At 38.0% G+C, this 123,997-nt stretch overlaps 4 protein-coding genes across 5 annotated transcripts; all 4 read left to right on the forward strand.

Moving 5' to 3' along the window:
- Positions 1-1,352: 1,352 nt before the first annotated feature.
- On the forward strand, positions 1,353-37,808 carry LOC134844432 (transmembrane protein 222-like). The gene is made up of 3 exons (XM_063861109.1): positions 1,353-1,606; positions 37,088-37,308; positions 37,470-37,808. Exons 1-3 carry the CDS (start codon positions 1,382-1,384, stop codon positions 37,612-37,614), a joined length of 591 nt encoding a protein of 196 aa, XP_063717179.1. The 5' UTR covers positions 1,353-1,381; the 3' UTR covers positions 37,615-37,808.
- Positions 37,809-48,870: 11,062 nt separating this feature from the next.
- Positions 48,871-52,729, forward strand: LOC134844935 (U3 small nucleolar ribonucleoprotein protein MPP10-like). The gene is made up of 2 exons (XM_063861761.1): positions 48,871-50,499; positions 52,382-52,729. The coding sequence occupies exons 1-2, from the start codon at positions 48,880-48,882 to the stop codon at positions 52,727-52,729; spliced, it is 1,968 nt and encodes a 655-aa protein (XP_063717831.1). The 5' UTR covers positions 48,871-48,879.
- A 342-nt stretch (positions 52,730-53,071) lies between these two features.
- LOC134844064 (probable malonyl-CoA-acyl carrier protein transacylase, mitochondrial) lies at positions 53,072-62,039 on the forward strand. 2 transcript variants are annotated; one of them, XM_063860533.1, is made up of 7 exons: positions 53,072-53,187; positions 54,092-54,280; positions 54,982-55,142; positions 55,979-56,179; positions 57,505-57,751; positions 61,166-61,324; positions 61,773-62,039. In XM_063860533.1, exons 1-7 carry the CDS (start codon positions 53,087-53,089, stop codon positions 62,023-62,025), a joined length of 1,311 nt encoding a protein of 436 aa, XP_063716603.1. In that variant the 5' UTR covers positions 53,072-53,086; the 3' UTR covers positions 62,026-62,039. The 2 variants fall into 2 exon arrangements, with proteins under 2 accessions (XP_063716603.1, XP_063716605.1); XM_063860535.1 differs by having other exon boundaries at positions 54,095-54,280.
- A 7,369-nt stretch (positions 62,040-69,408) lies between these two features.
- LOC134845082 (uncharacterized) lies at positions 69,409-96,894 on the forward strand. Its single transcript, XM_063861928.1, has 3 exons — positions 69,409-72,055; positions 75,706-75,893; positions 95,732-96,894. The coding sequence occupies exons 1-3, from the start codon at positions 69,538-69,540 to the stop codon at positions 95,978-95,980; spliced, it is 2,955 nt and encodes a 984-aa protein (XP_063717998.1). The 5' UTR covers positions 69,409-69,537; the 3' UTR covers positions 95,981-96,894.
- Positions 96,895-123,997: the final 27,103 nt, after the last annotated feature.

Here is a 123,997-nt window from a genome sequence, read left to right on the forward strand (position 1 = left end):
TGTTATTATACGGACTCTCATGTACACATATATCGAGGGGGGATCAATTGCAGTTGGAGCGATTTCAAAAGAAAGTAATCCGTTGGATCACTGGAAATAAAACGGGAGTGTACATCAACGAACTACGCTTGCTAAACATTTTACCCCTGCCCATGTTCATCCAGCTAAATAACATCTTACTTCTTGCCAGTCTTGATTCTAATGAACGAAATGAAATAGTGTTAAACAGGCGAACCATACGGGCTAGAAATACAGAAATTTTTGAGATGCGAAAAGTGAGAACGGAAAAAGCGAGAAACGAATTTGTTTTCAGAACCAGTAGGATTGTAAATCGATTAGAACCATATATTCATTTTGATAAACGAATCGGCCTCAAGACGAGAATTTTAAACACGATGTTGTTAAGTATGTTGAGATAAAGCGAGTTTTAGGTTGATACATCTGAAATGGATCAAAGTTCCACTGTCCAATAAAAAGAAACTTGACGGATTGTTCCGACCCTTTTTTTGTATGTTGAGATAAGGCGAGTTTTAGGTTGATCCATCTGAAATGGATCAAAGTTCCACTGTCCAATAAAAAGTAACTTGACGGATTGTTCCGACCCTTTTTTTTAACGGCGTTCGTGTATTTTGAGACCTAAGTATGGGGACGTTCTTATTTTCTAGAGTGCGGGGTATTTTGGTAGTGGCCTTTAAGCTGTAACGGGTTCTAGTCTCATGTCGCAAGTGAACCGAATTGGCTCCGACCGTTTTGAGGTAGAAAAGCACAAGAGATAGTGTTACTGACTCCTGAGCCAATGATTATAGGGCCTATTTTTCTTAAGCCTCATATGTGACCGAAGTAGGCGACTGTTACACGTTCCAATAACGTCGCTAATCCGTTAAAACCAGGTTAATTGTGAAATCAATCTTCCAGGTTTGTTTCATAACCTAGCTTTGTTTTCCGTCGGTTTGTATTCCGGGCGATATAAATGACAAAAATGCATATCATCAATAAAAATCCGTTGATGACATGCATTTTCGGTCATTCTGGTCGAATGTCAAAGTGTGGCAGCCTGTGGAGAGACCAGATGGAATAAATGTAAATTATTTGGCTTGCTCATATACGCTACATGATTAAGGACTGTGCGTTTTAAAAAATTTTTTCTAAGGTTCCTCTTTATTGTTTATGTAGAGCTCATTTTAAATCTTGTTTTTTAATTACACTTGTCCAGTATTTTTTTACACTTGTACTATCATATCAACCTTTCAATTGCATAACACGTTTGTTGAATTGAAAACATTTTCATGAATTAAATTTTAAAAGTCAAGGTACAACGCCAGCTATCATTAAGTGCAATGTTTTTCAGAGTATTCATGCTTGTTAAAAAGTTATACACTGAATGAGTACATATCAGCCCATCAACGAAGAATCAGAAGAAGACTTCAGCAGCTCATTTTTCTCGATGTCAAATGCAGAAATGTTATCACAGTCGGCTAATTGCGCATCGAAACACCGATACCCTCACTCGATTGTTTGGACACCACTTCCATTGATCTCATGGTTTTTACCGTTCATTGGTCATATGGGCATATGCCAAGAAAGTGGTATAATTCGTGACTTTCAGGTAATTGTTATTTGAGACATTCATATTCAAATTGAACTAGGAAATTGGCTGGGCACAGAAGTTTTTGGCTACTTAAATTATTTTAAGTGGTTTGAGGGAGTGCGAAACATCATTTTGGTTATCCAACGTTGATTGAAAAAATGAGTGTTGAAGCCTAAAAAGACATCTCAGCTTTCTACTTGAACTAAATCTACGATTGAACTGATTTACTTATTTAAAACCGCATTTCTACAAAAATCAATTGATGTGCCAGTCGGTCATATTTGGAAGTTTGACCTTGAGAAGAGCAGAAAATACTTGATTTTGGAGAGAAATTTTATTTTTCAAAAATTCGAATGGAACATGTCATGCACGATTTTCTCGCGACAACTGAAAATCAGAAAAAGAAATCAGAACAATTTTAGAGCAATCGCGGGAAAGTTAGAAAGTAAAAACGAGTGGGAAATTGCTATTCGCAATTTCCGTCTATATATAATCGAGAGTAGAGCTGTCCTACTTGAAATAGAAGACAGAGTATCCCCGAGAGAGCGATTACTAAAGTTGGACCAGAGTGAACCTTCAGCGGAAAGGCGGACAACTAGAGTGTCCCAACGGTCCAAGAGAACTCAAATTCTAGAGCATGAACTTATCCTTGCTGTCTAAACTATAAAACATTAAACTTCTCTTAGTTATTTATTTCTTGAGTTAGTTACTGACTGGATTATTTCCCAATTCTTGAGCGTGCTGCTATGTGAGTACAAATTTAATTTCTAGAGTGTGTTTTATGATTGTTATGTTGAGATAAGGCGAGTTTTAGGTTGATCCATCTGAAATGGATCAAAGTCACACTGTCTAATAAAAAGTAACCTAACGGATTGTTCCAACCCGGTTTTTAACGGCGTTCATGTATTTTGGGTATCTAGAGACCTAAGTATGGGGACGTTTCTAATTCTAGAGTGGGGGGATATTTTAGTAGTAGCCTTTAAGCTGTAACGGGTCGTAGTCTCATGTCATAAGCGAACCGAACTGGCTCCGACCGTTCTTGAGGTGGGAAAACACAAGAGATAGTGTCCCTGACCCTTGAGCCAGTGGTTATAGGGCCTATTTTTCTTAAGCCTCATGTGTGACTGCAGTAGACGAATGTTACATAGTGTTTTTATGGCGCTCCTGGGTGTTTACGACATCAAGACTACGGAGTCGAACCCACTTGAGACAGCTTCGGGCTGAATGCCCATTCTAGAGTACCGGCGGTACGGTTCGACAGGAACGTGCAAACCTTCCGGTTGTACCGTGATAGCTTTTTAAGAAAACTCGAGAAAATTTCCTGGTGCGCTCTCCGAACGAGGCTTAGCTAACCGAGTATAGGGGGGCAACTAGGGGGACAAAAACACGAGCAAAAAGACAAAAAGCAAAACAAAAACCAAAAAAGAATAGAAATAGGAACAAAAACCATAAAACGAAAAAAGACAGTGACTTTGACACCGGATTAGTTGGATCAAACCTTTATATTAATTAAATAGTATACCCATACTGTTTTACAAGTTCGATCGTTTCGATCAACCTAGCAATTTAAACCAGTAAACTGAATAAAGTGCCCAAAGTGGGGCGTTGTCAAGGGTTTTCAGATAGCTTGGAACTTAGCTGGACCAATAGGAGACTTGACTGGAAGAGGTGACCAGCCGAGTGGGAAAGTGGTTCAGGGACACTGAGCTGAACCAATAGGAGACTTGACTGGAAGAGGTGACCAGCCGAGTGGGAGAGTGGTTCAGGGACACTTGGCTGAACCAATAGGAGACTGGACTGGAACAGGTGACCAGTCGAGTGGGAAAGCAGCCAAGAAGGATTTGGCAATTCTCGAGTTCTCAAGTTGGGCAGAACGGGTATCGTTAGAATCCACATTACATTATAGGAGATAAGTGTAAAATTGGATAAGCGAAATCCCCCAGTTTTGAGGAACGTTTTTACTTGAGCAGGCCTGGAAACAGGTCTACGGTTTTCTCTTGAGAGGTTTAGCACCCGGCGCTTAAAGTAATTTTTAGGCTTAAGAAGGGGGGCTAGAAAGGGGGGAGGTTAGAAGGGGGGCTGGTTAAGTTAGAGGTTGGCGGTTGTAAATTGTAAAAAGGGGGAAATTGGAGTAACTAATTAGTCGACATCGTTGACTTAGTTACATTAGAAATTAACACGCGTTGGTAATATTAGGTGGAGATCCAAAATTCAACTCGAGTTAAAACTGGTACGCTGGTTGGTTTGGTAGGGGGGACCGGATATAGATAGCTTTTGTGATACCCCATAAGATCACTAGTGGGGGGAGGAAAACGCGTGGCAATTAGGTACCAGACATTTTTTTAGACGAAAGGTAGACATTGGTCACCTTTGAATTTCAGGTGGGCTCATTTTTTCTGTTTTTATTATTTTTCTTACTTAGATTTTTGTTGCATTTTAGTGAGGATTTGTGTTTGGTTTTATACGAACAGGTGATCACAAGATACCTGCGCACCTACATTGAAATAGAAACAACCAAAAAGAAGAGGGGGATCAGCATTTGGCTTTTAAGAGAGGGTTTTTGGGAAAATTTTACTAGAGCTTGAGTGGTGGTACAAGGTACGGTGGTTCAAGAAGACCCTAAAACGAGGAAGACACTCCGTGACGGGTATTGGGACAAGACCGAAGAAATCTTAAAACAGAGCAGTCTTGGGACAGTGGTCTTGGGACAGGGTCTTGGGACAGTGGTCTTGGGACAGGGTCTTGGGACAGTGGTCTTGGGACAGTGGTCTTGGGACAGGGTCTTGGGACAGTGGTCTTGGGACAGTGGTCTTGGGACAGTGGTCTTGGGACAGTGGTCTTGGGACAGGGTCTTGGGACAGTGGTCTTGGGACAGTGGTCTTGGGACAGTGGTCTTGGGACAGTGGTCTTGGGACAGGGTCTTGGGACAGGGTCGTGGGACAGTGGTCTTGGGACAGGGTCTTGGGACAGTGGTCTTGGGACAGTGGTCTTGGGACAGGGTCTTGGGACAGGGTCTTGGGACAGGGTCTTGGGACAGTGGTCTTGGGACAGTGGTCTTGGGACAGTGGTCCTGGGACAGTCTTGGGACAGTGGTCTCGGGACACTAGTCTTGGGACACTAGTCTTGGGACACCAGCCTTGGGACACTGGTCTTGGGACACTGCCCTTGGGGCACTAGTCTTGGGATACCAGCCTTGGGACACTGGTCTTGGGACACTGCCCTTGGGACACTAGTCTTGGGACAGTAGTCTTGGGACACTAGCCTTGGGACACTAGTCTTGGGACAGTAGTCTTGGGACACTAGCCTTGGGACACTAGTCTTGGGACAGTAGTCTTGGGACACTGGTCTTGGGACACTGCCCTTGGGACAGTAGTCTTGGGACACTAGCCTTGGGACACTAGCCTTGGGACAGTAGTCTTGGGACACTAGTCTTGGAACAGTGGTCTTGGTACAAGGGTCTTAGGACACTAGCGGAGAGTACTGTGATAGTGACGAATAGTCTTGGGACGGTATAGAAATTGAAGTCAAATTACAACAAGTGCGTTTTAAGACAGAACAAGACAAATCGAAATAGGTAGGGTTAAGACCAAATTAAGGAAAATTTTTCGGAGGTTTTAGAAAGAGAATTGGATAAGGTTTTTAACACGTTGTACAGAATTTGTTACCACAAAAAATATTTTTTTTACCCTTAGAATAGAATCGTGTATATAATAAAATTGTAAATAAAAGCAGTTGTAAATAGAAATAATGAGGCGGAGTAGGGTACCGGTGCTCGAAAAAAGGTCAAGTGGATCAAACACGAAATATAATTCATCGCTGCGCGAAACGACATCAACGGGCCCAAAGATAACGAAGACGAACTTTTCAGTTAACATGGTCAACACAAGGAGTACAGCGGAGTACAGGGCAAGAGAGGACACGGAAGGGGAGCGAGTAGAACCCACCATCGAGATTGATCTAGAGACACCCGATCAAAGTGTGGATGAAACAAGGAAGATGGCGACAGAGTCAACTCCAATGCCCAATGCAGAGGAACCGAACCAGAAACCCATAGAGTTCTCACCGATAGATGACGCGGAAGATGCAATAGGCAACACCGAAGAAACGGTGAAAGAAGACTCTCAAGTAAAGAGGACATCTTTTACGGAAAAATTGGGAATAATGTTCGGAATAAAAACAAAAGAAAACGTGACTGAAGAACCAAAAGCAGAAAGAGCACGAACATTTGGGACAGTGAGCACGAAGACCTCAGAAGCCAATCCAAGAGAGGAACGAACTAAAGCAGAGGCTACGGCCGAAGAGAGACCGACAGCTGACCATGAAGAGACTACCATTGAGCTGGGTGACTTGTTGGCGAAATTAAATCAGATTGACAAAAGACTTAAGCACAGTGAAGAAGACAGAGAGGTGATAAAGAAGGAGATAAGATACAACAAGCACGAGTATCTAGACAGTTATTTTAACCTGGCTAAGGCAACAGAGGAGAGACTCAAGGAGATGTCAGACAAGGTAGAAGCCACCAATGAAGAACGAGAAAAGAACATCAAAACAGACATGCAACAGTTGAAGAACCGATATGATGATGTCAACAGCCAATTAGGGAGCCTGGAAAGGAGAATGGACACAATGAGCAAGAGTCAAGCCGAGAGTTCGTGTGCAATACAGGCGAAGTTGGATGCAATCTTGAGAGGTTCTACTCCACAAGAAAGACCGGCAGCGGATCGTACGCAAAGCACCAGAGTTGACTTTGTAGAACCACAAAGGAACAAACGGCAATCGACACCGTTGCCCTTAACCAGGGATGCGATAAGCATAGCACCAACAACTGCGAAAACAATAATGAAGAATGGAACGTCGAATACAACGGCTGCTCCGGGAGATTCAACAGCTAACAGCAACACAAGACCAGATGCTATGACATGGGCCAGCACTTGGGAGATGATGAACAGGACTCTAGAGGCCTTCGCCACGAGGAACACTGACTCGAGCGACAGGAGAGAGGGAAAATCAAGAAAGACATTCAAGAAGCCAAAAGAATTCAAGGACGACTCCGATGGATGCATTGACACTTGGGTGGAAGTGATGAGATTACATCTAGAGCAAGACAACTTGAGTGACGAAAGGCAAGCATGTACAGCCATACTGAGCAACTTGGAAGGAACGGCATTAAAATGCGTGGTCGCAAAGAAGGAGGAAGAACGCGACACCGCGGACAAGATCTTCGAGATATTGCTGAATCGATTCGGGTCAGGCATGAAGGGTCACCAAGCGATGATGCGATTTGAAAAGAGAAGGCAGAGGGACGACGAGTCAATAGATCGGTTCCTAGATGACCTCGAGAGCTTGAGAAGGAGGAGTGACCCAGAGGAGTCGACAAATAGACGGAACTTTAGCATTGCCTCGAAGTTCATCGATGGGGTGAAAAGTGATGACTTAAGGACAATGTTAGCAACATACTACACATTGTCGAAGGACAGCGCACCCACCCCAGAAGAAATGAGACAGAAATCAAGAGAATACATGCTGATGAAACCTAAGAAGTACTCATATTCCGAAAACAGGAACACGCAAGGGGGAAGCCAACCCCAGAGGTCATCATGGTACAAACCTAGAGATGATATGGACAAGCGTAGATCATGCGCGAACTGCGGGTCAGCGGATCATCATGTGGCTGACTGCACAACGTACAAACAAGGCATGAAGAGCCTAGGTTATGCACCGGATGAGGAGGATATGAGCCAGATGGAGGAACACGAGTACTATAATGGCTTGATCATCAAGATAGGCGCCAGATGCTTCTTCTGTAATCAGGAGGGGCACTTCAGAATGGATTGTCCCTTGTTCTGGGAAGCGGTCAAGGACCAGAATCACCCCAAACATAAGTTGGCATTAGCGGCGGTGCAGAATCAGCGGAACAGGCAAAACGAGTTTGAATCTAGGAACTTGGGGGCACCAAACACCGAATTGCCGACGAAGACAGTGAAAGCTGTTACACATGTTAGTGGTGCGTTAGAGTCCGCGGCCGGAAGCTCTCTAGAGATAAATTATGAGAAAGCGGCGACGGAAGCAATTGCCAAAGTGAAACAAGATCTGGCTGCGAAAGAAATAGAGCAACGACTAAAGTTGGAGATCGAAAGACAGAATTTTAACGAAGCATTAACCGGATCGAACTCAATACCAGAGGCTAGAACGGGCTCAATGAAGACCGGGAATTGTAACATCGTGAAAATGGTGACAGGTAAACCTTTTGGGATATCGAAAATCGGAGCAAGAATAATGTCGATAATCACAGTGGGCGGACACGAGGTAACCAGAAACTTGAGCGAGCCGAGCGACCAGACGATAATGCACATTGACGTGTATGCAGACTACTTGAGTGGAATAAGTCCACAAACGACTTCTAGAGCGCTCAGGGCACTACTCACGAGAGGGGGCAGCAAATCGGTACGTGTTGATAATAGGTACACTGAAGCTTATGGTCCACACGAGGTCATGCTGAATATAGATGGAATCAACATCTATACAAAGACGATGATAACATGCGACGAAGACCTAATTGGACAAATCTATGTAGGGAAAGAAGAATTGAAAGTAAGATCGATCGGACACTGTGCCATGCTTGAAGAAGATGCAATGCACATCGGGACGGAAGCAGACGTGACAGGGCACGTGCTAGACATAAATGGCAAAAAGACTCAGTTGCGTGGATTACTTGACACGGGAGCAGTCTTGAGCGTCATACCAATCGAAACATGGGAAAAGATGGGCTTTGACAAAGGTGACTTGATAGACTCGAGAATACGGCTGTCAGCTGCAAACAAAGGGGCCCTACGGGTGCTGGGCAGGACGCCGATAATAGCCCTCAATTTGGGGGAACGTAACCTGTGGATGAGCTTCATCGTGGTAGAAAACCTAGATGAATCTGACCAATTCATTTTGGGCAGAGACTTCATCAGGAATTTCGACGTAACGATTGATCTAAATAATGCAATGTTCAGGATACGGAATCCGGATAGGAGGTACGCAATCAAACCGGTAAATTTAATAATGGCGAATGAAAACAAAGCACCGGTATTCTTGAGTAGGAGAGTGAGGTTAAAAGCTAATGAAGCGGCAATCGTAAGCTTGAGGATGAAAAATTATAATGAACTAAGTGACAACAAGCAAGTGTGTATAGTTCCAAATCCTAATAGTCAAAGCGCTGCTGTTTTAGGAAGATCATTTTCGATAACGAAGAGCGGCCTCTGCGTCAGTGTCTTGTTAAATACCCTTGATATACCGATCACGATACAGAGAGGCAGGAAGCTGGGATATGCTTTACCGGTTAAAACTCGATATGAAACAATTGAAAACTCAAAACAAAATGAAGTTGTTGATTGTCCCAACCACAGGGACAAAATTTGTATCTTGAGACGATTGCAGAGAATAAAAGATTCTTCAGGTCTTATCAAATCACTTAAGTCAGAAACGGACGATGGGCTTTCGAGCTGTTCGAACTTTCCAGAGAGACCCACACTAGATGAAATGCAAATTGATAAACCGGTTCTGCCGGAGATTGAACATTTAAGGGGCAAACTGAAAGATGAACAGCTCGAAGCTATCAAGGACGTACTAGAGCGAAACGAGGAGGTCTTTTCAAGGCATAAGGCGGATATCGGGTGTTGTAATTTTGTTGAACATGAAATTGAACTTGAGGAAAACGCGGTACCACACAGGGAGGGGGCGAGGCGCATGACCCCACACAAATCGGACGCGTGTAGAAAAGAAATCGAAACGTTACTAGAGTATGACATGATAGAACCATCCAAGTCACCGTGGGCGTGTGGAGTAGTGATGGCCAAAAAGAAAGGCGACCAGTTAAGGTTTTGTTGTGACTTTCGATACCTGAACTCCGTCACGGTGAAGGATGCCTATCCCATACCTAGAATTGATGAGAGCCTCTCGAAGTTAGGTGATGCAAAATTTTTTACGACTCTTGATTTAGGCTCGGCTTTTTGGCAGGTACCATTAAGGAAGCAAGACAGGGACAAGACAGGGTTCGCCTGCGAGTTGGGTCTGTTTCAATGGAAACGGATGCCGTTTGGACTCTGCAATGCAACAGCCACGTTTCAGCGGCTGATGGCACACGCGTTGATAGGCGTGACGAAGAAGTACGGCAACCTGGTAATGTGCTACGTGGACGACGTGGTAATAGCGACGCCGACACTAGAAGACCACATCGAGAGGCTTGACGAGGTGTTCGCGTGCATGAAGAGATCGGGGCTGAAGTGTAAACCATCAAAGTGCGAGATACTCAAGGACTCGATTAAATACTTGGGAAGGATGGTAGATAAGCACGGCATTAGACCTGATCCAGACGCCGTGGAAGCAGTCCTAACCTGGAAATCACCGAAGACGGAGCACCAGCTGATGAGCTTCCTGGGTTTCGCCAACTATTATAGAGAATTCATCAAGGGCTATGCGGACAAGGTATACCCGATGCAACAACTAATGAGACATAAGGGCAAGAAGTTCACGTGGAACAACGCGGCAGAAGAGTCATTCCAGAGAATAAAGAAAGAGCTATGTGAGGCACCAGTACTGGGTATGCCGACAGAGAAGGGGATGTACGTGCTAGACACGGACGCGTCAGTAGTCGCCATTTCTGGGATTCTCCATCAAGAACAAGAATGGAATGGGAAGACAGTCTTGAGACCAATAGCATACGGGAGCAAGGTCCTAAGTGACACAGAAATGAAGTACGGAGCACCGAAAGCAGAGATGTTCGCGGTGGTTACCTTTGTCGAAAAATACAGAGCATACCTAGGCAGTGAGCCCTTCAAGCTGCGAGTCGACAACCGAGCACTAAGCTGGCTGAAAACGTACTCAATGGACCAGAGCTATATTGGGAGGTGGATAGTTCGCTTGGATGGATACAACATGATAATTGAGCACAGAACACGAGATAAACATCAAAATGCTGACAGCTTGAGTAAGAAGACGGAGTTCTACGAGAGGCAAGAACAAAGAGAGGCGGACAGACCTGAGATCAAAGATGGCTTCTCCTTTATGGACAAAGAAACGTACGACAGTCTTCCACTCACGAGATGGCTGGACAAATCAGGCAAACCGATAGAAGATCATCCCGAATTGCCGAAAGAGCCTCTTGAAAAGACCATCTTGAAGAAAAATAGAGGGATTCCGATAGGAATAATGCTCAAGTCCAAGATCGTGAGGGGGACACTCAAGGCAAAAGGTTATGATCTCACCCAGGTAGAGGAGGGAACGGTCCGAATAGATGAAAACTTAATGAGGTTGCTTGAGAAACTATCAGATGACAAGCCCGTGATCCAAGGGAAAGGTCAGGAGGCACCGGAACTAACCATACTTCGGAGAGAAGAAACAGTGAACAATACTGACGTCTCAAAAGGAAGCATCACTGATAGCAAGGAAGTTGTGCGATCACTAGTTGAAAAAATCCCCGACAAAATTCTGGAACAGACAAAAGTCAGGGATAAGAAAGTAACATTCAGAGAAGAAGTTGAACACCTGGGACTAGATCAAGAGTCCGGGGAGTGGTCCAGATTCATGGAAGAAGACGAAACCGGAGAAGGGAAATTGTCCGGGGAGCGTGAAGAATGGGATGAAGACTCGGATGAGAGCAGCGAAGACCAAGACAGTCTATGCATGATACTGGCGGAAGAGAAGATAAGACAGCACGACAGGGAATTACAGACGGATCCATCTTCAGGGACGTACAATCTGGAAACACAAGAGGTACGAGGTGGTGAAGAGCTTGAGAAAATAGCAGTTTCAAGAAAACCACTAAGGGAACTATCGTGCAACTCAAACGTCAGAACGAATCTGGTACCAGAAGACGACATGAAAATCGTGAAAAGGATGATATGTGTGAAGCTGAGTGATGACACCCACAACCCTGGTGAAATGAATGGACAGATCATGGCGCTAAAGGAGCACGTTAAGGCGAGATACAGGCTGTCTGACCTAATAAGGGCCCAGAAGAATGACAAAATGACAAGTAACCTCTCCAAATGGATCCATTCGGGAGTCAAGGAGAAGGGGGAACTTGAGGAAGACAGCTACAAGATCTTGAGCCAGTTCTACAAGGAAAAGAGAGATTTACTTTATCACACAGCTGAAGGGGTGGTAGCGTGCAAGAGAAGAGATGAGGAAAAAATATTACACAAACACAACCTCATCATACTACCACAATTGTACCAAACGGAGGTGCTTTTCAGATCACACGACCAGATGGGCCACCAGGGGATAGATAAAGTACAACAAAGGATACTTCACAGGTTTGATTGGCCGGGAATGAGAAAAGCTTGCGAGAGATGGGTGAATGCCTGCCTAGCATGCCTTCAAGTAAAAGACCCAAGGAAGATGAAGTTTCCCCTCAAGTCTGTCGAGAGTTCGGAATTCAATGAAGTGGTGCAGATAGACCATCAGAAAATCTGCATGACGGAGTCGGGTTATAACCAAATACTAGTTATAATAGATCACTTCACCAAGTTGGCGGAAGCGGTTCCGTGCCAGACAGCCTCGGCAGAGGAGACATGTGATCACCTGATAACGCATTGGATATCGCGATATGGTTGTCCAATGACTTTCCAGTCAGACAACGGCAAGGCTTTTGTGGGGGACTTGACAAAAGAATTGATGAAGAGATCACACATTGCTCAAGCGCACTCGACGACCTATCATCCACAGACCAATGGGTTGGTAGAGAGACAGAACAGGACACTGGTCAACATGCTCAGGGTGTACTGCTCGAGATACATGACGGACTGGGACAAATACCTGCCACAGGTAGTAGGAGCCTATAATAGTACTCAGCACTCAACGACGGGTATCAGTCCTTTCATGATGTTGACAGGCAGGGAAAGGGCAATGCCTATAACATTCTTTTACCCGGAGTACGAGGGGAAGAGGACGTCACCTCAAGCATACGTGAAGGAAGCGATCAAAAGACAACAAGAGCTAAACGAGCTATGTCGGAGAAACACGGCGCAAGCGCAAATGAGGCAACGCAAGAAATATGACGAAAAGATACTAAGAGCAAAGCCATACGAAGTGGGCCAATACGTGTGGGTCTTCCAAAATGTCATACCGCCCAAGGGAACAAAGAAACTACTCAAGAAATGGAGAGGACCGTTCATGATTACGGAAGTACATCAACAAGGACGGTTCTATCGCTTGAGTACAGGGCGAGCAGCACATTACGAAAATCTGAAGCCTCATGTCCCGTCCCCGGAGGACTGGTGCCTACCAAGAGACATGGAAGGTCTTGAGTACCTGGTGGTGGAACCAGCGTGCGAAGTGAATGAGAAAGGCACTAGAGAGAAAAATGATGGTAATGAGAACTTGAGTTTGGACGACAACGAAAAGATAGAAGTGGAGTCGGATGCAGGTTCATTTGTAGAAGAAGACTGGAACGACCCAGAGCAAAACGAGGTACCGAAGTGGATGGAGCCGGATCGACCAACACCACCGGAAACCAGGACTGGCAATCGTAAACGCACAGGCATGAGGTACAATAGGTACGGGGATGACTTCTTGATCGATAAGATACAGCCAGACAAGTTGGGCGATGAACTACTAAGCGCAGGCGAACTGGAAGCCGGAGAGGAATGGCAGGTCATTGACGATGGTGGACATTATCCGCAGGATGATTACTCGACGCCAGAATTGGAGACGGATCTCGAGCAGAGTGAAATAGAAAGGAGGGAGAACACGAACTTGAGGATTCTAGAGTGGATGCGTGATGTCAAGGACGAGAGCCACGAAGGACAAAGCATTCAGCAAGTCGATATATCAGCAGCAAATTACATGAAGACAGAGGACCCTCTTTTCGGATGGACAGCAACAGACAGGCCACTGGACATCCCTAAGGACAATTCAGACCCGACTACATCGACGGGGACGTCGATAAATATTTTTGTCCGGGGAGTGGGGGTAGGACTTACCCACACCGAAAATTTGATGATAAAGAAGCTCAAGGAAGTGAGGGAAACAAGCGGATTGGAACTGGAGGAAGAAGAACCAGAGCCTACCATAGGAAGGAATTTCAAAACGAAATTCGAAATACCCAATGAATACTCAGAGAACATCATGATAACAGATAGCGACTTCATCCTGTCAAACAGGACCAGCGCGATCTGCATCACGGCGGATATGAGTTTCAAATCAAGATTGGAGGCTGACTTCAAAAGAGAGTACCAGAACGTAGAGTTTCTGTTCAGACAGAGGCCAGGACTGGGAGGCATAGCAGCGCTTCCACCGTCAGTGGCACAAGTCCCGGGCAAATACCTCTGCTTCCTAGTAACGAGAGTCAACGACAGAAACACAATTGATCCCGAACACGTGATATTGGCACTGACAAGACTACGTGACTTCATGATTGAAAGAGGAATAGTGGAGGTCTCGATGCCGGTGTACGACCCAAATAGGGGCAAACTGAGCTCGAGGGAATTGTACGCTATCCTACATGTGGTCTTTGCAGAAACCGAGATAATGGTGCATCTTCACAAGAAGTACTACTTGAGCATCGCCTGAGTCGGGTACATGGAGGTATCAGGTCGGGTGTGAGGGAGGAGTCTTGAGTCAGGTACTGGGGTGCGGCGCAGGTAAAGGGATCTTAAGATGTGATTGGCATGACAATTGAATTTTAAAAGAAAGAATTGATGGTGCTAAAACATAAAATGAATCTGCATGTTCTTAAGGGAGATCCAATCAAATTGTTTTAAGTGATATGTGAATGATAAGATTTTAATCATATGGGTAGAAGGGGGGTCTCTAGGATAGGAACGTGACATACTAAGTTTTAATGAGCTCTATGTTTTCAGATCAAGTTTGAAAACAAAGTTGAATATCCAACTACACTCAAACGAGAAACAGAAAAAGAGAATCTTGATTGAACACGCGACAATCCGGATCTACAGCAAGTGCTTGCAAGAGAAGATTTCTAGAGATTTCTTGAATTGGGTAATACTTGAGTTGGTAAGGTAATTCTTGAGTTGGTAAGGTAATTCTGGAGCTGGTTGACATCTATCTACACACATCCCGAAGTTATAAAGAATGGCAGACCGATTCTGGAACTCTATGCCCACGGCTCTGCAGAGGCCCACTCTTGACGAGCTGTACAGACGCTTGAGGGACCTGGACCACACCCAGATCGACGAGAGAATGGCGGTGATGCTGAATGCGATCCTCCAGTTGGAGGATCAGGGCGAGTGCAGAGAGTCTGCGACGGAGGCTGTCTTGATAGTCGGCTACACCACTGAGGGCATATCAAATCGAGCACAGACCAGATGGTTGTCTTGGAATGCGGATGGAGGAGTAAGGGGCTTTGACTTGGCAAGAAATCCTGGCCTGAGCAACAACACCGAACACGGCGCAGGAGAGTTCCCGCTACCGACGAGGCCAACAGCGAGATCCACGGGCCAGAGCTCGAGTAAGGTGCCGTCGATGTCGCGAGCGCAACAGACGACCGAGGCATATCCGGAGCTGGGAGTCCTAAGGAAAGATCTTGAGAAGGCGCTGAAGGAAAGGAATAAAGCGAACCTCGATCGGGATCAGGCGAAGTTGGATAGGGAGAGGCTTCAGCTGGAGAGAGACCAGGCAGTCGACGAGCGGGATCAGACGTTGAAATTACTTGAGATGCTAAGGGCGGAACATCAGCAGGAGCTAAAGGTGCGGGAGAACGCCGCGAATCGCGATCAACTAAAGTCGGAGTTGGAAAGGATAGAACAACGACAACGCGAGCTGGACGCACAAAAGGGAGCCAGGTCAAACGAACGAGTGGTGACAAGCTCAAGGCCAGAGTCGCGCATGGAGGTGGATGAAGCTCCCAGGGCTAGAGGACGGTTCAACCTTGACCGCGAGGCCAGGGAACACATGAGTGAAGGGTTGGAGGTCTGGATACCGAATGACGCGACGCCCTCCTTGCGCAATCTAGAGACCCAACCTGTACGTCCTCTGATGGATGTGGTGTTACCAGGATACACACCAACCTCGACCTCGAGCGGTAGTCAGGTGAGTGGCGCCTCATCGCGCCTGAAGGAGCTGGGCGAGAAATTGCAGCAGCAGAGTCGTGAAAGAGCGACAAGGCCAGAGCTTCCACCGACTTGGAGGGAACAGCCGGTCAGAAACGTCGTGATCGCGAGCTACAAGAAGGACACAGAGGGGAACTACCACAAGCATAGTCGGCTGGACTGGAATGCGGAACAGCAAGCCAGGAGGGACTGCTTCCACGACGCAGCCTGGGTGCAGTATCTAGCGCCACCTCGTGTGCCAGAGGGTGCGGTTCACCTGATTATAGGGGACAGCCTGGTGCGGGTGTTGACCCAGATCCGGTCACATTGGCAGACGGGAGTCTTGAGTTTCGCTGGAGCTGCTACGCCACAGATGTTGGCAACTCTGGACATGCTAGGAATGACCAAAGTTTACACAGTCACCTTGATGGTTGGGACCAACGACGTGTCGAGAGGAGAAGCAAGGAAAGTGACGAGGCTAAGCGACAAGATAAATTGCCTTCTTGAGGAGCTGAGGATCCAAATGGATCCCATCCTGTTGACGATATGCACGGTCCCCTATAACATGATGTTTGATCAACACTCCCTAGAGATGAACCAGAGGGTGCGGAGCCTGAACAAGGCGATCAGAGAAATACACCGAAACAGTGTGCTTCCTCTCAGGCTGTTAGACGTTGCAGAACGCATGGAGAACAAGGGATTCCCTGAAGACACCTCGAAAGATGGAATCCATTTCGATAGGCCAAGGGGAGCTGAGTGGCTGAACGACGTCTTCCAGGTTCACATAAACACGCTAGAAGCGGACCTGCTGGAGACAGCCCAATTCACTTTAGGGCCACCTCCCAACCCACCATTCCTTGCCTCGAGGGCCTTGGCTGGTCGATTGGGAGCGAGAGTTGATACTAGAGATAGCTCGAGGAGCAATCAGACCCGATTGCAGAGTGCCACACCAATGGAGTCGGAGGAGGTAGAGTCATCAACACCTCCGACCTCGGCGATGTCCTCCGTGGTGGTGGCAGATGGCAGGAGAGAAAAGAAGTCTAGGGAGACTACCCGCTTGAGATATCCTGAGAAGGTGAAGGAACTGGATCTAGAGACTCTGGAATGCAGACGAGAGTTGGCGGAAACCCTGGGGATTGAACGAGTGTCGCATGAGGACTTGAATAGACATCATTGCGTAGACTGGTTGAAAGCACACGAGGCGCATTTCTCGAGAACGAAGTTAATGGAGACTACAGACCTGACTGGAATTCCCACAAAAACGATCATGGGACCCATTAACTACAGGCCTCTTAAGCAGCTAGGGAGTCCTGGACTTATAGCAGAACCTCCCAAGCACCGAACTGGCATCGCCAGGATCAAGTTGGCAACCCCGGCGCAATTGAAGGTAGTAGACAAGCTGCTCAACCCGGGGGGGATGGAGTTGCCTGACGCTGCTTACGAAGGTCCAAGGCTGGCAGAGGATCCCAGGTACGGGAAGCCCTGTGGTGGCACCCAATTGGCCAAGACTCTGGCAGTTTATGATAGAGCAGATCCAGCTGCTGCAAGAGTGATCATTGTGGCGGGATCAGACTTCGAAGGAACGTCTCCCAAGTTGTTCTGGCCGGAGACTCTGGTATACTCTTTGCCAGGAGCCGAATTGAACCAGATGTTGACCCTAGTGGTGGCAATAAAGTCGGAGATGCCCTGTGAACCTGAGCTGTTATTGTTTGCAGGAATGAATGACCACCTGCACGCGATGGGACTTCTTGAGCAACTGAAGGGCAAAGAGATTCCGACATCAAAGAAGATATGGGAGGCTATTCAGGCTTTATTTGCGGCGATGAATGAGGTACAAGAGAACGTAGCCTCGAGATTTGGGTCCAAGACAAAGGTGGTGTTTACCACATCCCCAGGATACGCCAGCATGCCACCCGCCCTACAATTCGTGTATGCGGTCTTAATCTTGATAGCGGAAGGGAGTGAATGGCGGATTCTGATGGCAGCCCCCAATCGAGAGCTGGAGCCAGTAAACTTGAGACTTTACAGATCAGAATTACCAGCGGCATGGGCTGACATATCTCATGCGCTGAGGGGCTTTTACGGACTAGCCGATGTCTTGATTGTATTGGATGAGGTACTCTTGCTAGAGATATCGAACTTTGCTAGACAACTCAAGTTCAGCCCAGTCATCGGGGACGATCACCCGGCGATAAACCAGTTGACGGCCAGCCTGTGGTTCCGGAGTATGGATGTGAAAGTCGCAAATTCCACCAGCAGGACTAGAGGACCCAGCAACGAGAGAAGAAATGTGGTCGAGACGGAGAAACAGTTAGAATCGATGAAATATCGCTTGACCCAAGAGAATGGCTGGTGGCCATTCCTGACACCAAGGCTGGAGAACGCCACGAATAAAACGAGGGAGGAAGCACCACTCCTCGTGAAACAAATCTGGAGTTTTCTAGAGAAGCAACTGGAGCTAGCTGAAAGGAGAGACATGACGGTGGTTAGATTTGTCTCGGCCGCCAATGAAGTGACGATTGGAGGATTTTGGAGAGAGCACGCCAACGGCGAATTGAAAACTAGGAGAGATTACGAGATTCTCAAGTTCTTGAGTCCTTGCTGGGAGAGAGAATTCTTGGCAGGAGTGTTCGGCACCACGGCGACTATCTTCGGAGCCTTCGTGCAGGAGATACTGGGCATGCCCATCAGCCTGCTCTTGGCCCTGTATTTGGTCTACCCCAGATACTTGTTCAATATGGGTCCAGCATATATGTTTAGTCGGGGAGTGGAGACACTTCGAGTTGATGGGTATCTGGCACTAGTGCTCTTGACCCATGGGGAATTGGTGTCGTTTCATCGGTTAATGGAATATGGAGAACCTCTGTCTATGGGGAAAGTCCACACGAGCATTGAAACCAGCTCCTACAAGTGCGCCGCAGGGTTGAAGACACTGCTGGTGCAATACCTCATGATGCAGAATCGATACATGACGGGTGAAGATGAAAACCCAACCTCGAGAGAAGAATGGGAGAAGGCGAACAGAGGGATGCCTCTGTTAACGGACCTGTGTCTGGCAATGAGGTCGGACCCAATGGGGATAATCCGAGGTCTGGAGGAGGTGGTGACCTGCATCTATGGTCCGGCAGTAACGTACGCGTTTCCAGATCCCCTGGTGATAACGTATCGTCACTCGGTGACGCACTTGAGTCTCATCAGCGTACTGGATGGTGCAGCACTGAATTGGTGTCAGCAGGAAGTGCTCAGGGCGCGTATGAGCAACACGGTACTCTTCGGAAAAGTGAAAGATGCTGAGATGATGGTGTGCAATTTCAGGGGACAAATGCAATGCAGAATGGGAGGCAAGCGAGAGGGCCCTATTGAAATGTATCCCAAATTCTGGAACTTGAACCCATTGACGGCGGACGGACGAGAAATCTTGAGAATTCCTGCCTGGAAGGAGTGCTTCGCACTGGTGAAGAGGGAGCTAGAGACCATAATGGAGAAAGAAATCCTCCCGGCAACCATGCCTGAGTTCCCAATAGTCAGGAGGATGACCTTAGGTATGAATAGTCCCTTGGTAGTTCCCTCCATAATGGCGAGGATGAGGGCGGAGGAAATGCAGAAGGATTTCACTGATGGCTGGGACCCCCTGTTCATTGGCTACACGGCGGCGGTCTATTTCCATACCAGCGAGATGAAGGTAAATTCGTGGACGACGCAAGCGAAAAAGAGTAGAGGTTCGCAGCCCCCAGGGTATGAGGTGAGGAAAGTCTTGAGAACTCTTGAGAAGGAGGGACTTGATAACATGTTGCCCATATGGGATGATGGCAGGATGATCGTGATGGAGGGGCACGTCGCACTGGTGGACGACATGAAATTTGCCACGAGAAAATATAAGGCGCCCTATGGCTTGGAACAGGTGGAAATAAGACAGGAAGGAACAGAGCTAGATGCAGCAGGTCAACTGCACGTAGCACTGACGGAATACAAGAAGCTGGATCCTGCGACACCATCACCACTATCCGTGGACACGCCTGGAGACAAGAGGAGCGGACCCGTTGAGGATCGATTCAAAAGAATTCTTGAGAGAAGAAGAAATGAATCGGAGGAAGAAAGTATGGATGAAACTCTCAGTGAAGCTGGAGAGGACATGGAGGTGGGGAATACACCTGAACCAGGGCCATCAGGGGAGGAACTCACCACTCAAGAGCTGTTGAAAGACTTGAGCGAAGAGAATTGGGCAGATACTGCCACACCACCTCTGAACCCGTCCCCGCGGAAGAACCTAGAATTGCCATTGGCAGGTGAGACCTTCAATATGGGGATGTTACTCTTGAGCTCGGAGGAAAGGGGGAAGAACACGTTCGAAGGGAACAGGGACATATTCTTGGGATCTCTCGAGGATGACGCTTGGCAGGAGTTCCTGGAGGAATTCAATCGAGAAGTGGGCAGCGAGACGACGCTGGACAAGTTCAAGAAGGAACTGTGGGACGCAGTAGTAAGATTCGGGGAACCGCTCCTGATAGGAACGGGCCTGGATGAGAAAGCAAGAAAAGAGCTGCTGAACAAGCTAGTGGAGCTGAGGAACGCACGATCGAAGACTAGAAAAGAGAAATGTGAGGACAGCTCTACTCTGAAACGAAAAACTGTGGATAAAATGGTTGATGATATAAAAAGGGATAAGGTTGGGACTAGTAATATGATTAAAAGTACTAATATCCTTAAGGCTCGAGCAGGGGGGGGGCAAGAGTTGGAAGGAGTGGATGGAGAGGTAGAATCAATGATGATAGCCACCACACCCTCGAGCAGAGACGTGAAGACTCGCAAGAGGAAGAGAGAAGTGGAAGGATGGGGTAGTCCTTCAGTGGATGCTGTTTCGGAGGGAAACTTGAGGGAGACGGCGCCCATCGTTTTGGCCCGATGCAAGACGGCGGCATACAAGAACAGCTCGGAACTCAGGAAACCACTTGAAGTAGAAAAGGAAATAGAGGTTTCCACCAGTTCTACGTCAGAAGAAGACTTCAAGCCTCAGAAGGTAAACGTGAAGAGAGGTTCAACGAACGGACAGGTAGGGGAAGTGGAGATCGGCAAAGAATGGATCTCGAAGGCACATCAGGACATGAGCAAACAAGTGACGAGTGATCCATTGGAGAGGAACAAGACGAGGAACACTTCCCGGACGTGGTGGGTGGCCCTCGAAACATTGAAGGAAATGGAGGACTGCTTGAAGAAGTTGGATAGTGGAATAGCTCGCAGGCGACGCAATTGGGCCACCCAGCAGAAAGCCGAGGTTAATAAGATAGAGATGGCAAGTCATCTGAAGAGGTCCTAGCAGAGTTTGTTGAAGGATCATTTTGAAGAGGCGATGAGAACATCCTCATCAGCACCGCCACTAATGGCGAATCCCTTCGTTAGAACTGCGGGACAATTAATGTTCACCTGGAGTCTGGTGGGAATAGAGTTGGAGACATTGACCTCGTATGACAGGCTGAAGTTGGGAAGCAAGAAGCTAGAGGTGTATCAGGCACTGATGCAACACGTGGCCAGGGACAATTCAGGCTTGAGCCTGGCTAGAAGAAAAGATGCCACATGTTTCTTGAGATGGACAATGTCTATGATGTCTGATAGCACCATCCTGGCATGCCACCAGAGAGCAAGTGGAAGTAAAACCATGGAGAGAAGAGTCTCAACGATCATCTTGAACGTATATCAGAGTACAGGAATAGAGAAAGAAGATAGCTCCAGAGTATCCTTGGAGAACCATCGAAAGCTGGACGAGGTACGGAGGTTCTCTAATAAGAAGTTCGAGGAAGAACATGATGTTCACCGTAACCTGGCCTCGTCAGAACAATACTCGAGACTCAGTGAGAAGGGGGAATACCAATATGTGTCTGGAGTGATGGGAATAGCCTACAATCCCTTCTTAGACTCGGAAGCTGGAGGAGCCCACAGAAACCATGAGGTAGCGGAGCTACTGAAGTTTTGGACAGAAAGGATAATGGAGATAGACGCAGTGGAGAAAGAGGGGCCGAGCCTGGGCCTGATTCTTGAGAAAACACCAGAGGTGATAAGCATACCGCGCTCAAACAAGAGAGTTGAAGTGAACATGGGCGGTGGAAATGGCTTGTTAACCACGAACTTGGGAGTGATATGGAAGCTACTAAGACCCTCCTGGTGTCCACATCCCCATGCGAGTCTAATCGAGGAAACCACCGAGCGAGTGAGGTTAGCCCCAACGGAAGATGAAGATCTGGCGAAGTTGAGTGTGCTACATAAGCTAATCACACCCCAGATGCAAGAACCAAGCGAAAGGACGAGCGACCCCGGGTCAACAAAGAAATTGGAGCCGGGTAGCTGTCTGGATTCGACGTGTGGGAACGGAGAGCACATCTGCGATGGACGGTCATGCGTCAGGATACTGTCGTTTCAAAAAGAAGATCTGGTCACTTGGTTCGAAGACATCACAGAAAGGGAGAAAAGTGAAGTGCAAATAATAGCGGAATGTTACGCGAGAACCACGGTGAATATAGCGACAGCTCTCGGATTCTTCTCGAGAATGTGTGATCTGCAGGCACTGGAGAGACTGGAGTCTGAGCATCATTTAGTGACGGCGTTGAGCGTAGAATCATGGCCCGGGGTGTTGCAGGTGACTCAAAAACACATCCGGAGCTGGAAGGTTGGTCTTGAGGCGGAAATGGGATTTCCCTTGAGCGAAGCTTATGGCTTGCCATTGAACGCGAAGTCGCTGATAGGGTCAATGATGGCCAACTTGTGCGGAAGTCACTACCCGCTACACATGGCGATGGTGGAAGTGTCCAGCCAGAGAATACTGGTGGACAAGGCCTTCTCAGTGCCCAAGTGCGTGAGGTTGGCTCGGATATCGCATCACTCGCACAAGTTGTTGAGAAAAATCAAAGGGACAGTACCAAAAGAATTGAGAGATGACTTGAGCGAAATCTGGGGAGAAGATCTTCTGAAGTTGGAAAGAGAAAACACAAGCGATCACGAGAGACAAAACGTGATCGGGAAACCTGTGGGAAGTACTCCAAACCTGGAAGACAATGACACGATGCACGAGAAAATGATGGAATTTGAGCCTCTCTTGGAAGCCTCAGGGGAGCGTAATCTCAGGAGCATTGAGATCTCTCATGGGGAATGCCCATGCCACTGTTTGGCACAAACGGTGTGGTATCCAGATCACAAGAACCTTTGCCTGGTGTGGGATGTGGAAGAGATTCGGTCGATCGGACTGCCGGATCACCGGCAGAAGGTGACGCTCTTAGTAGTGAGCACGATGTTAGCTCTGAGATGGATAGAAGAGAATATAACGAAGTATCGGGAGGCGACGACACCAACGGCTGAGTCAATATACGCGATAGACTACAGCAGGAGACTTGAGTTGTTTGAGACTGCGTGCAAAGTATTCGCCATACCAACGGAAGTCAGGCACGTATGGAGTCGCTTGAGGTACTTTCCATGGTTTCGGGCGACACTGACGTCTTGGTTGTACAGGGCAACGAAAGATCACATGAGAAAACATCAAAAGGAGTATCGACAGTTCCAGGCCGAGATTGGGCCGGAAGCTTTCAAGAGACCCCTGCTAACCCATCGTAATGCGATCACGACGGGATGGAAGAGAGTGGGTAAGATGTCTAGAGACAATACCAAAGCGAGGGAGTCGATACTAGAGGAAGACCTGGCGAAGAACGTGAGCTTGAGCCTGCACAACTCCTTTTGCTTGAACCGAGAAGCTAGGGTGAAGGCACTACCCAACCAGGCAAAGAGATTGCAGGAGCAGAGAGAATGGATGCGATCTTATGAACAACTGAAGGCTTGGGAGGAGATTGTGATTAGTTCCGATGATGAAGAGGAACTGTTGAGACAGTTTGCCGCATCTAGCACTTCAGGATGCAGTACATCCAAGGCGAAGAGCACGAGGTGAATGGGCAAATCGGATGGATCTTGAGTCTTGAGAGGGAAGGGGGGCTTGAGTGTGAATCCGAGTGAAACTTGGATTCACGAAAAAGAAATTTTAACAAAGTAAATATTGTTACTAATATACTATATCTATTATATAAATCGAAATGCTGCATGACAATTTCCTGATTGAATAGGACAAAAGAATTTTTAAAATGATTGGCTTGAAAAGCGAAAAATTCAAAGGTGCAGGTAAATGCAGATTTTGATTGCTGTTTAGCAATAGTGTGAAAATTTTAAATGGTCGTGAATTTTGGGGTGTAGATAATCTTAAATCTGCTGCAAACTTCTGTAAATGACCACTGGCACTGTATCTTGAGCAACACTCGGTTTTTCTGGGACTCACTGGCAGAAGACAGCGCGCGATGAGGACATCGATCTCGAGTCCGGGGAGTATGTGCCAGTCGGTCATATTTGGAAGTTTGACCTTGAGAAGAGCAGAAAATACTTGATTTTGGAGAGAAATTTTATTTTTCAAAAATTCGAATGGAACATGTCATGCACGATTTTCTCGCGACAACTGAAAATCAGAAAAAGAAATCAGAACAATTTTAGAGCAATCGCGGGAAAGTTAGAAAGTAAAAACGAGTGGGAAATTGCTATTCGCAATTTCCGTCTATATATAATCGAGAGTAGAGCTGTCCTACTTGAAATAGAAGACAGAGTATCCCCGAGAGAGCGATTACTAAAGTTGGACCAGAGTGAACCTTCAGCGGAAAGGCGGACAACTAGAGTGTCCCAACGGTCCAAGAGAACTCAAATTCTAGAGCATGAACTTATCCTTGCTGTCTAAACTATAAAACATTAAACTTCTCTTAGTTATTTATTTCTTGAGTTAGTTACTGACTGGATTATTTCCCAATTCTTGAGCGTGCTGCTATGTGAGTACAAATTTAATTTCTAGAGTGTGTTTTATGATTGTTATGTTGAGATAAGGCGAGTTTTAGGTTGATCCATCTGAAATGGATCAAAGTCACACTGTCTAATAAAAAGTAACCTAACGGATTGTTCCAACCCGGTTTTTAACGGCGTTCATGTATTTTGGGTATCTAGAGACCTAAGTATGGGGACGTTTCTAATTCTAGAGTGGGGGGATATTTTAGTAGTAGCCTTTAAGCTGTAACGGGTCGTAGTCTCATGTCATAAGCGAACCGAACTGGCTCCGACCGTTCTTGAGGTGGGAAAACACAAGAGATAGTGTCCCTGACCCTTGAGCCAGTGGTTATAGGGCCTATTTTTCTTAAGCCTCATGTGTGACTGCAGTAGACGAATGTTACATGACTTCTATCTATAACTCGTGAAATAATTTACACTCTTTGCAAATCACTAGTTTTATTCAGTCGGATTGGTGATTTTTCATTTCCCAACTTTTGCTGCACAACATTTTTGGTGCCGCGACTCGGGAACGAACCAAAGATTAGAAACAAAGAGGAAAGTTAAAAATGTCATCACCTGCTAGTGACATGAGCAACGTGACGCTCACTCTTCTTGCTTTGAAGCGATCAAGAAGTGCTAACATCGGTGTCATTACCCGATCGGAAAATGCCGTCTCAGCAATCTTCGACAAAGAGGCATCTGCTCTAACTTACAAGGAAATTGGAACTCTCAAGGCCAATCTCACGATGTGCGAACGAAAGAAAAAGGAACTGGAAGAGCTTAATCAGCAAATTTCAAGTTTTCTTAACGATGATGAAGATGCACTTGAAGTTGAGTTGGAGGAAGCTGAGAAAATCTACCTTCAAGTAGATTGTTTGATGGAAATGATCACAACTATGTTAGATGACCGAGGAAAATGTTCAACTGAATCGGTCAAAGATGACGACAGCGCAAGCGGAACCGGATCCTACAAATCCACTTCCCAACGTGGTGCTGGTCGAAAACAAGATACTTGCCTGAAGTTGCCGAAACTGAATTCGCCAACATTTAGCGGAAGGTATGATCAATGGCTACCTTTCTTAGATTCCTTTGATGGAGCAGTTCACTCAAATGCATCGCTGTCTGATGTTCAGAAACTGCAATACCTAAAGGGTGCCCTCAAGGATGAACCGTTTCGATTGCTATCCCACTTGCCTACTACAAACGCGAACTACTCAGTCGCAAGGGAACTTCTAAAGGATCGATATGCTGATGTCAAGATGATCTCACACGCTCACTTGGAAGCAATTTTTGAATTCACCCCAATGAAGCATGAGTCATCCGCTGCAATACGTCGCTTGATTAACACCTACACGGAAAACACGATGGCACTGACAGGACTTGGACTAAAAATTGATCAATGCGATTTGATCTGGGTTCACGTTTTGGCCAAGAAATTAGATCCTGAAACTAGAAGACAATGGGAACTTTCCTGCGCGGGAAGTGACATGCCAAAAATCAAGCAGATGAAGAAGTTCTTGGAGGAACGATCTCGCGCCCTAGAAGCTACGAAGGACCTCCAGTTACCTTCAATTCATAGAAAAAATCATCAAGGAAGTTCAGACCAATCTGGAAATTCTAAGAAAGATGACAAGGTACAGACATACCACACGAACTCTGCTAAGACGATCAGCTGCCCATGCTGCAGTGGTGATCACCGCGTGTATCAATGCACAAAATTTCAGGAAATGTCTATTTCCAATAGAAGACAAGAAGCCAAATCAAAGCGATTATGCTTCAATTGCCTGTCCCTTGGACACCAAAATCATGAGTGCAAGTCGAAGTCAACGTGCCAAACCTGTCGAAAGGGTAACCACACGTTACTTCACATCCATACAGACCCAAACAAGCAACCCGGACCTGAAAATAAGCTTACGGGTCATGGGGGTACTAGTACATGTGCCACTACCATACTGGGAACTGTACTAATTGAGGTGAAAACTGCAAATGGCGGTTATCACAATTGTCGAGCCTTACTGGACAGCGGATCTGAATGCAGTTTCGTTACAACCAGCTGTGCTAACCGACTCAAGCTACCAATCAAGAAATTGACTCTTCAACTAACTCGAGTTGGCGGAGGAGCAAAAACTGTGAAATCTGGTTCTGTCAATCTGGAAACAAAGGATTCTCAGAATCAATCTCTACATATTGAAGCCTTCACTCTTCAAAAACTTTCTGGCTACCATGTGTCTATTGACGATAGTCTAAGGAAATTTTGGGAATTAGAAGAAATTCCTGATTTCAAAAAGACAACAACAGAAGAAGATCGATGTGAATCTCACTTTAAGGAAACAACCATGCTACAAATTGTACGATTCACCGTGCAGCTGCCTTTCAAGCCCAATAGTCAACTTGGCGACAGTTTAGCACAAGCAAAACGCAGATTCAATTATCTCGAGCGACGACTGGAACAGAATCCAGAACTAAAAGATCGCTATACCGCATTCATAAACGAATTTCTCGATATGGGGCATATGGAGTACATACCGCCTGGAGAAATCGAAAAGCCAGTTGATAGCGTATATTATCTGCCACATCACTGCGTTTTCAAGGAAGATTCTACTACCACAAAGCTACGTGTAGTTTTCGACGGATCTGCAACAACATCAACCGGACAATCACTCAACGACACTTTGATGGTTGGTCCCACGGTACAAGACGACCTCTACTCGATAATCATGCGCTTCTGGTTCTACCCAATTGCTTTGTCAGCAGATATCGCAAAAATGTACCGACAAGTTGCTCTAGAGGACAAATCGAAGGATTTCCATCGCACACTTTGGAGATCAAATAAATCGGATGAAATCAAGCATCTCAGGATGACACGTGTTACATATGGAATAGCTTCGTCAGCATTTCACTCAACAAGATGCCTCAATGAAGTAGCAAATCAATCTAAGAACCCAATGATCAAAGAAAGTCTCAAAAATTGTTTCTATGTAGACGACTTTCTTGGTGGCGCTAATGATAAGCATGAAGCAGAAAGACTCATCTCTGATTTATGCGAAGAGCTGAACTCTTATGAATTCCCTCTAAGAAAATGGACTTCAAGCAATGCTAAAATAATTGAAGGATTGCCAGAACATCTCTGCGAAAAATCGGATGTGCTGGAACTTTTCTCTGACGAATACAAAATCAAGGCGCTAGGAGTCAGTTGGATGCCCAATAAGGACATGTTTTGTTTTTCAACAGCCTTACCAGAGCTGAAACTGCTTACAAAGAGGACTATTCTGTCCACAATCTCAAAATTGTTTGATCCGATGGGATGGCTAGCTCCATTCATCATCAATTTCAAATGTCTCATGCAACAACTATGGGTCCAAGGTTTTGATTGGGATTCTGAAGTCGATCAGAAAACCAAGGAAAAATGGTACGAGCTCACCGGAACATTGCCTCAACTACTGAAACTACAGATACCAAGATCTATGAGCTCACATCCAATAAAGGAGGTTCAACTTCACGTATTCTGTGATGCTTCCGAAAAAGCATATGCAGCCGCAATCTATGCAAGAATTACCAATGATGATGGCAAGACTTTTGCATATCTACTGACCTCCAAAACAAAGGTTGCTCCGGTCAAAGCAATCTCTGTTCCCAAATTAGAGCTCTGCGGTGCAAGTTTAGCTACCAAACTTCTTAAATCAGTTCATTCAATTTTGAGGAAAACAAATCTCAAGATAACTTCACACGCCTGGACTGATTCAACAATTGTCTTGCAATGGCGTGCTCAACTTCCAAGAACGTGGAACACTTTTGTTGCAAACAGAGTTTCACAAATACAAGAGACCCTACCCAGAAGTGATTGGAAACACGTGCCAACAGCAGTAAATCCAGCTGATTTAGCCTCTCGTGGTGTATTAGCTGACACATTAATATGTTCCTCACTCTGGTGGAATGGACCAGATTGGCTGACCAAAGATGAAAGGCACTGGCCCAACCTACAACCATCTCTAGTTGAAGCACCTGAAAAACGAACCGTCAACGCCAAGACTAATGCAGAAAGTGAACAAATTCGAACTGTTCTCGCAAATCATGCTCAAAACGAAGAAATGACGGATGGAATTTTTCGTTTAAAGAACTACAGCACTTGGAACAAGACAGTACGCATCGCATGCTATGTACTATCATTTGTTCAACATCTTAAGCATAGAGTATCGACAAACTATCGGAAGCGGCTCAGATCTAAGCGGACATCTGATGTACAACTTGAAGAAGATTGTCTTAGTCCTAAAAATAGAATTATGGCAAAAATGCTAATTCTTCGTTTAGACCAAGAAATACACTTCAAATCAGAGCTAAATTGTCTAAAGGTGAAAGGGGAGCTGAGTAAAACATCGAAACTACTCAATCTTAGTCCGTTTTTCGACAAGGATTACGATCTACTAAGAGTTTCACAATCGAACTACCCAACAGACAAGAAGTTTCCAATACTCGTTTCGAAAAAATCTGATTTAGTATCCCTACTTATACGCAATCATCATGAAAATACTCTTCATGGCGGGGGGCAATTAGTACTGAACACAATGAGAGAGGAAATTTGGATAATCGGAGGCCGTGATCTAGTTCGACAGTTCATTAGAAGATGCATGAGATGTGTCCGATTTAGTCAGCAACCTACTTCTCAATTCATGGCTGATCTTCCTACAGAAATAATAACACCCGCAAAACCATTTGCTCAATGTGGAATAGACTTTGCTGGTCCCTTTGAAATTAAGGAAGCAGAGGTCTCAAAAATTTATGTTGCCGTCTTTGTTTGTCTCGCGACAAAAGCTATTCATTTGGAAATGGTTACTCGTCTAACCAAAGAAGCATGCATCCTTTCATTGAAACGATTTACTGCACGCCGTGGCAAACCTGAGAAGATCTTAAGTGACAATGGAAGCAATTTTATCGGGGCTCGAAATGATCTGATCAAAATCAAGGAACTGCTCGACAAAAATGGAACGGACAAATCAGTTGTTAGTTTCGTCAATAGCCAAGGAACTGAATGGGTCACCATCCCTCCTCGTGCTCCTCACTTCGGAGGACTCTGGGAAGCAGCTGTAAAAAGTATGAAGAGACATATGCAAAAAGTTATAGGACTGCAACGTCTCAGTTTTGAAGAATTTCTCACAATTCTTAATCAAATTGAAGCTGTCTTAAATTCACGACCATTGTATCCAATTTCAAGTGATCCTAACGACCCAACTCCGCTGACACCCGCTCATTTTCTGATAGGGGAATCATTGCTAACTCTTCCCTCTGCGGACATCCAAGTTTCAACCAATGTACGATATCGACTATTACAGAATATGATCAAGGATTTCTGGAAAGTTTGGAAAAGGGATTATCTCATAACGCTACAAATACGGAAAAAATGGTTCACGGATGGCCCAGAATTTAAAGTTGGCAACCTAGTCCTACTTGCCGAAGACAATGAACGACCGCTAGAATGGAAAACTGGACGAATCATAGAAGTTTATCCTGGAAATGACTCAATTGTTCGAGTGGTAAAAGTGAAGACCACAACTGGTGAATACGTACGCCCAGTCGCGAAGCTGCGGAAGCTACCAGTATAGCAACCAAGTCATATCCAATGTGCAGTTCATTTAAAACAAGAACTTTATAGTGCTAAAAAATCGAAAAATATCAAAAATGTGCAGTTTTCAAATTTTAAGAAGTAGTACCCCCATGACCCTTTTGAAAGTAGGAACCTAAATTACCCCCTATGCAATGCATTATGGTCTGAATCGTTCATATTGACCACTTTCTTGTAAATTCCCAATGTTGTATGTTCATAAAAGTCGAAAATGATGTAAATTTTCATCAATTTTTGTGCTAAATCGTGCATTAAAATTCGTATGAGGTTGTACCCTCATGACCCAAAATAAAATTTTTGTCTGAAAACAGCTAGGATACGCCTATACTACTGTCTTGAATGTAACAATAGGCTCTCTTATCACGTCAACTGTTAAATTGTTATATTTGCCTTTAAATTATATTCAAAGATGTCGTATTGTAATGATTTACAACCATTAATTCGCATAAAATGTTTTTTCTAAGTACACAAACTTTCGCTCATGACTCGTACCGTTAATACTTCACTTGTATACTCCTTACTTATGGTGCAGTCACATTTAGTTCATTTATTGAATAACTGTTAACATATTTACCGTTGAACAGTCATTCGCTGTCATCTGGTCCTCTTCGCTTGTTGACCCTGCAGTGTTGCTGGCAGCGCTTCCACGCAGATGCTACCAAGGAAAGTCTAGTTTGCATCTCGGCATAGTACATACAGCAGACCCTCTCTTCGTCGCAGAGAGTCAGAACTGCATGGCACCACGCATATGGAAGATACAAACTTTTCCCCTCCTCAAGAACACCATAGTGGATCAGTTTCTTCTGCCGAGGACCAAGGTTCCTCAGATACTTAGCAGCATCAGTGAACCCCATCTCCGAATCATTGCCACCGGTCAGGCGCTCAAGTTCACCAGAGAGATTAACTTCAGATGTCATCAGCCAGAACTTTCGGCCCCCCAGAAGACACAAAACAGCATCATCTTCCTCCTCCAAGTCCTGATGGAAAGTCCGGAAGGACGAGGACTCTACAAAAATACCTTGGAGAAGAGAAGAAAAGACCTGCTTTGGCCATCTGGTCTGACCTCCAGACATGACGCCAATAACACCCTTAGCTGTCACACTAGGAGTCTCTCGACAGTTAACTCCAACCTCCCAGCCAGTGAACAATGACCCTTCTACGTTGAGGTCACTGATACGTTTAAGACCTCTAAGTTGCTTCTAAAACAAAACAAACAATTGATGCACACCCGCTATACTCTACTACTATGATACAATGGAATAAATGCTACTCACAGTCTCAGCTTTCGGAAACCGCAGACCTGCCCTATCCACGATTGCAGCTTCCTTCCTTGAAGACTGGATCTCATCCAACGACTTTACAGGAATCGGAGTGAAACCCAGATCCCCTCCGCCCTGCTCTTTCTCTCCTTTGTCTCGTGCACTGTGAATGGATAGTCGTACCCAGACATAATAACGATCTGAAAATTGAAGATACTTCAAGGGAGGCGGAATGTTGAAGCCTAAAAAGACATCTCAGCTTTCTACTTGAACTAAATCTACGATTGAACTGATTTACTTATTTAAAACCGCATTTTTACAAAAATCAATTGACTTCTATCTATAACTCGTGAAATAATTTACACTCTTTGCAAATCACTAGTTTTATTCAGTCGGATTGGTGATTTTTCATTTCCCAACTTTTGCTGCACAACAATGAGAACTAATTTTTTGTAGTTTGGACGATTTTTCTGAACCTTATTTTAGAGGAAACTTCTTTTTGAGACTTTTTATTATCGCAAGTTGTCGTGAAAGAAGCCATTTGATTACACCTGCGATAAGTAAGCGTATTGCAATCGGGTACTAGACGTTTTGCCATAAATAACAGTTCACAGGTTCGGATCTCTAATTTCAAGATCTCCATTTCTACCTAAGTTGTACGTTTAGCAGTATAGCTTAACAGCTATAGTGGAGCAGCTGGTTTATATCTACTAAAGTAATAGTGGGTCTACGTCTTAAAAAAATTCAGATTTATTAATTTCTACTTACCTGGGCGTTTTTTTCTAATTTTCGGTACATGATTACAAAAGCATTGGGACAGTTGCGATCATTTTGAAAGTGTTCATTTGATCAATAACCAGCTGTTAAATACAGCCAATGCTAAGAATTCTACTACATACTATTATATTGCAAATTCCTGTTTGATAAAAACAGGTATTATGAAAATGTATGGGATCTAGTTTTTTTAAAATTTTTTGAGACGCTTTGGAAAATTTTCGTTTTTTTTTCTCAAAAACTACTGGTACGAATGGGAAGTCTGGCCACTCTCCTGTGAGCCTGAATACTTCCCTATCCTCTTTTTTTTACCTTAACCCACTTTTCTACAAACTTGCGAAAAAGTGTGTGGGGTGAATTTTTTACCTACATTTTTGGATTTTATACATTTTCTCAAAAATTAACCACGCAAATCTGCAATTTTGGGTTCAATGGTTAGAACAGGCTGTGGAAAGCTCCCCTGCCTAAGCGGCTAGGCCCAAATCTTTTTTACACAAAAAGTTACGGCTTTCAAAATAGTCAACTTTTCGATTTTTTGACCACTTTCTGAAACTTATGGCTTTTCTGGAGAACTACCGTCCCAAATCCGATATTTTAGTTTCAATCGAACGTACGGGTTGTAGAGAGCTCCCCTGCTTTAGCGGTTACGCTCAAATTTTTTCAGACAAAAAGCTATGACCCTCAAAAAAATCAAATTCACGATTTTTTGACAGTTTTTTGAAACTTTTCAATTTTTCTCGAAAATACTCTCCCAAAATCTGAGGTTTTAGTTTTAATGAGTAGAATGGGTTGTGGGAAGCTCCGCTGCCTAAATGATAACGCCCAATTTTTTTACGGAAAAAGTTATGACCCTCGGAAAAGTCAATTTTTCGATTTTGTGACCGTTTTTTCAAACTTTTTGACTTTTCACAAAAACTACCCTCTCAAACCTCAGATTTTGGTTGCAATGGAAAAAATGGGTTCTGGGAAGCTCTGCTGCATAAACGATTTCGCCAAAGTTTTTTCTACACCAAAAGTTATGAAGCTCGGAAAAGTCAAGTTTTCGTTTTTTTTTTCACCGTTTTTTGAAAATTTTTGACTTCTCTCGAAAACTACCCACCCGATACTAATGAGCAACGTTTTAAGCATATTTCAACCCAACAAGCTCTTGTTATCACTTCATTTTTAAGAAAACTGAAGTAATTGATGAAATAAAAGATTTTGCAATCAAAAAATTGGGATTGAATTTTCTTTTCTATAGGTCTGTTTTTGAAATTACCATTGTCCATCCGCATCAATCCAAAAAAGTAACGTTATCGTTCATATTTTTGCTGGTGTATGCGAAGTGCAACATCGCCTCTGTGTTAAACTTTTGTTTCCTGGTTTTTGAATTTTTACTGAAAATAAAAAAAAAACTTTCTTAATTACTCAGTTTTCTTTTTCGGATGCTTGGTGTCAGATTTACGTTTAGATCTACAAACGCGTGGATTTACTTCTAAATTTTTTGCTGTGTTTCAACTTCGCGCAATTTCACTTTAATCGATTCAAGTTGACGGCATAACGTATTGCTTTAATATGTCAAAATTTTTTGAAAAAGCATAGTTTTTCAGATTTTTTTTTTGCAATTTTGACTTGACTTTTTATAAGAATATATGTATAGCAAGTGTTGCAAGGTGTGTGCTTTTTTTGCTGGCTAGAAGTTTTTGAAAATAAAGGACTTTTCGTGTTATTTTTATTTCGATAAGCTAGGGAATTGCAATCGGGTACTATACTTTTTTCCCCCGTAAATAGCTTTGTTCACTGAATGGTCAATTTTGTAGGAAGGTAAACTTCAAGAGATGCTCAATGTCTTGCAGATTAAATAAAATTACCGCATCTAGGTAGTATATAGGTGGAGTACCTTCCGTGAGATAATTATTTTTTCAAATAAATTTCTTGATGAAGTGTTTTCATTTGATTCTATTTTTTTTTTCTTTTTTCTAAAATTTCTTTAATTTGTCATTTTTCCAAGTCATTTTTTGTCTGTTCGACGGCCAAATTTTCCTATTCCATAAAATTAGATGTTATTAAAAAGTATTGGGTTGGGTGTTGTTTTAAATTTTTTGAGATGCTTTCGAATTTTTTTTTTCAATTTTTTTAAATTTTTTTTTTCAATAGAAAACAACTCTACCGATTTTCAAAAAAGGCGTATCATTAGACTGCATACTCCACAATGTGCCTGCGAACTCCCTTAGTCGCGTTTTGCTTAACCCTTCTGTCTGCAGCCTTTCTAAAAAAATCTGTGTGGTGAATTTTTGACACCCCATGTTTTTGGATTTTTTTTTTCGTTTTCTCAAAAACTACTCCCTTAATTTGAGTTGTTTGGGTTCAATGGATGAAAAAGGTTTTAAGAAGCTATTGCACAGGCGGCTAAGCTCTTCTTTTTTTAAATTATGGCCTTCTGAATAGTCAAATTTTTGAGTGTTTGACTGCTTTTTGAATATTTTTGTTTCTCGAAAACTACCCGCTCAAATCTAGTTTTTGGAATCAGTTAGAAGAAAGGTTTGTGGGAAGCTCTTCTGCATGTGCAGCTGAGCCCAATTTTTTAAACACCAAAATATATGACCCTCGGAAAAGTCAGTTTTGATTTTTTGACGGTTTTTCGAAAATCATTGACTTTTCTCGAAAACTATCCTCTCAAATCTTGAAATTTTGCATTCAATCGAAAATGCAGATTTTATGAAATGTTTCTCGCATAAAATGCTACGCCAAAGTTTTTTTTTTTAACAACAAGGTTTGATTCCCGGAAAAAAAAAACAGTTTTTTCAAATTTAGACAGTTTTTTAGAAACTTTTGACTTTTCTAAGAAACTACCCTGAAATCTGAAATGCAGGATTCAATCGAAAGATCCGGCCGGAAGATTATTTCCTACAGAAGTGGCGACTTCTTGAATTTTTGCAAAAAAAATTTTTTTGTCTTTGAAGATTTCAGTAGAGAAACAATTATGGTTTTGGGCAAAGTCCAATTTTCGAAATTACCTGATACATGCCGCATCAGTATAACAAATTCCAAAAACATCAAACAGCTAACTCCAGCTTTAGCTGGGCGCATAGTTATCTTTTATATCGAGACATACGAACATTTTGGTTCATCTTGTTTTTTTTAACAATTCATTTTGTTTTCGACTTCATATGTTTTTTTTATGTGTGTGTTGTATCGCAAGTGGTGCGCAGCTCAGCTTCGCCTCCGTCTTTTCTTGTTGTGCTCCAGCTCTCATAACATTGCGTATCAATTTCACATTCGATAAGTTTGTTGTATTTGGTTTTTTCGTAAGCTTTGATTGTGTGTTTCGGATTTTCTGCATGTTCTTTTGTGGGAATTGATTGAAACTTCAGCATTCTTTTTTTCAATTTAATTTTTTTTAATTTATAGCAAATAATGGAGGGATTTGTCTTATGCACAAACTCGGTGTATTGGCCAGCATGTTTTTTAATCGGTTTAATCTATTGCTTATGGGAAAGAAATGAATGAAATTAAGGTAGCCCGATTCCTCCTGATAATGCAGGTAGTTATTTTCATAAGAATTGCAAGAAAATTCTTCATGTTAAGCCTTCGAATTTAACGGACAAAACAAGTATCAATGCTTGAACGCTTTCGTCAATTAAGACGTCATCAGAACACTGAAAGAAAAAACAACAAACATGGTAAAAAACAATAAAAAACCTCATGAAATCAGAGAAAAAAAAGCACAATTTGAGTTAACATAAAACGTTAAAACAAAAAATAGATTAGGAGCGCAGCGTTAGCTGACGTTGCCGGTACTCCTCACGGAGATTCAGGGCTGGAGCTTTCCTCGGGATGCAGAGAGCTTCGAGAGTTATCAATTTCTGGGTGTCAATGCTCCTGTCCAGAATCTTGCACTGCAAATCCGGTGAGGGCTTCGAGAGAGCTTTCCTCGAGATGTAAAGGGTTTCGAGAGTTAGCAATTTCTGGGTGTCATTGATCCTGCCCAGAATCTTGCACTGCAAATCCTTCGAATTTAAAATTGTACTTTGTTTGAGACACATTATCTTTTTCTGTTCGGCTTTTTTTTGTATTGCAATTGGTTCGAAGCGCAGCTTTGTCTCTGTTTATTTTTGGTGTCTATTATTTAATATACAAAATTAGCTTGCGGTTATTACTGACACATATTTTGATGCCTAGAAAATTGAATGTAAACGGCTTAGATTGTGACTTTTTCTTTTCAATAGCAAAGAGGGCGTTAATAATGATGCATGTGCAATAGGCCGGTGTAGCAGTAAACGAAAACCAAAAGGCTTTTTGCACGCACATTGTTTATAATAGCCTATGATTTAAAGTTGATCAACAATTAACTAGAATGCCACTATGGACCCCATACTCAAATTTTTTCTACTCTTGCGATATGCACGAGTGTAGCATCAGGTTGCAAGACTTTTTCGAGTTGTTCCATATTTGATCTGCTAGTGGCCAATGCCTGGGATTCCTAGGTTACAGTGGGTACTATGTACCCAGTATATGCGTTTAGCTTGGTGGCAACAGTGGATTTCTTTGTGGTTTGGAAACCGTCTAAAGTTTTTTTTACAAATGTTGCTCGTAGTTTTCAGAATTTGTTATTTGTAATTGTTAAATATAGTTTTTTGTGCCTTGTTTAGTACACTGATTAGTTTCGTCGCATTATGTATAAAATGTTTTTTTTTTATTTGAATTCAAGTTTAAGCAGCTTAATTTGATGATTTTGGTCTTTATGCCCACTAAATTTTCTGCAGGGGAAAGAATAAATTGGAATGTACAACTTATTTTTCGGCAGCATTTTTCTTCTGGTTGTTTTTTGTCGTTGTTTACATCGTCTTAATCCTCATTCAAATTAATTGCACTTCAGATGTTTGAAAAAAGTCAATTTCTCTCCAATTTTTCTGCTTCTTAATAATCACACTAACGTAGAAATCGCACGTAGAAAACGTCACTAGTCCTACTTCTGCGGCATGATTTTTGTTCGCCTTAGGGACCATACTCAATTGGCGAAGGAAGAATGGCATTTGGAAGCCCCACTAAGTACTGGAAGATGGACCCCGCTAAAATTCGTCGGCCTGGGCAAACATGGGATGGAGCGGTGTTGGAGTCATGCGAAGTGTATAAAGGACGAATGCATATTCTATGCTGGGATAATTGTCATAATCATGTCGCCTATGCTCTAAACTGCATGCAATACAACGGGTGTAAAAGGTTCAATTTTTCAATCAAGTGAATTTTGTTCCTAAAATTGTTTTTTTTTGCATCACTTTATACACCAAATTTCGAGGTTTTACCCCTTCGTTTGAAGTTTTCCGTGTTCTGAATTTTTTCTCTAACTTTTATTAAGCAAACTAATATTGGTTTTGTTTTAGCTACAACATGGTTTCCCTTTGTTTCTTGATGCTTATTTTCGGTAAGTATACTTCTTTCAAAGGCTTCGTTATCACGTGGCTACCCTTCTTCGTTATTTGTGCAATATCAACAGCTATTGCTCTAGCCGTCACCTACGCCCAGTGAAAACAGCTAGAAAGGTTTGCCGAAATGTTTCCTGGCTTTGTCAAAATGTTATATTGAATTAGATTCAAGACTCCAAACAAATTAGCTTCAAACAATATACCATGTAAATATGTTCAAAATTTAATCTTGTTAACTAAAGTATTTAAAGAATTGTCTTCTACCGATGCTTCGTATTTTTTGGCAACTACTTCTCGAATCTTAGAATTATAAATAAAGCTTTTTTTACATCTGTCGTATTTTTACCATTGCGATAAGCAAGGGTATTAATATCGGTTACAAGACTTTTTTCCCGTAAATAACTTTGTTCACAGAACGGTCAACTTTACTAGGAATGATATAAATCAACCTGCATAGTTGACATGTTCAATTTCTCGAAATTCAAATAAAACTACTATCACTTGTAATTACGTGTAGTCCTTTTCGGGCAATAAATTTTGTATGAAATTTAAAAAAAAAATAAACTCATTGCTGCGGATTCATGGTTTTCGTCCTAGTTTTAGTCAATTCATTTTTCGTTTTGAAAAATTTCCATTTTTTATTATCTGTTTTATTATCTGTTCGGATTTTATCGGCTAAACTTTTAACACATGGGTTATACTTGGATTAAAAACAGATTTTAGTACAATTGAAATTTCTGTATTTTATAAAATTAACAAGTCTGATTTTGAATAGTTTTAGTTTTTTTTTCGGCAAAACGGTTTTGGCTTACGAAATCAATTTTGGCAACCTATTTTGTGTATTTTTAAGTGCAATTTTTTTCATGCTTCTATGTGTTACAGTTCGAATAGGTCGGAAATTTTTTTAAAAAATCCGATTTTTTATATATCGGTTAAAGGGCTTTTTGTGGAGTCCTTTGAGAGCAATAAGGTGGACTACTTGTTATTGACTTACGTTTTTTTAATAACTCAAAGAAATATTTCCGCGCAACGTATGTCGGCTCAAGAATTGTGGGCTTTGTTAATTATTTGTAAGCTTTGTTTCGAAGCTTAATTGACTTTTAATTGCATTACTTCTTGGAATCTTTTCCTGAATTGAATTCTTTTCAAGATAAAATCAAGACAAATGTTGGAAAATATTTTGATAGATTATTTTTTCTCGATACTCTTTTAAAAAAAAAAAGGATTTTCCTTGGCTTTATCTCTATTTCTGTCGGTAAGTTTGTCATGTTATGTATGTGTTGTGTACCCTTGCTATTTGAAAATTGAAATATAACTAACATCGTTTTGGTAGTAAGTAGGTTAAGTCTGTTTCCGGTGTTAAATTTTAAAATTTCGGATTTGTGCTTTTCGGCCTAGTTTCCGTCGGTTCAAATTTTTTTTGTATCGTTTTTTCGGCTTTTTGGTCAAGCATAGATTTTAATTTGATTTTGAAATTGATGTTGAAAGTTGTAACTTATCATTTTAACAAGTCTGATTTTCAATAATTTTTAAAATATTTTTATATATATTTTTTTTCGATTAAACGGTTTTGGTTTTGTTTATGGCATAGAGAACTTATGTTGCGTTGTTTCAAGGGGGAAAATTCCTGTTTGACAAAATGAAGTTTTATTACACTTGCGAGAGCAATTCTGCTACAATCGGGAACCAGACTTTTCCCAGTAAACAACTTTTCTTACACGTTTTAAGTTTTCTTACACGTTTAAAAATTTCTTTAACTTGGTTTTGTAACAAACCTTCAGAACTTCCTGGTTACTTCTCGCTTGGCCTAGAGTTAACGCCGTCGCTTTTGTACACTTACGTCTGGGGTTCGACTCTCGGCCGGACCTTGGATTTTCAGTATGCATGCAATTGAAAAAACAAATTGATAAAAATTGAATGGTTGGACTTCCGTTATTGTGCTTATGTTTTGTCAGCTTAGATGCCTCATCACACATCTTGTTTGTTCTTTAATCATTTTTTTGCAAAGACAAGTGTCATTCTTTGTACGTTCAGGGATGTGGACTTTAAACTTTTTCCAGCGCAACAAGTGACTGCTCAAAGATCGGCGGCTGTGTTGCCACATCACTGATTTTTCCGTGCTGTAGGCAGCGGTAGTTGAAAGTTCAAGTGTTGTTCATTCTAGACTCAGGTGGGACTATCATATTTTTTTTGCTCAACTTGTGTCTGCTTAAAGATTGTCGGTTTTGTTTCCTCTTCGTAAATTTTATTCCGTTGCTGATTCAATACCCAAATTTCTGTCACGTTAGCCTAGAATGAACTGCTGTCCAGACAAACGAAAGTTGATCAGGTTCTTATAAATTTTTTGAAATAAGTTTTTTTTATTATTTTTCCGTGTGCCGATTCATCTGCAAGTGGTGCGAAAATCAGCTTTGCCTCTGTATAAAATTTGTAATGGTGAGGGTAGTTTTGTTCCGGTTATTTTGAGCTTTTTAGCAATTAGTGATTTTTTTTCAGTTTTCGAATTTCTTTTTCATATGATTTCAATTATAGTTATTCATTTTTGTATCGCATTTACTGTGAAGCTCAGCTTCGACCGTTTTTAATTGACTTAAAAGGTCACGCACAAAAAAAACTTCTCGGTAATTTTCGCACGAAATTATCGGAGTTTTGTGTGCGATATCTGAGATTAAATCTTTTTGCCTCCAAACTTGTCTCCTTTTACTGCAACATTTCTTAAAATCACTCGGTAGCGTGGTGTTGAAGCAAGATTTTCCTATTTACGTATCACTTAAAGTTCGGACCAACATTTTTAGGGATGATAAATGCACTTTTGGCAAATTTGGAAACCTTTTCATTCACTTTTTTCTTGGAGTTTGTTACGCTTTTTTAAATCCTTGCGATAAGCAAGTTTGTTGCCACCAGGTACCTGATTTATCTGCGCAAAGAAGTTTTTCACAGAATTTACCAAAGTTTTTGCAGTGTGTTACACATAACTGCTCAAATGAAAGCATGGCCAGTGTATTGGGTGCATGTGATTTGGGTGTACGTTGAGATTAGCAAAGTAATTGTTACTGGTGCCGAAAATTGAAAAATATACATTAAGTTTTTAACAAATTAGTCTAACAAATTTCGTCGAAACTTTTTGAGTTTAAGTTGTGCAATCAGCTATATTTTATTTTTGCGACCCGCTGGATCATATTCTTTGTTGCGCAGGTAATTGAAATCTTGAGTTTTTTTGTATGTTTCATAATATAATTTTTCAATCGACTGATTTTGTTTTCGTTGCTTTCTAGCTTATTTTTTTTTGAAAGTTATCCTTTTGAATTATCAACTTGAGTTGATTACGCTAATTTTTTACTAAACTTTGTACGTTCTTCTGATTTTTTATGCTTCAGATTCATGAACGAAATCTAGCAAAATTATTTTATGTCTTTTGAAGTTGAATTTTTTGGAAATTTTTTGTTTCGGTTGTCTTTTTCACTCACAGCTAATTTTGATTGCTTTTTTGGCTTCGATTTCAAGTGTGCATTTTTTGCTTATTTCAGTAGCTTTTGACAAGCCGTGTTCTATATAAAATTTTGTTCAACTGAATTTTTCTGTAAATTTTATTTTTCTGTGATCAGAATTTCTGTCCTTTGAAAAAGAGAATCCGATTTGTTTTCCGCTTGATAACTTTACAAAATCGTAAAATTTTTGGTGTTCTGTTTCTGATATATTTCATTTATTTTTTCCGCTTTTTATTCAATTCATAAATCGAGTGTATTCATTTCAAGAATCGGAGGGGATTTTTTTTTTCAGTCAAATTGTCGTTTGCAGCGCGTATTGATTTTAGCATTTGTTAAATGAATTAAAATCGTTTCATTTTTAAAATAAAAAAATAGGAAAACAGTGTTTAACATCATTAACCGCGATTCACAAATGGTTTCATCGTTGTCTTTTGAGAATTTGTATGCAGCGCGTAGAAGTTTGAAACATCAGTTAGAGTCAGACTGATTTTGTTGGTTATGTAGTTTTTGAATTCATTTTTGCTGGTGGTTGAAAAAAAATCTGGATACTGCTTGAAAATATCCGATGCCAAAAAATTTATACCTTGCTGAAGCTCTCTTTCCAAGTTCATTTGCTAGCTGATGTTAAAATCCAATTATTTCAAATAGGTTCGTCTTAAATTCAGAAAGTTTTATGATTTAATTATTCCTTTGACACTAGTGAACAGTAAATGTAATTCAATTTGTGTACCATAGTTTTTCCTGAAAACTAATTTAAAAGCTGCTAGCTGCTTGGTACTAATTTCAATTTTTTTTTGACGAAGGGTTTCGGTTGATTCTCTGTTCGACTGGGTGTTTAACTGCGATTAACAAGTTTATTGAAATCACGTACTGGACTCTCTTTTCTCCGTTAAATAAATGCTTATGGGATCATACAAGAACACATTTTTAAGTGAGACTAGTGTTTCATAATTCATATCAGTTTTGTGCCAATTTGAATCTGTATTCTGATTTCACGAGAGTGGAATTTTAAGGCGTTTTTTAGTGTTAAGGCGATAAGCAAGCGTTATCAAAGTGGAGTATAGACTTTTTTCTTGTTAACAACTATTTTAACAGAATTGGTTGAATCATTTGATAGCTTCCTTTTCTAATGAAGGTATTTTTTACGCGTGTCCGTGTCATACAAATAATGAATAAAATATTGAAACAAATGAATCCAGCTTAAGATTTGATGCAAAATTATTCCTTAAGCTCAAATTTGATATTTGCAGTTTGATTTTTGATTTCTTCTCAAGTTCAGTTCATTTCCTTTGATGAATTCCACTATGGAACAGCAAGTGTACAGATCACGAAAAACTTGATCGACCTCTAATTTCGGAAAGTGGATTTTTTGTTTTCAGATTTTCCAGCGGACTAAAAACTTCACCAATTGATCCAATTTTCTCAGATTGAGTTAATTTTAAAAAATGGCAATCATAAATTGTTAACGAATGTATTAATTTTGAATTTTGAAAGTTGAAGTTTTTTCTTTAAAAAAAACAAGTCCATTTGGTAATGTTTTCTAGCGTTCCTTGACTTTTATCCTACTGTCTGCTCGCTATGTTCATACTTTATGTTGGCTTTATTTTTCAAAATTTCGGGATGATCCAATGTTTTAGCTGTTTTGCGTTTTTGCGGTTATCGTTAACGTATTGACAATTTTCACTTGCTAGAGCAAGTGACTTGTAATCGGGAACTTGAAGTTTTTCCGGTAAACAACTTTTCCTACAACTTCTGCTGAAATGCTCATTTTTTTGAAAATTCAAATATTACTACCTCTTAGATTATTTAAGATAGTACTTAATATTTTCAATTTGTTTTTTGAAAAAAATTAATTTCGGGTTTCATGTTTTCGTCCCAATTTGTGTCGACTAATTTTCCTTTTTTTTACAAAAGAAATTTATACTAGGTGGTACGCTTTCCCAATTTTTTAATTTTAAAGTTTTTAATTTTTGATTTAAACAGTGTTACTATAATTGAATTTTCTCTGTAGTTTGTAAATTTACCAACTAAATTTTATTTCGTTCAAACGGGTTGGGCTTATTCAACTTCTGATGCGTAGTTTGAAGGGCTAATTTTTAAGCGCTTTTTTCATTTCAGTAAGGATGGATCGTAAAGGTTTTTTTACCCGAGCGAAGTGTAGTGTCATTTTACGGTTTGATTTCACTTCGGAAAAATGATCATTTTTCTTGATGTATTTTACCAATTCTCAAAAAATTGTTATCAATGGAGAGACTGGCTATTTCTCTAGGGCCGTCATATACCGTTTGTCTCTTTCTTTCCTTCATCGGGCGTTTTGTGACTTTCAAAGTTTTCAAAGGGTAAGGAATTTTTGACCGACCTTTTTGGATTATTTTCTTTTTCTTGGAAGCTACCATGAAAATCTGAGGCGAAGGATTCAATACAAAAAGCGTGTTCTAGATTCCTCCGCTGCTTAAATCCCTACACCCTAATTCCGGTTGAAAAAGAGTTTTGGCCTTAGAAAATGTCCAATGTTTTACATTTAGACCGTTTCTAGAACTTTTTCCTTTTCATCGAAAGCTCACTGTCAAATCGGAGGTTAAGGGTTTAATCGCAAGAACAGATTGTGAATCTTCCTTGCACGGCAGTCTTTGCCCTAGTTTTTGTATGAAAAAGTCAGTTGCCTTGAAAATGTACAATTTTTGAAAGTGTGTTAGTTTTTTTGGAGAATTTTAATTTTTTGGAAACTTCTGTCGACCCAAGTTTTTTCAACTCAGTTGCCGCTCAGTCATTGTAATTTAATGTTTGTTAAGGTTATCTGAAAACATCATCCGAGACAAAGTTTTAAGTTTATTTCAGTTATAATTTCGATTTTTCAAGCAATTTTTTCAGGGTGATTTTCTTCCCTTTCGTTCACATAATGGTCAAAATAAAAAGTTGTTTTGTACGGATGAACCATCTTGTTTTGCGACCTATATAGGTTTGTTTGTACATGCAGGATCTTGCAAATTTAATTTTTCTTGCGCTACCAGCTTCGTCTAGTTAGGTGTTTTAATTTTCCAGAGCCTTACTTTCAACTTGAATTGTCTTGGAAACTCAGATATATGGTTCAGCCTCCTGAAAAATTTTCGTAAATTGACTAATTATTGTGCATAAGCTTGTACACAATTCCAAGCGAACAACTATTAGCAGAATTTGCATCGAGCAACATCTCACGGATAGCTCAGAACAAACTTTTCCACGCTTCTCTTATCAAATGAGAAGAGTTTGTATCCTTCATGCCTTGGTCATTTTCTCTGATTGGCAGAACAATTAAGCAAAAGCTTGCAAAAAACCTGGAGTTGCAGCCTGAAAAACCATATACAGGAGCATCAAAATTTAAAGATAGCTCAAAAACAACCAGGATCGGAATTTCAGAAAGGAAATAAAACCTTTCAACTCATATCTACAGAAAATTAACTCGACTCAATTTTTTTGCCCGCTGGATCAACAAAACAACTGTTTGGGTCGTTGCCAATTATCTTTTCAAACTCTCAGCTAAGAGAAGAAATGAACAGGTCAAGCAACATCCGACTCTGATCCAACTGTTTGTATAATCACAAGCTGAATGACTAAATCTGAAAAGCAATGCGCAGTCTCGTTAATTGTGGCAGAAAAGACCACTCCAATCTGCAGCGACCAAAGCAAGTTGCAGATAAAACTCCAAATCATCAACAATCAAAAAACGTCAGTGTTAATTCCTATGTTGTTCCAACCCCACTAAGTGATTATACGTTGGTTCTAGAAGCACTGCCATATTAAGAATCAACTGTTGATTAGGCTGGTAACTGTATTTATTGAAAACAAACTAATCAGATGTACGCAATGTTGGTCACTTGCAGCAGTTGTTCGTACATGTGCACGGCAACAGCTGACACTGACAAGCAACAATGCGTTCTAACGCAAATAATTGATTTGAACGTATATTTTATGCAAATACCAATATCACAGATTCATTCCAAGTTAAGTGATTTAGTTGAAAAAATTTGGACTCTGGTCTTCGCTCTGAATCAGCAGTCCCTCAGCTCGGCTCCTCTGTTTTTTCTCCGACAATGTCTTTCAACCGTGCAGCTACATAATCGCTAACCACTGATATTGATAATCAATGGAAACCGGTAACCATGTCCCCACAACCATGTGCCTGCAAACATCTGGTACCTTCCTCATTATCTGGTTACCAACCCGAATAAATCTGGGAAGGTAAGACGAGTTGACATAGCTTCTTCAAAGTTAAAAGGTTTGTCATTAAACTCATGCCTTGAGTCACGTCCTGGCCTCCTTAACAATATTTTCGGGCTCTTGCTGTGCTTCAGAGAACATCCTATTGCATTTTCGTCGGACATAGAAGGCATGTTCTTGCAAATCGGAATAAAAAAAAGAAATTTACTCTGGAAGAGCTGAAGAAATTTCAAATGTTCACGCAAGTTTTATCATTGGGCGTACAAAAGTATTCCATAATTGGAGCTTCACGCAGCTCATTGATGGAGCCTGACTCATGTGTTCACCAAATTAAATTCCAGTTCGATAGAATTTTTCTCTAGACTTATGGTACAACTGTCCTGTCATGGCTGATTTCGTGCTCAAAACAGAATTTTTTTTGCTATTTGCGTAAACAAAATCCTCTCCTTGTAAAATGAATCAGCGGGACCACATTCCTGGTAAGATGAATCCTAGGTATCATGTAACCCGGGGTATCCTCCTTTCAGGCAAATACCGCTTCCGTATAACTTCGCTAGAGATGTTTTTGCAACCTCTAACTATTAACCAATCGGCTTTAGTCATGCTACAAAAGCTATTAAATCATTGTCTATTCAATCTCGGCCAGATTCTCCTCGGTTCTCGGATTGGCTTCGCTTCCTTCGTGTAGAAGCTCGCCAAAGTGCAGTTTTGTTTTAAGCTCATTGCGCTTCGCTCAACCACAGCAAATTTTTTCCTGAGCTTTGGAGAAATTACGAGAAAATGAGCTTTCAGACAAATGTACGATTCTTCCTTTTTCTCCGTTCTTGGATGGGAATGTTCTACTTTTCAACTCCCCACTGGATGACAGCGCTAAGTTTCCTAACAATTTGCATGCAAAAGATCACTCGACTCGATTAATGCTGTAGCTTATACACAACAGGTACATGCATCTCAGAATGGAATACATCCGCAGATATGTACAGAACTTCTTTGTGATAGGGCTTCGCCAAGCTCTTTGACAAATCCGCACACGTTGTTTCTATTGTCGATGATTTCGATGGATTGTAATGACAACCAGTTCGATCGTTAACCCGCATGCAAATTTGAGAAACCTTTTAAGGATCCCCGTCCTTTCCGAAATGATGACATCGGTCTCTTTTTCATTGCATATAAGACGTTTACAGAAAATAACTACATATACCTGTTCACATGTTTGACGACACAAGCAGTACATCTCGAGACTATAAAGAGTCTATTTATCGACAAAGGCGGCTGTGCAATTGGGCGTTTGATAGCTCGAAGAGGACTGACCCAAAAAAAAATCGGAGAACCCGACTCTTTTCATATGAGCCCGCAAAGAAATCAAGACAGACCCGGTTGAAATAGACAAAGAAATCGTCCAAAATGTCATGACAAACCACGACATCGATTGGAAAAAAAATCCACCATCGTCCTTTTATTTTTGTAGGGTGTGAGAAAGGCTGGTTTTGATGGTCAAACGAGCTTTCTTGCTCATCCTTGATTCTACCCGCCTGACTCAGGACTCAATGCGTGTCATTTGAGTCATGTCAGCAATGAGATAAGGACAATTTCCCGCTGACAAGCAACAGTGTCATGACTGGGATCTCCTTCTTTTTGTCGCCGTCAGCGATGCTGTAAACAACAACTCCCTGAAGCTCATTTCAAGATCTTGGAAGATTGTAAAAAAAAGAGAATGGATAACTTCTGGAAACGTCTCTTCGTAAATATGCTCCCATACGCCGTAAAAAATGGCGTCACACAGCAGACGAGGTTCGAGTCAGCGACATCGTTTGGATATTCTGGCCTCTGGGACGAGTGGCAAGAGATAATCTCTAGGCCTAACAGCATAGCTCGTGCGTGCATCGTAAAAACATTAACCAGAACCGTTGTTAAGTTGGGTTTGCTTCATTCTAGCGAAAACTTCGAGGACTCCCTCGAGGTTGTGAATGCCCATTAATCTAGCTTTTTTTGTAGATTCATAATTATCAGCCCGCGCATTAGACTCCTGATTTTTTTAAAACTTATGAGATATACAGAACAGCAACCAAAAATGGGAAACTAAAGAAACAAAAGACTATTTATGACAAGCGCTGTAATGAATTCATTATTCTAGTTTTCAATCAGCTTTTGGCTTTGTCTTCGCGTGCTAATGCAACATGCATCTGTGTACATCAATTTTTTGTCTTTAATTATACATCCGATAGCATGTGTTTGCAACCGGGTGCTAAGTTGTTTTCATTCAATACCTTTAGTCACAGATTGTAGCACATGACGTCAGAGTTTTTTTTTACTTGATATGACTTCATATGCAGCCGATTTTTTGCAGCACTCTATCAATGGCACTGTGGTTTCCTTGAGGCTTGTCAAGTCTACTGCGCTGATTTGAATTAAATGGACAAAACGAACTGTATTCGAAATTTCAAACGCGTTTTTCTCAAATTGGGTTTTCTAAAAAAAATGAAGAAATCAAAAGTTGCGTAAATTTTCATCAGAGATAAGTTGGCTCAATTTTTTCTCCGATGCTCTCAATTAAAATGTTACCTCAAAATGGATCAATTTGGCTTTTTTATTTAATCAAGAGTTATGTTGAAACTACTAAGTTAATTGACGAAATTTTTATATCAAAAGAAGCCTCTTGTACAGCCCAAAAAATTCCTGGAAGGCTAAAATTTCTTAAATTATGCGTAAAACGTTTGAATTTTGTTTTAATGCAAAGGTTTTGATTGTTTTATAGTTGATTGACCCTTTATGGTTTTCAACTAAAAATGTATTCTCGTACAGATTTTTGGAAATTATATCTTTCTAGAATTTTGCTGAGCTGTTTAGGAGTCTTCATTTGATATAAATTTTTCATCAATTAACTTGTTGTTTTCAGCGTATTTCTTGAGCAATTCAAAAAAGCCAAAATGATCCGTTTCTGGGGGTGAACTTTTGGTTGAGAATTTCGGGAAAAAATTGCGTCATATTAATTCTGATGAAATTCTAAACAACTTTTGTATTCTCCACGTTTTGTCAAGTCTTAACCTAATTTGAGGAAAACGTGTTTGAAATTTCCAATCGTGTTCGTTTTGTCCGGGTTAGTTAAAGCAGCACTATGATTTTTTTTTGATATTAAAAGAACGCAGTGATCTTGGGATTTTTGTCGGGAACGCAGTGGGATTTTTGTCGGGTTAGTTTCCGATTTTTTACAAGCCAACTACATCGCTAAGTTGAATGCTAATTATAGAGGGCTGAGTGCTAAATAGCTTCTCGAATGTAACCTTCGTCAAATGTAATCGATTTTTTTATTGCAGTTTTTATCCTAAATTTGTCGTTTTTTTTAATATTCCCGATTTTTTCTGCTATTTTTTTGAGTTTCATTAAATATATTTCATAGCTTTTTATCAGAAAAATGTCTGTGTATAATTCACACAATGAAAATACCTTTTCAATTCTTTCCAAATTTTTTCATAATACATTTTTTTTAGTTCTTGTCCTTTGGCGTTTTTTTCCTTAAATTCGTTCAGGTCTTTTCATTTTCTTGTTTACAGGCGTTATCTGTTGCCTCAATTTTTTCATAAACATTCATTTTCTTCTTTACATTTTTTGTGACTGTTTTACACAATATGCATCATGAAATAAGGCGTTTAGCAATTTGAAATGTTGCAAGATTTCAGTTTATAATGCGTCTGAAAATCGAAGACTTTATAGAAAGCGAAGAACAAAAATGTTGCTCCGAAGAAGTTAAATTGAAAAAGACAACGAAATTGAAGTTCGACAAATTTTATTCTAACTACGATCGAATATCTTCTGGAAACAAACTGCCTAAATTACAACTGACAACATTGAAGTCTATGCTGATCAATGAGTCAAAGGCGTCGGCAGTTTTATCGGTCGCGGAATGTGACCAAATTTGGCAGCAAGTTTTTCTGTCCTGTGAATTTCTTGGAAAATCTGTTCCTAAAAGCGTGAAAAGATTAATACACGGTGAAACTGAGGAAGAGATCAACGCAGAAGTCGAAGAATTTGATTTTGAAGATGACGAGGAGTTCGAAAATGAGTTGGAGGCTTTGGATGACGATTTAGACGGTGAGTTAGAAAACGTGGATGAAGATCTGACCTTTGAGATGGGAGAATTCTCAGAGGACGAAGGAAGCGAAGTTTCGGAAGAACTTAATTTTGCCGATGATCCAAAAGACGATGAATCCGAAATCGAGCAAGAAGATGAGGAAGGTAAGAATTTGGATCTGAACGAAGATTTTGATGAAGATGACGAAAAATATGAAGAAAATGCGGACGAAAGGAAAGTAAACGGAGACACAAAAGAGTCCGTTTTTGAAGACGATTTTTTGAAAATCGAAGAACTTGAAGCGTTTTTGGACCAAGAGGATAAGAAAGATGAGAAATTGATGAAGCGTCTCGAGAATCCCCACATGTATGACGATGATTCGAATCAAGATGATGAAAATGAGGACTATGTTGATTACTTTTCTAATATTTCTGGTCAGAAAGGAAGTGAGATCAATTATAAAGATTTTTTTGATATTCCTCAAGGAAATAAATTTCAAAGATCTAAGAACAATCGAAGTGTTCATTTTGCCGATGAAAACATAGAAGAAGATGACGAATATTTCGAGGGTAAAAAACGGAAAATTGACCTTTTTGAAACCAACGAAGAATCAGATGATAACGTAGGCGAGGATTTGAGCTTACACGAGAAGAGGATGCAGAAATATCGAGAAAAAATTGACGAAATGCAAGAAAATAGTTTAGGAGAGAAGCCTTGGCAGCTAATGGGTGAAGCGACAGCCGAAAAGCGACCCACAGACAGTCTTTTAGCCGAAGTATTGCAGTACGATAGTTCGGCACGACCTCCTCCTGAAATTACCAAAGAGAAAACCGAGTCTTTGGAACAGGTGATTCTAAGACGAATCAAGGATAAAACTTTTGATGACGTCATGAGAAAATGGCGTCCGAAAGAAGCACCATTTGAATATAGAAAACGGATTCTGCTGGAGCAGGACAAAAGTAAAATGAGTTTAGCTGAGGTTTATGAACAAGAATTCTTGAAACAAGTTCGCGAAGAGAAAGTAGAAGAAAAGAATGAAAAACACGAAGAGATAAAAGAGATGATGAAGAAAGTGTTTTATAAGTTGGACATGCTGTCCCATTTTTCGATCACGCCCCAGGCGCCTTCGACCGAAATGAAGATTGTGCGCAATGCACCGGCACTCTCCATGGAGGAAGCGGTTCCGGTAGCGTTGGCAGAATCAGCTCAGTTGGCACCTGAAGAAGTGAGAAAGGTGAGTATCAATTTGGCTAGCTTTTTCCGATATTTTTTTCTAGAGAGTTTTCGTGAAGTTTTTTCCTCTGGCTAAAGCCTTCATAGAGGACATAGAAAAAGAAGCCAAATTTCGGTCCGGATATATTCTAAAAGTTTTCACTAAGGTCATCCGGCTTCATGTACCTTGCTTCATAATGAATTCAAATTTTGTATGTTATCTTGCACACTTAGCTTGTTGGTAACAAATACGCCCGGGACGGCAAAAGTCCTGTTTTCGAATCTGACCAGGATCAGTTTTTTTCACACGCTAAATATTCAGGATAAAAAAAATCTGCCTTTTATTTGTCTGCTTATGTTTTGTCGGCTCAGTTGCCACATCTAAGACTCATAAATTTTAGCTGTAAACAATTCTCACTGCAGTTGTTTTTAGCATTTTAAAAAAAAGGCCGAATTGAAACTTGCTTTTCATGGTTGTAAGTTTACCAGCTCGATTTGATTTTTTTTTTTCAGTTTTTCATTGTTTTGTCTTTTTGTCGACTTAATAATTTTTGGCCTAATTAATATCGAATTAGTGGCCTTTTATTACATCTTTCATAGAGGTAAAACAGCAGTTTTATTAGCAAAGGCTTGCCGTTTGAATCCGGCCGGGCCCTGTTTTTTGACACTGAGTTTTTGTGCTTTTTCGGATTATCTTCAGTCTGTTTTTATTTGCCGGCTTGGTTTCCCTAGCTCGATAGTTCAGCATTATTTCAAGTTGCTGTAAGCCTCATGTTTCTGACGAAAAAGCCCGGAAGTTCGATTCCAGTTGAGACCTGGTTTTTTTTACAAAAGAAATTTTTGGCTAATTTACATTATTGTCTGTCTGCTTTTTTGTCTGCTTAGTTCGCAGAAAAGACTTTTTTGAAACTTAGTTCCGCAGAAAAGACTTTTTATTAAAACTTGTCTTCTTTAAAGCTATCTCAAATCTCTTTGTAGAGTTTCCAATGATGTAGGCAATTTTGTCCTGGATATTTTGGGTCTTTGTTGCAATTTTTATTGACAAAAACAATTTTTTTAAACTTTTTTTTCTAAATTTCTTTTCCGTTTGATTTTAATCTTACTCATTCATATTTGTATCGCAAGTGGTGCGAAGCTCAGCTTCGCCTCTGTGCTACGCTTGCGAATAGCAAGCACTGTCAAATCGGACTTTTTCGTGTTAACAACTTATTTAATAGAATCACTTGGTATCTTGGTTCAAATTTCTAAGCCTCTACGGCACTCTTAGTCTGGAGGCAACGAAAACGCCTAGGACCGCAAAGGTTTGCGATTCGAGTCTGACCAGGACATGTTTTTTTTTTCAAACGAGAAATCCTCCGTTTCAATAAAATTGTCGGCTTATTGTTTGTCTGGTTATGTTTTGTCCGCTTAGTTGCCACATCTTAGATTTTTCGTGCTGTATGCATTTGTTTGTTAGTTTCTTCTGATGTTTTCATTTACTCCTGCAATTTGTATTTCAACTTACTTTATTTTCGTATAATTTTCTTTTTTGATTTTTTTCTCTTAAAAAATGTATATGCCTAAATGCTTTCGGCTCACTCCCCTCATTTTCATCGGCTTACTCGCCTCATTTTCGGTTGATCGAGGGAACTATAGTTTGTATGCTTTCCTCCGGATTGCACAAAACGTTAAAAATTTTTAGTCTAAAGTTTTCGTGACCACAAATTTATTTTCGCACAAAAATTATGCTAATGTAACATCGTTCCAGGCATTTTTGAAAGTTTTTAATTGTGGTTTCTTCGAAAAAATTTTTCGTTTTCTTTGGACTTAGTGGCTCTCTTTGCCTTTCCTGTAGCTCCGCTTCGACTCTGTGTATTAAATGGGCAGGTGAAAAGAGGCAAAATTATATATATGTTTGCTTGCAGGTAAAACAGTCAGAAGAGAAAGCGACTTCAGAGCGAAGTAAAACAGACAAGCTGAGAGAGCGCAGACACAAGAAATTGAGACAGAAGGCCATAGCGGCACGTGAAGAGAAGAAACTAGACCCGGACTCAAAAGAGAAGGCTCTTCTGGACTTGAAGAAGGCTGCCAGAGGCAACAGAGACTTGAAGATAGTGAGTGACAAGAAGGCTGCAGTTAACTACACCGGAAACATGACCTCGTCTACGTTCTTCACACAATTGAACGATCAGCAGAAAATGAAGAGTGATAAAAGTAAAAAGAAGGACATTAGAGATCAGGACTCAAAACGTGTTGCCAAGTTTAAATTATGATTATAAATTAAATATTTAGACTTATTCACTTTTTTAACCGAACCAGGTGAAAAATAGTTAGAGTACTCATGCCAAGATGGCAAGTTATATCACGTTTAGCAAGTTTTCGTTCTTAAGACTGTTTTTTTTTGGAATGTTTTTTTTTCTTAATTAAATTCACTTCGCCAAAGGTTTCCTAAAAAATCACCTGCAGCCCAGTATTATTTACAAATATTTAAAAACCAAGTACCACATCACAGAGCCCATAAACTTGAAAGACCTGGCCATGAAAATTTGATGAAATCAATTCACAAATTCTGCGCACGTTAATGATTCGATGATGGTTGTTGTGTTTTTTTTTTCAGATAGTAATTCATTATGGCTCTGAAAGCGAGACGCAGTGTTTGCCAATTTTGTCTGCATCAGCAAGCTGTTGCCGTGTTTAAAACCATTCCCCTCAACAGAAGATGTTCCACTAAGTAAGGGACGATTTAATCTGAAACTTCAATTTCCAATTTTAAGGAGTTTTTTCTTGACAATTGCATCATAGCTGCATACATAGTTTCATTTTATAAGGATATTTGTTTCTGCGATAACTGTATTTTATTTGTGTTAACAGTAACACGATTTACTAATACAAGGATAATTATTTAGTGTTAAGGAACGAGAGGCTTTTTAATACGGTCCTGCTTTTTTCTCGAAAGAGTGTGTGCGCAAGCAAGGCTGTTGATCTAAAAGCTGCGACTTTTTCTTCTGATAAGTAGCCAACTTCTGTTGTAAATTTTTGTCATGAAAATAAGTTCAGCATTTTAGCAAAAAAAAACACGCTATCGCTGCTCTTTGGTATTTGTTTTTTTTTGCAAGTTTGTTAATTTAATTGCCCTTGGATTAGTTAATATGTTGCGAAAAACTTTGCGCTCGATCTTGTTTTTGGCGTTATGAATTGATATTTTTTAAGGTTCACTTCAAATTCAATTGCTCAATAGATGGCAATTTACTCTTTCCATTATCAAAAAAGTTGAATTGCACAAAAAATGAAACTTGCTTAGGGTTCAAAAGAGGGTTTTAATTTTCAGATTTTCCTGCCGAATAAAAAATCACATAGACCCGGGTTTCTGTAAATGTGTTAAATTGATTGTGAAAGTGTCAAAAACAAAGTCCATTCACAATATCTTTTTGCCATGTTAGCTTTAGACAGTTAATTCACGAGGTTAAGCTACCAATATACGAGCTATAGATCGCTGAACAGATGTTCCGCTGATTAGAAACTAGTTGGAGGTGCCGACCTTTTTAGTATTATCAACAACGTAGAAATGTTATCTTATGATTGTTTTGGTTTTTTGCTTCAAAATCAAGCTGTTTATGGTTGTCCTTTATATTCAGCAGCTCATATGGAGAAGAGGTTACTGAAGATGTGGATGTTCGGAAATTACTCAAAGACTCGCGAATAACTGTACGGACACCTTTAGAGGCTGATGATGTTAACCTAGACGTACACAGTGGCGAATTCAAAACATCAATATCGGCAAAAGCGGTTCTTAATTTGAACAAACCACCCAAAAGTAAAAACAGGTTAGCTTAAACCTGCGTGATAATATCATTAGGCTGTAAAACGAAAAGAGGAATAGTTAATAGGCAGTGCGAAGAATTTACAGTGTTCAAAATTAGCAGTCTTCAAGTTTTGCGGCTGTTTCCCGTACTCAATTCTTAATGTTTTTCCAGACGTGCTCACATTTATTTCATGTCTAAATTTCAATCAGTTGTGGTCAGACATGTGACATCAATGCGCAGGAGTGAAACTGCGTACGATTGACACTTCTGCGCAGATCTAGTTTGCAAATGACCAGATCTGCAGCAAGCCTGACCAGACCTGATCATTTAATGCGTTTTTGATGCTCCAGGCCGATATTTTGGTTTGGAGTGAATTTTGACTGCTTTGTGTGAAATCTTTTTCCAGTCTTTTTTATCTCAAATTTTTGACCCATTCTTTCAAAATTTCCTCGTTGAGATTATAATTTATAACTATTTGCAAATTGTTATTAATATCCTTTTTCTGCCACGGAGTGTTCATGATGTCAGTTAAACTAACATTGCTCGTTTCGACGGCGTGAGCCAATTTTTTACACATTTCAGTTGCCCATTCATTTCAGCACGTAAAGAGAATTACCTTCTTGAAACCGATGAAGTAGCTCAATTATACAAACATGGTGCATAATTTGGCCCTAACTAATTATCCATTGTTACTCCACCATAAAATATGTGTGGCTGTCTAGATTCGACTTGAGTCAGAAGAGTGCGTTCATGTTTGGAGGCGACAGTTTACACATGGACAGTGTATTTGTGGATCGCCTGTCTGCAGACCCCTCTGTGGGGGAGGTGTTCGAGGAAGCCTCTTCTCTGTTGGGATATAATGTGCTCGATATCTGCCTTAATGGTCAGTGCTCTTATTGGTGAGAAAAAACGCAATTTCACCTATCCCCTCCCCCCACCCCCCGAAGAAGAAAAAATATAGCGACCAGAGTGGAATCATACTCGACATCACTGAAGGTAGTATTAGGGGATTCAGGGAGGTGAGAACGACTCCCTCGCCAATCAAAGGGCCCATTGTGGTACTATTGCACGGCATACATTTTTAGCTGACCGACCCTAAAGTTTTACACAAGGCATAGTCGGAGTCAATATGTACCAAGTTTGTTGAGGAGCGCGCACCAAAAAAACGCATGTTTTAAAGCCAAACCTTCAACAAGGTGTCTTTTTGTCAATTTGTCTGAGGCGCTAAATGTTTTGGGCCAAAATAGGATCTTAATTATGGTTTGGGAGGTCTTCGAAAGGCAACTTGGTCGGTCTATAGAAAAGGTCGGCAAAACTTTTTAAAATCCGCTCACTCCTAAGTGGGTCCCTTCCTAAAAAACTCGCGCGTCCCTCAACAGTTTTAATTAAGGACGATTTTGCTGGGTGTTTTAATACATATCAGGGCAGTAAAATCTTCAGATACGCGAGCCGTCGTACAGTTGTTGTTTGTGACCACCGCTGAAAAATGTGGCCCAGAACTCGCGGCTGTAATAGAAAGAATGAAAATTATTTTTACAAACTATCACGAAGAACTGAAATCTGATACGCCATCGCCACAAGCAAATACAGATTTAAAATCCTGATTTATAAATTTTCGGTGAAAACGCTCTAAAATGAAACTTAATTGTTATGCATGGTTGGGAAAAGTAGAATCTAATGTTTGTTTATATAATAGAGGTAAAGAGGTGTTGTTTTCAGGCAATTCTGACTTGTGGAACTCGTTAAATTACTCTGATGTTGTTACTTTTGTAACATCAATGGCTGAAATTGCCTGGATTAAGAAGCATAGACCATTAGTCCATGACGGTCTTATCATGACCTGTGGTATTGGGGTGGGGGAGATAAGCGCATTGGTGGCGGCAGGTGCACTTGGCATGCCACAGGCTCTCAAGTTGGTCAGTAAGTATCAATCATAGATTTTTTCTCTAATATGTCCAATTATCCAAATTAAGAGTCGATAAATGTACTTCAATGTCTTATCTAGGTCGTCATGATAGTTTTTTGCTTTTTTAAAGCAGAAGTCCGAAAATGCTCTAATATTTCACAGAAGTGCATTCAAACATACTAATGCATTTATAATTGCTTTTAGGTATATATAATCCGTTTCATTTGCTAAAAGTTAGCTTAGTTGTGACTTCTAATTACGAAAGTGTAAAGATTTGAAATAGGGAAATTTGAAAAAACGTGGTTGACTTTCAGTTTCGAAAAGGAAGTTTAATTTTCAAATTTCCCTGCGGAATAGTAATTTACCTATTGATCCAGTTTTCTCAAATTGATTCTTTTGATCAAAAAAATGCCAATCTTGAACTGTTTTTGAAATTCTGAAATTGCAAGAACTTTAATGCCATATATTTTAACTTTGCAGTTTTTCTCTTCTGTTTCCTTGCGCTCATTGACTCTTTTCCAACTGTCTGTTGGCTATGTTGGCATCATCATAAAGTTCACAAGAATTTGAAATCCTTGCTTCATAATTTTAATAGGTAGCTCAGAGCAACTAAGGAATCTTTTCTGCTAAACGGCCCTAAATCGATTTTTCACAAATTGGATCATAATACTCGAAAATGATTGGTCGCAATTACTTTCATCTAAAGTATTTCTGGATTCAAAAACAGAAGCTTAGCCAGCAAATTACAATCGGACAAATAACAGAAAAGACCTCAACTAATTTTTTCCGAGTCGATTGATTAATAGAGATGCGCTTGCTAGTACTTATTTAATTGAGGTTCTTGAATGCGTTTTCCTCAACCAGAACATCAATGCAGAGAAAATTTTGTTTGTTTGGTGTCGCGCGTGTGTGAAATCCGCTCCGCCTCGTATATATTCAGTTTTTCGTTGTCGCATTTTAATGGTTCTGAAAAAGGGTTAAAGAGATCTGAGGTCAATCTTACTTGCAGTTTGCTCACAACTTCAAATTGCATGTTATTGCGCTAACGAAAATTTTTGTTTTTGTAATGGCTTTTTTTTCTGTCAGTTTTCAAAATTTACCAGTTTTATTATAAATAGGGACACAATCATAATAATTAATGACATTTGAACTGTCCGTGTCACTCATTTGGTTGTCAAAATTGCAGAACTATAAACCAATCGCATTTGAGCGGACTGTAAAAGACACTCGGAAGTTAATTTATTTACTTGATAGTTTTTTCGTATATGTCAGGTAAATATTAAATAATTCAGCTGGTTCATTTGGCAGCTGGTTAATACTTAACACCATTTTTTTCCAGAAGACAGACGTGATGCCTTGCAACAAGCGGTTCGTTTGAGTGAAAGTGGTTTAGCAGTGGTGTATGGGAGCAAGAAAACCAAATTTGCAGCGCTATGTGAACATCTGAAATCTTTTGGCGAGTTGGGTGGGATAGAAGAACCTGTATGTAATGTGGCTATACATTTGTTCGCGTGTACCAAGGTCATAGGTGGTCACATGCAGTGTCTAAAACATCTGGAGGCCCTGCAAAAAGAGTATAATATAAGGTCAGTGGCGTGCGCTCGAATTTTATGACAGGCTTTTACTGAGGCAGTAGCGGATTTAGGAAGGGGGGGGGGCTGGGGGGGATGGCGCTAAAAATTTTGTAAAGGCGCCTTTGGCGCCAATATATACTAATTTTGAGGGGGAGAGCGCGCCAAAAAAACGCGATTTTTTGGTCAAAATTTTCCAAAGTGCCTTAAAACGGCGTTTGTTTTTTTTTTTCAAAAATTTGCCTGCGGCGCAGAAAATTTGGTCAAATTAGGGTCTTTATTATGATTTGGAAGACCTCAGAATCGACTTTAAAAAAATCCGACCCCTCGAGAAATTCCTATATCCGCGCCTACTAAGAGGTGAGTTTACTTTATCTTTTGATCAGTTTTTGTAAGGTTGAGACAAGTTATTTGGCAAAATGGTTTTTGACATGAATTTTGATAGCGAGTCTTTGAATATTGATTTGACGGTTGATCTCATTCTACATTCGCGTATTTTGACGGTACAGTTCGGTCGAATTCAGAACAGCAAAATGGTACTGAAACGGCAAACTTTTCAAGAAAGTTTGTTAATAAGAGTGAACGGTGGGGGTTCAATTTATTCACGTGCTATTTTATACGGTATAGTCCACTTCAATGTACATTTTTCATTTTGAGGGAAAGCGAAAATGGTTCGACAAATAACTCATTTTTTAGTTTCGAAAGCGTTGTTGTGTGTTCATATACATTTCCAATTGGATGTTGTCGTTAATGAAACTTTTTGAAAATGAATTAATAGATGTATATTTTGAATTTTCAGCGTCAATGAACGAAGTGAAAACTTTTTAGGCTGGTTGAATTTTGTTTTGACCGGGAAAAATCTTAAATTTGATCATGCTCGAATATGATATTCCGTAGTTTGTATTTTGATTTCTTTTCAAGTTCAATTTAAATTGATTAGGAAGGCAAATTAAGCTCTCAAGTTTTGAAAGTGCAAATGGTGTGGAAAGCATGAATTTTATATTTGCACTCCACTCGATTTGAAAACTGAAATCCACATTCAAAGTTTAACCAATGACCTTGTGAACATTAATCATTGAATATCTATCCATCTATCTATACTATATTTGAATATGTCGCATATTTCTCACCATATTTAAGCTTTTCATATATTGCATGTTTAACGGAAGAACTTTTGCACGTTTTAGCTATTTTACAATGCTCAAGAAATTTTTTCGTTTTTGCGGTTTTTTTCAATGCTAGGCATATTAAAGGCCTGAATGTAAGACTATCGCTATGATGCCAGCATGGGAGGGGAGGAGAGAAGGTGGTGTAAAGCTGGGTTTCATCTATTTATACATTATGGAACAAGGATAGCCGGTTACTGTGCAAGTAGCACAGAATATTCCGACCATAGTCTTAAAAAAATACAACTAAGTTTTGTTCAATTATTGTCGTTTTTTACGTAGTGTGATTAAAGGAGCTGAATCAACAAAACTGGGGATAAGATATATTCGACATCCATACTAAATTTAGCAAATTGAAAAACAATTTTTATACAAAAATAATTAAACAATGAAAAAACTCAAACAAAAAAATTTCGAATTTTTTTTGAATTTTTGAAAAATTTGATTTTAAAAAGGCGCTATAATACTCAAAGAAAACTAACATTACCCATGTAAAACTCAGTTTTTAGTTCTTAAATTAAGCTATTGTAAGCTTTAAAGCAATTAATCAGTTGAAATAAAACTGCTCGCTCGCTTCATTCGCTCGAAATGAGATGAAAAATCCAAAATTTCAAACCGGTTTTTCTCGGCACTGGGAATTTTTTTTTGAAGTTTTTTTAATGTGGTTCAAATCATGACCTAAGGGCTTTAATACGATATGCCAAGTCCGATGATTATTTGTGGTACCGTACTTGATTTTGCGTGGAAAAAAATAGAAAAAACTTAAGCACACCTTTCAATGGTCGGAACAATGAATTTTTCGTTTCAGCGTTTATTTCAGCAAATTTGAAATTGGCAACCTCAGGATGATGAGCTGTCCTAGGCACTTCTCCCAGGGGTTGCAAAATTGGCCTTCAAATGTGAATATCCAAATTTTTTAGGTTTTGGGATTTGACGATTTTTGTGATTTTATTCAATTTTTAGATAAAAAATTTCTTAACATATTTTGAAATTCGAAAGTCGTGCCTCCAAATGTGACTTAAACGCTTATCATTTTTCGCTTTATTGCTTTTTTATCATTTTTCGAAACTTGAAAAAAACTTGTTTCGAACACCAAAGAAAATCATTCGGCAATCCATCCACACATTCGACAGTTCTCCATCCAGTCATTCATCATCTTTCTAGCCATCCATCCCTTTAGATCTCCATGTATCTAGCGATCAATACATCCAATCAGCCATCCATTCATGTAGCTATCCATGCAGCCATCAATCCACCTAGCCTTGCAACCAACCAGTCATCCATCCAACCATATTCATCAGCTCAGCCATCTATACATACAACCCGTCATTCTTTAACCCAGCCATCACTCATGCGATCCATCCAGCTATCCATCATGCATTCTGTCATTCAGCCAATCATTCAAACATCCCTTGATCCATCCAGCCATCCTTACATCCAGCTCAACATCCATTATCCCGCCTATTTTTCTGGTAAACATAAAAGCTGTCATTTTTCACAAGCAGCTTTTGCTTCAGGGGGCCTGCCAGTGATAGTTAATTTCATACCAATGCGTTAAGAAACGTGTTTTTTAATTACGCAGGCACGAGAAAAATTTTTCTCTCGGAATTAGAGTAAAAGAGAATAACTGTTCGGAAACAAAGTAAAATTAGTTTTGCAACTTGTTTCATAAACTAATTTTCACTACAAATAACTATAACGTGAAAAAACTTCTAAAATTTTTTAAATGCTTCAAATTTTGTTAATCTTTGTTGAATCATCTCATAGGCTGCTAAGTGTGGTTTTTAACCTGCTTCTGGGGTTGTTAGCGTGAAAAAAAAATGGAAACAGTTCAAAATATTCCAAAGAGGAAAAAATTATTCAATAATTTATCAGAAATATAACACATTCAAATTGCTTCCGTGCTGTGCTTGAAAAAAAATTTTAAGCAATGTTTCCGCCCTTTCTTTGAACAATCAAAACAGGAAACGTGTTTTGCTTCGTAAATACTAGGTATTGGCGAGATTTTTTTTCAAACATGCGTGTTTTATACCAGATCAGCAATAGCTTTTATTTAATCTCGTAATTTTGTCACATCTCGACACTTTGTTCAAGAAATTCAGTGTTTTTTAACTGTTTTTTTGTTGCAACTTTTTTTGTCGTTGCGTAAATAAGTCTCGAGATAGTAGCTCGTTAATTTAATTTTGTTTATAAAACTAACTAGATAGGAAGTTTCTTAGGGCCAATTGGGCAGTCTTTTGTGACAAGATGAGTTTCATTTCAGGAAGATTGTGCCTCTGAAATCAGCGATCGCTCTCCATACTCCCTTGATGAAAGCTGCTTCTGAGCAGTTTGCTGTAGCTTTGAACGATGTTGTTTTCAATGACCCTAAAACGTGGACCGCTTCAGTATATTCAGGAGTGACTGGAGCAAGATATCAAAGGCAGAGATCACCAGATGAACATTCACTCAACTTAAGTTTTAAGTTTGATCCGTTCATAGGATCCATCCAATTAAAATTACCTGTTTAAGGTTTATCTAATTTGAAAAAGTTGAGGTCCCGAGAGTTTCAAAAATTGTACCACGAGCAACGCTTGATAAAATTGATTTTTTACCGACCAGATTCGAGCATCATGGTCAAACTTTCAAGATACCAAAAACAAAAGTTTTTGGGCCGTTGAGCAGAACAGACGCTGAGGATTAAATGTTCACAAATCCTCAGCGTCTGTTCTGTTCAACGGCCCAAAAACTGTGTTTTTGCTATCTTGAAAGTTTGACCATGATGCTCGAATCTGGTCGGTTGAAACTATTATCAGCGAAAAGGCCCAAAAATTATGTAGAATAAATCAGTAAGATTTTTCTGTTATTCTGGATGTCTCTGCCTGGCATAGAGATGACTTTGTAAAGAAGAACTCATATGCTGCCAAAATGATGCTACTGAAACAGTTAACATCGCCTGTGAAATGGGAGACGATAGCCAACAGGTTTTCTCAAAGAGGCAGAAATGACGAATATCCGAACTATTATGAAATCGGAAGTGGTGCTTTGATAAAAGAAAGCTTCAGGCAGATAAATGCAAAGGCATATACGAGATGTAGAAAATTGAAATCTTTCATTGAATTTGTCGAAAGAAGAGAAATTTAAAATTTTGATCATTTTTTTTTGTTTTTACGAAGTCGTTCAATATGTAGCCAACTAATGCGTGTTTAGAAATAATTTTAAAAACTGATTAGGAGTCACTTGGCATGGACGTTCGGTATCGAAATTGTGGGAATATTATACGCAAATGTTTTTACAAATACTGACCTGTTATAAGAGTAGAAGGTAAATCCGCAGTTTTTGCAAATGTTACAATTGAGTAATCATTGCGAAAGAAATAAAATAATTTCAGAAATCGTTGCTAAATTTTTGGCCGGTTTGTGGTAGTGAGTGGGAATTGATATTGAGCTTCAGGAGTTTTGACAGTATGGTCGGTTTGTGGTAGTGAGTGGCCGGTTTGTGGTAGTGAGTGGGAATTGATATTGAGCTTCAGGAGTTTTGACAGTATGGTTAGAAGTTAAGTGTAAATATCAAACAAGGGTGTTCTAATCGTGTGCTAGACATTTTTACCGTAAATAAATTTGCTCACAGAATCGTCAAATGGAGCCAGTATATTTTAAACCCTCTGCATGTTGAGTGTACCGCTGCATTGTTAATGAATATCACGGTTACGGTTTTGGCTTTATGTGTGCTTTTCGCTTACGTGTAGAGTTGCAAACTAATGTTTATCGGATTCAAAATTGTTCGGTATGTTTTCGGCACATGTCGGTCAGCTTTAGTTCTGTCGGCTGATTCTTCTATTATTTTTTATTGGATAAAGTTTTGCTGGTTTTATAACGACTAAATGCCAACAAGAAAAATTCTAGCCTTTCCCATAAGCCCTCCGTAATATATTTTTAAAAATAAGCATGAAAAGTGACATTTTTTTTCAATAAACTTGGTGTTTTTTCATTTAAATCAATCATCGTTTTTTTACATTGTTAATTAAGCACATTTGATTTGCATCTAAAGCCTGGAAATCTGGCATAAAGGTAATTTATTTGCTTGAGACGACATACGCTTGTAGTTCGAATCCGGCCGGGTCCTGTGTTTTCAAACTATAAGATTTCAGATTCTTCGGGCTATTGTCCGTCTGTCTATTTTTCGGCTTAGCTGCCGTTGCACGGATACTTTGTCAAGATTCAGTTACCAATGGAAGTACTTGTTAGAAAATTCAGGAGGTACTGAAAATTAAATCGGGAGGTGCTGAAATGAGGTCTATTAACTTCTTCTCAGTCGTGAAGCGGATTGCAAAAAAATTTCAAACAATTTTTCTGTCTTGAAAATTTAGTCTGAATCTTTTTTATTGTCAGATTAACTTGATGACACTGAAATTGATAACGACGTGTTTAAATCCAATTAGGTTTGTAAGTTGCCTTGATAAAATCTAATGTTTGCAGTTTTACCTTATTCGATCGCGCTTGGCTAACAAAATCATCAGGTTTTTTTTAAAAAAAAGTAATGACTTTTTAAAGAGTCGATAAACCTAGTCAATAAATTATTCTGGAAATTTTAAGAGCTTCAAGGACATCTATTTTTTTGGCCGGTTTGGGGTAGTGAGTGGGAATTGATATTGAGCTTCAGGAGTTTTGACAGTATGGTCGGTTTGTGGTAGTGAGTGGCCGGTTTGTGGTAGTGAGTGGGAATTGATATTGAGCTTCAGGAGTTTTGACACTATGGTTAGAAATTAAGTGTAAATATCAAACAAGGTTGTTCTAATCGTGTGCTAGACTTTTTTTACCGTAAATAAATTTGCTCACAGAATCGTCAAATGGAGCCAGTATATTTTAAACCCTCTGCATGTTGAGTGTACCGCTGCATTGTTAATGAATAGCACGGTTACGGTTTTGGCTTTATGTGTGCTTTTCGCTTACGTGTAGAGTTGCAAACTAATGTTTATCGGATTCAAAATTGTTCGGTAGGTTTTCGGCACATGTCGGTCAGCTTTAGTTCTGTCGGCTGATTCTTCTATTATTTTTTATTGGATAAAGATTTGCTGGTTTTATAACGACTAAATGCCAACGAGAAAAATTCTAGCCTTTCCCATTAGCCCTCCGTAATATATTTTTAAAAATAAGCATGAAAAATGACATTTTTTTTTCAATAAACTTGGTGTTTTTCATTTAAATCAATCATCGTTTTTTTTACATTGTTAATTAAGCACATTTGATTTGCATCTAAAGCCTGGAAATCTGGCATAAAGGTAATTTATTTGCTTGAGACGACATACGCTTGTAGTTCGAATCCGGCCGGGTCCTGTGTTTTCAAACTATAAGATTTCAGATTCTTCGGGCTATTGTCCGTCTGTCTATTTTTCGGCTTAGCTGGCGTTGCACGGATACTTTGTCAAGATTCAGTTACCAATGGAAGTACTTGTTAGAAAATTTAGGAGGTACGGAAAATTAAATCGGGAGGTGCTGAAATGAGGTCTATTAACTTCTTCTCAGTCGTGAAGCGGATTGCAAAAAAATTTCAATCAATTTTTCTGTCTTGAAAATTTAGTCTGAATCTTTTCTATTGTCAGATTAACTTGATGACACTGAAATTGATAACGACGTGTTTAAATCCAATTAGGTTTGTAAGTTGCCTTGATAAAATCTAATGTTTGCAGATTTACCTTATTCGATTGCGCTTGGCTAACAAAATCATTAGGTTTTTTTAAAAAAAAGTAATGACTTTTTAAAAAGTCGATGAACGTAGTCAATAAATTATTCTGGAAATTTTAAGAGCTTCAAGGACATCTATTTTTTTCTTTGAAATTTCAAATCTATTTAAAAAAGTCAGTCATTTTTTTGTGCTTGCTTGCGTTCATTGACTCTTTTCCAACTGACTGCTCATTTTAAGGTCTTAAACCAAAGAGGTTATTGTTCCGACCATTGAAAAGGGGCAGCAACTTTGTTTTCGGGTGTGTTCTTTTTTTTCTGTTTTTGTTTTCTACGCAAAATCAGGTACTACAAATAATGATCGGAAAGTGTGGAGTGCTATCATATTAAAATACTTTCATTCTTGATTCAAACGACATTTAAAATGTGAAAAATTTTTTCTGTGTCGAGAAAGAATTGTTTTTGGTCCAATTTTGAGCAGCGAAGACGATAAGCGAGCAGGCCTAAATTAGCTGATTTATGCTTAATTTGAGCCATTAGAATTTAGTGTTACTCGAGTAAAGTTAGGTTGTGGAGTTTGCTAATTTGGGAATAAAAAAACTTCATTTTTTTTTCAAACGATTTATGCAAGAAAATTAAGTATCTTGAACATGATTTTTTTTTCTTCAATAACTGCTTTCCATTGTGTCTATTTTGTTATGACTGTCGAATATGCCTACGTTTTTAGATAAAACCTGTTAGTACGTTTTAGTCTATGGTCGGAACACTGTGTGTTACTTGCACAGTAACCGGCTATCTATGTTTAAGATTTAGTTCAGTCTGTTCGACGTTTTCCAAATCAGTACCGACTACACAAAATCGTCCCTTGGTATCGTCGCAAAATCGCTCATAAAAACTATCTGAAAACAAGATTTTGGCTCATTTTCTAAATTTTTTATAGGAGTACGTTTCTATAATGCATCGACAGTTCAAAGTAGACAAATTTTTTTAAAAAAATTACGAAATAAACAAAAAATCTTCTCTCATAAATGAAGTTACCATTGAATACTGCAAAAGCATTTATTTGTTAAACGTGATCTCGTATTGTAGAAAGTAACAGAGGCACAGAGTGGTTAACGCATTTCTAGTAAGGGGCCGATTGGGGTATCAATTCAAATCTCTTCCAAGTGTAATTTGAATTTAGTTAAGATATTTCAAGAAAAATTGGTTGGTTTTTTGTTAGTTTTTTCGTGTTTGGGTGTTTTGTATTTGGACTCATATTTTATTTTACTGAGGGAGTGCGGCGATTGTACGCTTAAATTTTTTTATCCTTGCGATAAGCAAGGGTATTGCAATCGGGTATGAGACTTTTTTTCCCGTGAAGAACTTGTTCACAGGATCTCCAATTTTAAGATATCTTTTTAACACGTTGCACGTTTCACAGCTGATCTACAGCTACCGAAAGGATACTGAGTCTACATCTGAAAAAATATTTACATATAATTTGCTCTGTTTTTGTCGGCTCTAATGATTTCGACCCAATTTAGTCAGGGTATTTGCCAGGTATTTAATTCTGTTACTCTTTTGGTGGTTTTTTGGTGAATTATTTTTCTCTTCCTTGTCCAGTGTTTAAATGTAGTTTTTATAGGCGCCAAAGTTTTATATTAGAAAAGAATTTTTTGAAAGTTTTTTTGCGTCAATTGTTGCGCTTGCGATAAGCAAGCGTTATCAAACTGGAATGTAGACTTTTTCCAGCTAACAACTAGTTTAATAAAATCACTTCTTTGCACTTCTCTTCTTATTTTCTCTTTTTATGTTTTTAGCTTGCTTCCTCCATAGCCTGGAGGTGAAACAGTTGCATCCGTACCCGAGGAACCGGGGTTCGAGTCATGGACGGATCTTGTTTTTCTTTTCAGTACCAAAGAAATTGAACAAAAAAAGTTCCGAGAAAAATGATTTGTTGGTTTTTCGTTTGTGCGCTCAGGTTTTGTCGGCGAAATTGCCTCAACGTATTTTGTTTATGCTGTAGACAGTTTTTCCTGTAGCTGCAAGTGCAATTGCTGTTCATTCTAATTTCAAGGGGGACTTGAAAGATTATTAAAAAATTTCATTAAATCTTTTTTTTCGGTTCAGTTGGTGTTTGCTCAAAGATGGTCGGCTTAGTTGCCACACCACTATTTTTTTTTGCTGTAAGCAGCTTTGATTGTAGTTGCAAGTGCAAGTGCTGTTCATTCTAGTTTCATGGGGGACTTGAAAGATTTTTAAAAAATAAAAAAAAAATTTTTTTTCGGTTCTGGTGGTTTTAGCACAAAGATTGTTGGCTTAGTTGCCACACCACTGATTTTTTCTTGTGCTGTACACACCTTTCCTTGTAGTTGCAATTGCAATTGTTGTTCATTGTTTTTAAGGTTGGACTTTAAACGTTTTTTTATAAAATCATATTTTTTTCGGCTCAATTTGTGTCTGCTCAAAGGTTGTCCGCTTTGTTTCTTTTCGTAAATTTTGTTCCGTTGCTGATTTAAAATTAAATTATCTGGCATCTTTGCCTGGAATGAACTTCTATCGAGACATATGAAAGTGTATTTGGCCTAATTTGTTTTCAAAAATTTTCATTTTCGGCTTTTTTTTGTTTTATGCTCCACTTCGCCTGTTTGAAATTTTTTTGTGGCAATTGTTTCAATTTTTTTGCAGCAATTGTTTGGAACTTTAGCATTTATTTTTCTTGAAATTTCATTTTTTGTTTTTCCGATAATTGAAAATGGGCATGAACTTTGTATTCGGCTGTGTTTTAGTTTTTTTTTCTTTTTGTTTTCCACGCAAAAGCAGCTAACGCAAATAATCGTCGGACAAGGTTGAGTGATATATCAGCTTAAAGCCTTTTCAGTCGTGATTCGAACAACCTTAAATTTTTTCCAAAAACTTTTCTCAGTTTCGAGAAAAACCGATTTCAAATTTTTGATTTTTGGTCTAATTTCGAACTAATATGACGTGAACGTGTAGGCTAACAAGCTGAATTATGCCAAATTTAGAACCTTCCACTCTCATAATCATTGTCTCTTTGGTGTCCTTCTGGGTCGGCAGGGCATCCGTACCCGCACGGGCAGCCCTCGGAATCAGCACTGTCCTCACTCTTCTTACTCTGATCTCATCCACCAATGCAAACATGCCTAAAATATCCTACATGAAGGCCATTGATGACTACTTTGCCGGCTGTTCTCTCTTCGTGTTTGCCAGTTTGATTGAGTTCGCAGCTGTGTGTTACCTGGACAAATCCAGGGTCCGCAGGCCGACTCCCAGTAATCCAGTGACGGGAGCTGACACTGCAAAAAGCAGCACTTAATCTAGGGTACGAGATGAAGAAAGTACTAAAAATTTCAAAGTTTTGAACACGAAATTCTAACAAGAGCATACAATTTAGGTCATTCGATCATCATATTATTCATCAAACTATGAAACTCTTCGTTAATTGTTTTTTTTTGTTCCGACCATTGAATTTATTTTCTTTTTGTTTTCCACGCAAATCAGGTACCACAAATAATCATTGGACTGGGTTGATTGATATATCATATTATAGCCCTGTCAGTCATGAGTCGAACCACATTTTAAAATATCCAAAAGATTTTCCCAGTGTTGAGAAAAATCGGTTTGAATTTTTTGATTTGTCTTAATTCGAGCTAATAAAGCAAGGTCTTTTTTTGTTTTCCTCGCAAAATAAGTTACCACAAATAATCATCGGACAAGGTTGAGTGACATAACATTTTAAAGCCCTTTCAGTCGTGATTCGAACGACATCAAAAACTTTCAAAAAAGTTTTCCGGTGTCGAGAAAAATCGGTTTAAAGTTTTTGATTTTTGGTCTAATTTCGAGCGAGTGAGCAGGCTTACATTAGCTTATTTATGTTTAATTTAAGCCTTGAAAGGTAAGTCTTACTCTAATGCATGTAGTTTTTGGAGTTTTTAGCTTCATCTTAGGAATCAATAACTTCAAAATTGGGGGAAAAATGTTGAAAACTTATTTAAAAAAAAACGTTCTTTTAAAATTTTTTTTCTGGTTACTAGTCTTCAAAAAGTGTTCTCCAAAATGCTTATTTTAATTGACTGACGATAATGCCTGAGCTCTACTTTTTCGCTCAGGTTACTTAATCACACCAAGCCGAAAAAAAACGACACTAATTGGAAAAATAATTTTGTTGTAATTTTTTGAAGACGTGTCGGAACATTCTGTGCTACTTGCACAGTAACCGGTTGTCCTTGTTTTCATTTTGATTTTGTTGTATAGCAAATAGCGGATAGGGCTTTTTCATCCACAATTGTGCCTGTAGGATATATAGGTTGTCTGGTCGCAAGAGTTGAAGCAAAGTTTTTTTGGACCGAGGAATTTTTTGGACCTCGTTTTTTTAGCAAATTTTTTTTTATCGTTTTCATCCATTGGTTATGAGAAAGAATTGATCGAAGTTTATGTAGTCCGAATCCTTCTTTTGTTTTAGGTAATTGTTTTTTTATAATATTCGCAAATAAAATTTTCTTGATTTTTTTGTTTACGATTTCTTCAACAGAATTCCAACAGAAGTCGGAACCTTCTGTGCTACCTTAACAGCAACCGGCAATCCTTGTTTCAAATTTATTTGATTGTTTTTGATGGATATTTGCCTTATAAGTTTTGTGGTGCAACTGGGTTTATTTGCTTCTTCGGCAGCAACCGGGTTCTTAAATTCGGTTTTGTATACAGTCTGAAATAATGGTGGTTCTAAATTGGTACACATGTCGAAATGACCTCTACAGAATTAATCTTAGTTACCATCTTAGTGTAACCAGTCTTACTGAAGCTTGTTTGCGATTACAATGTGTTGTACATAATATTAAAACAGTTTCAGATCCATTGCATGATTTTGATACGTCTTCGGACGCATCAGTTTTTGATGGTTGTTTTTATTTTGGCGGCTAAATTCGCATTTTGACAATAACTGCACAACTTTTGCACAGAGAGAAGCAAAAAGATGTCGACTCAGACGAAGGAAGATTCTGTAACTGTCAAGAGGAAAAAGCCGATGATGAACGGGTGTCTAAAATATGTCTTCTCGGAACCGAACGCAGAAAAACCGGCTAAAATACTAAAAGTAGACGTTGATTACAATTCGAGTGAAGAATTTTTATTTCCACAATTTGACTCGAAATCCACTAGAGAAGAAGAAAATTTGAACAGGTTGTTGACTCCTGCGGAGCAACATTGTGTGAACTCAAACTTATATCACATTTCGAAATTAAGAAGTGAAATTAATCCAATTTTGTTACAGAGGAATTTGCTTTACAGAAAACAAGCTAAAGAATCTAAATCTTTGAAAGGCATGGATAGTCGAAAATCCTTAGAAGCAATTTGCAATGAGCTGACATCACTGAACAAAGAAATAGAAAACTCTGTACATCAAGTTGTGTTCCGAATATCATATCATGGTTTAGACTTCAAGCAAAGTAAAGATAAGCTTATGACTTCGCATAGAAACGGTTACGGGTCCGCGATTCGTAACTTAGAAGAGCACCTACAAAGCGGACAACTAGAACTTGAACTAGTTAAAAGGCGGTTCAAAACAGTTACAACTGTTGGCTCGCTGAAGTTTTCCTTAAATGGAAGTAGTTTGTCAACAAATGGATATGCAAGGCGTCTTACAATACCTGCCAAAATATCGATTCCCCTTGAAAAGCTTGGAAATAATCATTCTGAGATGCCAGGTGTTTTTTCTACTGAAGATGCATTGAAAATCACTCTAATACTTTTTTCGACAGCTTCAAGTGAAAGTGGAAAGTCGAGTCAAAGAAACGGTAAACTATCTGGAGGTTATAATAATTCTAAATTTATATGGGAGCTACCGCTTGGTAGTTTGGTAGACTTAGAGAAAAGCAACGATATGGACCTGGAGCTTCACTTAAACAGCGCTTCGTTTTATTCTTCCGCGAACTCTAAAGGTTTTTGTTCGCCTTCGAAGAAGAATCCAAAGCTTAGTTTTGACGACCAAGAATTGCCATTTGCTGCTTTAAAACTCAACTCAGTAACCGAGTTCGTGCCTTCAAGCTCAAACCCAGGGCCCTGGATAAAATCTTTAGTCGAATCACCTGTCAAAAATCCAGCCCAACGGAATTCGTCGAAACGGAGAAAATCAACGTCTAGGTCTCCCAGTAGATCGAGAAATACAGGATGTATAGAGAATTCAACAGAAACACAGTCCTCACGAGCTTCACCCGTACGGAGAACGTCTCCAAGACTAGCTGGGCATTCTCCTGGATCGAGGATTGTAGAAAAACCAACATTGTCTTCTAATTGTCAACAATCTCCGAAAACTACTAGAAGCAGTGAGTCAATTGTATCCAGTAGTTTCTCGTCTGAAGTTGAATCGGATAGCCAGAAAGCGTCGGCAAAAATATCAAAAAACAAACAATCGCCGGCAAGTGTTTCCAAGAGAATGCCACCTAGGAGATTTAGTCCTAGATCTCGTGCTGGTTCAACTGGTTCAATTGATAGCTCGTCTTTTATTAAACCGATAGTTCGACCTTGGGAAGCAAATAGCCGCATGCTTTCTACAAAAACGTCTCTGGTTAAAAATGGAAAGCGTTCTCCTGATCAATGTCAATGGAGTTTGCCTCAAAACGACCCCCATAGTTCTCCAGCTTCTCGACATTCAGCGATTAGATCTGATGCAGCGCTCATTGATTCGGATGTTTTTATGGAAAGAAAGAGTCCTAAATCTGACAAGCATAGATCGAAAAATTCTGCTGGCAGGCCACAGGCGAGCTTAAAACATCAATCTGAATTTGGGAAAGAACGAGACAAGTTATCACCTGCTGGACAACCACAGGCTTCCATGGTTCTGAATAATAGAGTTCTTTCTCCAGAGTCGAGAAAATCACCTGGCAAGAAGTCACCAAGAATTAGAACGAAAAGTTTACACGAAATTGCGGGTAGCACAGAAACCGATGTTTGGAATGGAAGCACAAATACAACGCCTCCACATTTTGTTTCGGATTCTGCTGTCAGAAACTTTGGCGGCACATCTACTCCTGATCAAAGTATTTCGCCCTCGAAATCAAAAAGTATTGAACAAACTGAAGTCAAAATGGAATGTGACTCAAGTATTGAGAGATGTACCGAGGAGTGTTTGGTGAAATACGTATTTGTAATAGGTTGCAAAACTTTCTACTTAGACTCGGGCGTAATCTCGTGTATTTGGTGCAAAAAAGAGCAATATTCCATTGACAACCTTTTGTTACACTATTCCACTTTCCATCAATCGTACATATTCGAAAAATCAGGTAGTTCAACAACTAGTGCACTTATTTTGGTAAATTTGGCGGATTGTCGACCTAATCAAAAGGTCGAGGGGAAGAATTTCGTCTTCATCAAAAGGAAAAATAAAGGCTCCGAAACAGTAGACGCGGAAACGGCGCTAAGGTTGTCTTGTGCAGTGTTTGAGAGAAATGGAAATATGCTGACAACTAATGTGGATTTCGCCAATAGTAAAACAGGTCGGTTATTTTGAAATAGTTTGAATCACGCTTCTGGCATCGTTAATTTGAACCTCTAATCGCAAAAAACTAATTCGCTGGAATCGCTAATCGCAAAAAAAAACCGAATTCGGATTCAGCTAAAGTATTATTAAGTGGTAGATTTTGTAAGCTTGACCTACTTTATTACCCAAATTTATGAATTGCTATTTTTGCTGAGTAAATGACATCTGAAGCGCTTTCTCTGAAAAAAAATAAATTGCAGAGGAATTGGTCTACTCGTATCTAACATGTTGTCGTTAAGTTCATAAACGAAGGAAAATAAGTTCCTTCAAGTCAAAGTAATCTGATAACAAAAACAATTTCCAGACATAGTTATCGACTTGCAAAGGGTAGATAACGAGATCAGTTGATCTTCTCTAAGTCTATCTTTTGCAACATGAGATTTGAACAGCAATAATTAAACTAATTACGAATTTATTTATAATCCTAATATATAAAATCATAATACATAAACGAGATTCGAACCCCCTTTTAGGGAGCTCCAGTCAATAATTTTACTACTGGACCAAATAACCATGGTAGATTAAATTTTAAAAGCTTTATAAAAAAATAGCTATTTTTTTGAAAAAAAGTTTCCCTCGTGTTTTTCTTTACCCTATGCCTCTTCTCCCTTTACTATCCTGCATTTAAAGCTGTTGAAAGAGGTCAAGGGTCTTGCAATCGTCAGTTATACTTTTTCCCTTGAACAACTTTTCTTATAAATTTATAAATTACAAATTGAGCTTTCTTAATTGTGAAACATTAATTACTACTGCATTAATTACTTTAATTACTACTGAAACATTTATTACTACAGGTTTCGTAAATTGCTCAACGAATGATTGCCAATCGAAAGAATTTGCCATTCGAAAGAATTTCAACATACAAGAATGAGTTTATGTCAAAATCTTTTAAACTGAGCATTTTAATCGGCAGTAATTAGAACGAAAACCAGAAAGTCATCTACGCAGATAATACTTCGGCAGGCTCTTGTTCAGTTAAAAAAAAGTTTTTAAAATTTCGCAGCTTATATGTTGCCTTGCTGATTTTGGTGATGTTTTTCTGCCATACTGGTTTTATCTTTTGCTTAAACATTTTTACCCCTGCGATAAGCAAGGGTGTTAGTTACAACCGGGTACTAGACATTTTTCCGTAAAGAACTTTGCTCACAAGATTTTGCAAGAAAGGCTTGTAGTTCGAATCCGACCGGTACCTGTTTTTTGCAAAAAAAAATATTTTTCTGCTTTCCGGACTATCGTCCGTCTGTTTATTAATTCCGGCTTAGTTATATGAGCATGAACTTTTTTTTTTGAAAGTTCAGATTTCTTCTATTTTTCTGAATGCCATTTATTTAGCTTCATTGGTAGAGGTAATTCAGTTTTTTTCGGATTTTTTTTTTTTGAAAAATTTCAAATAAAAATTGTTAAAATTATAAAACAAAATGTTAATTGTCTGAATTTTGCTCAGTCAGATAGTGTGTACGTAATTATTACGCATGCGATTATTTTTCCGACTTTCGATACGAAAGTAACGGAATATTTGCTCGGGGTGGGTTTTTTCTTCAGACAAATTTCGACTTTTTAACTAGCCATTTTTGACGGATTTTTTTAACATCATTCGAAAGCCATTGTTCTCCTGAACTTAAATTTGAAAAGATATTTCACCTGTGATCATTTTGCGTAAAGTTATGAGGGTTTAAAGATTGCCACTTTGGCCATTTCTACCAACTTGGGACAATTAACGCGCGATATAATTCGCGCTATTAACGCGTAAGCGGAGATATAATCCGTCTTATAACTCGTTCAAATTGGTTGAACGAAGCTTATTTGCCATAATTGATTTGTTACAAGGAACGAAATCTATCTTTTTAAACTTTATATGGCGTGTGGGGGGATGATTTTCATAAAAAATTTCAAATTTTGGAAAAAAAAAATTTTCATTTTATTTTTTTTTCATTTAATTTATTATGTTATTACTGCTGCTCCATAAACCTTAAAAGGCAGTCGGAACATTCAGGGCTTCGCCCTGATACGAGCAGTCTTGTTATGCTTGTAAGTAGTAGGCGTTATCAAATCGGAACGTAGACTTATTCTTATAAATAACTTGTGCTGTAAACAACTTGTCCAGCAAATTATCTGAGTCATTTTCTCAAATCTGCACTTTTGTTAACCAACAGACATAATTTGAGGATGTCTGCATTTCAAATACCCTCTCTTCAATATTTGCTTTCAATGTTAGTTTCAAAATTACCAACTGCGGCTCGGTATAAATTTCCTTTTTTTGTGAATTCGGCTTACAAATGCGGTGTTTGCCTAATCAGCTTTGTGGCATCATATTGCGTCGGTGGATGAGCGAATTAAGTTTCCTATGCGCTTGAGTGTTTTCAGAGGTTAATTCATATTTATTAAAGATGTTTTTTGGGTCAACGGGTATGTGGTCAACAAATAGCGGCTTCGTTACCTTTTCGTATGTTATATTTGGATGCAAATTTATGTTTTAATTGTTTTGTCTGGCTGTATTCAGAAAAAATTGAGACAAAGATACGAAAATATTAGTAGATCTAGTTTTTTTTCGTGGTTTTTCTCAATTTCTGTCAGCTTTTTTGTCATGCTTCGCTTCTCTTGATTGCTGAAGTATGGAGGTTTTAATTCCTTCTATCATATTCCTGCTTAGGGATGCTTTCCTGGTTATCGATAAGCAAATGAACCCTTTGTAGTTAACATTATTAATCGGACCTGATTTCTTAGAAGCAATCGACAAGCGCCACTTTTTGGGAGATATTGTCTCACCTTTTTGCGTTCGAGCTTGGTTATGTCTACTTCAGATTCACTTTTAGAGGAATTCGAGCTGGCTATATCATCGAATAGATAGTATCTAAGCCTGATGTCAAGTCTATAGCGGCGAAGTATGTTCTTTTACAGTGTTTGGTCTTGTTGTAGATAACAGCTTTGATATAGATTGAGATTTTCTAAAGCCGTTTTAGTGTGTTTGAATCATTTTCATTCATAGTAAAGGCAGTTTGTAGTTAACACTACGCGTTTTTTTTTACCTGCGAGAACAGAGTAATTGGTCGGTAGCTCCTGATTTAGTTAGGGGCATGCTTTTCCCCCACTTCTCACTTTTTATATTTCCATTGGGAGGCTCATTATCGTGCTGAAATATTTGCGCTGCAGTGTTTGCTGAAATATTCTTTTTGATCTGCTGTGAGTTTCAAGAATTTTGGAGTAAGTCGGGTGTTTTGTATATGGCCGGTAGCAGCTTCTCTCAGGTTGATAGGTTTGAAATATTTCATATCGAGTTTTGCCCGATCCGAGTCGTGGATGCGTCATTGCTGAGATAAATCTTAAGACCAGCTCGTTTTTTTTGTGATTCGAAAGAAGCCTAAAAACTTGATTGGTGAATTGGGAATGGATATCGCACATAGGAGCGAAGGGACGCTTCCGAAATTTGAGGTACCAGAAATGTGGCGGGTGTGTGTGGGTGTGTGTGTGCGTGCGTGTGTGAGTGTGTGTGGGGTGGTGGTGTGGTTGTATGCTCTCGCCTCCGCCTCTCTCGACCGATTCGATTTCAAATTTCCAAAAGAGCGTTTTCCGGTTGTCCGAAGTTATTTATGAATTTCATTGCAACAGGTATGTACTTGCCAGCGTATCAGCAAACAACAGATTCGGACGAGGAAGAAGCAAATGTGAACTGGCAACAAATGCACCAGAGAAGATTGGTGGAAGAGTTCTGTGACGTCACGTATGAGGAGAAACTACTTATGAATATGTGGAATGAGCACCGGATGAAATATAGCCATGTCTCAGGGAATAATCAAGTGAGCATGAGTGATATTCAGATCGAATGACCCAAAATTTCTAATCAACCAACATCCTATAGCATCACCCAAAAACTCATTTAAATCTCTCATTTTTGTTCAAATTTAAAGTGAAGCGTGGGCTCACGTAGTTTGAGCATCAAATTTTTTCCCCCTAGTTTCTACACAATGCTATGGGTTTTTGAATTTTGTAAAATGACATGAATTTGAAAACGATATCCTAAAGTCATGGAAAAGTGAAACCCTGGGGAAACTTTCTAAGAGTAATAAACGTAGTGAAGACTCTTATATAAGTAGTATGAGGGGCCGCCAGGGATCCTTAGGGGGGGGGGGCAAAATCACCTAAAATAAAATAAGACGTGGGCGCCTAAGATTCGACACCTAAGGGGTCCAAAATTATCTTGTAGTCAGCCGGCATTTTGCTGGTGGATTACAAGATCCTCACTTGAGGATCCAAATTTTTGGGTGGCCTCCCCCCTGAGGATTTTACCAAGAGTCATATACCCATGTAGCAAATTTCTAGATCCCTGGCGGATAATCAAAGTAGGATCCTTAAAAAAATTTTCACCCGATTTATGTTTAGAAAAAGCATAAATTAGCATTCTTTCGCCGTTTGGTACGTTCGACTTGGAATGCTGCCATACTTTTGGAGTGGGTAATAAAACAAAGCAAGTATAGCTTTGGCCAGCATAGTTTTAACGGTCTATTGAATGCTGTAGAGTATTTCCATGATTTAAATATATTAACACTGAAACGTATGTAAACCATAATTACTCACCAAGGTTGCAATCCGATTTCAGTCGTCGCTGTTACGTCTAGACGATAACGTAATAGAAAATAATGGTAAAATTGTGGATTAATGAATTGCGAAAAATGAACTTAATGGGAAGTTGGCATACAAGTGACATTGATTCGGAGCATTTATCTTTCACTGGGTGTCAAATAAAAAACGAATACATTCACAATCGTCATATAATTTTCGTGTCGAGAGCCAAAGAAATTGCAAATAGAGAATATGCAGAAAGTTGTAAAGAACAGTTTTTTCTGGATGAGCTTTTACAAATAACGTGGTGTATGTATGCAAAACAGAAATATGGAAAATCAACTGATTTGACCTTTGCTACCTATGAAAATATCTTTGATTATTCATTTGATTTCAACTCAATGATGGTTGAAAGAGCTGGAGCGAAAAATACGACTTTGTTTTAATAAACTTTCAAAGTATCAAAAACTTCCGGTAGTTTATCTAAATACATACCATCGAGATAAAGGTCTAAGTAAGTGGTATCTGGAAGGTTACTTTTATTTCCATTGGCTTGAAATTAAGCAGGTCGGAGAAGTGCTAGTAAAAATTAAAAATGAAATCGGAAAAACGAACTGTAACTTCAACGGACTTGGAAGATATCCATGAGATATTTATTACTTAAAAAAAACGTACCCAGAAAACACCAACCGTCGGAATTATTTCTTAGCTGCATGTTCCTTATTCTTCTTCTCGACTACTAACGATATAATCTACGATGTTGCTATCAAGCTGAGACCTTATGGTGGACTGCTCGGGATAGAAAATTCTTCGTTAGACAAATATTTAAGTGATTCAAAAATTGAAAATTCCTGCTAACTATGTTTTGCAAATGTATGATGATGAGGATGATAGTGATAGTAATGTCTGTACAAGTTATACTCGATATGAGATTTATTACTGTTCAGAAGAATAAATAATTTTTTAACCACATTTTTTTTTCATTTTGAACAAAATGTCTGAAATAGCAGTTGATGAACCTGATGCAACTATCATTACTGATTTTGTTTATGAGGAAAATAATGACAGTGTTGAGCGAAAACCTTGGAAATTTTGTAATAATGTAACCGTACCGAGATCTGAAGTGTTTTTCATGTCTCAAATGATTTTAATTTTAATTTTATTGATTTTCTGTATCTACAAACTCTCTTTGACGAAACTAAGCTGTGAGGAAACATCAGTTTGGTTCTCAATCCTGTCCGGTTTAGTTGGCTACGTACTACCAAATCCTCGGATATGAATAAAATTGTTGATACGTCAACGCGAGTGTTTATGGCAGTTGTTGGACCTTCAGTATCCGGAAAAACAGAGTTAATATTCAAACTTTTGAAAGAAAAAACATTTTATCCAAGGTTTAAAAGAGCAATCTTCTTTTACACAGAAAGTCAACCGATGTACAGTGAAAAAGGGAAGTCTCACAATATTAACATTGAGTTTGTGAAATTCAACGGTTTTGATGGGCTAAGGATCAAGTCAGCTATTGCTACTACAGCAAAAATCAAAAGTCCCACCAAAAAACCAACAAGTGTTGACAGTACCAACAGCCCATCCTCAAGCTCAAAAACGGTCAAAAAACGCAGAGGCACCAAAAGTACAAGCTTATATCAAAGAGGTAAAAAAGAAGACTACCCAGAAGACTCTGATTCGTACGGAACGCCCTATTACGATTCGGATACTTCAGCGACAGAAACGACGGATGAGATATTTTTATACTTTAAAAAAAACGTACCCAGAAAACACCAACCGTCGGAATTATTTCTTAGCTGCATGTTCCTTATTCTTCTTCTCGACTAACGATATAATCTACGATGTTGCTATCAAGCTGAGACCTTATGGTGGACTGATCGGGATAGAAAATTCTTCGTTAGACAAATATTTAAGTGATTCAAAAATTTTACGAATGCATGCTGTTTTACATGATGCCGCCGGTTTTGTTCGTGAAGTTTACAATACTGGTCCCACATACTGCTATGTTTTACCGTGGAAATGTAACAACAGCCTGATTGGTCACTTGAGCGGTATCACGTTTTGTTCATATATCAAATTGAGGAAACCAAAACTCTATCATTTGTTAGAATGCTGAGTGAAAGATCAGTCGTGTTGGATTTGGAAGGATTTCGATACAAGAAAAACACTTTTATTTTAAAAGAATTAGCAATCACAACCGCTGACTACAGCGACTCCCTAATTTTTCTACCACCAGTCAGTTTTAATTCCCTTCCAAAACTCGAGCAAAAAGCGTACACCTGGCTAACGAATTACTTGCATGGACTTCATTGCGATAGTGGTGATTACCTATATTTAAATCTCAACCCAATTATCCAAAGTGTTGTATTGAGGAATCCCGGAGCTACATTCTACGCTAAGGGAAAGGAAAAGGCAGACTACTTAGCCCAATATTTAGACCGCTGAGTAGAGAATCTTGATGATTTGGGTTGTCCAAGACTTGAAAACTTACAATACAACAAATTTTCGAACTGCTGCAAACATATACCTCATTACAACTCCAAAAATCATTGTGCTCTAAAAAAAATCCAAAGCCTTTTTTGATTGGTTGAAAAATAATGACGATGATCAACACGGAGAGATTAGCCAAAGTGGAGACATATCTATCTCCAAATTCAGTTCTTTGTGCTTGGATGACCCCAGAGAGTTATTAAATTTTCATTGACCCGAATAAAGCGCGTTGACTGCAGAGGCCAAATTGTGCAACGAAAAGAGCAAGTTGTTCTATCTGAAGAAGAATTGACTACTCTGCGAAGATTTTTTCCCGTGATTGATCAGTTCATCCATTTCCAGCGATTCAAATATATTGGAAATGTTAGCCAGCAAGCGAGGAGTCTGCCTTCCCAAGCTGGTATTAGTACCCAAACATCGTCAACCCAGAGTTCAATTGGATCTAACCAGCAGTGAGCTACCCAAAGAAATTCAACAGAAAGTGAAAGAGGACTCTGTGAAAAAAAATTATGTTTCATGCAAAAACTGAAAATGTTCCTGCTAACTATGTTTTGCAAATGTATGATGATGATGAGGATGATAGTGATAGTAATGTCTGTACAAGTTATACACGATATGAGATTTATTACTGTTCAGAAGAATAAATAATTTTTTTAACCACATTTTTTTTTCATTTTGAACAAAATGTCTGAAATAGCAGTTGATGAACCTGATGCAACTATCATTACTGATTTTGTTTATGAGGAAAAAAATGACAGTGTTGAGCGAAAACCTTGGAAATTTTGTAATAATGTAACCGTACCGAGATCTGAAGTGTTTTTCATGTCTCAAATGATTTTAATTTTATTGATTTTCTGTATCTACAAACTCTCTTTGACGAAACTAAGCTGTGAGGAAACATCAGTTTGGTTCTCAATCCTGTCCGGTTTAGTTGGCTACGTACTACCAAATCCTCGGATATGAATAAAATTGTTGATACGTCAACGCGAGTGTTTATGGCAGTTGTTGGACCTTCAGTATCCGGAAAAACAGTTAATATTCAAACTTTTGAAAGGAAAAACATTTTATCCAAGGTGTAAAAGAGCAATCTTCTTTTACACAGAAAGTCAACCGAGGTACAGTGAAAAAGGGAAGTCTCACAATATTAACATTGAGTTTGTGAAATTCAACGGTTTTGATTGGCTAAGGATCAAGTCAGCTATTGCTACTACAGCAAAAATCAAAAGTCCCACCAAACAACCAACAAGTGTTGACAGTACCAACAGCCCATCCTCAAGCTCAAAAACAGTCAAAAAACGCAGAGGCACCAAAAGTACAAGCTTATATCAAAGAGGTAAAAAAGAAGACTACCCAGAAGACTCTGATTCGTACGGAACGCCCTATTACGATTCGGATACTTCAGCGACAGAAACGACGGATACAAAAACGAAGAGATGGCAAACCTACACCAGCTGAAGAGAAAATATGAAAAAAAAGTACACATCTAGAGGGGCAGCTCTGTTTGGAAGTGTGAAGAACTTGAAGGACGAAACCAAACTACCACGACGGAAAGTTAGACATTTTTTACACTCAGAGCCCTCATACACAAAATATCGAGCAGTTTGTCGAAAAATACCTCGGTTAAAAGCAATAGTCTATGACATAGACGAAATATGGTCAGTTGATTTAGCATATGTTGATAAACTTGCGAAATACAACAAAGATTTTAAATATCTCCTGGTTGCTGTGGATTGTATGTCTCGATATCTACGTGTGCAGCCATTGAAATCAAAATATGCTACTGCAACAGCAGAAGCACTCAAAAAAATGATAAAGATTAAACAACCGAAAAAACTCTGTGTAGACAAGGGCACAGAATTCAAGGGATCCTTTCAGTCACTATGTGATAAGAAGGGTATTTTGACTTACACAACCGAGAGCGAAAAAGAATCTGCATTTGCCGAGAGAAATATTCGATCTTTGAAGAGTTTGATTTACAAATATTTGGAGCACAAATGGACTTACTCTTACATAGACAAGCTTCAAGAATTTGTTCACACAATTAACTCACGAACGAATCGTGTCATAAAAAAGGCACCAAATAAAGTGACTAAAAAGGATGTTCCACATCTAATTTCATTGCGAGTAGAACAATCTCAAAAATTAGTTCGCCAACCAAAACACTCCTTGTTGGCGATTTTGTCAGATTAGCAAAAATTGATGATCCTTTTCGCGAAGGGATACAAACAATCTTTCACAGACGAAATTTTTGAAATATTTGACGTACCAACAAGAAATCCTCCGACTTATAACCTTATCGACGCAAACAAGGAGCCAATTGAGGGAAAATTCTATGAGCCTGAACTAATCAGAGAAGTAGAAAAAGTAGAGCAGGAAGAAAAGGAGGAGGAGAAGGAGAAGGAGGCACATGAACAAGAACAAGAAAATCAGCCATGACTAACAATTTTGATGACCCTATCCATGATTCCTTTACGTTTACTTTGGTGTCATCGGCGTCTATGAACATTTTCAGTGAAAACTCATTGGCCAACTTTAAAAATCTTTTAAACGAAGAGATCAATCTCCAAGGTGAATGGAAAGTAGCACTGACAGAAATAACATTCCCCACTCATATGAACAATGTAACAGACACAAAGCTCATATACTACAAAAAAGACAAAGTCAGAGCAAGTGAAAAAGTTAATAAAGATAAAATTTCCAGGCCATATGATGGTGAACGAGTTGAAATTACAAGGGGTTTATATGATGATGTTAAAATAATAATTAACGAAATCATTTTGAAGACGGAGCTTGAAATTTTCAGTTATGATATCGATGCGATTACCAGACACCTCACGTTATGGATGCATTACTGGGAAGGAATTACGTTTGAGAGTCCTCAGATTCTCAGTATTTTGGGTTTCAAAGGCATACGGGATGGAACAGGATACCACATAGGTTACAAACGTTCCAGCCAAGTACATAGCATATTAGCAACTCAAAATTTGATCTCTGACTATCCCGTTGACATGACTGCCGGTACTCAATTAATGTTTATATACTTGGATATCATTCACTACCAAATTGTGGGGGATACCAAAGCTCCGCTATTAAGAGTCATTGATACTAATCGGCGAATGAAAAACCGTAACGTGTGTCCGATCGAACCTAATCATCGCAAAGTTTTCAGCAATTTAGATTACAAGAAACTTCTAGTAAATAATATTCAAAGCATTGGAGTAAACTTGCGAACCGAAACTGGTCGTCTTGTCCCATTTGCGGGTGGAGGAGGAAAAGTTGTTCTAACTTTCAAATTTCGAAAATTTTAGAGCTGGTATTAAATATGGATGCGTATTACCATAATCAAGCTAATATGCGCACTTCTCAGGGCACTACAGACAACGAGGGAGTGGCTTTGGTGCCTTGGCAATGGGAATTGGAAGAGTTGCGCTTCCTTTAGCTCGAAAATTTATAATACCTGCTGCAAAACGAATCGAAAAAGAGTTGCTTGTCCAAGCTGCTCCGGAGCTTATTACTATAGCCACTAAGAAAAAAACGCCCAAGCAAGCTTTGAAAAGTACAGTCAAGAATACGATTAAAAAACAAGTTGGAAGCGGAAAAAAATCTGCTCGCAAGATCAAGAAGAGGAAGACTTCAGTGAAGAGACTCGGAAGAAAAACCAGCGGTACCATTTCAAAGAAACGAACTCTACCAAGAAGTCGCTCTAATTTCTTCACCAGAGTGCGAAATGGTTTCTAATTTGATACCAACTGAAGCGACCCACAGTTCTCTAGATTTGTTTGAAAAACCTCTACTTGTAACCTTTGAAAATGCTTTTACCCAAAAAATTGGAGCATCCTACTCGCCTGATGGTCCTATGCTTGAGTTTGAAGTTTTGGGAGATCGAAACAACTTCATTGATCTTCAGCGCACTCGTCTTGAACTAGTGCTGAGAGTTGTACAAAACAACGGAAATGTTTTACGAACTCATGCTACCGATGCGGGACTAAGAGACACACCATATTTGGTCAATAATCCACTTTCATCTTTGTTTTCCGAATGCACGCTGTCTTTAAATGGCGAAAAAATCTCAACAACCAATGCTAATTTTGCACAAAAGTTTTATTGAAACTGAATTTTCTCACGGTATTGACGCAAAAAAAACCTGGCTTGCTTGCCAAGGCTATTACTATGAGGATAATCCAGCAAATGTGGATGGTACGGCTGGGAGAGCTGTTGATGTTGCAGAAGGTAAACGTCTTGTAGCAGCTTCGGCCGAGTTGAGGTTGTTTGGTAAAATAGCATGTGACTTCTTGTCTTGTGACAAGCATTTAATTAGTGGTGTCACTGACCGTCTTTCTCTGAGACGTTCTCCTAACGACTTTTTTGTTATGTCAGAGGACAATGGTAAACATTACCAAGTTCAAATCACTGAAGCTAACTTATATGTGCGAAAAATGACAGTGACAGACTTTGTGTTGTCTTCGATAGAAAAAACGCTGCTGAAAAGCCCAGCAATTTATAATTATATTGAAGTCCTACCACGAACATTTTTGGCCACTACCGGAGTACAAAGCTGGCGTCAAGAGGATGTTTTCGCGAAAGAGCCAGTACGAAGAATGATTGTGGCAATGAGTACAAATGAGGCTTACTTGGGCACAAATAGATCAAATCCTTTTCATTACCAAAAATTCAGATTGCATGAAATCATTGTGTACAGGAATGGGCTACCTATTGCAGGTACTCCAATATCTACGACTGATAACAAAAGAATTTGCTATAACACATTGGAAGCTCTGGATTTTGTTTTCAACAATAGTCATGGAATCAGTCTGGCTAATTATAGTAATCATTATATTATGGCATTTGATCTCACATCTACTCAGGAGGCTTCACATGACTTTATTCATCCTGAATTGACCAATTGCATAATATCCGTGGAGCTTAAATTCGACGCTCCACTTGCTGGGAATATTGAGTTACTTTTCATGGGAGAGCGCGCATCAACAGCATACGTCCGTTCTGACAGAAAAAGTGCCAAAAATACTATCATGACCTAGAAGAGAGAGAGAGAGATATAGATATAGATAGATAGATAGATAGATAGATAGATAGATAGATAGATAGATAGATAGATAGATAGATAGATAGAGAGAGAGAGAGAGAGAGAGGGAGAGAGGAAGAGATAGAGAGAGAGAGGGAGAGAGAAAGAGTAAAAAACGGGAAAAAGTGGACAATGTTCAGATATTTGAGCTCATCAATCGATGCAAACATTTAAAGTATCGATTTGAAGGTATTGGTCCAGCTAATTGTCCATTGGCGTTGAAAAAAGACAAAACAGTTTTAATTGTGAACGCATCAAACTCTGATCAACCGGGTATTCATTTGTTACTGTTTGCTCGAGCTGATGGACAAGTTTTCTTCGCTGATCCCCTTGGACAAAAACTAACAACGTATCCGAACGTATACAAATATGCGAGACGCTTCATGAGTTTACATGACAGTGAAACTAATCAAATACTGATGAATAGACCTATTCAATCAGCAAACTCAGTTTTATGTGGACTTTATTGTGTTTACGTTGCCCATTTGATAATAACATCTAGATTTCCTCTAGGACTTAAAGTGAATGATCATGATATGATGCGATTTGCAAAACATATGCTGATATAATTGATTTGATCTTATGAAGTGCTTTAATTTATATATTTTTTTCAAACTTTTTTTTATTCCAATATCTAAGTCAGGGGGTTCTAGAGCAATCTTGTTAACAAAAAAAACAATCAAAATTCAAAAGTCTCCTGGAAATTTTTTCTATCGAGTCCCAAAAAAATATTGAGGCATGGATCGCTACGATACTCGGGAACGCCTTTCGCTGGTGTAGTCAGTTTTTTTAGGGTTTGATTAAAAAAACAAAAGGAAAACAGATTATTAAAGTTTGAATTTCTTTTCCATAATAAATTTAACAAACAAACTTTGTGAATCAATTGCTAAACGACCATACCCACTCAGAATAATATCAATAATTTTAGAAAACTCGGCGGCATTGTCACCATTCAAAATATTAATGAAGCGTTCAATTGTTACATGAGTGATTAAATCAGTTTGAGTTTGAATGGATCGAGTTTGTGAAGCAAAGCAAACTTGTGGCAATCTTTTCCATCAGGGGTCCCGATAGGTGAAGTTTACTGCAACCCAATATTAGATGCTTGAAAGATGAGAGTAGACAAGTTACAACGAAAGTGGTTGAGGTCATCTTGTTCACTACGTCGACACAATCCTTGGTTACTTCGATGAGAACATGGATGTGGGGATGGTCATTGTCGAGCAATTGGGCGCAAGACTCGTTCTGAATTGAGTGGGTTGCAAATGCAAAATTTGTGTTTAGAGGGAGTTGTGAGGCGTCGGGTTCGTTGTTCAGAATAAAAAATTTAAAATTCTTTCGAAATTTTTTTAAAAATTCAGGCGACTGCTCATACATTGCTTCAACCCTTCTGCTGGTTAAGTCAAATTATTGAAACGTTTTTTTTTCTGTTTCAGGCAACTCTAGACTTTTTATTATTCGAGTATTCATCATCCGCATCGTTTTCATCACCACTTTCGGCACATTCTTTTTCGGGACGGACTGATCGTTTTGACGTGTATCGTCTTTTATGATGTTTATCATTTACAGCTGAGGAGGATGAGGAGGAGGAGGAGGAGGAGGAAGAAGATGAAGTCTTTTCACCAGTTTGTTTTTTAACCAATTTTTTAATCTTTGAATAATTATCTGCCAAACAATCAAATTCTCTTGTCGTTAAGGTTACTGCTTGATAACATTTAAATACACAATCTTCATTCTTTTTATATAACTAAACTGTAATATATGTACCCGTTTTGTCAAAAGTTTTCGTTCCAACCCGTACAATGCGTTTTTCTCCCGAAGATATATCTTGAAAATCATCGTAAAAGTCTGTATCATTTTCTAGCGACGAGTACATAGTGGTGGTGGTAACGGTAGTGACTTGTTGGTTCAACTGTTTTATGATAGAATGAAATAAATAATAAATTGGATAGAAGATAAACAAATATCCGTGGATTTAATTTTATGGCGCCCCTTCAGCCTATAGCGGGAGAATTTAATTAGTTTTTGCAATTGGATTTGTATAAGATAAAAGCGTGTTTATTGCATCTGTCATTTCTGTCTGGAAAGCCCCTGAATGGGTCATAAATCTCAGTTAATGTTACATGTCGGCATACATGTACTCACTTTGAAGTGGAGACCTTTATAGCCCCTCGTCCGGGGGACATAAAAAAAGGCGTCATGCACTCTATTTGAAGTAGAGATAGCAATAGCTTGCATCTGTCTGGCAAATTCCCGTTTTAGCTCATAAATCTCAACGTTTTTACCCTGGCTGCATGCTTGTTATCTCTTTGAAGTGTAAAGTTTCTGTCATTTTGTGCTTAGGGTATCATAAAAAGGCGCCATGCTGTTTCTTTGAAGTATAGATTTTCAAAGCGTTCACATTTCTACTTCAATTGCAAAAGCCCTGAAAACATATTAAAATTTCACAAAACCAGATTCATGGTAATTGGCTAAATCTTAGACCACCAGCAATAAAAAAACTAAAAGTGGTAGGTCAAACTAAATCTTTTTACTATTTTTATTCAATCTCTCAAAATCAATCAATACAAAATTTTCAACGATGGCAACTCCACTGCAAATCATTTCAATTAATTCTCTTGAAAGAGCTATATTATACCAAACTTATACCAGAGATTCTATCGTAGTGGTTCAACAGGAACGGAAAATGCGTCATCGAAAAGCAAGTCCTTTCAACGATCTTGATCCAGGAAGCAGAGAATTCGATGAATGGGTCACTAAAAACCATATGATGTTACCCAATTATTTGCTAGATCAAATTGGTATCCTCATACAAAGCAGAAAACAAGTCTACGAGAGTTGTTGTGTGACTGAATCGTATCCTGCGCTGAAGCGCACAGATATTCAAGACCCTACTTGCCTGATCGTTCACCGAGAAAAATACTGTTTAACTACGATTGCCAATCGATCCCCTTATACGAAAATCAGGAAGGATCCATTAGACATTTAGTAGAGCGAGAAACCTACTGGAAGATTGAGTCGATTGAATCACCAGATTCAACAGAGAAAAAAGATGAGGACCAGCAGACGCCCAAAATCCCAATAAAACCGGATATTTTTTCAATCACTCAACAACAGCAGCAGCACACTTCTGCTTCTTCTTCCGCCAGTCAAAGTCCCACTGCACCAAACTTAGTAGCTGAGACGCCGCCTATCAAAGCTTGCTATGCGCCCGAAAAACGTAAAACTGTATTCAATCCGTTTTAAGAAAACTTTTAAAAACTGTTTGCTATTATGTTTTGATTTATTAAAATTATGGAGCTTGTTTTGGTTTGTGTTGCTTTCACTTTTTTATCAAATCAGTTTGACTTCTGCTTGTATATATATGTAGTTTATGATTTCGCTGTCAATTGAGTAAATTAATTTTGATTGTATTGTTTTCAATCAAACTCAATCGATAAGAAAAATCAAGAATGAGATAGATAGAGTATCAGGTAGAATGTTCCATTAAAATCTTTTTATTTTGAAATAGATAAGGAAAGTTTTGTTACAATCGACTAATTGCACGACACCCTTTGTTTTCCATTGGGACAAAAAAATCATAGCAAACCATTGGAAACAAAATCTTAGGTTAATGTTAAATTTTGAAATTTTGTTTAATTTTTCTTTTTCATCCCAAAAATATTCACAAGTCATTTCTTACTCTACCATTAATCTTGTTGAACAATTAATGATCCCTATGGTTTGCCTTATTATAGGAGAACAGAAATGGTTCACCTTACCAAGCGTCTATCTTTATCAGATCAAAAATTATCGGTTTCAGAACCTTGAATTAGTCAAAATCCTATTTTCAGAAAACTATGCAAATTTCAAAAATAACACTTTTTGAAAAAGAAATCAGCAAAATCTTTTATTCCGAACTAGAAAACTTGACGCTCTGAACCTATGGTTCTACTCAAATCAATTGGTTCGCTTTTGTTAAGTTATAAAAAATTTTATTTTTAATGTAGTTTAAATTTCCGAAAATCGAAAAAATGAAAATTCACCGTGAAGGAGTTATTTTTAAGCGAAAATAATGCGTATGGTTTTGGGATGCTGATGGTTACAAAAATATGGTTCAGGGATGCTGATGGATACAAAAATCATTCGAATTTCATCTCGGTTCACGTTCTAGACACCCAAGTGAAAATTTCACTTTTTCGAATATCGCTTCTAGTGATTTTTAGAAAGTATTTAAATGCGTCGTTAATCTTTCCTGATCGGTGGGAACCATAATTGAACATTGGAGAATAATAAAAAATAATTTTTTCTTAATCTTAATTTTTTTCAATTTTTTCAAACTTTTACATTAATTTTCAGCAGAGTTTTTTCGTCTCAATTATAAATTATAGCTTCTAGCAAAAATTTGCTATACCACCTTGTTGCCCTACCATAGGGGAACATACATTTTTCTGAAAATTGTTCTGATCGGCTATCTGAACATAATCCAGCGTGTGTACACTCTTTCCTGGTCGATTGTCTGCAAAATTGAACAATTTCAAGCAGAAATTTTTTTTTAGGCTTTTTGATTTTTTTCAAATTTTTCTATTTCTTGTACTTGGCAATTATAAGTTTTTTATCTCGTTTATTGACTACACTTAAAAAATTGCTAGGCTACTGGTTTAACCTGTCACAGGACAACAGAAAAGGTCTCCATGGTGAACTGTCTATCTTATTCAGATCAAAAGTTATGGGGTTCAGAACTGTATTCAGCCAATTCCAAGCAACCCTGATAGAATCCCCTGCAATTCCTTCTTTTACCGTGGTGGTTAGCTCTAATTCCTTTTATATACCTGCCTACAGAAATATTAGTTACTTCAAACTAAGTGTACTAGGGGATAGGTGTTTAAGCAAGACTTGAGGTTAAATCTATATACTTGAAAGGAATTAGTCAAACCACCAAGTCTCAGTAATGATTATTTCCCTAACAGGATTGACTAATATAACCGAAAAGGAAAATAAAACCGCTAATCAACAACTATAATTCACCTACGCTTGTGGTTGGAAAACAATTAAGATTTTAACCCAAACTAAAAACTCACTTTTGTCTTTTGCTTTCTGAATTTCAGCAGTTCTTGATTGAAACAAAAAGTCTTTATTCAAAAATTTTCTTCTGATTAATCAGACCAGTTTGAATTTTTCTCAACTCATAAACTTTCGAAAGAAAATCAACGAAACAATGCCTAATTCTTCTAAAGCTAAAACCAATCTCGCATGTCATCTGTGTGATGCGGTTCTGGGCTCTGCTAAAAACCTACGACGTCATAAGAAGACAGTCGACAACCTTCATGCGCCGATTGCAGCCGTCAAAGTCAAATGCGATGACTGCCTTGAGGAGTTCAGTTCGGTGGCTGAAACTATTCAGCACATTGAAATAGATCACGGTAAATCAGCAAACAAGCACTGTGCAATTTGCAGAACAGTGTTTATGAGCTTGGAAAAATATCAGAGTCACATGAACAACCTCCATGGACTTCCAGTCTGGGATCCGGATGCTGGCTCTACTTCAACAGGTGGTGGTGGTGGTAGCAATGAGACTATCGCCATCGAAGGTTCATCAACAACGCGAGTACCTCAAAGCACTCGGTCAATTTTGACTGAGAGTCAAACCGCTTTCAATGGCAATTTGAAGAAATATCAACTAAATTTCGACGAGAATGAAATCGACCTGCTCGATTTCATGATGCGAAACAAAGAAGTCATTGATGACTTCATATTCGAGCACTCGCAAAACGGATCAATTAAGGTGCAATTCTCAGTTGAAGTGAGCTTGATGAAACACCCTACCGTGGAAAACGACGAAGAACCCAATGTTGAGAAAATCACACTTTTCTTGAACACCGAGATGGTACTTGTCAATTATGGTGGTCTGGAACAGGGGCAGTACATTGAGATGATTGAACATATGCTCAATTCCATCAACTGCTTCGCTTCTCATGGAAGTGGGTGGATAATTGAAAGAATTTCGAAAGTAACTATCAATTTCGCTAAACTGACTCCATGCGCGCAGGAAGCTACTTGCCGCTACCCCTTGGTCTCAAAAAACAACTTCAACCTTGTAAATATAGAAACAAAGACGAACGATAAATGCTTTCTGTATTGCTTCATTGCAGCCTATCACCTCAAACATGGTCCACCGCTATACGCATCTTCTCAGGCATACCGAAAGAAGACCAAATGTGCAACGTATAAAGAAGAAGACAGCGAGGACGAAGACAGCGATGATGATGAAGTAAAAGGAGAGTCTGATAAGGATGTTGTCGTCGTTGCCGTCAACGACAATCAAGATGAAGGGAACGCGGAGGAACCCCCACAAAGGCAACCAGATGCAAGACAGCGAGAGAGAATCAGATAGTGAAGATTCAAGGAGATTTTGAGATGCCAATGAGCATTCTGGAAATAGGAAGATTTGAAAGAATGAACAATGTTCAAATCAACGTGTTTCGGTAAGTTTATTTGACATTTCAAATTTCTTCCAGAAATTTTTTCTATTAAAAAAATCAACCATGACCCAGAAGTTTATTCCATTTCAAATACAGTAAACTTTTTTTCTCTTATTTAGGTACCAGTCAGAAGAGCTGATACCAATCCGGATTTCAAAAGAGCTAAATTGTACATTTGTGATGGACTTGCTGCTTCTTTCCGACGGTTCTGCATATCACTGTGCTAATCAACGACCTGACAAAGCTAGTCAACTTTATTCGTAAAAGAGCACCACGCGACAGAAATGAAATCTGCCGAAATTGCTTCCACACTTGCACTTCCAACGACATTCTACGTCGACATCAAGAAATTTGCTATCGACAAGATGGCATTGAAATCACGACAACGATCGACATGTGTTTAAAAACTTTGGTGCACGATCGTTTGTACCACGTATAGTATACTTCGACTTGGAGTCACTAAATGTACCCGTAGCTGGCCCAGAGCCTGACAACGAAAAATCTAACACTCACCTTATCGAAAAACACCAGAACTGTGGGTATGCATTCGCAGCTGTAGAATTTGGAAACCCCGAGGTGGTCAAGTTCGAGTTGAAAAGGGGACCTGACAGTATCGAACATCTGTTACTGAGCTTGGAAACGCTTGCAAAGGAAGTTTACATTGAAAAAGAAGACATTACGCGTTCACGGGGCAAAGAGAAACAAGAAAAGAAGATACATCCGAGTGCTGGATATGCGAATTGCCTTTTGCATGGGATGAGGCAAAGCTATTAGACCACTGTCACTATACCAACAAGTTTCTCGGGTGGGCACATAATACATGCAACATCAACCGCAAGACAACTTATTTCATTCCTGTAGTTGCCCACAATCTAGCAAACTATGACCTACATTGTATCATTCGAGCATTGAATAAAAGCAACCCACACAAAGCAACCCACTCTTTCATACCGAACACCGAAGAAAAATTCATCTCAATAATCAAATCGGTATGGATCAAAACGTTCTACGATAAAAGTGGAAAAATTAGAAATGTGTCTGAGAATCTGAGATTTATCGACTCCTACAAGTTCATGCAATCTTCCTTATCAACGCTCGTTAAAAATTTACCACCTGATAATTTCAGTCTATTGGAAAATTTCTTCAAAGCAAAAGGACACTCAATGGAGAAAATCGATCTTTTGAAACGAAAAGGGTTCTACCCCTACAGCTACATTGATAGCTTCAAGAAATTCAATGAACCGCGATTACCCGCCCGAAGACTGTGAACGAATAGCCTAGCTGGCGGTGAGGTCAGTGTAGATTGATCAGAGTTCAACCATGCAATCATGGTATTCACTAAATTCGGCTGTAATTCAATTGGTGACTACCACGACCTGTACCTCTCTACCGATGTGCTGTTACTTGCTTCTGTGTTCGAAGCTTTTCGATCCGTGTGCTATGAAACATATGGAGTCGATTGCGCGCACTATTATACCGCAAGTAACTTGGCGGGGGATGTGTTCCTTAAAATCTGCCGAGCAGATCTTCGATTGCTAACCGAGCGCGACCACCTTCACTTTGTAGAGGGGATGATTCGTGGTGGAATGTCGTCTGTATATGCCCGAAAATACTGGAAAGCCAACAACCAGTATCTTGACGACCACGATAAAAATGAGGAAAATTCGTTCATCGTAAACATCGACGCAAATAATCTCTACGGAGGTATCATGCAAAATTACTCGTTGCCCTTAAACGATTTCAAATGGGCGGACGACTCGGTGGATATACCTAAACTACTACTGACGGAAGAGGATAGTGAGTAGGGTTACCTAGCGCAGGTAGATATCGAGTTCCCCGACGAGCTCCATGACTACTTCAAAGACTATCCTCCCGCGCCATCAAAAGAAATGGTGCAGATAACAGTACCGATCAAGTGGAAATGATGGGCAAATTAGGTATCACCAGTCTACCCAAAGTGCCTAAGCTTATACGGTCTCTACAAAAAAGTCAGGATATATTTTGCATTATCTGACCCTTCAGCTTTGCATACAATTAGGTGTGAAGGTGACTCACCTTCATAGAGTGCTGCAATTTCGACAGTGTAAATGGGTGGCCCCTTTTGTACAGATGAACACTGAGCTAAGAAAGAAGGCTAGGAACATTTTTGAGGAAAATTTTTATAAGCTCATTATAAACTCATCTTTCGGCAAGACGATGGAAAGTAAACGAAACAGAACAAAAATGAGTATAGTGCGTAACGAAACCGAGCTACTGCAAAAGTTGTTCCAGAGCTCATTGAAGTCATTCCAAATTATACCTTGCTACAATAACATTCAATCCGAGCTCAATCCGGTGGGATAAGCCCACAATCGTTGGCGCAGTAATATTACACATTGCAAAAAAATACATGTTCGAAACCCACTACGTGCAAATGAAGCCAAACTTTAATCTCGAGCTATTGTACTCCGATACTGATAGCTTTATTTACATGATAAAATGTGACGATATATACGAGGAACTAAAAGAAATGGGACACTTGTTTGACATCTCGAACTATCCCAAACAATCACCACTGTATAATAAAACTCACAAGAATAGGTGCTAATGTTCAAGGACGAGATGGGTGGAGACTTGATAGAAGAATTTGTAGCACTCAAACCGAAATTATATTCTCTTAAACTCTTAAGTGGTAAAAATTAATCAAATTCCAAAAACCCAATGACTGAAAATGTAACTAAATTTGGTTGGCACCTTTAATACCTTTCTCAATTTCCTTTTTTTTTTGCTTTTATGATAATTTGTAGATTGCTTACATAAACAGAGCTCGTTTTTAAAACTAATATCTGTTTTTTTTTGTTTTAGATAGGAGCAACAAAGTCTCAGCGAAAGGAATCTCTTGGTATGCACAAAAACAGCTGACACATGATCGCTTTAAGGACGCGCTATTCAACCACAGAAAATTTCGAGTTAAAAACACGAGTATCAGATCGAAAAAACACGAGCTACAAACTGTCAACATAAATAAATTAGCGTTAACAGCTTTGGACACAAAGAGATTGCTCCTCGGTGACCTGGTAACCTGTTTACCTTTTGGTCACTGTTGGACCCGCGAAGATGAATTTAATAACCAATTTTTACTCGACGACTGGGATGGTAGGTTAGAAAATAACCCTTGTTCTTCTTCGAACACCATTTTCGATAACTTTAATACACAGCCATTTCAAAGGGAAATAAATATTGATGACTCGGACTGGTCACCGCCAGACCCAGGACTGTATAACAGAAGGAAATACACTAAGAAAGAATTGCGCGAAGATTTGGCTGACAGTTCTAAAACTGTAGATAAACCTTACCCAAACAATCCTTACATTGCTTTCGAGGCTCAAGAAGAACGTGACAGTACTATGGCGGCTGACGGAAATAGCAGTGAATTAGATAATACCAGTTCGGAGAGTGCAAATAACTCTCCAGTAATTGCCAAGAAAAGTAAAAGGGTTTTAAACCGCTCCCAATTAGACAATGATTAATTAACTAAAATAACTTTTTACATTTCATTTACCCCACTCTGATTAATATTTTGCTTGTAATATTTGTAAAGCTGAATTTGCAAAAAAAAACCATACCCAAATTTATATTTCATTTGTAAAATAAGCTCATTTTAATTTGCATACTTGCCACAATCAGTAATAGACAATTTGTTTCTAAAATTTTTCCGGTCTAATTTGAGCAAATACCACTTATCTTTGTTTCCAATTAAGTTCTACTCGCCGCTATAAATTCAATAAACAAAGGCAACGGGAGAAATTTGATTTAGCCAAGCAAAGTAATTCCAAACACCAAAATAGAATTCGAAGCTGGAAACAAGTGTTCCAGCAAAACTAAAGGGAAATGTTAGCGGTCAGTGACGGCGTCAAAATATCATGCATTCTGAAGGAATGAAAGAAGGAAAAGAAACATGAATGTAAAAGGACTGAGAAAATGAATGTAAAAAATTAAGGATCCTACTTTAATTATCCGCCAGGGATCTAGAAATTTGCTACATGGGTATATGACTCTTGGTAAAATCCTCAGGGGGGAGGCCACCCAAAAACTTGGATCCTCAAGTGAGGATCTTGTAATCCACCAGCAAAATGCCGGCTGACTACAAGATGATTTTGGACCCCTTAAGTGTCGGATCTTAGGCGCCCACGTCTTATTTTAGGTGATTTTGCTCCCCCCCCCTAAGGATCCCTGGCGGTCCCTCATACTACTTATATAGGTCTTGCTGATTTTTTTTTGTTTTTTTTTTCAGGAAAAGTCTTTAGTCTCTATTAACTACAGCTGTTTATTGATACATATTGATGAATTAATTAATGCACTTAAGTATATATGCACTTTTGAGTTCAATTGACATCCATCTGCTGAAGTTAGATAATTAGCACTCTCCAAATACGAACGTGATTATGGCGTGAAAAAACGAATACGGTTTTTAGTTTCGAAAGTCGAATTTAATTTTTGGACTTCAGCGGAAATAAAACAGTTTTTTTATCCAGTTTTGTCAAGTTGGGTTAATTTTATTAAAAAACCGCCCATTATTTTTCGCTCTAGACATTTAAAGTCCGTAAAGGGCATCTATTTTTTTCTTTGAAATTCGGAAGTGGAGTTTAATGTTTAGATTTGCAGCGGAATAAAAAATTTACCAATTGATCCAGTTTTCTCAAGTTGGGTTCATGTTATTAAATAAGCGCCAATCATCAATTGTTCTAGAAATTAAAAGAGCTTAAAGAGCATTTAATTTTTTCTTTGAAGTCCGAGAGTTGAGATTTTTTCAAGAGAGTCAGTGTTTTTTATGTTTACTTGCGTTCATTACTCTTCCAATCTTCGATTGGCTATTTTCTTCTTGACTAACCAATTGAACGATCTCCGCCCTTTAAAAATCGGAAAATTTATGCTGTGAGTCAACAAACAAATTTCTTATTGGCTGAAAAAAAAAGATTTCAATGACGTGAGCGATCTCTAATTTTTGATATGTTTGGGGCATGTTACAAATTTTATGTTTTTGTGTATGTTTCAGGTGCAGTGTCTTCTTCGCTCTTTTCTCAGGGACTGTATAGGATCAATGGCTTTCTCTCAACTGACCTCCCCTTTCCTAGACTGTCTTCTCCTCCACATCCTCAGTCTCTACAACTTCCACTGCATCTCTCTTCTACAGTTACAACAGACTACCACTATTGTACAGTGCCTCAGGGCTGATCCAATCACTTTCCTACCTCTCATATCCTCACACACCGCAAATCAGCAACCGCCATCAAATTTAAACTGACACCAACCTTTGTTCCGAACAACAGCGCTTACTCGACTGAGCAATTTTGATCCAAGTGATTCGATAAAGTTAAAACTACTTTCTACTTGCATGATTTGCATATCCACATGCGTCGCAAATCATCAACTTGAAACTGACGATCCACGTAAAGTAACGACAATCGTGAAATGAGCCGTAGGAACAACCAGCACTCAAACTGGCTAATTTAGATCTAAGCTTACTCGATGAAGATCGAACTACTACCCACTTATCATATCTGGAAGCAGCACAATTCCTCAACTACCATTTGATAGGACCATTTTGCTCCTAATTCCAACTGCCTTTAGTCAACTGAATAATTGTCAAGAATGGATCAAAGTGACTCGATGAAGTTTACGATTCCTGTCGACTTATCACGATTCCTCATCCATCCACTAAATGAGAATTAACGACAAATGTGGATTGAATCTCACACTAGGCCTAAAGTCAACTGTGTAATTTAGATCAATTATTGTGAATTGGCGGATTTATTTCCACAATTTTGATACCTAGACAAATCAAATGTTAAGGCCAAATGTTACTTTGAAACCGACGTTCAGAGTCGACTGACAGAACTACTGGCATGTGATAATATGCACGAAGTGACTCGAAACGAAAACTTTTAAAGTACTTCCCTATCTTCATGACGCCACGCCTCCTCAACCTTAGCAACCTTGCCAAGCAGCAGTAATTTGTTTCAAATGCCAGCGCCGAAAAATATTTGATTGCAAAAAAATTGATCAAAGTGAAGATCGATTAGTTTCCTGCCGTTCATATCTAAATAGCTAGTAAAAAACCTCCTTAAAAATGAGTGGTTAAGAGTAAATTTTCTCAACAAATATGCTTAAGCTAACATGGCCATTTTGCTTTTATTATAAGCTCTGTGATACACGACGTGGAAGCTAAAATAATGAGAAAAAAACTATTCTGTAAACGTGATTAATTTTACTCAGGCCATCTCAAGTGCTCATTTTGAACCAATTTTACTAAGCGATCTTTGCTGGTTGATTGCTTAGCAATCTATCCTAAGTTATACGCCTCACATAAGAGCGTCAAGTTTCTCGAAAAAACTTAACAATAGTTAGAAAAGAGTATGAATTAATGAGCTTGATAAATATGAAGCACAGGGTTATTAGTTTATATAATTGAATCGAAAAGCTTAAAGAAATATACCTATAATGGAAGGGGTTCCAGTCCTATTTTTACTTTTATATTTTTTCTTCGTTCTAAGGTTGATGGTGGGGTTGAATTCTCGTGTCAAGCTTCAGTAGGTCCTTTCTTCTGAATCGTCTTGTGAGTATTTGCCCGGCGATCTTCAGTCTCTGGTTGGTGTGTTCTTAAAGGTCTCGATTTCTTTCTGATCGAATTTTAAAGGAAAAAAAACTGAGTTCTTTTTTTTGCAGAAGACTAACTTCATAAGATTGTAAAAACAGAAAAGAAAAATTTAAGTTTTAAGGAAAACTGAAGTTTAGAAAATTTAAGTACTTGCTGCTGAATGAGCAAAATGGAACACTGAAGATTTCCGGCCAGTCCCTTTGCTCGTAAGCTTTAATCGGCGGCTGATTCCTATCAAAACAATCAGGTTTCACTTCCTCCTAATTCTCTCTTCATCATAAGGGAATTTTCGACTAGGTTTTATTTGATTTTTTATTTCAAGTCTAATATCCTTTATTTATTTATTTTTTCTTTTGAATAAAACCGCAGCCTTCAGTTCGATCTTATTAAAAGTTCATAGTCTTTCATCTGATGCATAATATTCTAGGTCTTGAAAATTAGGTGATTTTCAAAACAAGATTGTATAATCTAAATAAGAATAAATCGGTCAAAATCTTATTTAATGAATAGAGGCTTTTATTTAATTGGCACGCTTTAATTTCGAATTGGGTCGTTAAATAAACAATTTGCACAATGTTCCTTTGTCCGTGTAGTATTTACAGTACTACAACTTACATCTTTTTAAAGAAAAATAAGCTGTTTGATTCTTACAGTTACCATGATGAAAATTACACGCTATAATGATTAAATACTTTAGTTAAGAACATTAAAAAGAACATCAAATAAATAACATATGAAGATAAGTTAAAGTTAAAAGATACAAATAAAATATGTTTTTTTTTAAAAGAAATTGCCCTAGACTTCCTTTCCATTTTCTAACTCCATGTTGTACGACCTCAGGATCGCTATCTTCCTCTTCGATGACCCTGTTTTTGTTGCAGTTTCGCGATCTTGTTTCTTTTTCTTGATTTTAAGGGTCATCCGGCTCAGTCCGTCTGCTAATTCCTCATTTTCTATCTGGTTTGAATATGTTTCATTTCTCTCAGTTTCATTTGTCTTCACAGGGAAAGCAGTTATTCCCTCAAATGGAATCTTTATTTGTGCTCTCCCTGCTCTCAATACATAGCCAGTTTCCCGTCATTATTTTCTCCTCCAGAAGTTACTTTCTTCCTTTAATTTAACTTCCTGTCCAGTTATCAACTCGATTGGCATCATTACCCTTTCCATTGTCGTCGAGTTGACAACTTCGACAAAGGTTGGCATTTTCCACCGGTTGTAATTATTTTTAATAGATTATTTCAGGCTTGTCATGAATCGATTTTTAATGTTTCTAATTTGAGCTCTCTCTCACTCTTTGGAGATCCAATTGTTCTTTTAAGTTTGGGAAGCTTGTTGGGTCTTTTTTTAGCCCGTCGTAGATTGACATAATGGAGGGATAGACAGTTGAGTTTAACTGTCTCTTCTTTCGGAGAGGCAGTTTCGTTTAAGGTTGATCGGGAGCGGGGTCTGAGCTTCTGCAATTCCAATTCATTACTGGGTCATTTTCCATTGTGCTTGAGATCAAACTAAATTCATTAATTTTTTCAAAATTCCGATTGTTTTTCGGACTCTAAAGCTTATAATCAAAATTAAACGTTGAAAGACAATTATAAAAGTTGAACGTTTTATAGATAGAAAATGTGAAAAGTTTAGTATTGGGGTTTTACACGAACCCACCACGGAAACAAAAAGAACAAAGACGGTCCTGGTGTTGATATACCTCAGGAAAAAAACCGAGACATTTTTAAATACCGAATTAATCTCAGATATGAAAGTTTGATGTCGTAAAATCAAAATGGAAATTTGGACATTAATTCACCCCTAATCTTAGGTGTATGTCCATATGGGATCATCCGCAGGATCACCATGGGTTCTCGTTTTATAGGAAAAAAGGACTAGAAAAAACCGGAGGGGGTAAACTTTATATATAGCATCAATAAAAAAAGTTTTTTTTGTCTATTGTTAGAACTGAAAAAATATATGACTATGTGGTTGGGTTTTTGCAATCTTGATGCCTTACCATCTCGGAGGAGTGTAGAGGAATTATAATTGGATATTTTGTTTGCGCTTAAGGAATAATTCCAGGGGTCGGAAAAATCATAAGGAATTTAGCATATTGGGCAAAGTTTAGCTGTAGAAGGGAGGCTTGTTGTGCAAATGGTGATTTTTTGATGGCAATCAATAAAATGTCGGTTACCTGCCATACTGCGGGTTTGAGTGTTTCCCCATTTTGCACTCCTAATCATTTTTTTATATATACTACAGGGGGAATAATGGGACAGCGATCGGTATAATTTGGGACCTGGCCAATTGGGCATAAGATTTTTCCATATTTGGAGAAATGAGCCAGAATTTGCTAATGACAGTCTAAACAAATGAAGTGGGGTGGATGGCGTGATTGGTTACTATACTAATTCTTGATTTAAGATTTTAATAAAAAACAAATCGGGCATTCAAGAGTGGGCTGGCTGATAGTCTTTTGAAAGTACTGTAGTTTTGGTTAGGAAAAATGAAGACAGTTTGGAATGAAAAATAGCAATCTTGGAAGATTTTACTCACAAAAATTGGTAAGCTCATCGAATTCTAAATGTTTTGGGGAATAAATTAATTTATAACACGGTTAGAGGTAGAAAAGTTGCTGTTAATAACATCTTCGTTGTGGAGGAACGCTTTTATAATTTGAATATAAAACCGGCTGCTGCTTTAAACGGTAAATGTTTCTTCGTCATGAAAGCCGGGATCGTATCGAGTGCAAAAAAACTTAATTGTTGTTCATCTGGATGAACGTAGTTACTCAGGTGGACGGTTACCAAGCTTGGTAATTGTCCACCTGAGTGAGCAGATTGTCATCAAGGACAAAATCAATGTCCATTACCAAGCAGAACATTTTATTCAACTTCCTGAAGAAACAGCATAAATATTTAGCCATTTTTGATTGCCTGTACAGGTGTTACTATCAATAATTTTTCCTAAAATTAGGGCGTAAACATCCTGTCGGCATATTAGGCATGAGAATTTGTCGAAAATCAACTTAGTTTTGGACTTCAGAGCCTATAATATCTAGTACAAATAAAATGAATTGGTTTTGGATTTTCCCTTCAGCGGAGTGTTCCCCAATTGAATGGATGTTTTTAATTCGAGACAAACAGGACAAGCGTTTACCATTGTATTAAAGGAGTTTATGCCCAAAACTCATCAAACGCAATTTTTGGAAAAATAGATATGGCAGATGTTTTTGCTTTTATTAATGTAATTATTACACTCAGTAATATAAGGGCGTTTAACTATCATATGTTCACCCTTTCGCTTATTTCTGATTAACTTTAAGTGGTTGCAGATATTACAGACATCAAATACTGTCATCTTAATAACATGAATAATCTGCCTGCATATGGGGCAAGGAATTTTTGCGAATGGTGATTTAGGTCTTAGCTTGAGTTTATTATCACAATTAACGCAAACTAATTGTGGTGGTTGTGAAGGTTTTGATGCAATTTTTTTGTTTGATCACATATTTTTAAGAAAATGGGACACTCACTTTTCATTTTTACTGCTCATTCAATCTGATCTACATCGCAGGAAATGGGAATTGTTAGGCTATTTGCAAAACATAGTATTAAATTCCAGTATTTGCTGGTTGGTTTAATAATGGTGCTGTGGAGCTCATCATTATATTATGTTTCGAAATGTTTTATAAAAACAGGGATTGTTTTGAAATTTTCGGCGAAGATGAAGGAGCGTTGGAATCCTTTGATTCAGACTACCGTTCCTTCGTAAAAGCTTATCATCCTGATCTACGGCACAATTAACATATTCATTGTTCGTAGTACAGGATACTGGGTGGTCAGATACAGAAAGAAAGAATGAACAATATCGGAAGTTGTATAAATACTGATTTACTCAAAAGTACTCTTTGATGTGTCGGATATTAACTATCATATATACTCGTAATTGTAGTTGTAATTGAAATGATTTCTTCATAAGAGAAACTGAAACTGGTTCGTCGTTTATATTAAACATCCTCTTTTCTAATTAGAAAAGTAAGAGGGTTTAGAAAGAACTCTGCGTATGTATCGACAGCGAGAAAATAAGGGTGTTTTCCTGGAACTGTGTTTATAGTCGATATAATGGAGTTAACCTTACCTACATGTAGAACATGAAACTGTTCAGAGTTTATTCTACTCTCAATGAGAGAGTAACATAAGTTTGGTAGCCTAACAAACAGGTTACGGGAGGTTAGTGAAATCATTTGACTTGAAAACGTCTGTGTTTCGGCAAAAGGTTGAAACAAGTATTCGACAAAGCTAGAAAAAACTTCCAATACGGCGAGTTGTGGAAGACTTCAATTGTTCTGTCTTCTCATGTATTACAATAATCGAAGTATACAAAAAGTTTTGGACAGAATGACGCGTTACAGGCGTCGAAAGGTTTTTCTATTTGGTAAAGGAGTACGTGACGATTGTTATGTTTAAATAAAATGAGTTTTGTGCTCACTTTTTACGCACAAAATAAAATTCCTTCACAAGCAATTTCGATTATGACTGAGTTTTTATACTTAATGGTGTGAAGAATAACTTTGTGTTTAGGATTTGTTGCTTTTACGTAAATCTCGTAATTTAGATGATGTTGATAGTCGTTGATAATTAAGTGTAATTGATTGTCAATTGCCACAGAGGGTAAATTGGCTGCTGCTACTCGGCAGTAAAACTTCTTTGGAAAATGAGAGCAGTTTATGACTAGAAAGAGTTTTTAATTTAGTATGTCAAAGCACACTTTTTCTCCAAACTGTATTTTTGCAATGTGTCAATTCTATTTTATTTTCAGTGGGATCAAAATTTTTACACAGAAGTGAATTCCCTCGAAATCCGTTATTATTACTGCCGATCCATTTTCCTAGAGCGAAGAAGAAATATGGTCATATTTTTTTTGAGGAATCAATTTCAGTTTCCTGGACAATTTCCTTAGGTTAGCTTATCATCATAAGGTGAATATAATCATTCGGTTTGGTTATTGGTAATCTTGCTAATGCTTTTACTGCAGGTAGTTTATTTGCGTAACCTGGGAGTTGAATTAGCAAACGAATATCTCGGTCCTAAATTCCTACTAAAATTTAAATGTTTATATCCAAGTACAATGTTTGTATCGTATTTTTACACACAAAAATGATCTCCTGTTTTTGATTTTTAGGAGAGCACATTCGTTACTTTGAAGAAACGAAAGAATAATTATATTTTGGATTTGATGATTCCATGACAGCTTCATGAAGTAAATTTCCTGGATAAACTTTGTTCGCCCATTATAGAAAATCGTTATTCGATCAAAGTATTTTTTGAGAACTCTCAGATGTTAAATTTTTTTAGGGCAGTGATATAGCCAATCGACTGATCCATCAGTGTCCAAAAACATAAAGCGATTACCAGTTGGCATGTATACTGCAAGCCTCGTATTTTCTAACGCTTACATCATTTTTGTGAGAATTTGTGTTCTTTCTAGTTCACATTGATTCTGCAATGATGTCATTTCAGAATGTCTGAGTTGTTAAGCATTAAAATTCCTAATGTACTGTAAATTTGCACACAGATGAAGTTCGTAATCAGTTTCATCGGTACCTACATGGCGCCAAAGAGGGTCCGAATTCTTATTATAACGTTTATTGTGAATGCTTAAAAAATTACTTCCTCCCTGAGGCTAGTTCAAAGATTTCACTCTTATTTGATCGTTCTCATTCATTTGCGTTTGATAAATTTTTTTGTTATGTCTCATGTTGCTGGAATTACCATTTTTCTTGTCAAACCAGCCTGAGTATGAAATAAACAAAGACTCGAAACTTGTTTTATTTAATGCTTCTCGCCTTCTGCAGGCTTCTTGCTGCTTATTGTAAATGCGAATTTTAAGTTCTAAGCCATTGGGTTCCGGTCCCTCACTCAGTGTTTGATTTTGAGGGTGGTCCAACTTAATAGCGTACCTGACCATTTTCGCTTTTTGAGAAAACAACTTTGTGACTACGCAGTTTTTGGGCATATCCCATGATGTTGATTCGCATGCGCTTTTGACCACTGTGCACGGTAGTGAGATACCGTAAGGATTTTGTACTTGCTTTGGTTCTAGATTTACCTTGAGTTAAACTTTCTGCATGTGCGTTTCATAGCTTTAGTGTTTTCTTTGTCCCCTGTTCGAACATGCTGTCGAACTGTCGCCGACTAATGACGTTCCTTCATTTCTGTTTTGTAGAATACTTTCATCCATTTTTATAATTAGTTTCTATAATCTACATTCACCATTTTTATAATCTACATTCACTGTGAGTTTTTGTTTTTGCTGCTGCTTCGCAATCTTCCGGTGGTATAATGTCTTATAGATTATCATGTTCATGTTGTGAACGATGAGGAATGTGCCCACATTCCGCAGTTAAAACAAATGGGAAATGTTTTAACTTTACGCATAACTGCGTTACCTTATGTTCTATAAGACCGTTGAGATACGCTAATTGTGATATCGGTAGTATAAAGGTATTCTGGGCTACCTTTACATGGAGCCTCTTGATTTAAAGCATACAATTACTTTCCTGCATGGTAGAACAGTCATAATGAGTAACTTTGAGAGAGCCCGATACGTTTTCCATATCATTTTTGAAAATGACAAGAGCTGTAAATGTTGAAATTAGAATAGAAAATTCCATCATTTTGCGAAGTTGCTAAAAGTTAGCAATAGTAAATTTTTCGGTTGATTTTTATTGAAAGAAACCATTTAGTCTGAAAAATTGACTGGTTTGATTGACAGTTACGTGTAGGGTCATAGTTTGAATATTTTTCTGTATCTAAATTGATAACCCGGGGATTACAAAATCAGTTTTTATGTTTTACTTAGGTAAATTTATTATAGGTTATTTAGTTGAACCCTGATTGATAGAAGCTGGGTTGTCGTCGATGTCTCTGAAGTTATTGATTGTCAAACCCGTTTGAACAGTTGGCTGTTCATTTGGGGGCTAGTGTCTTGATGTAGATGGTATGAATGACAATTCGCCGATGTTTTTACCATTCCTATTGTTTGGATGAAGCGGTGCTGAGGTTTACCTTCTTTGGGCTAGTCTTGGCGTACGTGTCATTTGTAAAGTGTCTGGGTTATTTTTGAAATCTTGAGTCTTTATTTGTTAAGGATTTTTCTTGTTCAATTTTATGTGGTTCTACATTATTTTCTCGTCTATAGTATATTTCGACCGGTAAGTATTCCGATGAACTCATTGGGTTTTTGAAATGATTTGTTGAATAGTGGTGTATTCACAATTTTATTCCTTGATTGCATAGGGTTTTATAGATTAGTTTTAATGATTCGTCTTTTAAAATATAGTTTTTCACTAGTTTTTTTGCTTTTTCTTCGATGGGAAAAGATTCCATCAGATGAATTCTCTGCGCTGTCTTTTTTATAACTTGATCTAAATCTAGTTGTATCTCATAATTCACATTCAGTATTTTTCTTGTTACCGTATATGGGCCTGATCGTAGTTCTTGTAACTTCTTTGATTTGCCATCTTCGATGGAATGGTTTTCCATAAGAACTTTTTGAACTACTTCGAAGAGTTTTTGTTATAATTGTTTGGATATTGTGACTTTTTGCATTTGTTTCAAGGCTTTCGTGCTAGCTGTATTATAGATGTATTTAAATTGGTTCTCTCGTATAGGTTGAGAAGAATTATTTTTTGGTTTTAATTATGGTTGTATAGCTTTATTTGATGATGTTTGTAAAGAATGTCTGTGTAATGGAAGACTAGTACAAAGTTCAGAGTTGCTCGTTAATTCTCAATTTCGAAGTAATCCTAGTCTTCAAGAAATCGGTATTTGAGGCTTTTTTCCATAAACAATTTTGTTAGTTGTTAATCCAGTACTTACGTTGATAGTGGTATTATGAGCGAAAGCGAATTTTGCAGCTTGATCACTCCTATCTCATTTTGCTTGTTCTGAAATGTGTTGCTAGATGTTTGTTTTGGATTTCCACTTTACCAATCGTGCATGCTGATAATGCGGTTCTAAGAGCATGTGTTTTTCCTAGTTCATGAAGCCAACTAGTGAAACCTTCGTTCATAAAAGCCGTTCCTTTATCAAAAACCAGTTTTTGGGGAATACTAAATATGAGGATGAAATTTTCTAAGTTTTTTTTTCAATAGCTGTAGTATTAGCTACTGGATATACTTGAAGGAACCGAGAAAATGAATCAACTACAAAAGTACTGTATTCGGAAAAAGTACTGTATTCGTCCATTGTTCTAAGGGTGCTTCGTTTAGATCGTGACGTTTTTTTTTACAGTCAAGACATTCTGTTATTATCTGGGCTATCCATTTTTTAATCATGCCTGGCCTAAAGGAAAATCGTTTTATGTTCGTAATGGTTTTGTCTCTTCCAACAGGACCTGAATGCGCCTGATGATTGATCTGTATGGGCCAAGTCAAATGTTTTTATAAAGAGTGGCATGAGTACAAATAATTTAAGTTCTTTTACTTCGGTATTGTCTGATGTTTGGTCTATACAACGACAATTTCTCATAAGAAATGCGTTTTCAAATTTGTTTAGATATGAAGAAAAAGCTCTTGATTGTCTATAATGCATATTTTTTGTTGTCTTTTCTTACTAGCTTTTTAAAAAATCTTTGACTGCATCGGTGTCTTGTTCTTTGGCAACCAGTTCAGTATTTAAATCTATTTATAATTTTTCCTAAATTATTGGAACTTTCGAATATCTGAATAAGATTATCTTTGTTTGTAAGTGCCTCGTTCGACAGTTTGGTTGCCTTTTTTTTATTTTCTAGTTTATTGTATAGTAACTCACATAATGCAATTTCATCGTTTAGCAAAATTTATCGTATCCTTTCATCTTGTTCATCCATCGTTTGAAAGTATAAGAGCATTTCCTTGGGCATTTTGATTAATGTGTCGTTGTTTATTTTGAATTGAGTTATACCGTTCTTGTTTTTTTAACGACAGGAAAAAATTCATCGCTGGTTCGTTTTTTGGTATCATATACAATGAAATATTTTTCCTCGTTGCTATTTTGTCGTAGAATTAAATTTTCTTAGGGATCTGATCAGTATAAAAATATTTTGAATGTGGCGAACCTAATAAATAGTGTTCGTATGTTTGTAAAGCTGATACGACACCGCGAAGCTCTCTAACTGTTGTTGACCTTTTCTGTTCGTTTTTATAATATACTTCTGAAATAAATGATATAATACGTTTCCCTTCCGGCATTTCTTGTACCAGTATTGAACCTATTCCTATTGTTGATGAGTCTACATGTACATGGAAAGGATATCTTGTGTCTGGTGTTGCTAGAATTGTGTATGCGCTAATTCCTTTCTTTATTTCGTCAAACAGTTTTTCGTGATCTGGTGTTTGTTTAAAAATAATATCGTTTTGTATCATAGAAAGGCTTTGAGTCTACATGTAAGTTCTGTATATACATAGTATAAAATCCCAAACAACCTAACACTCATTACATCTCTACTGTTTTCTGGGGATTTTATCGCTTTGTGATCATCTACTTTTTTCTTGACTGGTTGTATAACATCTTTAATTATTACTTGTCCTAAAAACTGTACTCTTCTCAGAAAAAAACTGTTTTTTTTTCTGGTTGAGCTTTTAATCATGGTTTTCTTAAAAGATCATGGTATGTAACATTGATGACGAACATTTTTACTGTTTGTGCTTGCTTTATGGTATCATCTATGCAGGTTACTGATTGATTTCTTTTTATTAAGGGTGCAAAATGTATTGTCATTATTCTTCTGAAAAGTAGACCACATAACCCGTAGAAACATAGTTTAAAATTGTATTGTTTTGATCCAATTACCAAGCTTGTTAATTGTTATGTTTCCTCAGTTAAACGTACTTGATGAAACGCGGAGTATAAATCACTCGTGTTGAAGAAATTTCCTTTGAGCTTAGTTATGAGCGATCCTATTCGCTCTAATGGGAATGAATAACGATTTAAATCGGTTATTGAGTTCAGGTATTTCGCATCAATAACGAGCTTAACTATGTTTCCTTTTGGTATTATTATAATAGGATTTATAAATTCTGATTTCATTTCAGTTTACTTCCCATTTGTCGATTTATTCCTGATTTGCATAGTTGGTCTAGAAAGTCCTCAAGTTCTTCCTGGCAGTGTAATGAATTTCACGATGGTCTTTGTTTAGTCAATACAGAGTTTGGTAAAAGCTTTACATGGAAATTTTGCTTTATTAGTCGTATTTGTGTTTTGAATATACGTCTCTATTTTGTAATAGCATATTCATTAGCTCTTGTAATTGATCTTGTTATATATGAGTAAATGAGTGAGTAATTACAATTTTTCAAAAACTCTTGATTTTTCTTGTCAAATGTTTTCTGAATATCACGAATTTGTTTATCTGTAAATTGTGCTTTAGAATTTATCTGAGATTTGGGTTCGAAGTCTTTAATTTCTTTGCTCAAATATTTTTCTGGTTCGTATTTAGTTGTATAATCTAGTTCTTTTTGTTTCAAGTTTTCTTTGTTTTTCCTTTCTGAGTTTTTATTAACTGTACCAATTGAATCCTTTTTGAAAAACAGTTGATTTTATGATGATTCGCTGACATGAAAAATTTGATCAAAAATTCCATAAAAGCAATATTATCTGCAACGCTGTAGATTGTGTTTGAATCAGTTTCTGTGTCTTCAAAAATTTTACGTATTGAACTTTTAGATATAATGATCTTCGATTATTTAAGATTGTTTAACATTATGGGTAAAGTTTTCTCGTCATGGTTACAATATGTGTTATAAGTGTATATTCCTTTTTGCTGTAAGTCTTTTTTAAGTTCGAAAGATGTTTCTTCTTTTAAAAAGTTTGATCTGCGGAGGATATTGACACGCGTTAATTTTGGTGCTACAGTTAGTTTGGTCCAAAAATAAATTTTGATAATTATTTATGAATGGACTGTTTTTGCTTTTTATATTGCTGATAGCGACTGATACTTCTGGGTAGATTTTAAGTTCTAGTTTTTGTGTTGAGAAATCTATAAATTTAGTTGAATTAGAGAAAAAACCCATACCTAGTATTTTAAGCTTACATCCATTGTTGGCCGCAAATCATGCTATTATTTTTAATGAATAATCCCATTTACTGTCAAAACTGGCGTTAATATTTGTATATCCTAAGAGTTTAAGTTTATGTCCAATAACATAGAAAGGTTGTCTTGTAGAAATGATCTTCTACTTCGATCGGGTAAAGAATCGCTTCTGCTAATATTTTGATTATAATTGCTTGAATTTGAGTTATACATATTGCGATGATATTTGTAACTTTGATCGTTTAATCTATTATTGAAATCCCTATCTCTTGATCTATCTCCGCCTTTTTCAAAACTTCTTTGACCTTTTGTAACTCCGAAGTCACTGCGTCCTTCTGTCGTGTCTCCGTCTCTTTTTCTCTCTTCAGATCTTCATGTACTGTACTGAAAATCTTCATGTCAGTACGCGCCTAAAAAAACAGCACTATTATGAAACTCAAATAGTGCTGCTTCCCAATCTTAACTAAGCGTCATTTATACCCAAAAAACATATGTAAGAACTCCTATGATGAAACTTCAAAATGTAGAAGAAAAGTCTTATAGAAAGCGATTATAAATTGAAGCAGAAACTCTAAGCAGACTCTAAGAAGAAATAGTTTCTCGTTTCTAGAAATTGTTGCTCGTGTCTACTCGTATTACTTTTCCCAGTTCCTCGCTCAGTTTCGCGCAGACCTCGTCTGCCTCGAAAAGTCTCATCTCCATTTCCTCCTCCCGTACTCGCTTCAAACTCCACTTCACATCACTCTCGCCTCCCTTGCCATGTCATAAAAAAGACTCCTAAATCACCACACATCGAATTAACTTCACACATCTAAGTCACATATCACACTTCCTTATTTAGTTGCAACTTCGCAAAAAAAAACCTTCTTTTCATGTTACTTCCTTAGTCATTTCAAAAACTTTTTCACGACAATCCAATGCGCAATTTTTTCACATAGTACTTTCCGAGCGTCTACTAAGCCGAAACACGTGGCTAGACGCCAATTGTTCCGAAAACAAAAAGTGCCCAAGGAATTTGTTCTCACGAAAAAAATACTATGTTCTATTTTGTCAGAAATACTACAAATTCGACGCTTTTTTATGGAAAATGAAAACGAAAAATTCGATGTCAGAAAAAAAAGACAAGAAACTGAACCACTAGCATCAATCAATCTTTTAGTATTTTTGGAGCGTCCACTAAGCCAAAAATACGTGGTTAGACGCCAATTGATCCGAAAACAAAAAATACCAACGAAAATTGTTCATGAAAAGAATCAATTTTTTTAGGAAATACGAAAAATTCATTATCAAAAGAAGCAAACAATAACACAAAAATCGAAACAAAGTAGCTCATAAATGGAAACAAGAAAAAAATAAAATTGAACCTTTTAAAAAAACTTTTGCTGCGTCGAAATCGATCCTACGACCGGGAGATTTATATTCCCCTGTCCTCGCATCTAAAAAACAAAGCGGCACAAAAAACAAATAGAGAAAATTTGCATGTAATGAATTGTAAAACAAAACACTAAATTATGTATAAATTAAGCATTTCAAAAAACATAGCGAGATATTTTTCGTTTGTCTGAAATCGAGCTTTTTATTATTGCATTGTTGTTTGGAACAAACAAACTTTTTCGGTTCACTTTTTCGCCACCCAACCGAGATCTATCGAAATTATTTGTTCTACTATTGAACTCTAGAGGTTATGGGGGTATGGTCTGCTATTGTTATTCCGCTGATTATAGTTATTATTTCGATTCCTATAACTGTTTTCTTCACGAGGCCTAGATCTCCTTTTATAATTGTCTAAAAATTGTTCTCGATATTGAATTTATTTCGGTTTTGATCCTTGTGGTCTTTATTTAAAGCAGACATTGATAGTATAACCTGACGTACGACACTAATACAAAATCGGATATTGTTCTGTTTGTTTCTAGGTTCATTGGGATTTTAAGCTGCATTTATTTTACGATCCTTCATTAGTCCTGTTAACTTCTTAAGTTGATCCTTTATTCCTTCTATTTCCAATTTATTATCATCACTACTCGAGGCTGTTCCAGTAAATTCACTACTTAGTGCAAAACTTAAGTCTTTTGTAGCAATATGATCTTTTAATTGTTGCCAAGTTGCCGGTGGATTCTAAGTTAGGATTTTATGTGTCTTCAGTTTTAAGCCTGCCGCGCAAAAAATTCCATTTTCTTTGCAGTTCATTGATCATCATTAAAAGTTGGACTAGGCCATCCACGATCTACTGCGGTGCTTAATCCGTGGATATAACTGTTGATAAATTCATCAGGTTGTCTTATGTTTTCTGCTTCTATTCGTCTTCTATACTTGGCCTGAGCATCAGTGAATCTATCTATAAACTGATATCTTAAATCGTTCCAAGGTAAACCCGCTGCTTGTCCCTGATACCATTGATTGGCTGGACCTCTCAATTTTGAACCTAAGAAAGCTCTTATCATATTTGTCCTGATCGTCACCTGAGCCTGCTGGTCTAGTGCCTAGGGAAAATGCTTGGTAAATATTTTTCTCTGCTCTATTAAGAAAATCTCTTGCATCTTCATTTGGATCTAAGTCGATAACTTTTCCGCCCGCTAAATCGGGATACTTGTTTTATTTCCTAATAGTATGGCTAAAAGTATATAAATGTTTGGATGTATTGTATGATGTATTGTATGATAAAATAAGTTTGAGGAAAACTGAGGATAAGCCGCGACAATCGAAGGATTAGAAGAAATAGCAACAAACGTGAATGGTTGGATATTTAATGTATATCGAAAACGTGTCATAAAAACCAATGATTCAATAGAAAACACCCGAATCCGTTCCTTCCTTTTCGGTTATTGTTATTTCCTCCGCTAGTTTTTCGTAATTGGTAGCTTTACTGATGAATGATTCAGGTTTAAGTTACGTTAAGGTGGTCAAGATAAAAATAAGTTCAGGGAAAATTGAGGATAAGCCGCGACAATTGATGAAAGTTTAGAGTAAATAGCAACAAACCTGAATGGTTGGATATATATGTGATGAAGAATTCAATTTATCATACAATTTAGGATACTCTTAGATTGCATATAGGACCATTTAAAACCGTCGAAAAACAAGAATGAAGATATTAAATAAATTTTTGAGCACTTTCGATGAATAAGGATTTTGCTAAATATAGCGATACTAACTTCAAACTGAATTACGGCGTGTAATTATTGGATTACTGGTCAAAAAAAGGTATTTCCTACTAGCGTTTTTAGGTAGAGAACGATTCTTTCAGAAATTTTGTATATTATTAAAATAATAGTTATTAGTTAATTTCATGAAATGATGTCAGTTAGAAAGCCGTCTAATTTTTTATCGAGGTTTCGTCTCGGTATGCCTTATTGTACCGGCAAAACTCTCCAATTTCCAACTCTTCATCGGGTAACTTTTTCTACAGCATTTCACAAAGAGCATTTAGTTAATACAAAATGTTTGGAGGACAATCAGAGACGTTTCGACATTGAAAATGACGGCAGATGAAGCGACAATCGCAGCTCATTTTCAAGAGCAAAAACTCAATTCTTGTGTTCTGAAATCTGTAACTATCAAAATTAACCATTTAAGACCAGTTTTTTGACTCATGGTATCTAAATTTGGGTTTAAGTAGTTCAACTTTTGCTGTTATATCCTAATCCGTTTACAGAAACTTAAAATTTTGTTCCGAAACTTTACTTATTTTAGCTGAAACATTTGATCTTGTAACTGAAACTTAAACTGAAACCTAAAGTTTTGGTTGGTAAAAATCGATTTTCTAGTGCTTAAGCTATCATTTGAAACCTAGTTTATCAATATAAAGTGAATGTGTTAGTGTTTTAGCTCAGCTCAAGTTTTTGTTGTGAATTTTAATTTTTGCGTGCTGAAATCAAAACTTGGTGTTTAGTGCTAGGTTGCATATAGGACCAGTTAACCCCCCTTGAAAAACAAGACTGAAGAAATTTAGTTTTTGAGGATTTTGGATGATTAAGGATTTTGCTAATTATAGCGATAATAATTTTAAACGAAAGTTTCGGAATGTATTTAGTAGATTGTTGGACAAAAAAGGTATTTCCTTCTAGCGGACTTAGGCAGAGAACGATTGTTACAGAATTTTTTTATTATTATTTTTGTTAATAGTTAAGTTATGAGCGAATGTCATTTAGAAAGCCGTCTTATATATCCTAAAGTTGGAAGAATATCGAGGGTGACTGTTAGCGTAGGGGGTACGTTTCGCCTGAACCCTTCTAGGATCTTTTGTCAAGTATAAGACAATTAAATTGTGTTTCTCTCGAAAGACACTTTTTGTTTCTAGCTTTTTGAAGTTGAAAACTAATATGACAAATACTCAAAGATCATATTCATATTTTTTGAATTTGAAAGCTGCTTCGAATTTGTTGGAAAAAAGAACATCTCAAGGAGTAGTTTTCTGCTGCGGTCGCACCAGTTTTACTAAGCGATCATTGGTGTTTGACTGCATAGTAATCTGTCATAAGTCTCACCTAAGATCGTCAAGTTTCTTGACAAAAGTTAAACTAGCAAAAAATTTAGAAAAGAGTATGAATTAATGAGCTTGATAATTATGAAGCACTGGGTTATTAGTTTAAATAATTGAATCGAGCAGCCTAAAGAAATTTTCCTATAATGGAAGAGGTTGCAGTACTATTTATACTTCTATATTTTATCTTACTAAAGTTGATGGTGTGGTTGATTTCTCGAGTCATGCTTCAGTAGGTCCTCTCTTCTGAATCGTCTTTACGTCTTTTGAGGATTTGCCCAGTGATCTTCAGTCTTTGGTTGGTTTGTTCTTGTTGATCTCGATTTTCTTCTGATCGAATCTTAAAGGAGAAAAACTGAATTCTATTGTATTGCAAAAGACTAACTTTTTCAGATTGTAAAAACAGAAAAGAAAAATTTAATTTTTAAGGAAAGCTGAAGTTTAGAAATTCAAGTACTTGCTGCTAAATGAGCAAAATGAATCACTGATGATTTCAGGCCAGTCCTTTTGCTCGTAAGCAGAAACCGGGGGCTGATTCATCTATCAACGTAATCAGATATCAACTGCTCCTTCATTCTACCTTCATCATAAAGGATTTTTTAACTAGATTTTGATTTGTTGTCAAATCATATATACTTTGTTTATTAGTTCATTTTGATTAAAACTGCAGCATTCAGTTCGATCTTTTTAAAAGTTCATAGTCTTTTGTCTGATGCATAATATTCCAGGTGCATCTCTGCTTTAAGCAAGGAGGAAATCTGGGCGGCCAGCAAGACTAATAATTATTAATCCATTTTGTGAAATGTGATAGTTGAAAGGGACGTGTTAGTGGATACCGCCCTTTTGATTTACTGAGCATGAAAAATGAGAAAAAGTAATTAAAAGGTAGGTGATTATCAAAACAAGGTTTTATAGTCCTAACAAGAAAAAATCAGTCAGTATCTGATTTAGTGAATAGAGGCTTTAATTTAATTGGCACACTTCAATTTAGAATTGGGTCGTATTCAAGCTAAGCAGACAATTTAGTCAGAGGTCTTTTGTATCGTAATGTTCGCAATACTACACTATACTTGCATCATAGTATAGAAATGAGTGAACAATGACGTGTGTGAGAAAAAAGCCGGATTTATAGTACAATCCCCCCCCCTAAGTGACCTACCCTAGAATGTACTTCCCAAGCATGTATTAATTCTGAAATTTAACTCGCATAAAATATGAATTTCAAACTAGCATGTAGAATATACGACTCGAGAAAAAAAATTTTATACGGAATCGCTATTTTATACTGTTAAAAACCTAAAATATAAATCATATCCTTGAATCGAATGCCTTTTTTGATTAATTTAGTTCGCCCTCAAAGTTAAAATCTGGTAAACTGGTATTTTCACCCCCCCCCCTCTCCTAAATCGACTCAGGGGGGAAATTGTACGATTGATCAAAAAGAGCTTCGCAAACTCGTACCAGAAATACTAAAATTTCGGAACGGATATATTTCTTCAAAATCGAGCTTTGTGTGTTCCAAGATGTTAATAAGCTTTGCTGGCCAGTAGCGTTTTCGACTTTTATCCATGTATTTTTGATGCAACTAGGAGCTTTTGTAAATTATTTCAGTTTTTAAAAGTAACCTTATTTATATTTGTGATTTTTGTTGATTCTTTAAATAGTCCATATTTGTGAATCTATTTTAAAATATTTCCGTCGATGAAGTAAAATATTCATTTTGGGATATCATCGAGTTATTTTACTGCAAACTTGCTTGTAATTTTTAAACCTTTTTCGACTGTGTATTTTATTTTAACGAAGTTTTTGATTTTAGTTAATTTGTTCATAGATTTTGTTTATACTGTACCAGATTTTATCTGTTTGATTTTACTATAAAAAACTATTGATCTGAATGAAGTTTTGAATAAAGTGAAGTCATATTCTTCAACTCTTTTTGTCATACGAGCTCCTAATTTGTTGTTTCTCATCGAAATCTTAAAAGCGTAGTTTTGCACCTAGAGATACTAATTTCATTCCGATGCTAGGAAACGTGGTTTATTTAATTTTACAGAAACCCAGAGTGAAGTAGTTGTTCACAGAAAAGAAAATAGAAACGAAGAGTTGCTCGAAAAAAAGAAAGGAACTGTTTCCTAACACTACAAATAACTAAAACATAAAAAATATCGGCTGAACTTTTTAATTGTTTGGAATCCGAACCCAGGCCAATAAGGTTTAATACAAAAACCCGAACTAAGAACCCCACAAGCTTTTTTTATGGAGTATAGAAACGTCAAAAAATAACCTCTGCAAATCAAACAGCACAACCAACAACGTAATTTTCAAATCTATTTTCAGCAAATCTTCTCATTTCACTTATCTAATACATGGATGTCGTTTTTTTTTCAGCTGGCGGCGTAAATTTGCCGAATTCCGATGAGACTTTGCATTGATCTCATTTATTTTTGTGTTGAAAAAAATTTAACCTATGAGTTTAAGCTTATCACAGAAAAACTAGAAAGAAAAATCATTTATCATTTGGGAAATCTGCATGTCGTGTAAATGCTATATTAAAGTTTCTTCTGTCGCAAGGCATCACTGACAAAAAAACGAGTTTAAACTGATATGGCCCGTTCTTTGTGTCGTTTCTCGTCATTTATTCCAGGTTGCAGAACATTCCGAATAAAAATAAATCAAGGTGAGTGAAAAGTGAATGGGGTTTTCCAGCACAAATTACAGGTTTGTAAATGAAATAATTTAGAAAGTGTGAAAATACGTATACGAAATTACTCCAGCATAATGAAGTCTATCATAAAATATCGGCGACTCTGTGTAGCCGGCTGCAAAAAAATAGCTTCCATATCATCAGTAACAATGAAATCAGAAAAGATAAAAAAACTCAAATTTGAAAAAAAAACGTGATTTTTACAGTTTAATTTTTCAATGCTGGGTTTTTTATTACGTTTTGTCGTTTTTATTGACTTCGAGCATTCGCGTACCTTGACTTCGACATTCCCAACAAACATATGCCTTTTCCTTGAACATATCTTAAAAGGACAGCGAGAGATACATATCTTACAAGGACAGTGAGAGATGCATTATTCTCGGGGACATGAAAAATTTGAATGATCTTCGCGTCCATAGCAAAGTTTGGCTTTTTGACGGGCCTTTTAAGATATGTTTGTCTCAATTTTATCAATTGTACACAGTACATTTCCAGATTGGCGACTTTTATCCCCGCTGCGTTTACGTTTTGCTTAGCAACAAAAAAGAGTATACTTAGAACAGGTTCCTTGAAGCTCTGATTTACCTTATTGAGACGTCGTACCCGAAAAAGTTCTAAGTGACTTCGAACAAGCTGCCTTGAATGTGTTTTCATTCCTACTAAAAACTGAAATCAAAGGTTGCAGTTTTCCTTTATGCCAAAGCTTCCATCCCAAAATTTCAGAAATAGGTTTTTTAAAAAAAAACAAGAAAAAGAATGCTAAGCTAGCCTTAACTTTAAAATTTATCCCAGCTTCAAGCTTCCTTACTCTCTCAGATGTCGATCCTGCGTTTCCTATAGTTGTCGACAAAATTTGCGAATTTACCTATGAATTTGACATTCCGATTTATATCTTCGAGAAAATTGACGAGCTCGCATCATATTTCCAGAAAAGTTAGCTTAAAGGAGAAACAATTGGTCGACAACAGCGTGATCCTTTATTCCCCTAGCTCTATTAAATCATTACGACAACGCGGCAGCAGGTCTCCTTCGAACAACCAACGCTTGCCGACGGATTGCATAACGGCGTTTTCTCGCTTTTCCAGGGCAGCCACCCAACGATTCATACGTTTCTGGAAAAATTTTCAGATTGACTCCTTAACCAGAAGTTTAATGTTCTGAAAGCAAGTAGCGACACCATTTATGAAACCCGTAAAAAGTACCGAAATCTTAATGAAGAAGTCCAGATAATAATTAACTCATACAAAACTCATACAAAAGATATAATAAACTATGTTCAATCTCTGGCTCATTTGACTCTCCTAGATAACAAATTGTCGGCATATTTTCCCTAAATTGTCGGCCTTTTGATGCATTCTAATTCATTTTCCAAAAATCAGTATTGGGCCTTTTAGCCATCGTAGAGGCACCGTTTTTGGGAGGTGATAGAGGCCAATACAAAAATAGTTTTGCTTTTCCCTCACCCCGCCCCCCATACCGGTTACCCAGATTGGGGTTTAGGGGACTAATTTTTATCAATTTCGAACTAAATTTTTTGATCTACCGTGAAACGATTTTTTGATCTTCAGAATAAGTTTCATGATCATCAACCATAATGCCAACTGACCAAAAAATAGCTTTTTGCTTTGACAGTTCAAAAGATCGATGGATTTAAAACGTGCATTAAAATTTTCACGCTTTAAACTGAATGTTTTCACGCGCTTTTTCAAAAGTTAGCATTGTTTTGATCAGTTTTTTCAATTGCGGCATCCTGGTTTCATTTGCTTGATTAACCTATTGCGATTTCTTTATTGATTCCATTCTTCAGATGGGATATTTTAATTTGCGTGTGCTACTTTGTCCTGGGCTATTCTCTTTATGAGTTTTTTTAGCGGGATACATTCGTGTTGGATAGAAAGACAAGCGATATTTTGTAATGAAACCGAGCAACCTTGGTCTGAATTTTAGATTGTTTGACCAATTTATTAAACAACTAGGAAGCTCGTCTCCAAAAACCAATTGGCTCGGAAAAACTTAATTGCTTTTATCAAGCTATTCAAGCAATAAAACTTCGAACAAATTCTAGTTCAGCTATATCGCAAATCTGTTTGAAAAATTTCAAAGAACGAATCGGTTCGAGATTTCGAATTTTTTCTTCACCAGCTGTTCCAGCTGTAAAACTTCGAAATTCTTCATTTTTTTCATGAATTGATTTGGATGGCAACCAATTCAATTTAGGCAAGATGGTCCATTTATGAAACTTTGAAATAATTCAAATTATTTCGTGATGGAAATCGGATAGCGGAAAAATAAGGGTTTTATAATTGAGCTACTCGCCCGATGAAACTTATTTTCAATTCTGAAACTTATTTCCGAAAAAAAATCAATTTTTTCTAATGCAGCTCTTCCAGCTACGATTTTGAAGTATTCAAAATTTTTTCATGAAAAGAATCGGTAGGTTAACGTTAAGATTTGTTTTTGAAGCTATTTTATCCAATGAAGTTTTAACAAAAACTTTAACCGTACTCCACACACTGAATCGGTTCTTGAGAGTTCAAGTTTTTTTCAAGCAAGATATTTTAGCTACGTAACTTCAAGTAATATCAATGTTATTTAATTCAAGTTATTTAATGGACCGAATCGGTTAGCGAAAAGTTTCTTTTTCTCAGCAGGCCAGTCTAGCATTGAAAATTTGAAATACTCCAGGTCGTTGCATAGAGCGAATAAAGTCTGGAAACGTTTAACTATTCTAGGCAAGTTTTTCAAACTATGAAGCTTAAAAAACAGTCGAGTTATTTAATAGGGTAAATAGGTTCACGAAATGTTCAAGTTTTCTAAAGAATTTCATTGACTGAATCGGTTCGCGATCAGTTTCAGTTTTTTTAACTGATAAACCATTCAACTGATGAAACTTGGAATAATTCAAAATAATTCATAGTCGAAATCGGTTTTTGAAAAAATTCATCTTCGGAGCATGCTATTCAAGCTATGAGATTTTGGAATACTCTGATTAATTTCATGAAGAGAATCTATATGGAAACGTTTTAGTATTTCGTGTGCAGCAAACATTCAATCGATGAAATTTTGATACAGCTTTTCAACGTATTTCAAACACTGAATCGGCTCGCAAAAAGCTAAGTGTTTTCAGCAAGCAATTCCAGCTATTAAACCTCGAATTAATTAAAGTTATTTAATGGCCGAATCGGTTCGCGAAAAGTTAATTTTTTAAGCAGGCTAGTCAAGAGACGAAAATTTATAGAGTGAATAAAGCCTCGAAAAAATAAAGTTTTTCAAGCAAGTTTACAAAGCTAAACTTTGAAATAGTTTTGTTATTTCATAGACTAAATCGATTTTCGAACAGTTTTTCTAAGGAAGCTATTCCAGCTATGAAACTCAAGCTATTCCAGCTATGAAATACTTTGATTTTTTCATAGCGCGAATCGGTCTGCTAAAAGTTGGCTTTTCTATGCTTGGCGGATGCTATTTACAGTTGGTTCTGTACAGGCTAAAATGAATCTGCAAGCGCATAATTTTGGAGAACTCGAGTTCACATTGTTTAACAACTTTAGAATGATTGAAAGTTCTGGAAAATTAAAACGTTGCGTCCAAAGCGCATTAAGACTTCCATTTACTACATCAGATGTGACTGGAAATTAGTTTTGGTATCATTTTATTTGGTTAACCATATGTGCTTACTTTTTCCTGGACATTTTTTCGAATATTATTATGGGCAGAACATTCTGCTCTATGCACAGCAGCCGGCTGTATTTGTTTTGATTTGTGTTTTCTTATTTTTATGTTCTAATTGGAGCTCAAATAGTATTTTTTATGCTCTATTTCTTTCAAGTTACTGTTTTTTAATAAAAAAATATTACTCAACTTATTGTGTTTTAGTTACCCTTGCGATAATTACCCTTGCGGTGTTAGACTTTTTCCCCGAAACAACTTAATCCGCTGGACTCGCGGTACCTTGGGTCATAATTAGTTCAATTTTCTTAGTGTCTCGTGACACTTAGCCTTGAGGTAGCGAATATGCCTGGGACGCAACGGTCTCGGGTTCAAATCTGACCATGACCTGTTTTTTTTCGAATGGTAAATATTCCGGTGCAAAAAATATCGGCTTTTTATTTATCTGCTTATTTTTTGTCGGCTTTTGTGCTTTTTAAATTTTCATATGCTGCCGCAATTTTTAATTCTACTAGCGTTGATTTCGTGTATTTTCCTTTTTAAATTTTCTCTCTGAAAATTTTTTCGGCCTAAATGATTTTGGCTTTTCTTTTATCGGCTTACTAACTTAAATTTGGGCAATCTGAGGGAATCATAATTTGAATACTTTCCTCCGGATTGCACAAGACGTGAAAAATCCAGAATACAATTTACTGTTCAAAGTTTTTCATGGCAAGAATTTTATTTTCGCTCGATGATCTGTTGTATAATTAAATGCGGGCTTCACTACCTCGTCTTTTCAACGTATTTTTTTTGCATGTTTAAGCTATATCGTATGTTGCGGTGGTTAAGATTTTTTTTTCGATTTTCCTGTTTGAATTCAGTGGTTATTCCAGCGAGTGTAAATTAAGCAACCCAGTAGTGTGACGCTGCGAGGATTTCCCAAGAGGTTGCGAATTTCGCCTCCAATTAAGGATGCTCAAATCATTTTAGTGTACGAGATACAACGATTTTTGTGATTTTTTTCAAATTTTTTTCAGAAAACACAAATTACAAATAATTTACAAAACTTGAAATTCCCAACCCTGTAGTTGGGTGCTGTCAGAGTACTCTCGAGGATTGCGAATCTTGTCTCCAAATGTGACGGCTCAAATCCTTGTAGTTTTTGAGATATGACGTTTTTTGTGATTTTTTTCAAAGAAAATTTCGAAAACTTGGACGAATTTTTTTTTCAAAACTTGAAATCCTCTACCTTGTAGTTGGGTGCTATCAGGTTACTCTCAGTGGTTGCGAATCTTGCCTCCAATTATGACGGCTCAAGTCTTCGTAGTTTTCGAGATATGACGTTTTTTGTGATTATTCAAAAAATTTTCAGGAAAATAAACGAAATTTTTTTCTTCAAAACTTGAAATTCTGAACCCTGTAGTTGGGGGCTAACAGATTAATATCAAGGGTTGCGAACCTTGCCTCCAAATATGACTGCTCTAATCCTTGTAGTTTTCGAGATACGACGTTTTTGTGATTTTTTCAAAAAAAAATTTAAAAAAAGAATTTGTTTGTTTTCAAATTTTGAAATCTTTTTCCCTGTAGTTGTGTGCTCTCAGGATACTCTCAGGGGTTGCGATTCTTGCCTCCAAATATGACTGCTCAAATCCGTGTAGTGTTCGAGATATGACGGTATTTGTGATTTTTTCAAAAAATTTCAAAAAACTTGAATTAATTTTTTCTTCAAATTTTGAAATTCTGTACCCTGTAGCTGGGTGCTGTCAGGTTACTCTCAGGGGTTGCGATTCTTGCCTCCAAATATGACTGCTCAAATCCGTGTAGTGTTCGAGATATGACGGTATTTGAGATTTTTTCAAAAAAATTTCAAAAAACTTGATTTAGCCTTTTGTCTGCTGCCATGTGGTTTTTTCAATTGGCTGCTGCTACAGTGCTGATTTAAGTTATCCGGACTAAAGGTGTGCAAATAAAACTGAACAAGGCGTTAATATATTAAAAAAAAAACTCTCATGATTCAGACTTAACAGTTTTTTACAAATTCCTGCTGCATTCGATAATAAATAAAATATTGGAAAAACCTAAACAAAAACTTTGCTACTTTTTTATGGGCTTATTTCCGCTTTGGGAAAAATTCTGGAAAAAGTTTTGGAATTTTCTCTTAAAAATTTCAGTTTACATAGAAAATTGAAAAAAAAAAACTAAATTTCTTAAATCTACCGCGTGGGATTTTTTAGAGAAATGCCGTAAGTTGGAAAATGGACATTATTGAAACGCAAAAAAGTTCGGTCGACCGAAAAAAAAACTACCGAAAGAGACGAAAATTATATATATATATATTTGATAGCAAAAAAAATTCTTTTTGCGACGTCTCAGGAGCTTCGAAAAAAAATTGAACCAGCGTTATATTTATCAGCCGCCAAAATTCGATCAATTTTGGTCAGGAAAGAACTGAGAGCACGAGTCAGCGCCAAAAAACCCAAAATTTCGGACATCAACAGAAAAAAAACGCAAAAAATGGTGCCAAATTTTTCGAGAAAAACCACAAAATTTTTTCGAAAAATGTGGTTTTTTTTTCGGACGAAACCGTCGTTGAATTATTCTCCAGTGCCAAGATTTATGTGAGACGACCCCCAAATATGCGTTATTATCCCAATTATATCACTTCAACGGCAAAATTTGGAGGAAGAAGGGTGATGTTTTGGGGCTACATAAAATTTTCTGGGGAAAGAGATATAGTAGTCATCGACGGAAGCATTAATTCTGCCAAATATTGCAAACTACTCGAAACCCACTTGATTGAAAACATTTATCTGGACGAAATTTTCCAGCAAGACAATGCCAGTTGCCATAATTCCAAATTTACGACAAATTTTTTCCAGGAAAATGGTTTTCAAGTTTTGGAAAATTGGCTCCCGCAATCTCCAGATTTGAATATTATTGAAAGATTATGGAATTACATGAAACAGAAGGTTCGGAAAAAACACTCTACAACAGTTAGAGAACTTATTCGTCAAGTTTTCGATACTTTTTTGGCAATTCCGGACGACTACATTCATCGGTTATATCGGAGCATTCCTCATAGAATAAATGCAGTTCTAAAAAACAATGGTTATCATACCAAATACTAAATTTGTTGATTTTTGTTTTAACTACTATCTGTGTTTGTTAATTAGTTATAAAGTTTAATGTAAATATCAAAAAAGTGTAAATTAGGTGTTAATATTAACAGAGTTCTTAGTTTTCACACCTTTTCTTAGTCCGGATAATTTGAATCAGCAATGTATGTTTGCGCTGTGCGTTGGTTTCATATATCACGGAACATAATATTTTCTGAAATTGAAGATTTGATGTGATACAAATTAATCTTAAATTTCAATTATTCAATTAAATTTGATTGTTTTTATTGCTTTATCAATTTCTTATGCATTTTTCCGTCGTTCTTTGGGCTATCTTAAACATTTTGTATGTGGGCTACAAAAATAGAGTCAATGAGTTCAGCAGATTTCGAAAAAAAAATAGTTTAGGTTGAGTATGAAATATATTCAGTCAGATGAATAATTAAGGCTGACAACCCTTTTTTTTTAGTGGCTAGGCATAGAAAATGCACAGAACAAACAAGGTATAGACAATACCCAAAAAATATGACTGCGCATTGCTACTAGACATTGCGTTTAGAATTGATTGTGGAAGGTTTTCGGCCGAAAAAATTATCACACGCTATTTTAAGTAGATTTTTGGGATGTTCCAGTTTTGGAAGCTTATTTTTGTATAGCCTTTTCAGTTTAACGATGTTTGATTAACTTCATTAACGGTTTTCAGTCGAATGATCAGATGTGTTGTATGCAACTAAACTGACAGAAAAATGCATGGCAGGTCTTTGTGCAAGAAGAACAGAAAACTCCTACTGCCTTCATGCCAGCTAAACACTAAAGTAGACACAAAGCTTTCGTGTTTTTCTAAGGAGGGTGAGAGAGGCTGTAATTTCTCCGTTCTTTCAATAGCCCAATATCTTAAGGCTTTTCTTTGCTTATTTTTATTGAAGTTTTTTCAAGCGACCCAAGTGGAGTTGGTTTTGAGAATTTGAAAATTTGGGGCCAAAATCTTATATCGATCTTATAAATAATATCGGAATGTTGTAGTAAATAAAATGTTAGATAAATTAGCCGACAAAATTAAAACCGACAGCCAATAAGCTGAAAATCAACCGGAATTTTTCGGCAAAATCTCATTGGAGAAAATTCATCTTCTGCGCACATAGAACTCACGAATGCCATGTTGAAGCGTTGAAACTTAGTTCCGAGATATGACAATTTGAATTAATTTTTCAAAACTTTCGATTAAAAATTTGATTGATTAAGAACTTTTTAAATATGAAAAACAAGCAGTTGTATTCTCTCGCTTCTTTAACAATCCTTTTTTGAGTTTAAAATTCACATGCCTGATGAAATTTCAATATTTTTAGAGATATTAGTTTTTTGATTAAAATTAACTTTAAATTTGTCTTATGAAATCGTTAACTGAAAATGGGAACTTCCCTTGGGGTTTTTAATATTATTAATTGAACGATTTAGAAAGACAAATTTAAAGTTAATTTTAATCAAAAAACTAAAAATAATTAATAAGATTAAAAACCCCGAGGGAAGTTCCCGTTTTCAGTTAACGATTTCATAAAATTTTTTTGTAAATATGTTAAGAATCTTTTTTTCACATTCAACAATCTATTTAAAGCACCGTAGGCGCGAGTAATGCGCTAGCTGTGTAAACGAATGAA

Source organism: Symsagittifera roscoffensis, chromosome 4 (genome assembly GCF_963678635.1).
Source record: "Symsagittifera roscoffensis chromosome 4, txSymRosc1.1, whole genome shotgun sequence".
Classification (NCBI taxonomy): Eukaryota; Metazoa; Xenacoelomorpha; order Acoela; family Convolutidae; genus Symsagittifera; species Symsagittifera roscoffensis.

Coding starts and splice junctions, on each gene's coding strand:
- LOC134844432 (XM_063861109.1), top strand. CDS start 1,382: ATGAGTACATATCAGCCCATCAACGAAGAATCAGAAGAAGACTTCAGC. Junction 1,607..37,087: donor GTATAATTCGTGACTTTCAG/GTAATTGTTATT, acceptor TGTTCGCCTTAG/GGACCATACTCAATTGGCGA. Junction 37,309..37,469: donor CAATACAACGGGTGTAAAAG/GTTCAATTTTTC, acceptor GTTTTGTTTTAG/CTACAACATGGTTTCCCTTT.
- LOC134844935 (XM_063861761.1), top strand. CDS start 48,880: ATGCGTCTGAAAATCGAAGACTTTATAGAAAGCGAAGAACAAAAATGT. Junction 50,500..52,381: donor CACCTGAAGAAGTGAGAAAG/GTGAGTATCAAT, acceptor GTTTGCTTGCAG/GTAAAACAGTCAGAAGAGAA.
- LOC134844064 (XM_063860533.1), top strand. CDS start 53,087: ATGGCTCTGAAAGCGAGACGCAGTGTTTGCCAATTTTGTCTGCATCAG. Junction 56,180..57,504: donor ACAGGCTCTCAAGTTGGTCA/GTAAGTATCAAT, acceptor ATTTTTTTCCAG/AAGACAGACGTGATGCCTTG. Junction 61,325..61,772: donor ACTGGAGCAAGATATCAAAG/GCAGAGATCACC, acceptor TGCCTGGCATAG/AGATGACTTTGTAAAGAAGA.
- LOC134845082 (XM_063861928.1), top strand. CDS start 69,538: ATGTCGACTCAGACGAAGGAAGATTCTGTAACTGTCAAGAGGAAAAAG. Junction 72,056..75,705: donor TTTCGCCAATAGTAAAACAG/GTCGGTTATTTT, acceptor TCATTGCAACAG/GTATGTACTTGCCAGCGTAT. Junction 75,894..95,731: donor ATGTCTCAGGGAATAATCAA/GTGAGCATGAGT, acceptor TGTATGTTTCAG/GTGCAGTGTCTTCTTCGCTC.